This window comes from Vipera ursinii, assembly GCF_947247035.1.
Source record: "Vipera ursinii genome assembly, chromosome: 1".
Taxonomy (NCBI): domain Eukaryota; kingdom Metazoa; phylum Chordata; class Lepidosauria; order Squamata; family Viperidae; genus Vipera; species Vipera ursinii.
The window spans coordinates 65,096,597-65,231,730 of NC_139512.1; the positions used below are offsets into that span (position 1 = coordinate 65,096,597).

General features: G+C 39.0%; 3 protein-coding genes across 3 annotated transcripts; 2 read left to right on the forward strand and 1 right to left on the reverse strand.

Moving 5' to 3' along the window:
• Nucleotides 1-1,666: 1,666 nt before the first annotated feature.
• CCDC9B (coiled-coil domain containing 9B) lies at nucleotides 1,667-56,790 on the reverse strand (the record flags this gene model as incomplete). The annotated part of the gene is made up of 13 exons (XM_083349671.1): nucleotides 1,667-2,356; nucleotides 3,370-3,427; nucleotides 8,562-8,667; nucleotides 10,540-10,593; nucleotides 11,400-11,455; nucleotides 12,329-12,513; nucleotides 23,213-23,266; nucleotides 23,363-23,437; nucleotides 35,312-35,461; nucleotides 38,822-38,980; nucleotides 41,426-41,530; nucleotides 43,126-43,239; nucleotides 56,701-56,790. The coding sequence occupies 13 exons, from the start codon at nucleotides 56,788-56,790 to the stop codon at nucleotides 1,667-1,669; spliced, it is 1,896 nt and encodes a 631-aa protein (XP_083205797.1).
• Nucleotides 56,791-80,666: 23,876 nt separating this feature from the next.
• Nucleotides 80,667-118,045, forward strand: DISP2 (dispatched RND transporter family member 2; the record flags this gene model as incomplete). Its single annotated transcript, XM_083350388.1, has 8 exons — nucleotides 80,667-80,761; nucleotides 93,472-93,930; nucleotides 98,549-98,578; nucleotides 104,703-104,826; nucleotides 106,443-106,555; nucleotides 108,372-108,490; nucleotides 113,603-113,700; nucleotides 114,638-118,045. The coding sequence occupies 8 exons, from the start codon at nucleotides 80,667-80,669 to the stop codon at nucleotides 118,043-118,045; spliced, it is 4,446 nt and encodes a 1,481-aa protein (XP_083206514.1).
• Nucleotides 118,046-122,305: 4,260 nt separating this feature from the next.
• Nucleotides 122,306-131,874, forward strand: KNSTRN (kinetochore localized astrin (SPAG5) binding protein). The gene is made up of 8 exons (XM_083350321.1): nucleotides 122,306-122,424; nucleotides 124,695-124,830; nucleotides 125,262-125,333; nucleotides 126,086-126,194; nucleotides 127,558-127,672; nucleotides 128,651-128,712; nucleotides 129,666-129,740; nucleotides 131,105-131,874. Exons 2-8 carry the CDS (start codon nucleotides 124,742-124,744, stop codon nucleotides 131,243-131,245), a joined length of 663 nt encoding a protein of 220 aa, XP_083206447.1. The 5' UTR covers nucleotides 122,306-122,424; nucleotides 124,695-124,741; the 3' UTR covers nucleotides 131,246-131,874.
• Nucleotides 131,875-135,134: the final 3,260 nt, after the last annotated feature.

A 135,134-nucleotide genomic window follows, 5' to 3' on the forward strand; every position in this document is an offset into this window, starting at 1 on the left:
TATATAATCACATCATTGTTATGATCGTGTTGATGCTATCACTTTATGGTAGCTACTGATACAAAATCAACAGAGAAAACTTAATTAGATATAAGCAAATCTATCAGTTTCTTTTCTTTTTGGTTACTCCTTATTAATCTGTCAATTTCAGCTTGTCTCAGTTCCTTGTTTTTACAACTGTATGAATTTCTATTGAATTTGAGATTTTTCTAAGGCTACAGCAAAATGTTTGATTCCAAAACATGTACTCTTTTTCCCCTAACATGTTTTTTATTTTATTTTATTGAGACTTTATTCTATATATTTTTTTCTTCAAAAAGAAACTTTTTGAGTTCTTTTGGCTATTGGGCAGTTTAAACATTTGAACATTGTAATAAATAAATAAGCTGAAGTCAGCATGCTACCGGTATATGAAAACTCATGAGATTTTAAACAAAATTTGGTAAGGCCTACCTATGGCCTCTGGTGGATGGAAGAAGTGACAGTGAAGCAAATGTGCATTTAGTCTCATAGGAAATGAAGTTGGGGCCTTAGTTTTATGAGCCCAAGGGTACAATATACCAGCTAGGCAGCAAAAAAAGTTAAACTAATGGATTAGGTTCAAGTATGAAAGAGTTACATTTTTCTACTTTAAAAACAAAGCACTCTTAATAGTTCTGCAGGTGAAATCTTATGCAAGAACTCCAGTGATGGTATCAGTATGAAGAGAAATGGCCATCTTATGTGGAAACATGTAAAATCAAAAAGAAGCTAGACATTCTATCTAGCCATAAAATGCTAATTGCAAAATACCAAGTAATTTCTGAGCAGTCAAAGAAATACTAAATCATCTAAGTTTAAAAAAATTAAGGGAAAGCATTTTTCTTTTGATTCTCACATTTGATTCTTTTTTTCATGGAATATTTTCCTTCTGCAAATAAGCAGAATGGGCCAAATATAAAGTTTAAAACTTTTTTTTTTAAAAAAATCATTTATTTAAACCATCCCAGGTTTGAAAGAAAACTCAAAAATCAACTAGTGCAATCTTCACCAAAACAAAAAGCATTGTAACAAGAATTCCGGCAGGAAGACAGCCAGGCTCTGCTGAAAAAAAAATCTCTTACAGTTTTCACTTCCACTTCGATCAGGAAGATCTTCCTAATATTTCCCCTACTGGCTTGTACCTTACCCTGCAAAATAATAATTCTTCTATCAGCTATCTCCCAGGCTTCCATACACTTAAAGTAGTTATCCTATCACCTCTGGAAGATACATTCTCTAGGATAAGCATCTATGTTTCTTTCAAATGTTTCTCCTAAGCTTTGATCTCTAAGTCTTCATCTTTGCTGCTGCCTTTTTGTAGACATGGTCTTCATCAAACATGACATATCTTGGAGTATTCTGAATCTGTAAGTCATGCCACCTCACTTTAAACCAAATAAGTAGCATACTTCTTCATCCCTCAAATCTTGACGTTTTTACAACAGCATATTTATTCAGACCTTGCATTTTGAGGGTTCATAAGAACATTGTGGGGGGGGACTGCACCCCATATCTTGTAGGTGTCAGTAAGCCTTTTACTGAGCCTTAAGATAGTATACAGTGTAAATCTATATAAATGAACAAAATGCCATACAGTGAGGATTCACTGACCTTCAGCCCGCTGAGAGCTCAATTCATTCTTAGATTAATTATGTGCTTCCTTATTGTATGACTCAGGGTTGTCTTGTTTCAAGTTGCAAATTTTTGTTCCTTCTTGTGCACACTCATTCCTTATCCCTTGAATTTCTCCAAATGAAGTCTTGTTTTCCTCCACATGTGCAAGGCAGGCTGTGCTATCCTTTTCTGTCCCAAGAGCTACCTGCTTCTTGAGGCTTCCAATATGGATTTCTCCTGTTTGTCTTATTATTGACAATTGCTGGCCTCTGCTACCTGTTTCCATCACATCTGGCAGCTTGATAAAGTTTTCAGGACAATCCTCCTCAGGGTACCTTTCAGAACATGTGTTTTTATCTAAGCAATTTTCATGGATTTCTTTAATTACGTCCCTAGAAGCCTTCACTCTGGATATTTCCTGGCAGTTATTCTGATAGTTAGTCTTAGGAGACAAATCAGGGCCGGATATTGCCTTATTGAGTTTGAGATTTACCTCAGTCTCATCTCTACTGACATCCTGGATAAGGCCCGTTCTGGTTTTTTCATTTGGGCTTTGGGCTTCCCTTGAACCTGGGTCCATTTCATTTCTTTTGGTCTGTGCCATGGGTATATTAGATTCTTTTAGTTTTATATAATTCTCTAGTCCAGGTAGGCAATGGTGCTCTTTCCCTTCTTCGCTGACCAGAATTAGATTATTTTGTCCTTCTGTGTTAATTGATCGCTAAAATGACAGGAGAAAAAAATAAATAACTTGAATTAAGTCTTATTGTGTTTTAAAACAAAAAACAAAATTGGGATAAACTGCAAAAGGATGATTAGTAGGTTTTGGAAAGTTACAAATGGACTAAGGTCCAGGTGGATTTGAAATAAGATTTTGAAATTAATTAAAAATCCTTGCCATGGGAAGATGCTTTTGAATTCTTTTTAAAAACAGGATAGGATTGGACTTTGATGAATGGACGCTAGAGGGAATTAAAAAAAATACACTTTTTTACATACAAAAAAGATTAGATTACACATAAAGGTGATGAACATCTGAAAGATATTTTTGAACAGTGGATCCAGAAGTTAATTTCAATTTTAAGAGTGTCTTCTTCTAAAACAGGGGTGTCAAACTGCCGGCCAGATGCATCATGGTGAAACCACACCCACCCCATTGCCAGCAATGGCAAAAAAGTCATGATACGTTGCAACACAAAAATATTGGGATAACGAAACAGTGTGATTGTGTCAATGAGATATATGAACTCAGACATGAAACCAAAATTTATGGTTTAGCATTATGGGCTTTTCAAACAAAAAAGAAAAGAATGAATGCTGATATGAATCTTCACAAAACATGCATTTGCTAATATACCTCCATGTATGTTTGGAAATATTTTTCTAATTTAAATTGAAATCTGATGCATCATACCTTAGTGACTAAGACCAGGACCAAGTAACCTTATGATTGCTGATTTTATTGACAAAAATCTTGAAGCCCCAGCAACTATCTTTATCCTGGATTTTGCCTAGATAATCTTTAAAATAAGTTTTCTTGAATGGAGTCATACTACACTAAGATTTGGCATCTCGGGTTCATAACCTGTTGGTTTGATTATGTTACATATGAATCCAGATACTCCAGTTTATTCAACATAATATAGCTCAAAACAAACCATGCCATAGTTATGAATTCAGTTCAGGGATTATATTGTCTGTTTTTCTATCTGGGCAAATATTTCATTAGCTCACCTGATTATTAAGTTCATCTTTTAAAAAGGGCATTTCATCACCATCCTTAATGTCCCATCTGTAAAAGAGAAAAAAAAGGGGGGGGGGACCTGTTCAGTTTTCACAAAGTAAAACACAAATTCTGGTTTTTGTTAGAAGATTTTGCTTATCCTAAATTGTGGGTCTTCAAACTTGGCAACTTTAAGATGTGTGGATTTCAACTCCCAGACTGAGGAATTCTGGGAGTTGAAGTCCACACATCTTAAAGTTGCCAAGTTTGAAGACCCCTGTCCTAAATGGATTGTCCCTAAGTGAAAGAATGTCCATTATAGCATAGCTGAAACCTTGCAAGTTGACTCTCTTTACATGGTTTAGCAATCCTCCAATCACCTGCATAAAGTTCTAGCTTGCCTTCACTTTTATCTAATCCATGATTGATAAAGAAGTTGAAATAACAGGATAGAAACACTGGTGTAGATCACTCTGGTAAGAGAATAATGACAATTTTATTTTAAAAAATTATTAAAATTATATGCCACTCATCTTACATTGCCAAGTGACTCTGGACAGTTCCTGTTATGTATGCAGGCACCTGCATAGCAACAGCCACCAGGGGGCGTTGGCCTGGACGGTTTCGGCGGGAAACCCAGTTTCGGTGGGAAACCTAGGGCCAACCCCATTGGCTGTCCGCTTACCTGGCCGGGTATTTAAGGAGGCCAGGTAACCCTCACTTCCCCAGTTCACTACCCACTTCCAATAAAGAGCTGAACTCACACACCAGCTGGCGTCTCTTCCTTGCGTCGGACCCACTACACAACAGTTCCTATTTACCTATTTAATTAGGTAAAATTGACTATTCATATTTAAGAACATGAACCTGTAACTGTCCAGAACAAAAAACTGATCAGCTGAATTGCTTTTAACATTTGGACTCAAACTGACTGAATTAGAAACTCTCTTACACAAATATTATATAGTTCTATAGACATATGTCTGTGCTTATGTGTGTATGCATATATATATACATGCATACACACACAAACATAAACATGAACATACACACACACATCAAGATTAAGTCACAGTAAATCTGTGAATTATAAGATTTGAAATCTAACATTTGGAATAAATCAAGCTGGTAATAGCTACTGAATGTATATTTAAACCAGTTGTGCACGGACTAAAAAACTGAATCAATAATTGTTATGTTAAATGAAAAAAGCTTGAGCAAACATCATTTAGAGCAAATATTATTTATTATTTATTGACTGGATAACTGTATATCCCACCATTCTATACCCTCTGCATTTGTACTGTAAGATTTAGAGAAGCATTGTTTTCAAAAAATGAAACAAATCCAGCATAAACAAAGCACATCTTTTCTTGAGATTGTGCAGAAACCAGATGAACAATCCTGGGGTGTGTGTGGAAATGAGCTTTTTGAAGGATTTTCAGTCAGTATCGTGTGAATTCCCTGCATGATCCAAGGCACTTTTTTGTCTTTGCTTCAAAGTCCTGCAGAGTCGGACTGTGACAGTCAACTGAGGCTGCAGCAGAAGAGATGCTGAAACTGTTCATAAACCTCTCAGACTGCTAGTCAGTCATTATTTGCAATTAAAGTCTGGAGGGGGCACTTTCATCATTGCATGTGTTCTTTCAGTGAGCGACTTCTTAAAAAGCCAGATAACTTATGAACGCACAAAAAGAGAAATTAATCACTCTAAGCTTCCACATGCAAAGAGGGTAATAATACCTGCTGCTCAAAATAAAAAACCTTTAAACTACAGTCTAAAAGCATAAGGAAAGGATTAAATGAACACTTAAATATAAGGACCCTTTCTTCCTCCTCAAATTGTCTTCTGTGGCTGTCTTCCTCACTGCAGAACTTAGAAAGCAGAGAATAGGCAGGGAACACCGTGTGCCAATCAATACCTCCCAACATCTGATCAATAGGGAAGCGCAAACACCATCATTCAATGAACTGGGTTGCCCAAGAGACTGCAAATCCTGGAGTAATACAATTCATCTCATAGGGAAGGGGAGGGGAGGGGAGGGGAGGAGAGGAGAGGAGAGGAGAGGAGAGGAGAGGAGAGGAGAGGAGAGGAGAGGAGAGGAGAGGAGAGGAGAGGAGAGGAGAGGAAAGGAAAGGAAAGGAAAGGAAAGGAAAGGAAAGGAAAGGAAAGGAAAGGAAAGGAGAGGAGAGGAGAGGAGAGGAGAGGAGAGGAGAGGAAAGGAAAGGAAAGGAAAGGAAAGGAAAGGAAAGGAAAGGAAAGGAAAGGAAAGGAAAGGAAAGGAAAGGAAAGGAAAGGAAAGGAAAGGAATTGTTAGCACCCTTTCCATATTTGTAGAATATACTGCATGCATTTGCCTATAGAAATATCAGAGCTATTGATAAAATGTCAGAGGTGGAACCTCCACAGTTGTACTGAAAATCCTATTGCAAATGAAAGGATAGCATGACAACAATTTTGCATCTGTGCCTTTTCTAATAGTTGTAACCATGGCTGCACATTGCTAGAATGAAGGGAAGTGAAATATATATGCTATACAATGCTTACAAGCAAGGCCTATGAACAGAATGAAGGCTGTCTGTGAAGGGAATGTAGAAAAGCCAACTGTCCAGGAACTACAAACATTTCAGAGCTCATGCCAAAGGAAGGAGAGGAATAAAGCTAGACAACATCCCAACATACACGTCACAACAGCAACAAAAGATGCAGCAGCTGGCTGAACTTTTACCAGTGTTATCTCCTCTCCCTTTTCTTGGAGTATTGCAGTAGGAAGGAGGCAGTTATAAAAATTTGCAGACTCAGACCTGCTAAATCCTTTTAAAGTTCTAAAGTGGAATTTAAAGACCTCTAATTTCCAAGCTCGTCTGTATTCATTAACCTTAAGCTGGCTGTAAATCCTATAGTATAGTTTTTTTCCAGATTTCAGTCATCTGATTTACCTCATGCATTAGGATTATGCTAACTGGGTTGCAAAAATCTGAATCACAGGATGGCAGCACGGAGTTAGACTGACTGTCCTGTTTCTTTGTTGCCATCTACGGGTAGTTCAGATTTTTGCAACCCAGATATCCTAACCAAACTGAAGAAGAGGAAGGTGATACAGAACATTTTCCATTGCACACCTGTCAACGTGTAGCGAGACAAAATTGGCAACTGAATACACACTTCTTGTCCTGGCAGACAACCATCAATAACGGTTATGTATGAATAGCCAACTATGTTTCCACTTAAGTAGTACATACGATAACAAACTAGAAAGAGTAAAACCTCAATTTAACAGACCCTTCAGGAGAAGCGGGTGTCCATTAAAGCCAAATGTCTGTTAAATCCAAAGTTTCCCCCTCCTCAGTGGTATCTGTAGGAGGTGGTTAGGTGACTAAAGCAACATTGAAGCAGCTCTGCTCCTTTTCTATGTTCGAGTCCATTATTTATTTATTTTATTTATTTAATTAGATTTATATACCGCCCTTTCCCGAAGGACTCAGGGTGGTTTACAGGGTATTTAAAACAAGAACTACAAAAGTTAAAAACAATTAAAAAAATTACAACAGTCCCTGAAAAAGTAAAAAACCCCAATTAAAATTCAAATTAAAATTAAAATTCTCAGCCTGGGCCAGAGAGCTCGAAGAGCCAGGTCTTCAGGTCCTGGCGGAATGACCGGAGGTCGGGGGCAGTCCTAATCTCCACGGGCAGCTGGTTCCAGAGGGCAGGCACACCCACTGAGAAGGCCCTCCCCCTGGGTGTTATCCGCCGGCAATCTCTTACCGGCGGCACCCTGAGAAGACCCTCCCTGTGGGAGCGCACTGGACGAAGGGAGCTTGATGCTGGCAGCAGGTGTTCCCTCAGATATCCCAGACCCAAGCCATTTAGGGCTTTATAGGTCTTTACCAGCACCTTGAGAGTTGGGCAATTTATACATTCAAATAAATAAACAAACAAATAAACAAACAAACAAATAAATGTTGCATTGTGAACCCACACAAAAAGAGCAGAGTGGCACAATGTGTTCTGACAAATGCAGTGAGATCTGGAAGCAGCTATTTCTTTGCCTCTTTTTCCCTTCCCTTCTATGGGTGATTTCTCTCAGCGCCAGCCCCTAGGAACTGTGGAAAGAGCCTTTTTTCTTCAAATGCTACCAGGAATAAAAATCTGGGTCAAAGCAGGATCCTGTCTGATATGCTGCCTCCCTATTCTTCCCAGCACCTTCCAAGCCTCCCTTCTTGACCTCGGCCAGTGCTGTCACCTAGTCTGCCTCCACTGGATCTTCTCCTCTTGCCAAGAACTCAAACGTGAAGAGAATGCGGAAGCGTATCCGTTTTTTAGGGGAAGCATTGACTACTATCTTGACTGCTTTTCCCAATAGTGGACAAATGATTGCTTCCAGAAAAGCTACCTGGATGAAAATTCTGTCCATTGTAGCCAAAGTTCACCAAACTGAGATCGATTAAAGCAAGGTTTTAGTAAATATAAAGTCTACTTGATTTAAAGTAGTAGAAAGTCGCACGAAATCCTACAAAGTCCTACTGTGAAATTCACCTTAGACTGCATTCATTCAAGCAGCAGCATTCATTCAAGCTGCTTTTTTTCCTGGTTGTTCATCATTTAGCATGCTAAATCATTGAAAAGCATGTTTTTGTTTTCTCAGTTGATAAAGCTCATCCTCCACATTAACTCTATCAAAGCTGTTACAGAACAATTAGATTCTAGATATCTGACTTTCCTATTTTCTTGTGTGACCAGAAGCTGGCTTTTCTTCCAGTCCTTGAGCCACACGTGATTTAAATATCAATGTTAGCTAGCTGCAGCTCAAGATTATTAGCATTTATACTCCCTTAATAAAAACAGAAGCACTGTTAGCGTAAGTTATATAGCCTATGTTTTTCTTGAAATTCTTACAGACAACCAAAACTGTTTTTTCCAATCTTATAAATTTGGGGTGTGTGGGTGGGGGGAGGATTTTCAAATAGGATTCCAGCTGTGCAACCCACTTAAAATGCCTCCTTTGCAATTAAATTGATTTAAAAATGCTTTGTTAACTCTTAAAATGTGTTTAATGTAACAAAAGCAATCTCTCACTTATTGGTCACCTCTGAGGATATTATAGTCATCTTAAAAGAGCCAAGTTGAAGACCTCTGCTCTATTCCTTTAAAAGAGGACACATATTAACAAGTGTGAAATCTTTTTAAAAGATACTCTCTTACCTTCTGGCTCTACCTGTCAACCTATCTTTCCCTCTGGCTTTACTGCTCACCACCAGCAATGATTTGGAAACTGATTCAGTGCTGCTCTTCCTGTGTTGTCCTCCACCTGAAAAATAAGCCATATGGACAGACAAAGAGCCAAACAATTCAGAAACAGACTAAACATGCTTTATTCTATGAAACTATCCTACATAGGATCATTCAGCCCTGCAGATGGCGGGGATAGGAGAATCATGTTGAATAAGATGAAAAACGTCCTCTTTCATCAGGTATCGGGGCTTAGGCTGAACACTTATGCCAGGGGTCTTCAACCATGACTCTTTTATGACTTATGGACTTCAATTCCCAGAATTCCTCAGCCAGACACGCTGACTGGGGAATTCTGGGAGTTGAAGTCCACAAGTCATAAAAGGGCCAAGTTTGAAGACCCCTGACATGCCATAGAAACTATCCCTCAATTAAGCAGATATAAATTTGGGCACTCTCTGGGTGGGAGATCTCTTGGACATGTTCCCTGTGAGTGTGTTCAGATGATACAGCAAACCAAAGAGCCCCTGGTTCAGAAATGTGAAAAATAAATAAATGAAAAATAAAAAAAAATCTAATTTAAAGACAAACTGTTGTGCCCATGCACACTACTCCAATCCTGCCCAAGGACTTTTCATAGGATAGGCTTGAATTACAAGTCAGTCACAAATCACCCCTTCCATGATTTATTCAGTTTTTTTTTTTTACAATAGATTAGAGAAAGAAGTCAAGAACAAGCCAGGGAATCATTGTTTCTGACAACAGGTTAAATCAACCATAGCCAACTGCATTGCATTATCTGCATCAGCTCAAAGGAAGAAGCCCTTTTTAGAATGTCCAAATACTCTCCTGTAGTAGGGGAGAATGAGACTCTTCTACTATGTTACTGTGACTGATTTGTAGAGTCCTTTGTCAATGAAGTTTGTCAATTTCCCCAAGTTCTTGAGTCTCAAATGGTAGATGTAATGACTGGAAGGACATGTTGCCATGACACTTGGGAATGATTCGTTCTGGGTCAAACTGCTGGTAATTGCCAATTTTCCAACTACTGGAGGTGTGGTGAAGCCAACAGGCTTTTCCCCCCTCTCTTTTATAGGTCTAGGACTGTGAACCGGCCCCCTGTGCCCCCCCCCTTGAAATTAAGTTGGCCCTATTGCGGATGGCTTTCTGGAAGCAAGGCTTGTTTCAGAGAGTTTTTGATCATAATGATGATGCTACTTAGTTATAGATAGTAATAGAAATGTAAGGTTTTAATTTTTATCCTTGCAACAGACATTTAATTTAATAAATTGCTTTTGGTTTTTTTATCATGGGCATTTTCTATGTTTGTATTAAATTTTGTAAATGATTTGAAGTCAGTTTTGCAGTGCAGTGGTATATAGGATAGTTGATGATAGATAGATAGATAGATAGATAGATAGATAGATAGATAGATAGATAGACAGACAGACACAGACAGACAGACAAGCAAACTAACTCTAATCCTTATCTACCCTTCTGATGGTAGCATCTGGTGTGTTGTCTGTCAGCCTTTTCCCCAGCTACCTGCCCAGTTATGGCTTCACAGGGAGAAAAGAAAGTCTATATACAGGTAGAAGTGATAAATCTTTCTGGGAAAGAAAAAAAACACCACTTTCTTTTCTATAGCAGTGGCACAAATATCCTCCAACAATGATGAAGTCAAAGTGCAATAAACAAAGCCACAATGGCAGCTGCATTATCGCATTCAAAGAGAGAAGCAATCACAGATCTACTGACTTTTACACTAGTAGCAGTTGATCGTCTTTCCTGGAATCATCCAGGGACTGAATAATGGTCTTAGGATAAAATGTCCTCTGTTATGTAATTCTTTTTCAAGACCCCTCTCCTTTCCCCCCCCCCAAGATAAGTAGCCTATGAAAAGCAGTCATCTTTTGTAGTATACATGAACTTGTTTCTTGGATCTACTCACCTTTCCCATCAGAAGGTGGAGCTCGTAACTGGGACTTCCGGACACTTTTCCCCCCTTGAAAGAACAAAGAACAACATGAAAATCTGTACACTTGGACAAGTTTTGAAAGTGCTGTGATAATAGTGAATAAAGAAAGGAAAGATTTTTGTTTGATAATACAATATGCCTACATACAGGGTAAAACCTCCAATTTTTCTGAAAGAGTATCTTTTCTTTTATGAATTAGAATATGTACTTTAACCTTTAAATACCACATTTAGTATTCAGCATAGGCTCTGTAAACTATGTCTTCAAATCTTCTCTGTCAAACTAACCACTTTTAATAGCAGCTAAATTCTATACTGTGAAAACAGGCTGATTTATGCTAGCAACCAAGATACATAACTGAAGCATCTCTTTGGAGATCAGGATTTTTGTATTCTAAGAGAACATAGAAATGTAATATTCATCTGATGTTGCTTTCTTTTCTGAAACATTGGATACCTTACTTAATTCCAAAATTAAAGTTATTTGGGTCTTTCAGCTGTAATAAACACTGATTTAAGGTTAAAGTTTCTCTTATATTTATTTTCTACAGAACCACATAGAAGCAAGACTGCATTAGGAATTGAAGCATGGAACTATATGTCCCATCATTGCCTTCTATCTTTTATTTTGGACATTTTTGTGAGTTTTAACTCATATAAAATGTTAAACATATGATTCACCACATAAGATAGGACTTTGAAAAATAAGTAGAATCAGAATCATACTGGCAGTAGTCAAAGATCAGACAGCAAGCAAAGAAAACACTCAAGAACTGAAATGTTCATGATTTCAAAATACTTGAATCAATACTTGACTCAAGTAGTTTTGCTAACCTTTTTTATTCTGGGGACAGTCCAAGACTGGTTTTCCATCCCTTATATCCTCAAACCTGAAAATTAAAAACATATTTCATGAACTTTGACAGATTGATCTTTTGTAAGTCTTTCAAAGCCATCGAACACAATGGCATTACAAAACTGTGATGAACTGAATTACAACGGGTTTCATAATATAGTGTTCTGTTCAAACTGTTCTGAACTATTCCAAATCAATTTTATTTAGTCTCCATAACTAATAGTCAGGAAAAGCCCTTACTGTTATGATTTCTAGTTTGCCATCTAATCTATGTACAAAAATTTGTTGTAGAATCAGAGAGAGATGTTCATTAATAAGAGACCCAGAGAGATTTACAGATTATATAGAAAATAAATTGTGAAGACCTTGTTTCTAAATATGCTGAGATACCCTTTTCTCATTCAATATACTGTAATATGGACTGCTGGCAATATAATATGGACTGCTGAATTCAAATCATTAATTCAGGCAGAGACATTGATGTACTATCATCTTTCTCTAGTAATCATAAGCCATTTGCCAGTAAAGATATTCTTGAAATTTGGAGATTTCTTGTTCTACCAGATTATAAAATCTACCAATGTATAATATGCAACATGCAGAATGTGTAGAGACTGATATTATTATGGTTGGTTGCACAGTCAGTTAGATGTTTAGATTGGATTTGGCATTTTTATCCACCTCTTGCATTCTTCCCAAGGACCTGAGATAGATAAAAATTGTTATTTGATGATGTGAAAGGTAATAACATACTATAGAAGCTGTTCCTTTTGTAATTGACTGATGGTGAATTTGTCAATGCCAAAGGTTTCACTTAAGAGAGGAGACCTGGAGAACATCCTGGACAGGCAGAAACAGGAACTCCACGACCTAAGCCATAAAGGGATATAACATGGAGATAACCTACATGCACTTGGTTTTCTCTAGATCCCAAGCCCGTCGCCATTCACCCCTTGCATTCTTGTGGCGGGTGAGTCTCTCAAGATCAATCTGCTCCCGTTCTTTCTTCCATTGCATGTATTCTGACCGTTCTCTCCCAGTCAGGGTGCAGTTTTTCTCTGTTGGGCTCTCCTGGGGAGAATTCTCTCTTTCCTAATAGAAAAAATAATGACTAATTAATACGAAAGCATTCCCTGGGTGTGCCAAGTACAAGGTGAAGAGTGTTTTATTGGAATAATTTTTAGTACCAGTATTACTGGGAGCTCTTACTTGATTATATCACTGTATTTATATACCACCTTTCTATTGAGATGTCCAGGTGGTATGTGGAGATTTTTTCCTAGTTTTATCATCACAGCAGCCCTGTAGATGGGCTGAGGTAAGAGAAAATGACAATCATCATACAACAAACTCCATATTTGAATAAGGACTTGAACCTGGGTTTCCTCACTGTAACTCCAACCCTTTACCCACCATGCTACACAGACTAAGGTTCCCTTACTGAAATGTAATTCATTCCTTCCTTCCTTCCTTCCTTCCTTCCTTCCTTCCTTCCTTCCTTCCTTCCTTCCTTCCTTCCTTCCATAGCAATCCTGCTATATGAAGTGAAATGAATGCTTGCCAAAAAAATAGGCAATGCTATATTTGCATCCATTTCATATCAGTTTAGAATGGTCTTCCACAATCAGGCATTCTCTAGTGCGGTGTTTCTCAACCTTGGCAACAATGAGTTGTGTGAACTTTAATTCATTCCAATTTTTATTAAAGGTTTTTACAGCAATAATAAGAACTAATGCAAGAGAGAAAAGGAAAGAAAAAAATAAAAGAAATAAAAGAAAAATCTAAAAATGCAATAAGAAAAAATTAGGAGACAAAAAGAGAAAGATATAAAGAAGCAGATTCTTATAGTCTTCACAGCAGTTATAATTACAGTTATATTTTAACTCCTCTCTCTAAAGTTACATTGTGACTCTCTTCTTTCTATATCTATCTATCCCATTTAATCATCAAAACCATAACTCAAAGTCCATTGTGTTCATTTTATGCAAAAAGTCTGTAACTGATAAAAGTAAACATTGTCTTTTCTCTAATCAAAGAAGTCAGTTTGTCCATCTGAACAGCACTTAATTTGTCTTCAGTTGGTGTTTCCCCTTTTTATCTTTCAATTTAATAGGAAATGGCTAGTTCAAAATATGACACAGTTCTTAAAATGTGGAACATTGAGTGTTCAGCAAATAAATAGTGAGGGTTTTATAAAAGATCATTGCAGTACAAAACATACTTCACAGACATGCTAAGGCAATATAATTCAGGAACTACTGCACAAGCAGGTAGAAAATTGTGATATCTGAAATAATGCAATTTTCTCCTGCCTGTCTATCTATTCATCTGTCTATCCATAGGCTTTCGAGCAACCTACTGTAGTATTTATAGACTCTGAGTAGCTTACAACGATCAGAATACAAGGTTAAAATATCTAATCCTAACATGTAATAATGGGCCACCCATAGGATAGGCTGATTTCCAGTTCTGGGCACCACAGTTCAAAATTCAAAATCTCCACAATTCAGAGGAAGACTTCCAAGATAGTACCTGGAAAGGAAGTCAATAAAGAATTGTTAAAGGATTCAGGTGTTTTTGGGCTATAGAAAGGACAACTAAAGGAGATATAATAACTCCCTTTTTACGACCCGATTTATTCTCTACTACCTCAGAGAATCCATATTAGATTCAGTGAGTTAAAACTTCAAGGAAGTAGATAGGATGAACATCAGGAGAAACTTCCTGACTATATATGCTCTCAACCAATGAAACAGACTGCTACATAACCTGTTGTCCTTCACAAACCAAGGGTGGATGATCATCTGTCATGAAATGCTCTAGTAGATCCAGTGCTTGCTTGCTTACTTATTTACTTATATTACGATTACAAATAATTCAAAGAGGTGAGTATATGCCTTCCTCCTTGTTCCCTGTGAGGAAAGTTGAAGTAAAAGAGAGTGCTTAGCCCAAAGTCACCCATCTAGCTTTAATGCCAAAGGTAGGACTAGAACTCACAGTCTCCTGGTTTCTAATCACTATATCGAATTGAGTTTAAAAGCGTGCCTTTTAAACATACAAAGTGGTAGTGCTAAAATATATAGCATGACCATTTCAAATTGACATATTATGTATATTCAGACATCAATTAGGTTTTTGTAGGTATGTAGTAAAAAATATGTAAAAAGCAAGCATTTAAAGAATTCATTTAAGACACACATTGACAGATTTTCCTTTTTATAGTTTCTAGTCCCAGTTAAATTCACTGTTTAGATGAATTAAATAAATGCTTTTTAATTCCCAAATTGGATCACTGACTAGTAACAGTTATTTAACTCACTGAGAATTCACCATAGGGAGTCTCTGAGGTAAAGAAATATGTGTCATGATTTTTCAAAATTAGGAGCCTAACATACCTTTCCTATCCTGGTAGCATTCAATTACATTGTATTACAGTCCCCATCTCTCATATGATGGGAATTGTAGTTTATCATATCTGAAAATTTTCACATTGGGAAACGCTATCCTGAAATAAAAAGGTTTTATTGCCCGAGTTCTCTGTTATGAACTATACAAAAATGTATACTTAAATAAGTGGGACTTAACTTGCACTTCCAATATATATATTAGAAGACAAGAACAACATTCACAGGTGTGGCCACACATGGCTACACACAACCACGTCTTTAATCTAGCAGGGACCGAGGCAATTGCCAGCAACAACACTAAAGGCGGCCGCTTGTTAAGGAAGCTTGGTTTTCAAACCACTCCTCTATCAACCGGAATATAGACCTCCCCCCTGCATACCAGGCACTAAGAAATTGGGAAGAGGAACGACGTGTGCAATATGAAGATAAACAGTGCAAGCATTCACAAAGTACCTCATTGTATCAAATCCAAGATTGCACCAACACACAACCACCCTGCAATGTTGAACACAGGGAAGAAGAGCAACAACCATTTAAGACCACTGGCATGAGAACATGAGCAATGACCAGAGCTATGGCTACAACACATGGAACTATCAGCAATTCACTTTTAACAACAGATACCCAGAGACAACTACACCCCCCAAAAACGGATGTGCGACAACTCAAAGAAATACGGCAGACCTCAACAAACAGATCAGTGATGCGCTCCATGAGCAGAGTGCAGACACCAACAGTATAAATGCGATTTCCCCACCCCAGCATCTCCATCCTGACGACGTTGGCAGTTAGCCAACAAAAGCTTGAATTTTTAGCAATAAAAACTGTTTTAGTTTTTTAATTCCATCCCAGTGTTCGTTTGTTTGTTAATTTTAACATGCCTGAGATTCGCATTTTTAATCTTGTCAAGGAATATATACAATTCTTGTTACTGTTAATACATATACAATTAAATATAGACATCTTCATCACATTTTTCTGGTATTATACATAATATCAATAGTGTCATTTTGTTATATCTTTTCTAGCCAAAACATATCTCAGATGCATTTGCACTTAAAATCCGTTTGTTCTATCAATATCCTGTTTTTCCTGCTTTTTTATTTTAATTTTCCGTCAATGTTCAAAGTATCTCTATTGCTTATAATTTTCTCATAATAAATTATATTTGGGTAACCAAAAGCTTCCCTTATTCAAACCCTTTTAGAATTTTCATATTTCCCATCTCATAACAAAATATAATATTCTAGTTACAAATCTATCCTTCTAATTATAATAATACTTTTATTTCTAACAGTTATCTATTTTCTTAACCTTATTCAAACATCTGATCAATAGTATAATATCCCATCTAAGAAAACCTTTATTTTCTTCAGTCTTACCCTTCTTTTGCCAAATAACTTTCTAAATCAGTGCATTTGAATCATCAAGTAATTCTTCCTCTGTTTTTGTATATATTGTTTGGAATGAGGAAGAGAATTTGACTGAAGTATTTTTGGAAGAATGCTCAACCCATTTATATTCATTAAATAGCTTCCATCCTTCTCCTTCAGTTTTTCTTTTCATTTCTTGTTTGTAAATATTCAGCATTTCTGCTAACAGCTTTATCATCCGTTTGATCAGCTCTTCTTCCTTATGTGTTCTGAGAACTTGACAAGTAAGATATCTTTTCCATTTCTGGTGTTATCACTGCATCTTTTAATTTTTCATTTGTCTGTATCTGTCTGTTAATTCTTTCCTTTAGGTCCTCCATCTTTGGATCCAATTCTTCTAATTTTCCTTCTGTTTTTTGGGTTACTAGTTCCTTCTTTGTAGTCATTGTCTGATTTGTAAGTTTAGGTTTGAAAATTGTTCTTTTATCTCATTTGCGTTATTTTGAGTCTCATCATGAAATAAAACAGTTGTCTCTTGGATTGATTTCAACATAGAAAGAATTATTTTCTGAGATTCGTTAACATTTTCTTGTGGGTATATCAAGCTGGGGGTTTCGGAGAAAAGTGTTAAAGATGATTGTTTACCATTTAAGGCTAAGTATGGAACACCTATTTTGTTGTTGTATGTAGTCTTTATAGTCCAAAAGGGTCCCCAACACAGATAAGCAGCCCAAGAGATTTTTCCCTTTTCCCAGCTGCAGTCTGCAAAAGTGAAAGTTTCCAAGAACAACAAAGAGTCTTATCTAAGTCCGGGCTTTAAGCCAAATTTCCTTTAAGCATAATAAATTGTAGTGCTGTGTTTCACCAATAGATGTCATTAACACAGTCTTCCAGCATTTCAAATCCAAGCCTATTTTACAGACTTTCAAATATCTTTTCTAAAAAAAAGTCTCAAAGGTACTTTTACTTCTGAAATTTCAAAGCTATATGTCTGTAATAATTCCAAATTGATCTTGTAGTTTTCTCTATTTTCCCCCAAAGCAATTAATTTGCTGCTTTTCTTTTCCTGAGGCAGCGAGGCAAAAACTTCCCTTCCCTCTCTCATCAGGAAGGATTCTTTGCTTTGGACATTCTTTTTTCCAGGAGAGTAGTGTTAAGGTCATAAAAAGAGGATAAAATCTCACCCAGTTCCATCCATGTTGCTCAAAAATTGCTAGTTAGTCCTTATCTTTGGTTGTCAGCAGCTTCTGACTGGCCACACGAATGTAGACAGTCTTTCCCCTGCCAGTTTGGATGGCTTCTTCAGATCCAGAGAAAGGGCTGCCACCCCTCTGCAATTGACAAGGGTTCCCTCATTCTTGGTCGCCTCTCTGGGGTGACTTTTGACCCTTTTTAGGGTCCCCAGCGGGGCAAAATCTAACATGGAAGATGGAGCCCCATCTCCAGCATCTGTTACGCTACAACACCTAACCAGAAGTCAAAACTAAGGACACTTCTTACGATATCAAAATGATAAATTTAAAGTCTAAATGGCTGGGCCTACTTTGGAAATGTTTCAGATCTTGCACATGACACATCCAAGGACAGATGTAATTAAAGTGGATTTCCCAAACTTTTCAGAAAAATAATTTCAGCCAGATTGTTTCAGTGATACTGGCTGCAAGTGGAATTTGAACCAGAAACTTCACACACATTTAACTATTCTATTGCACTTAAATGTACATAGCCAACTTTTTCCACTGTAGGGAGCTCAGATAGCCCTGTGTACTAAACACCATCAAGTACACAAGTACACAAGACAGGGCAATGTTCCTTGAGGAGATAATTATGTGCCAGCCTCCAGTAGCCTTGTGATTTATTGTTGTAGCAGCTGAATGCTAGACTTGCTGAAATGTTTAAAGACTTTAGCAACAACAAAGGGTGAAAAAGGCAACTCAGAACAAAAAAAGAATGTATCCAAAGGAAAAACCATCAACACAGCAAGAGTTTGCTGTAATCCATTAGAGGTTGGGGCCAACCAGTAATTTTCTGGTCTATCAAGTCAAGAATATCCAGTAGAGAGCCAAATATACAGCTTGTCTTACAACATTATTTTCCCATGGGTAATTCAATATCCCATCTCTTTCCCCTTCGAAGGCTGCCACCCCCACTTTTCCTCCAAATAAGAATTAATCTTCTATTTTATTGCAGATCAAAATAGATGGGAGGAAAATTAAAGACCAGGAAACCTGTTTCCAAGGAGACCCACCTGTGTGGGTGGGCCAAAAGGAAAGGAACACGAAGGCTTCACTTCGCTACCAAAAGACAGAGCGGTGCCTGACAAACTGAGCTATATGTGCTTGGGGAAGGAAGAGGTTTAAGATCCCCATTTGAACTATTGGAAAAACCAGGCTGGCTTTACAAGCCCCAAGATAAGTTTATAATAAGACTCCCTCTGGCATCTTGTTTTCTGTCTGTTTCCTAATTGTTTTTTCATCATGTTACATCTGCAATACCTTCCCTGCCAGACTTGGGGAGTTTAGAGAGCTAGAAAGCAGCATGAGAAATAAGAGTTATATTTATAGCATAGGATGAAACTTTTGTTGCAGATGTATAAAGACCCACCTGGGAAGAGTCAGTTTGGATATTCCAAGTCTGAAAATAAACCATTGTTGTTGTTGTTAGTTGCAAAGTCGTGTCCGACCCATCGCGACACTATGGACAACGTTCCTCCAGGCCTTCCTGTCCTCTACCATCTTCTGGAGTCCATTTAAGCTCATGCCTACTGCTTCAGTGACTCCATCCAGCCACCTCATTCTCTGTCGTCCCCTTCTTCTATTGCCCTCAATCTTTCCCAGCATTAGGCAGCCCAAAGGCCATCTCTGACTTAATGATTGCAAACACAGATGGTACTTGATCAGCTAGATTAAAATGGTTCATTTTGTAGGCACTTTTCCAGTCCTCTGGTAGTTCCCTGGTGCTCCAGGATCTTTGAAAGATATAGTCCAGTGGTTCTGAGATCATGTGGCCATTCTCCAAGTAAAAAAAAACATGACCAAGTTGCTAGCCATCACTATGGTATATTTATGGGAAATTCATAGTTGAACTATATTTGGTGATGTTTCTTGGCACAGGTTATTCCCTTTTGGGTTCCCAACAGAAGAAGAGGAAAAGAGGAGGCAGGAATGTCTATGGCAGGGGCAGGCAACCTCGGCTCTTTTATGACTCATGGACTTCAACTCCCAGAATTCCTGAGCCAGCTCAGGAATTCTGGGAGTTGAAGTCCATGAGTCATAAAAGAGCTGAGGTTGCCTGCCCCTGGTCTATGGAGATTCTCAGTCATGCAGGTCATGGTTATCTCAAAGGTGCTTTTTCAAAAGGCAACTGGACTTTGCTTTTTTTTTTCTTTATTGAGGAAGACTCAAGAAGCTCCTTCAATTCTGACGGTTTAATCTCTGAACTGAAGAAGCTTCTTGGACAAGAAGCGAAATGTCTTCCTCAAGGAAAAAACAAAATCTAGCTGCCTTTCGAAAAAGCACCCTTCAGAGGAGGCAGGAGTATTAGGTATGTTTGTCACCTTGAGTTATATATTTTAAAAGGCAGAATAAAAAATATCTAGTAACAACAATAAAAAAAGACAATCAGTCCCGCTTCACTCTAATTGCTGGGGATAATAGAATAAAGTGCTCCCTTCCCGCAATAAGCCAAGCATTGGGAGATGTTTCCTTTAAATTGTGACAATTGCAACCATTTCTGATGGCTTCCACCTTCTTTGCATTTGTATCTGAACGGCATTGCTGTAACCTTCTCTTGCAGTAATATTTTTTTTCCCTATAGAAAAATGGAGAACTGTGCCTCCAGAGACTGGAGGCATCTCTGTGTGCAAGCACATTCACCAAGGTCCAGTATAAAGGGGATAGGAAATATAGGTTGTTGTTGGGTGAGACAATATTTGTTTATAGAACACACCAGCATTAACTTTCAAGGGGTTTAGAATAGGAGACAAATATTTTTTGTATCCACCTATCAGGCTGGATGAGAGATAAGGAGCACTCCAAGTTTATTGGAAGGAGGTCTCTGACAATGATGGGAACAGGAGAGTATCACTGTCAGGAAAGGAGATGTTTACCTTTCAGCTCAGCTTGGCCACAGCTGTGCCTGCTCGGCCATAAGGGAGTGAAATTAGCGGGCTTCGTTGTACTCCTTTGTCTTCAGCTGGGACAGGCAAAAGAGCTCATCTGCGCTGGCTTAATGAGTCACCATCTCTAGGAAAGGGAGGGTGATTCAATTTCTGCTCAGTTAATTAAGAGCATTGCTTGGCTCACAGGAGCCAGGTTCTCCCTCTGGGTTCACCGGCCATAGTCCTCGCATGCGGAATCCAGTTTAGTTTTCTTTGTTGAGTCAATCCCAGCATGTCAGATCCAAGAAAGCTTTATCATAGCTGTGAGAAGGAATGGTTGCATGCTTTGATGGCACAGGAAAGGTATTCTGCTGGTTGTACAAAGAGTCTCAGCCTGCACAAAATCTCACAAATAAGCCTTTCATTGTCCTTCAGTTGCTAAGGTGAATCAAATCTCAAATTGACCGAATGAAGTGGATCCTTCCCTTCCTGGAACATCTTGGCTGCAGCGTGGTTAAGTTAAAGAGTTGGTTTGGCAAGCATTGTCCTCTAGACAAAGTGTGGAACTGGGACACTCAGCTAAGGATATCTTATCAATGGTCATACAGTGCATTTTGCACCCTCTGGTGGACTTGTGCTGAATGGCATTGTGACAGCCTGAGCTAATAGCTAGCTGGGCAGAGGACTGATTTGGTGAAAGGGACCAGGAGCAGACCTGTAATATGCTCAGAAGCCATCTCAGTCTAGGCTGAATTCTGTCACAATCACTTAGACCAGGAGTCTTCAAACTTAGCCCTTTTATGACTTGTGGACTTCAACTCCCAGAATTCCTCAGCCAGCATGCCTGGCTGAAGAATTCTGGGAGTTGAAGTCCACAAGTCATAAAAGGGCCAAGTTTGAAGACCCCTGACTTAGACTATAGCTTTTTCTTCTCATCCATTTCTCACTAGCATATGTATTATGGGTAACTACTAGCAACACCTTTTGGTATTGTCCATGGGGTTTTCATGGCAAAAATACTGGAGTGGGTTGCCAAGATCATGGCATCCGGCCCTCTCAATTCCTGGCAAATAGATGGGGAAGAAATGGAGGTAGTGCCAGAGTTTATTTTCCTGGGCTCCAAGATCACCACAGATGAGGACTGCAGCCAAGAAATTAAAAGATGCTTGCTCCTGGGGAGGAAAGCTATGGCAAATCTAGACAGCACACTAAAAAGCAGAGACGTCACACTGCCAACAAAAGTGTGTATAGTCAAGGCCATGGTTTTCCCAGTTGCAATATATGGCTGTGAAAGCTGGACCATAAGAAAGGCTGAGTGCCAAAGAATTGAGGCCTTGGAACTATGGTGCTGGAGAAGACTCCTGCGGGTCCCTTGGACTGCAAGGCATTCAAACTGGTCAGTCCTAGAGGAGATCAACCCTGACTGCTCTTTAGAAGGCCAGATTCTGAAGTTGAAACTCAAATACTTTGGCCACCTAATGAGAAGGAAGGACTCACTGGAGAAGAGCCTAATGCTGGGAAAGGTTGAGGGCAAGAAAAAAAGGGGATGACAGAGAATGAGGTGGCTGGATGGAGTCACTGAAGCAATAGGCCTGAGGAATGTTGTCCATAGGGTCGTGATGGGTCAGACACAACTTTGCAACTAACAACAACAACTAGCAGCACCAGCTTCATTTGTGCCCATTTTGTAAGAAAATAGAATACACAATGGTGCTTCAGGTGAGCATTTTATAGCTAGAATTTTGTTTTGTTAATCCAGGCATGTATATATATAACTAAAATGAACCCATCATTTGTTGGGTGATTTCATTTGTTGGATATGTATGTATATGTACAGTATATAAATGCTCCACAACCACCCCATTCACTTGTTCCAATTCTTCGAGACTGCCTGATTAAGTCTGGAGTTTTTTGGCAAGATTTTTCAGAAGTAGTTTGCCATTGCCTCCTTCTTAGGGCTGAGAGAAAGTGACTGTCCCAAGATCACCCAGCTGTTTTGTGACTAAAGCAGGGCTAGAATTCACCATCTCCTGGTTTCTAGCCCAATGCCTTAACCACTAGATCAGGGGTCCTCAACCTTAGCAACTTTAAGACTTGTGGACTTCAACTCCCAGAATTCTGGGAGTTGAAGCCCCCAAGTCTTAAAGTTGCCAAGAGTGAGGACCCCTGCACTAGACCAAACTAAGTTTTAAAAGAGGTGTTTTTTAAACATACAAAATGGTAAAGCTAAAACCCATAGCATGATCACTTTAGATTGACAAATCTATTCAACTTATTGACATCAATTAGGTTTGACTAGCTGTGCAGTACTATCCGGTTCAATGAGTACTGTGCTGTCATGGTAAAAAAAAGTTAATGAAATAGGACTGGGGAGATTCAGATTCAAGTCTACCTTCAACAATAAAAGTTCATAATGTAGCTTTGAGACAGTCATTCTCAGCCCAATCTGCCTCACAGTGCAATTTAGTGGGGATAAAATGATACAATATCCCATGCCTCAATAAAGGTGATGATGATGATGATGATGATGATGACCTTTCTAGAATTCTGTAAATTGGCATCATTTTGCCCATCAAAAACAATATAATCAAATCTAACTGTATATAAACTAATGTATGGTCTATCTCAGTGTTTCTTGGTAACTTTTAGAAGTGTGGACCTCAGCTTCCAGAATTCCCCAGCAAGTAAGCAACATGTTGACTAGGATATTCTGGAAACTGAAGTCAGGTTGAGCAATACTGGTTTATCTACTCACTGTCTGATCTGTTATTGGCCACAATTACACATGATTTATAAAGTGAAAAGAAATGCAGTGACACAACAACAAAAGTAAAAATAAAATGGGCAAACTGAAAAACGCTTTCAGACTCAGGTGTTTCTGTAGAAAAGAAATATTATCACCTTCAATTCACCTTCCACCAGTACAACAAAACAGAAACATTCTGGTTAAATTCATGGTTACATACCTGGGGAGCAAAAGAAGCCAAAATAAGGTACTTTCAAATAGATCCTGCACATATGTGTGAGAGTAAACAAAACAGAATGGGAGGTTCAACGCTCACCTTTCTGAGGTGTGCAGTCTTGGGAAGGTTGTCTTCACCAGCCCATTTCCTCTCTGTTGTTTTCCTTTCATCTGTCTAAAGAAATAAAGAAGGGCAGTCTCATTTATTTTTTTTAGAAACAGAGAGGCTTCCATAGACCTGGAGAAAGTCCCCAGAACTTGCAAGAAAAGCTCAACAATTTCTTTTTAATTAGGAATGGGTGGAACAAAAGGGATCGTGGAAGTTATTTCATGAATTTATCCAACAGAGAAGAAAGTCACATAAGAAGAAAACAAGCAAGGTTCTTGCAAATCCCTTCTGTTCCAGGCTGCTGGCAGAAAGGAAGAGTAGGGCTGTAGCTAAAAGTTTGGCCTTTCTCTATATCAGCACATTCACTCAAAAATGCATACAGAGAAAGAGCTTCTGCATAGCATTAAGGCAATATTTTTTTTTCACTGTTTGATTTGATTCACTAGTTGAAAAACACTTTTAAAATCTTGGACATAGTAACTTTCTACATTTTTCACAAGGCTAAATGGTGTTTCCAGGTATCGACCACGGGGCCAAATGGGGTTTCCCAGGATTTGGAAGATTCCCAGATAATCCCAGATAATCAATGGTGGCCACAGTATCAAAGATAGCACCGTGGCTATCTTTATCAGTTGAAATTGTAGAGGCCATTTCAGAGTCTGCTATAATATTGATTATTCTTTGTTGACTATTATCGCTATTGATGATAATGTGCTGAGTCAGGCAGATATATAAAAATTAGATAAATGTTTTATCTCTTTGATAAAACAGTTGAACAAATCAACTGTTACTTGGAGGCTGCACAGCCAATAAGAAAATTGAAATGCCTTCATTGGCCATATCCTCCCAACACAATGATTAATTAGTTCATTTTATTGCTAGGCTAGAAAAAAGCACCAATTTTAAAGAGATCCATGGCTGAGATCTGAATGGCAGGGAAGGAAGATTCTGTTAGCTGGCTGGCTGGCTAGCAGCCAGTGACAGCAGTGAAGAAAGGATAGCAGCAAATTTATTTACAGGTGCTGAGCCAGAAAAACAGGTTGAACAGGCAGGGTGGGACAGCGACAGCCAGGAAAAGGTATTTGTGTGCTCAAGATGTCCTTACATCTGGCAGCACCTCTGCAAGCCTGCTCCATCCCCATATTTCTATGGCAAGGTTGGGAGTGTGTATTTGCCAAGGTAAAGATCGAGTTTCTGCTCAGTCAGCTGCTGGTGAAGACATGTAATTTTCTTCAAAGCATACTATGGGACTGCAGTGTAGTTGTTATTCCTATTCCTGATTGGCTGAGATGCTGAGCATATATTACATTTTGCGCCTTGCAAGAGACAAAAAAAAAATCAACATCCTTCCTACCCTAAAATTAATAAATCAATATAATAAGCTGGTTCAAAGCCCCCTACATAAAAAGTCTTCCTAATTTTACATCTTTCTTATAATTTTTACATCCTGGTTGAAAGCTGCATGTGTGTCAAATCAATCCCTCCTTGAGCTTTATATCTGAAAACTAAAATACAAAAAAACCCGTAAACTCCCTGGAGTTTTTTCAAAAAAAAAAGAAAAGAAAAAAAGACAGGATGCTGAGAAGATGAGCAAACTGAAACGAATAGGTTTTACTCCTGCTAATTGCCTGGGACCCTTTTATCCAAACATCAAAGTTCTTACATAGATAGACACATAGAGCAATTCCACAGTGGAAATTCCATCTCCATCCACCTTCTCTCTATCATAAAGTATAGGTTTACATAATGCTTGATTTTATTGTTCAATTTTCTTACATTTGCAGCAAAACTACATCACAACATCCAAATTGTTAGAAGAACAACTTAGAAGGGGGGGACAAGGAAGAAAGACAGAAGATGACACTGATTTGCATATATGTTAGCTTAGCCCTATCTAGACCGGGATGCCCTGCATACGGTCACTCATGCGCTCGTGACCTCTCGTTTAGACTACTGCAACGCTCTCTACATGGGGCTGCCCTTGAGGACCACTCGGAGGCTCCAACTGGTACAGAATGCAGCCGCGAGAGTTGTGTTGGGAGTCTCCCGATACTCCCATGTTACACCTCTGCTCCGTGAGCTGCATTGGCTCCCAGTTGTCTTCCGGGTGAGATTCAAGGTGCTGGTAATGGTCTTTAAAGCCCTACATGGCATGGGTGTGGAGTACCTTAGGGATCACCTGCTGCCGGCATCAACTTCCTTCCGCCCTGTGTGCTCCCACAGGGAGGGCCTCCTCAGGGTGCCACCGGTCAGAGAATGTCGTCTGGTGCCCCCCAGGGGGAGGTCCTTCTCTGTGGGCGCACCGGATTTGTGGAACCGTTTGCCGGTTGAGCTCCGGATGGCGCCCGACCTTTGCTCCTTTCGACGCGATCTGAAGACCTACTTGTTCGAACAAGCCGGCCTGGATTGATGGGGATGGGTTTGGATTTCAATATTGTTTTAATGTATTTTAACTTACTGTTGTTAGTTTCTCGGCACCCTGTTTAATCTCTTCTAATGTTTGTATTCTTGTATTTTTATATGTTTGCCCTGTTCACCGCCCTGAGTCCTTCGGGAGAAGTGCGGTATACAAATAAAATTATATTATTATTATTATTATTATTATTATTATTATTATTATTATTATTATTATTATTATTATTATTATTATTATTCCAATGACTAATATGCCTATTCTGTCCCTTCTTCAGATTATTATTAGTTCTACTTTAGAATTAAGAAAGTCCTCCTTGTTTCCATCCAGGATATCAGCAGATTGTCAGTTTTTAATCTACTTCTTCTGGTTTTTTCCCCACGGTAAAGCATCAGTTAGTAGATGATTGTACTAAAGTCAGGGTTTGCTAGGTTCTGGGGCTCCCTTAGAGTACCATGATTTGGGATTAATATAATGGGTTGCCAATTCACTAGAAATGTCATGTTCTTTTAATAACAAGTAGGGAATCGGCAACCAAAATTTTTGACAAAAGAGAAATCAGCCTTGTTAAGCTACCAAGTCTGGAATTATAAAGATGGCAGAACTTTTGAAATGGTGAAACTGACCTATTTGATCGGGGAGAAGGCAACCAATACTTTGATAAAAGGTTGGAAATATCTTATGGTCTTTTGCTGAAAATGGCACAAAATGAATGGGTGAGTGAGAAGATATGAATGAGAAGGCTTGGATTCTATATAAATGGTCTTACGGGAGATGTGTGGTTAGCATCCCTCAATGTTATCTGGATTTCATTTTGATTTGTTGGTTCACATGTAGGCTAAATCCATGTCTTATCTGGCTTCTTTGGAAAACACAAGAATTGGGGATGAATGTCCCCATCAGTGAGATGGTCTACACCATCTCAGGATAGGAGAAATCTTGCAGAAGGTGGTTGAATACCTCTTTTGAATGAGAACTTCTGCCTGGATCCAATTAATCAAGCAACAGGAAAAAAGTTGCCTCCTGGTGAGATGGGCCAGAGTTTGTTTGTTTGTTTGTTTGTTTGTTTGTTTGTTTGCATGAATGATTGATTGATTGATTGAATGAATGAATGAATATAAACAACAAATGGTAGAAGTATAACTACAGTATCCTGATGATGAGAAAACAAATGATTTAAACCCCTTTCAGGGAGGCCTAGATATTCAGCTAGAACTGCAGCGGTTATCCTATGGATGATCTTTCGGCAGTCTTTCATATTACAAACTATGGTATCCTTTAGAATGCCTATGAGAATTAGAAATTAGGGACACAATTTTGCAGTGGTTTTTTTCCTTCCCAAATAAATGATAGCAGTTATGGGTGGGGGAATGTCAATCTCATTAGACAGATTAGACCATGAAATCAACTTCATAGGATGACTAAAGCTAATTTTATTGACCACGGTTATTATAACAGAATCTTACAAGTCTGACTGTTCTGATCTTGATAAATAAAATGTGTTCAGCACTTATTGAAAATTGCAGTAAAAGTGATCAGTAAAAAAAAAATGGTGCTAATTAAGCAAGAGCTGTTTACCTTAAGAAAAATCATACTGCATCATGCAGATACAAAATCTCAAAAGTCTGAGAGTCAGGTTCTGAAGACAATGCTCCCCTTGCAGGTCAGGGACATATTGCTATTGCCTGTTGCTAGCTCTGTCTTACGAGTATTCATCCATCAGAAAAGTTCCACGTTGCTCCAACGATTCAGCCATACAACTCACCGTGGCCAACTCATCATGGGCCAAATTGCCATTGGCCAACTCAACAGGAGACAATTCGCCGCGGGACAAAGTTGAAGAAACAGTCAAATAGAATCATTTAAGAAAGGATGCCAAAGGAGGGGCAAAATGAAATGTGAACGACAAAAATTAAAATAATTTTTTTCCATTATTTTAAATAATTCAATTGAATTGTCGAATTGTCCTGCAGCGAGTTGCTCGGTGGTGAGTTGGCCATGGTGAGTTGTCCTGGGGGTGAGTTGGCTGTGGTGAGTTTGGCCGTGGTGAGTTGGCTGCGTCCCATTCCGGCCTCGATAGTATCGACAATAGCAGTTTCTGTGAAGTGTTTTTTTTACTGTGTAAGCCGTAGCTGCAGCAAGCCCAACTAGACACAAAGCAGGATTCCTGGCCTTCTGTGCCTCCTCATTTTTCTCTTTGCCAGCTTTGTTTTGTTTATCTAACATATTGCAATTGTCTGGCAGAGTCTGTACAGTGCTAGGTTACACGTAGCCTTACATGAAAAGGGCAGTTGCTGCCAAATGTACTGTTTATATCCCTTTTAAACACCAGGATCAAATGCTCCTGTTCTTCGCCCCAGGAGCCCTGGGCTCAGGGACAATGGTTCACTGTTGCTGGGAAAGTGCTAGCCATTAGGGAGAGCCCTGAGCTGGCTCTCTTAGCTGTCTCTCCCAGCATGATTTACACTCCTTGATTCAGTGTCTCCATTTGATTCCCAGCAGGTCCATCAGACCTCTCCCCTGAGAAAATAGTCTGGTCCATCTGTGTTGTATAGCTCTGCAGGCCTCTCCATTCACCACGAAACATTTTTTTCTCCCTTTTCAAGCAAAAGGGAGGCCCACTGCCACTGAGTTTCATCCCTGCAGGGCATAAAGGACACACAGACAACCTCTGCTGCTCTTGGGTTAATCTTCTCTGTCAGCAGCGTATCACTTAAACTTCATCCATTTCAGGCGATCTTAAATATGTCTGGAAATCTTGGCCCAGGAAGCATAAACTAATACACTCTTTAAAAAGTACCATTCTTAAGACACATATTCTCAGAGGGAGCCCTTCCAGAGCAGAATCTTATGTTGTAACCTACTATGGTTTGAGACAGTAAATTGACTGTTGCTATTACCCACTACAAGATTGGCCTTCTATGGAAGTGAAAGTAAAATTTGGAACTTGAACAAGTGGAACAGAAAAAAAATATTGATGCTTTTGAGTCTTTCTGCTGGAGAAGACTCCTGGGAATACCATGGGGGGAAAAACACCAAATACCAAGAGAGTAAAGAAATGAGTAATCAAATACTGTAAATCAGCCTAGAATTCTTGCCTGAGATGCTAACGACTACGCTCAAACTATCCTGCTCTGGATATATGATGTAAAGAGATACAGAAGCTCTCTGGAGAAATCTATAGTACCAGAAAAAGGAAAAGAAAAAAGGGGAAGAGGACCACCAGGACAAAGTGGGTGGATTCAATTGCAGCAGCAGTGGATGAACTGTTGGAAAACTGAATCCCTGTAAGAAGAGATCTGGTTGGTTGGCTGCTCCACTAATGAATCCAGAAGAGAAAACACTCTCTCTGAAAAGTAGCCCCATAATTTGGGGATACTATTCAAGTTAGGACTACTGCCATAACTCTGCTCTAAAGGACAATGCTGGAGACAGAACATTGTGAAGAAAATCTATCTATATGGTCATTGTTGACACTGTCAGTCAGTCAATCAATCATGATAAGTGTAGAACTATGTCTCCTGATAATAACCATAAAATGTCATTTAGAACAACTCTGCTTGAGGAATTTTTAAACTTTTACCTATTGCTTGCTTATGCGAGCTATATCTGGGCTGCAAAACTCCAGTAGACTAAGGGGTAGCAGCAACCAGTTAATAAAGTAAAATCTTCCTTGATGCAAGTTTCACTCCTATATTTTTCTTGGCAGCAATTTCAATATTGTTTCTCACTATTTTGTCCTGGGTTTTTATTGTTGTTGTTGTTGTCATGTCCCAACCCTATTTCCCAATGGTGTCTCATCAAAACCCGGGCCTGATACAGTATAACCCAGTTTAGGTTGAGAGCCTATTCAAGGATAGGCAGGTGTTGTTACTGGCTAAGATAAGGTATAATAAGCCTAGAAAATGGCATCAAACCTGCTAATTGCCTTCTTTTGGGCTAATTATTGCATTTTCTAGTTCCAGTTTTTCAAGCTCTTACAGGCTTGAGGATGGAGGTGGTGAAAAACATCAAATCTGCTGTTCCAAATTATTATTTCTTATCATAAGTGCTCAACAGCATTGCTATGTAGATGCACAAGCTGCATATGAATAATAATAATAATAATAATAATAATAATAATAATAATAATAATAATAATAATAATAATAATAAAGTTGGAAGGGACCTTGGAGGTCATCTAGTCCAACCCCCTGCTCAGGCAGGAAACCTTATACCATTTCAGGCAAATGGCTGTCCAGTCTCTTCTTAAAAACCTCCAGTGTTGGAGCATTCACCACCTCTGGAGGCAGGTTGTTCCACTGGTTAATTGTTCTAACTGTCAGGAAGTTTCTCCTTAGTTCTAGGTTGCTTCTCTCCTTGACTAGTTTCCATCCGTTGCTTCTTGTCCTGCTTTCAGGTGCTTTGGAGAATAGCTTGACTCCCTCTTCTTTGTGGTAGCCCCTGAGATATTGGAACACTGCTATCATGTCACCCCTCACCCTTCTCTTCATTAAACTACACATACCCAATTCCAGCAACCGTTTCCTATATGTTTTAGCCTCCAGCCCCTTAATCATCTTTGTTGCTCTTCTCTGTACCCTTTCTAGAGTCTCGACATCTTTTTTACATCGTGGTGACCAAAACTGGATACAGTATTCCAGGTGTGGCCTTACCAAAGCATTGTAGAGTGGTATTAGTACTTCACTTGATCTTGATTCTATCCCTCTGTTAATGCAGCCTAGCACTGTGTTGGCTTTTTTGGCAGCTGCAGCACACTGCTGGCTCATATTGAAGTGATTGTCTACTAAGACTCCGAGATCCCTCTCACAGTTACTACTATTGAGCAAGGTACCACCTATACTATACCTATGCATTTGGTTTTTCCTGCCTAAGTGTAGAGCCTTACTTTTTTCACCATTGAATTTCATTTTGTTAGATAGTGCCCAGTGTTCGAGTCTGTCCAGATCCTTCTGTATCTTAAGCCTATCTTCTGGAGTATTGGCTATTCTTGCCAGCTTGGTGTCATCTGCAAATTTGATGAGTTCCCCATCTATCCCCTTATCCAAATCATTAATGAAGATATTGAAGAGCACTGGGCCCAGAACAGAGCCCTGGGGCACCCCACTACACACTTCCTTCCGTGTAGATGTGGTTCCATTGAGGACCACACGCTGAGTACGGCCTGTCAGCCAGCTATGAATCCATCTGGTGGTAATGCTATCTAACCCACATTTTTCTATCTTATCAAGTAGTAGATTGTGATCTACTTTATCGAATGCCTTACTGAAGTCCAAGTAAATTATATCTACAGCATTCCTCTGGTCCACTAGTTTTGTCACTTGGTCAAAGAATGTAATAAGATTTGTCTGGCATGATCTGTTTTTAACAAACCCATGTTGACTTTTAGTGATGACTTTGTTTGCATCAAGGTGTTCGCTGATTTGTTGTTTGATTATCTTTTCCAGAATCTTCCCAGGTATTGAGGTCAGGCTGATAGGTCTGTAGTTTCCTGGATCTATTTTTTTCCCTTTTTTGAAGATGGGAACTACATCAGCTCTCTTCCAGTCCTCTGGTAGTTCCCCAGTGCTCCAGGATCTTTGAAAAATATAGTTCAGTGGTTCTGAAATCACGTCTGCCAGTTCCTTGAGAACCTTGGGGTGTAATCCATCTGGTCCTGGTGATTTGAACTCGTCTAGGCTGGACAGGTGCTCACTTACCATTTTCTTGCCTATCTTAACTTGCGTTTCTATTCTGTTTTTTATGGTACTGGTTTGGGTAGGTTGGACTGTTTTTTCCCTTTGTGTAAAGACAGATGCAAAAAATGAATTAAATAGTTCTGCTTTCTCCCTATTGCTTGTCACCTTCTTGCCGCTTTCCCCCACTAATGGACCAATCATTTCCTTAACTTTTTTCTTGTTTTTTATATGTTGAAAGAAGCATTTTTTGTTATTTTTGACTTTGGTCGCAAGCCTTAGTTCATTTTGAGCCTTAGCTTTCCTCACTTCATCTTTGCAGGCACGGGCTATTTGCTGATATTCTGACTTAGTTATGTGCCCCTCTTTCCAATTCTTATACTTGTCCTTTTTATCTTTCAATTTATCAGAGAGTTCTTTATGCAGCCATGCTGGTTTCTTTTGAGAGCTGTTATTTTTCTTCTTTGTTGGTATTGTACTAGACTGGGCCTTTATTATCTCACTTTTCAAAATTTCCCAAGCTTCTTGAGTTGTTTTCCCCTTTAGGATTCTCATCCATGGAATTCTTCCCATGGTTTCTCTACGTTTATTGAAATTAGCTCTTTTAAAATCCAAGACTCTAGTTTGGCTGTGTTCTATTGCTTGTGCCTCCAGAATGTTGAATTCCAATATTGCATGATCACTTCCCCCCAAGGTTCCTGTGGCTCCGACACCTTCTATCATTTCATCTCTGTTTGTGAGAATTAAATCCAATATGGCTAATCCCCTAGTTCCCTTCTCTACTTTTTGGGAGAGAAAGTTGTCTGCTAGGTTTGTCAGGAATCTGTTTGATCTTCCACTTGGTGCAGAGTTTGTCTCCCAGTTGATATCGGGGTAATTAAAGTCCCCCATTACTATTGTGATGTGCTTCTTACATACCTTAGTTAGCTGACTAGCAAAAAGTTCATCTATTTCCTCTGCTTGGTTGGGCGGCCTATAGTATACACCTATGGCAATGTCATTTTTCCCCCTTTTATATTGACCCAAATGCTTTCAAGTTTACAGTTTTCATCATTGTTGTGCTCTATTTCTGTAGAGATAAAGTTATTTCTTATATAGAGAGCAACTCCTCCTCCTCTTTTGTTTAGTCTGTTTCTTTTAAACAGTTTAAATCCCTCTAGCTGTGTGTTCCATTTGTAGGTTTCATCCCACCATGTTTCCGTAATGGCAACAATATCATATCTGCCCTCATTTACCTGAATTTCTAAAGAAACTCATTCTTTCTACTTGCTCCCAATCCAGTAGTGATAAGCCTTTTAAGTATGAAAACATATACATCTCATATAAGTAATGGGAAAAACAACAGCTCTGAGTCAGATTCTCCCTCATGTAGGATAACATGTTCTCAACCTATTGTAGACACTTGTAGCCAATGAAAAATAAGATCACACTTGGAATATTGCATCCAGTTTGCTCACCACAATACAAAAAAGATGTCAAAATTCTAGAAAGAGTGCAGAGAACAGCAACAAAGATGATTAGTGGACTGGAGGCTGATCTTGGAGTCCTAGTGGACAATCACTTAACTTTGAGCAGGCAGTGTGCTGCAGCTGCCAAAAAAAGCCAACACAGTCCTAGGCTTCATTAATAGAGAGATAAAATCAAGATCACGTGAAGTGTTAATACCACTTTATGGTGCCTTGATAAGATCACCCTTTGAATATTACATCCATTTTTGGTCACCACAATATAAAAAAGATTTTGAGACTCTAGAAAGAGTGCAGAGAAGAGCAACAAAGATGATTAGGAGACTGGAGGCTAAAACATATGAAGAATGGTTACATGGTATGTCTACTCTAGTGAAAAGAAGACTAGGGGTGATATGATAGTAGTTTTCCCAATATCTAAGGGGCTGCCACAAACAACTTATTTTCTAAAGCACCTGAAAGCAGGACAAGAAGAAATGGATGGAAACTAATCAAGGACAGAACCAATCGCGAACTTAAGGAGAAATTTCCTGACAGCTAGAACAATTAATCAGTGAACTGACTTGCCTCCAGAAATTGTAGGTACTCCAAACTGGAGGTTTTTAAGAAGAGATTGGACAACCATTTGTCTGAAATGTTATAGGGTTTCCACCTTGAGTAGTGGGCTGGACTAGAAGACCTCCAAGGTCTCTCCCAATTCTGTTATTCTGCTATTTTCCAAGATCACCTAAAAGCTATAAAATCAACCAATTAAAATGTTTAGCACCTCTTCATTTGTTCCTAAGGAGTTTCTTTGTATGTACTTTTGCTGAAACCCAACACCAAATTTGATGTCTTCCATTCTCAAACTCAGTAAGAGCTTGAAATTTTGGAGCTAGAAAAATCATGCAATTATTACGTTGAGAGTATACGATCAGTAGGCTTCATTGGTTTCAAATAATAAGCCATGGTCTATTTCAGCTATGATTTATTGAACAAGCCAGTCAACAGCCTTGGTGGAGCAGTGGGCTAATACCTCCTTAAGTAACACCAGCTGCCTGCAATTAGTGCAGGTTCGAGTCCCACCAGGCTCAAGGTTGACTCAGCCTTCCATCCTTCCGAGGTAGGCAAAATGAGGACCCAGATTGTTGGGGGCAATAAGCTGACTTTGTAATAATGCCACTTGGGGGGGGAGGCGAAAGCCCTTAATAAGCAGGTATATACATAGAATGAAGGCTATTGCTAAGCACATTGATTTATGCTTAGATTGTAAGCCGCCCTGAGTCTTTGGAGAAGGGCAGGATATAAATGGGATTAAAAAAAAAGTTGAGTTCATATAATAGTCTAAGCTATAAAAATAATTTAAATGTTCCAATTCACATAAAATTAAAAAATTGAAATTATATAAACCACCATTACTGTATTTATAAGCGTGGCATATAAATATTGAATTCATTTTTTGCCATTTCTATACTGGAGATTTTAATCCCATCATTCTGTTTTGGGGGGGGAAAAGCAGGAATCTAGTTGTACTTTTTCCACCTAAAGTATTTTATTAAAAGTTGAAATTAAAATTGACTTCATCGAGTGCAACTCATGAAAGTTTATGCCTTTTAATACAATTTGTTAGTCATAAAAGATGCTACCAAACTCCTGATTTTCTGCTACTATAGATTATGATTAATCTCTTTCTAGACTGTCATTGGGAAGGACCAGTTTTTCAAGGAGCTGAATCTCTTGCCATCTTGCCCATTTGCCCATCTCAGGAAAACTAGGTATGCAAAAGAAGTGGAGTGGCCAGGAACAGCTACAAAGCTTAATCCAACAGGACCTGGGAGATCAAGGCTGCCTGACGTATGAATTCTCCTTTTTATCCTGGGATCTTTTAGGCTAAGTAGCATGAGCCATAGCAACCGATGAGGGACAAAATTGTGCAACACAGCAACAAGAGGAATTAAGTTAGGTCTGCTAAAATGTCCCAGGGGGGAAAAAAAGTAAGGAGTCACCAGAGCCTCGTGTTTTTAGTAGCAACCTTGTTTTTCCTCACCCCAAAGAGGAGTGCTGTAAATTTAACCAGTCGCCATCTATATTAACAGGCAAAAATGACCACAAAATGTCCCTGTCAGCAATACGCTTCCTCCCCTTCCTCCTTGCGCAGTTGCTATGAAGCCGGACATCAATTTTTCCCTACCGTACGAGGAGAGAAGCAGCTGGCTAAGTGGATTATTATTGCAGTTTAGATGCAGAATCTGTTCCAAAGGTTTCACTTCCCAGAAGCTGTTAAGAGAACAGCCGCTGCCTCTGCATCAGTAAGTCTGCACCCTTGTCAACATATATTAAAATTAGCACAAAAATTCTAGACAAGAACTGGAACTCTGGGGGGAGGGGGCATTTGGAAAGCGCTCACCCTGCCTTTGTTTTCCATTGTAATAGCAATCTGCATTCTTCCTCTACAGAAAGCAAGACGCTCATCCCTCTCTTCTTCGCTGATATCTGGGCCCTCTGCTGGATTCCCAGGCTCCTCAGATCCCCATTTTTCTCGGACAACCCGCTTTCCCTGCAAAGGGACGAATGAGAATTACATATTCTTCCCGACAGACAAATGCCCGTTCTGTTTCACATCTCTTGTAATCCATGTGAAGTGTGGTGGCTTAGAAAGAGAGCTTGACTTTGGTGCCATCCATAAGTAGAAGTATTTCACACTTCCTTTCCACTTGGATAGGTTCTGATTAAAAGCCCAGTCCCAATAAATGAGGGGGGGGAAATCCCTGATAAACTCAAGGTGTTTATCTATAAATCTATAACAAACACCATGCGGTGGTGTTAGGGTATTGTCATTTTGGGGTTCCACCTTTTATTAAGGGTAATTTGTTTGGGGCTGTTGCCTATCAACAATCAATTGGGCAGCCGCAATTTAACATTTGTCACAATATGTCATAATATTTTCTAATAGACTAAAAATTATATATCACACAGAGGGAAAGGCAGATTCGGGAATTTTGTTGTCTATTTTGTTTTATTAAAAGTCTGAGATTTATGAACTTGTGCTGGGTGACAAAGAATAGCTTAGGAAAATGGATGCGAGGCTGAGTAATAAAGTAGAAGGCTAAAGGCAGGAATTTGATTTCAGTGTCAGAGTTTGCCACAACCAGTTTACCGCACCAATCTATTCTCTCTAATCAGCCTGATTACTAGGGCAAATTTTTCTTTTTTGCTGTTAAGTCAACATGCTAGAAACCCGTTTTGATCTCACAAATGAAGGTAAATATACGTGTCCCAAGATAAGGTTGGAGCCCATCCTGAGGGAATTTCTCTCTCACCAGAATGTGTGTGAGAGAATTTCGCATTCAGGTAAGAGAGATGTTCCCTGAGGATGGGCTTCCACATGAGTCCAAAAGCTCGGAAGACTAAACCTTTGGTCCCAGTGACCAACTCAGATTGGATCCTTTTTGATCTAATGTAGAAATCTACCTTCCTCTATTGAATAAGTGGAATATTCCCACATAAAGATTGCTACCACTAGATTATCAATAATAATTACAGTACCCCTAATACTTATATAGATTTCATTAAAAGGTATTTGAATAAATGGTGTATAGTACATTGTGAATCAATCTCCTTGCTTATAAAGTTTGTTGGGTCATGTTCTAGACTGGGCTGGGAAATCAGGTTTAAAACTTGCTGAAATAAGAAGCTTGGATGACTCTTTCTTAGTAGAAATTCTGAAAAACTAAATGAAAAGAAGGACGCCAAATCTCCTTATCTATCAAATTCATTGGATGTCTTTCGATGTAGAGAGTAAGTAATGTGACCTTGACAGAAATATGCAAGGCTGAACCATTTTTAGGTTAGAACAACAAGATAACATTGGAAGCAGCTCAGGCAGATCTCTTCCTAATTCATTGGAGCAAAACAAGGAAGAGGAGGTGGAGCACAAATGACTTGCAAGATTCTATTATTGTAGCAAATCTCAGTAAAAATAATCTTAGCTTTCCTGTCAAGCTGATTTCCAGGTCTGGAAAGCTGAAATCCAAGCTGATTTCCATGAGGCTGACACTGGGTAATTCATTACCATCATTATCCTGTGCCTATTTCCTTAGAAGCATGTCTTTCTATGAGCAGCAGAATGTACTTCCAACAAAGCTAAATTATCTACAATTTAGATTTGTAAAGTCCACCCAGAGTCTCTGCTGACCTGGGCAAACCATTTCAAGTATAATAAATAAAAGTGATTTTATACTATATATGATTAATATTTGAAAGTGAGTAATATAAAAATGCTACAGCTGTTTTTATTTGGTGCCTTTAAGTCAATGTTGATGATTGGCAAGATTTTGGAAGTGGTTTGACAATACCTGCTTCTTAGGGCTGAGAGAGACAGAGTGAATGGTACAGGTTTATGCAGCTGGCTTTGTACTAAGGCAGGACTAGAATTGGTTTATTCTGGCTCTCTACTACAACTGCTAGCTCCTTTTTATCCTTTCTTGTGGTATAATGGAATTTACAAGAAGTCTACCTTTATTTTATCCCAAGGGAAGGATACTGAGCACCGAAATAATGACAGGTTAAAAATCACCCAATAAGCTCCATAGTTGAGTGAAGGTTTGAATATGGTCTTCTTAGCATCCTCCTCCTCTTTAACCACTACTGCTTAAACCATGGGTCTTCAAACTTGGCCCTTTTATGACTTATGGACTTCAACTCCCAGAATTCCTCAGCCAGGCATGCTGGGTGAGGAATTCTGGAAGTTGAAGTCCACAAATCATAAAAGGGCTAAGTTTGAAGATCCCTGGTTTAAACAAAGTATAATGTCATGGTTCCGATGAATGAGACAAATCAAACAAATTGAAGGCATATTATTTATCTAAAAAGTCTTAGTAATGAAATGAAACATTGGCACTCATGGAGGGATGCCAGAATCCGAAATCTCCTCCACCCAAACCCATCGTAACACACACACAATCCCCGCCCTTATCTACACGTCATAAATCACATTATCCAATTAGTTTCACATATGAGGTCTCTTCTCCCATTCTGTACACCGGCTTCTTATCTTCTCAAAATAGTCGTTAAAAAAATTCCCTCCCTCCAAGATTCAAAGTGAAGCAGTTAAATCAAAAGGCTGTCTCTTACATTGTCAGTGCAAAAACAAGTCAATGTTTGCAGCATTGACATCATGTATTAATCCAAGGTCATGCAGGGATGGAGAGCTTTTTTTCTAGATCAGATGAGATTTGAAGTTATATTTCCACATGACCCACAGCACCCAGAGCCATACCTTTTCCCCTCAGTCCTGGTTACCATGCAGTGTGCTGCCAGGAATTGGGCAAATAGAAGCATGAATTGGAAGGAGGATATGAACAATGTGATCTGGGGACCAAGTAGATAAATAAGTATGTATTCCAGTATGCCTTTACTGTTGATTTAGCTAGTAGATAACCACCATATTTAGGAATCGTGTTGTTGATGATGATTTTTGCTTTGTTATTTTTATTGTATAATTCCCAGAGTCACAAGCACTGTAACAAATAAACACGAGGAGGTCGTTGATCTAGTATAATACAATATATCTATGAATGGAAATTATTTCCCAGGTGATAGCTACTAAAGAAATGCAGGCATTGTTAAAGTATTTATGGCACAATCTATTGTGTTTATATCTTTTCTTGAATTTGCAATGCTTCTGAAACACATACGAAGAAATCTGCAAGAGCTATTTTTTTTACTGAATACCTAATATAAGATCTTTAAAATTAACACAACATCCAAGAGAACTGGGGAAAAACGAGTGGGGGAAATACTACAGACAAGGTCAGAAGAGTTGTGTTTGTAGGAAAGCAAGCAAGAGTTCTTCCCCAGCTGCTTCCTTGCAATGCTATCTCTAAGGATTCAACTGTTGTTTCTTTTGTAGACCCACCTTGCCTTTGTTGTCCATGGTCACGGCGAACTGAACCCGTTTCCCCATCCTGAATGTGAACACGTGATCACTTTCTTCATCGTCTTCCTCACTACCAACCCCAAAGCTTGAGGCAGAAGAGCAACTGCTTCCCCACTTCTCGTTCACAATCCTTTTCTCCTGGAAATGGAAGAGAGGGTGGTCACAAAATTTAGGAGCATTTTATTTTATTTTTTGACCAAAATATGAACTTGTCTAAGAAAGATCTGCCCCAAAATACTCTTTGCTAGGAGGTGTTTGTTTTGGGTTTGGTTTTTTTTTTTTAGATTGAAGAACAACCTGAAATCTGGAAAAAAGCAATAGCAAAATGATACCACATGTTTACCAATGCAAAGTCAAAGGCTGATGGTGCTAAATGTGTTAGAGTAATAGGGAAATAAATTGAAGTGTGGCATATGTTGAATGGACTTGTATAGCTTATTGAGTCGTTTCATAAAACCATGAGCTGCGGTGGCACAGTAATTAGAATGCAATATTGCAGGCTAATTCTGCTGACTGCCAGGGGTTCAATCCTCAACAGCTCAAGGTTTGACTCAGCCTTCCATCCTTCTGAGGTTGGTAAAATGAGAACCCAGATTGTTAGGAGCAACATGCTGACTCTGTAAACCACTTAAAGAGGGCTGTAAAGCCCTATGAAGCAGTATATAAATCTAGGTGCTATTGCTATTTAAATGTGCTATGTAATTTGGAAGCCTTCCCCTACAGTTGACATGTCTAAAGGATAATTAGTAGAGATGCTATGGATGTCTTTACATTTACTTTGCAGATTTTCTTATACTGTAACCTTCTATTAGCCTAGGGAAGGAGCAAGGAGGCATAAATAATTATCAGGTTTTCCCACCTTCTCAAGTCAACTAGCTCTGGAGGTAGTTTAGAATCACAGTCCCAGAGTTAGAAGGAACCACTTAAGCTTGGAACCCAATCTCCTATTCAGGCAGGAACCCAACTGAGAGAGTCCAGAGAAATGGCAGTCTTACTCCTGCTTGAACATATCTGGAAAACATATCTCACCACCTCATTTAGTATTTCATTCTCCTATCAACTTGATATTATTGCTAGGGCATTTTTAAAATATTTATAACCCCCCTTTTGTAAATTAAGATTACAAAAACAAAATTACTCTGGGGCTATGGAATTCAGACATGTGCTGTTGTGTAGCTGGTTTTTTGCAGGCAATAAGCGAGACGGAAGGTTGCAAACAGGAACATGCTTTATTGAGGCAAAGAGGAACAGAACAGAAACAGTGGCTGCTGCGCAGCTACTTATACGGTTGGCCAATAGATGGCGGACAATAGGTTTAAAGGAACTCATTCCCACCCCAAATCTACCAATGATCTTCTTGGAGACAAGAAGTCTGGCTTAGTCAGAGACTGTTACACAGACACATCATTGAGCAACATTTAAGCAGCATTTAAACAGACACATGAATCAGTACAAGTAAAAAACCCAATACATTACATGTACATCTGTGTGATCCCCCTTCAGATATTTATAATGTGTCATCATATTCCTTCTCAGTCATCTGTCTTCAGATTAAGTGTATCCAGTTATCTCTCCACATAAGTGGGCCATGCACTTATACAGAGGATGAGAAAGAGGAATTATGTATTACTACTATATTAAAAAAAAATCTAAAAGTCCGACCTAAGGGTTGATGCTCTATATGCTTTTCAGTACAGTTTAGCTGTCCACAACCTGGTGCTCTGTTAGTCTACAAATTCTTCCATCTCTGTTTAAAAATAATCATCCTTGATTCCTAATAGCTTCATGTGGACATCCATATAGTTTTCTTGGCAGCAATATGAGAAAAATGTTCCATTGTCTGACTCTGTAATGTTTTTCCTACTTTCCACCCTGTTTCTCTCCCAAGACCAACATGGTTGTTCAGGTTTTCCCACCTTCTCAAATCAGTTTCTTCCATCTTTACTTATATAAAAACTGATTAAGTATGATAGGAATAGTAATCCATCACACATAGCAGTCACTAGATTGGGAAATGTGAGGAAGTAAAGTTGAGATTTCTGCCTGTGCTTTGGAAAAGCAGCTGCAGCCACCAGAATTGCTTTCTCTGTACTTCCCACATTCATCCAGATGTTCACTCCTACATTTACTTATGAGTATTCCAGCTGCCTGGCTAATTGAGCCAGATCCTGATGTTTTCAAGGACGTACTAATGTCCAGAGGCAGCCTCACCCCACCCAGTCTTTTGACTTTACAAAAGCAAATGCCAAGACAAAACGGAAAAGGGTGTGTGTGTAGCAGGAAAGATAAAAACAAACAACCTACAGGGCAAGAAGCGGGGGTGACACCTGTAGATTGACAGCTATTACAAGCAGGCAAGAAGACTTGTATTCAACTGCCAGGACCACAAGCTAGTGTGAGTCCAGCTTGGAGCCCAGCAGTAACTAGAACAGGAGTAACTACACTGAAACAGCACCACATTCCAATGGTGTAAGAAGCTTTGGAAAAAGGCAAAGATTGCATGTTACCAATATAATCTAATACAGCGAAAAATTCCTATAATACTCCATTTCTTTTTCAGCAGAAAAGGGAGAGCATGCTTACATGATGTGGTTTGGTGATAGTGATAGTAAGGCCATCTGGCCTAGCCTTCCTTGTAGTGACAGCCATTCCTTCTCGTTCGGCTCGTTTCTTGTCTTCTTCTATTTCCTGGAAAAGCGACATTTAAATGTTTTACCTGATCAGCTGCCAACAGTAAAACAAGTGAACATTAGAAACATCATGGTCAATGGAGAAACATAAAGAAGCTTGAAGAAATTATATGTGCCCCAATAAAGAGTTCTTGCTCTCATTAAATATACATACAAGCCAAGATTTTGCTACAGTATTATCTCCTTTGCTTGGATTTGCAAAGCTGTATTTGCACAACCATGCTCAGCTAAAATACGGCTAGCTACTTTGTAGTTCAGTGTATTGGTGATCTGTATTTGTGGGGCCTAGGCATGTTATTCTGTATAACATGGCATTTGCATAACTTTATGGCTGGTGGAATATCTACCCTGGCCTTGAAACAACAGACTTACAGCTATATATTCTGGATATTCTTCTAATGGGATTAGGTCAGCAGACTATTGTTAGATTTGCTTTTACGCAATTGCTCATAGTTCCAGCAAAACTCACATTAGTGTAGCCTCATTTCCCCCCTGCCCTATTGTAATTAGTGGGATACTCTGGACATCCAGGCCCACTCTCTACCCTAATTCTTAGACTCTGCCTTCCACACTGATAGATTGGCAGTAGTCGTTTCTGAACATGGCGCAACCTAGTCAATCACAGTTCATCAGCAAGTTATGCAGACCATATTTTATGTTATTTGCTCATGTTCAGTAGGTTCCCTGAATCTAGAAAAATGAGTTAATGAATAAGCCATATTTAAAATATCTATGGATAAGTATGCTATCAATACACAGCCAGTGTGAATCCTTGTCCTTGATGTTTCACCAAATAGCTGCAAAGCAGGCATTATACTAGTTTGGCTCTACCAATTAATATTCTGACCTGATTCACACCGAGAGTCATTTGTACGATATACCCTACCATATGGTGTAAATCCAGCAGAATTGGTTGGATTTATAAATTAGGGTGCCATGCAAAGATTAAATTAGCTGAAAAGCTCATAGTTAAATTACGAGTGAGAAGCAGTTGGGGTAGTGATTAAAGGCACTAGGCTAGAAACTGGTAGACTTTGAACCCTAGTCCCACACTGAGCACAAAGCCAGTTCAAGTGACCTTGGGCCAGTCACTCTCTCCCAGCCTTAGGAAAGAGGCAATGGCAAACCCCTTCTGAAAATGTTCCTAAGAAAACTGCAGGCAGTTTTGTTCAGGTAGTCACATGGAATCAAGTATGGCAGAAAATATGTCAAGTAAAATTGGATAAGGGTGTTAGGCAAACATCACCATGTTTGTTTAACCATTTTGTTGAACAAATTGCACTTGAGTCAGTTCATACAAAATGTTAAACACAAACCACATTGTGGTTTCGTATAATCTGTAAATCTGGACCCTAGACATTCTCTTGCAGATTAACTGTTCCAGAATTTGTTCCAAAATTTTTGCTGAAGAGAACTTTACAGCAATTAAGAGTTGGCATTAGTAGCAGTAGAACCTACGAATCTGTTTTGGTTCCTAAAAATGGGATTCTTATACACTTTTAATATTTTGTCAGTTCTATTGTAAAGAGCTATTTAAAAAACAAGTTAATTTTGTAACCCCATTAAGAAGGAGAAGCTAGAATTCATACATACTTGGTATCTTCTCATGAGAGCTTCATTCTTCTTCCTCAAAGCTAGAATTTTTTTATCCAGTTCAGCGTCTTTCTCTTCTTTTTTCTGCAACATTGCATCATCCATAGCAGCATCCTAAAATGCAAAGAGAATCTTTAGTGGAGTTCCACAAATGGCCAATAATGCCAAATATTATTTGTCTCATTTGCCATTATATGACCAAAGAGAGATATATGCCGTCCTTTTCAGAAATTGTACACTATCACATATGGAATGAGAGTTTAACATAAATAGCATTTGCAACACCTGCCATTTCAGAATGTATAAAAATGTCAGGTTCTTCTTTAGACACAAGATTTTGCAGTCAGAAATTATAATTCCATTATATATGAACTTATTCCACTAGCATTTGTTTATAGGGAGGTGGAAATATTGAGCAGGAGAAGGGTCATATTAAAACCAAAAAACTAAAACAGGGTAAGGAAAGACCTCTCAAACCTAAATATTGTAGTTCAGTGGCTATAATAAATGTAAATAAACAAACAAATAATCTGGAACCTGTGTTACTCATACATGTGGTCACCAGATGGTAAACATAATGTACTGTTGACAAAATTGCTAAAAAGAAAATCTCTGGGTAAAAATATGAGTGGTTAGCAGAAAAGGAATAGCTTAAAGGATGATTTGGAGCAGAAAAATTCTAAACCTGCCCAACGAATGAGAGTCAAACTATGAGATGCGCCTGTATTTCTAAAGCTGCTTATTAAATCCATCTATCTCAGAGTAATTGTCTAGTAGTTGCCCTAAAGAAATGTTACAGTGAAGAAATAAACAGGGATAAGAGAAAGTCAGGGGATTTATGGAGCCAGATAGGTTACAGCAAGGTAGACTTAGGGGCTGCAATGAGACTCTGCCTGATTTACAGAGTTGGGGGAACATGGCTGGTCAGTTCTGCAAATTTCACATCCATATTTTTAATTTAATTTTAAGCCTGGCTCTTAATAAAAAGATACCTAAATTGATGGTGACAGAGTTTCAGCTTAATATGCAAATTTTGTTTCTGCTGAATAATTTTCCCTGCAGGAAAATGAAATACAGAATTCTTTATTATCGTCCATCATGCTTGCAAGAAGAAAAAATTGGTCACTTCTGCAAGCTGATGAATTTTCATGACCATTTGTCTGCAACTGCTTTAAACATGATTGGAATACTACTTGGTCAGTTATTTTTAAAATCTGTTGTATATTCATTATGTGGATAAGCTCCAGGCAATGCATCATGAAGTGGGAAGCTGAGTATTAGGTATATACATATGCAGAATGGAACTGAAGCAATGTTCAATGTGAAGGATGCTTTTTCAATGCTGCATAATGCAAAAATAAGGGGTGGCCAAACCACATTCCATAAGAGTGAAAAATATTGTGCAAAGGTAGTTATTAAAATCATACAGAAAATTGTCTGTTACATATATAGGAAGATCTTGGCATTTATCTACAGTGGATAGGATGTTCAATTTGCATGCTAATGCAGACTTACCTAATTTGAATTTTCAAAATCTATTAATGACCCTAGATCAGGGGTAGGCAACCTCGGCTCTTTTATGACTCATGGACTTCAACTTGAAGTCCCTGAGTCATAAAAGAGCCGAGGTTGCCTATCCCTGCCCTAGATGAAGCTAAAAATCAAAATCAATAGTTTCCCTTAAGTTTTGCAAAGCAATTCATAATTAGAAATCTACATGAAATGTATACACCATATAAGGACCAAACACAACAAAGATATGTAGAGAAAATATGTATGAAATTCATTAAATTAAGGGAAATCATTTACAAAATACGTGTATATTAGAAAAATGCACATTTTAGGAGACATTTATATGAAAATCTATATGAATTGCCATGAATGTCATTTTTTTTAAAAAAAAGTCTTATTGTGAGATGTAACAAGAAATGAGAAATTGAGCAAATGAAACCTCTGAGATTTTCCTATCCCTAATGATGACTGAGAGCCAGTTTAGTGTAGTGGTAAAGGCATCAGGCTAGAAATTGGGAGGTTGGGAGTTTGAATTCCACCTTAGGCATAAAGCCAGCTAGTTGATCTTGAGCCATTTATTCCCGTTCAGTCCTAGGAAAAAAAGCAAGGCCAAGCCATTTCTAAAATCTTGCCTGAGGGCAATTGAACTGAATTGAATTGAATTGTGTTGGCCAAGCGTGATTAGACACACAAGGAAGGGATTTGTCTAATAAACACTGGCTTGAAAGCACCCACCAGCCCAATATAAGAAAAACCCCAACAATGACTAGTAATGGTTCTTTGGGGTTGAGTCCTCACTTGGGATGATGGTGATTGAATGTGGTGTCTTAGACTTTGCAAAGATAAACAGGCAAGGTCCTGAGTGGTCCCTACGCAATAGCCATTCCAATAGGAAATGCCACAAAGAATCTCCATAGAGAGACCTGATCTACCCTGCTGTGAACATGTGCGTTATTTAGACTGCAAAAAGGAAGAAAAAGCCAAGAGTCAGGCTTTTCAAAAGTCATTAGATTTTTTTTTTGTTAGGAAAAATTTAAATACAAGTCAAACTTTCTTCCTACTAACATTCAAATGACTATGGGAATGGAACTATGGGAAATACCCAAATTTGTTTCCAACAGAAGTCATTGCAAAATTCATGGAATGTCTGCAAAATTCATGGAATGTCACAGAATTGATGGGATTGCAGCTATTTTGGAAATACCCCTTATCTAGGTAGTACATTCCCCTTGACCAGTGTAGGAATCCACAATATTCCTGCTGGTCTTTGAGACTGTATAACACACAAACTAACTTCCAGAAAGAGCAGGTCATGTTCACTGGATATGTTCAGAGACAGAGTAGATATCAAGGAAAACATTGGAAGAAATGGAAGCACTGGAGGTCTACAAAAGTGATTCATAAATATTTTTATAGTATTTTTATTAAAGGCTACAATTAAAAGATAAAAAACTAATACAAACTAAATAATAAAAGAAAAAATAGAAAATGTAGGAAAAAAAGAATAGAAAGAAAAACAGAGAAGGAAGAAAAATAAGAATATAGTAACAAAAAAGAAAAATATGTAAAGAAATGACTTCCCCCTTCATCACAACAGGTACAAACAATTTTAATAATATCACCTTTCAAAATACAACAAATGATCTTTCCATAACTTTCTTTTATCTACAAACAAATCCCTGCATCCTTTGTTGTTCAGTCCTGGTTAATAAAAGTACATTAAGGGTTAGCAGAGATATCAACATATCTGTTTTAACCATGGTTTAACAGACTTAACAAAATAAAAGAGTTGGAAGTAGGTCTTCTAGTCCACTCATGTCAAACTCGCAATGTCATGTGACGCCACGCGACGTATTGCAACTTTTTCCCCATTGCCGGCAATGGGGTAGGCATGGTTTCAGTATGATGCATCCGGCCCGCGGGCCGGCAGTTTGACATGCCTGTATCTAGTCCAAGCCCTGGCTCAGGCAAGAAACCCTCTACCACAGGGGTGTCAAACTCAATTTCATTGAGGGCCGCATCAGCATTGCGGTTGCCCTCAGGGGGCCAGGTGGGTATGGCCAGGGTGGGCGTGACCTACTGGATGGGCGTGGCTAGAGTGCGTATGGCCTACTGGGTGGGCGTGGCCAGCTCTACATCATTCGCATCAAGGGTGCCTATGGGGGCCTGGGCAGGAGTGGGACAGATCTGAGGGTCTCTGGCAGAAGGAGGGTCTCTGGGCCAGGGCCAAGGCAGTGGGGGCCGTTCCCTCACTGTTTCCAAGATGGCTTCGCAGGCCACATGAAACCACATGTGTTTGACATGTCTGCTCTACCATTTCAGACAAATGGTTGTCCAATCTCTTCTTAAAAACCTCCAGTGTTGGAGCATTCACTTCTGGAGGTAAATCTTTAAATAAACCTTTTTATTACTTCCTTTTATTTTTAACTATCTTGATATTTAATCCCTTCAAATAATATCCTAGAACTTGATTTCACAAACTTCTTAAAAACATTAACAAGTTGGGGTTTTTTTGTAAATTTAATATAGAAAAGTATCCAGGTCACTTTTTCAGTTTATTATTTGTATATCCCTTTTAATTATTAAGACATCAACCAGTTTCATTAGTATATCCAGTGTGGCATCTTTTTCTTGTAGCCTGTCTCAGTCTTCACCAGTAAAACCTGTTCCTCTTCCACAACATTATTTAAATTCAGTGCATCCATAGAGGCAGACACCTTTAAAATTAATTCCTGGGTCCACTGTTCAAAAAATATACTTCAATATGTGGAATGTTAAAATATTTTGCTCCATTCTAGCAGGTCAAATTTAAGTGTTCTTCTTTTTTCATTGTAATCTTTGGTTCCTTCTGGTTCCCTCTAGTGCAGGGGTCCCCAACCTGTGGGCCATGGCCTCTTGCCTACTGGTCCACATGAATGGCCTCACCCCAAGCGTCACACAGGCGCAACCTCACACTGTGCATCACCCAAATTCTAACTCCGCCCCAAGCATTGCGCACACACTTGCACTGCCCCATTTGCATCACACACACGCATGCAGCCCCATGCCTCCCCCTTCCTTTCCCTCCGGGCCACCAACCTAGAAAGGTTGGGGACCTCTTCTCTAGTGTCCAGCTTTCAAAGTTCCATCCCAAGATTTTAAAAAAAAGAATTCAAAAAATAGCATTTTGCCACAGAAGGAGTTTTACAATTAATTCCAAAGGCTTGTTTCAAATTGATCTGGATCCTTGATCCATTTGTAACTTTCCAAAATCAATCTTCTAATCACCCTTTTGCAGTTTTTTTAAAGTTTTTTAAATTTGTATTTAAAACATCTTTCACTAAGGATTGAAGGGGACTCACCTGGTACCATAAAAAGTTGTCACTCCAGAGGTTCATAATAGCTGAAAAGCAATTAACCATCAAATTCAGAAGGTCATTAAAAAAAGGAAGCATGCAGATCCTGTGTCCATAAAGGCACCAACCATAATTTGAGCAAAGACGGCTTTCTCTCATCTTACACACCACTAAACCTACCAAAGGCTATTATCTTGCAATCTCCTTGTGAGGGACCCCTGTCTGGAGCACTTGTGTACAATCTCAAGTTCTCCACTTGTCCAGAGAGAAATTAGAAGTAGCCAGCCACTCACCAGCTCTTCATTCTGATGTGGTCTTTGGCTCCACGTTTAGTGGAGCTGTCTTCGCCATTTCTTCTTATGAAAGGATATTTGTAAATATATAAATAAAGCCATTTTGCACAGCATAAAAACACCTTAAATAAATAATTAAAGGCCAACATATAATTAAGAAAATTATGTGTCTATATTATGTTTGTACCATTTATCAAGGTTCTTAAGAAAGAAAAGGAAAATTGAGATGTACAAACGTATATACTGTATCTGCTTAAATCTTGAAAAGGTGAATAAAGTTTGTACTTAAAGCAATGTAATTATTTCTAATGTTGGAAGACAATTTTTCTTAAATGGAATCCCTCAAGAAATTATTGGCAAGCATTTTTGTCAAACTAGTACATCATGCTGACTATATTAGTTAAACTTCACATTTTATTTGTAGTGCTTGCTATATGAAACCAAATGGGAAAGAAGCAATTCTTTTCATGGATGCCATCTTAATTTAAAATGTTATCAATGAAAGACAATGATAAAATCAAGTAAGCATCTTAAGTAAAATAAAAATGAATGAGTGATAAAATTCTACCTAGCTGCGCATAATAGACAGCTTACCATGAATCCCCACAATACAAATAATAAGGATATATTTATGTTAGAGAATGTGTGGATAACCTTGTTCTCTTAGTTTAATCGCTAGATGGTACCAGATTTAACTGCACCAGGACCAAGTTAGGAATTTCCCCCTGGTGTTTGGTTTACAGCAATTGATTTGGATAATTTTTTTATTCCTATTTATATCCCGCCCTTCTCCGAAGACTCAGGGCAGCTTACAATTTAAAGCACAAATCAATGTGCTTAGCAATAGCCTTCATTCTATGTATATGCCTGCTTATTAGGGCTTTCGCCCCCCCCCCCAAGCAGCATTATTACAAAGTCAGTTTATTGCCCCCAACAATCCGGGTCCTCATTTTACCTACCTTGGAAAGATGGAAGGCTGAGTCAACGTTGAGCCTGGTGGGACTCAAACCTGCACTAATTGCAGGCAGCTGGTGTTACTTAAGGAGGCATTAGCCCACTGCTCCACCAAGGCTCTTGCCTTGACTCCTAACATCTTTGTCACCTAAACAAATATTGATAATAATAATAATAATAACTACAATCTATCTAAAATGAATTTAGTAGCCTCATACCTATAATTTTGGAGGAAAATAGTTCCACTGAATACCAAAAGGAATAGCAATTGCAGCAAGCTCAGGTGAATTCTGAGATATGCAAAGATAAAATTAAAAGCGAAGGAATTCTACCCTGTTAAAGTCATTTGACACTGAAAATGCTCATCGGCCGCTAGCAGTTGCTGTAGACTGGGTAGCATTCAGCAATAAATGTGAAACTCTGAGAGGAGAGAAATGGCTTAGTTGAATCTCTAAGAGTTTATAGCAGCTGCCTTCCTCCAGCTGATGTTTTCCAGATATGTTGAACTACAATACCCATCATTCTTATCTACCACATGTAGAAAGTAACATGTTGGAGAAAGTTGGTTATATTAACTTGGACAAATGCACAACTAATTACAGGTATATATGTTTACACACTTTACAGAAAAAGCACAGGAAAGAAAAAAGAACTTGTAAGCTAAAAAAAGTTAGACACAAGAAAGAAAGAAAAAGGAAACATGGCTCAGACTAATTTACACTTGCAACATAACTGTACATGTCTTTCTATCTTCCATCCAGGTACTGCTTTATACATTTTCTTTGGTTCTTTAAACATCTCGTCTCTTTTTCAGACTCTCACCAACTCCATTGAACTACAACTTTCTCAGACTTTTATTTCACTCTTCCTTTATAGTTTTGCAGTTACTGTTGTGATTCAGGGCCAGCCTGTGGGTTCGGGAGTTGGGTCGGACAACTCAGAGGAGGAGGAGGGGGGTGTTGAAGACCTTGCTGAGGGGGTTGAAGATCTTGCTGATGAGAGCCCTCAGCCAGGCCCCTCCCACTTGGTCACCACGGAGACCCAGCTGTGTGAGCCTGACAGCATGGATGAAGATGACCCACAGCTGGCCCTGTTCAAGGCGCAGGAGGCAGTAAATTAGGAGTAAACAGAGGAAGGCAATGGGGCTTCTCGGAAGGAGGCAGAGAGAAGCCACGCCCTGAACTCTATATAAGGGGAATGTGTGGGGAGGGCTGGTTTGCTGAAGGCAACCGCTTGGATAGTTCGTGTTTCTTAAAGCTCCTGTTTCTTGGTTGGTGTCTTGTTTGTTTTTGTAGCTATAAATTTGGCAGGCGTAATTCCAGCCTCTTGCCATTTGTAAAGGGGTTGTCCCTGCCTTTTCTGCAGGGCCGGTAGCAGGCTGGTACAGAACAGTTACAGTATACCAATCTGATCTTCAATCTTCTTCCTGTGTGATCAAATCATCTCGCCATACCGATTATTCACTTTTATAGCCTATCCAAAATCATGCAACACTCATTCATGTGTGACCTTCTCTTCTTGTTTCACCACAAGTAGTCCTTATAACAGTTCAGTGACCGTCTGAAGTTACAATGGCATGGAAAAAAACTGACTTATGACTGTTTTTCACAGTGACAACCATTGCAGCATCCCCATGATCATGTGAACAAAATTTAGAGGTTTGGCAACGGACTCATATTTATGATAGTTGCAGTGTCCCAGGGTCATGTGATCACCTTTTGCAACCTTCTGACAAGCAAAGACAATGAGGAAACCAGATTCACTTAACAACTGTCTTGCTAACAACTGCAGTGATTCACTTAACGTCTTTGACACTAAAGGTCGTAAAATGGGGCAAAACTCACTTAACTGTCTTGCTTAGCAAGAGAAATTTTGGGCTCAATTGTGGAGGACTATCTGCACCCCATTCCCATTGCACTTAACTTATGTTGTTTCTGATGTACCCAACTCTCATTCTATATATCAAGATTGGAGAAGCATACTGTAGTATATGCTATTTTATTTCTTTCAACATTCATTCCTCATAACAAACTACTGTATGTCCTATCCATTACTTTTCTAGACATTTTTAAGCAGATATTCACCAGTCACCTTTTTCATGTATTCTTGAGTCTCATAATAGCTCATTCTTCATGTGTTTGTCTGTCCTACCTACATATTTATGTCACCTTAACAGATTACTTGTTCTCTCTGGATTGCATTAATTCAGACTATTGCACAATATTTCCAAAAAACATATCTGGCTTTTCCTTTATCATTATTCACTGGTGTAACACTCAGCTATAATTAACCTACAGATTTCTATTTTCATACACACCCACAACAACCTAGAGAAAACAAATTCATTTTTTCTGACACACATATTAGCTCTTTCATTGACAAATAAACCTACACCTTCGCTTCAAGATTAAACAACACACATTTGGGAGTTTTACATGCTTTTTCTTACACTTCACATCATACACACACACACACACACACAACATATTTTTTCATTCATTGGTGGTTTATATTTATTCCTCTTGCATTCCCAACTTTTTTATATGATAATAATCACTAAATGGGCCTTTTAGATATTGACTGCATTTCTCATCTTATTGGTCAACTGAGTGTCAAGAATGAAACTTTGGCAGCTACATGCCTCTGCGTTTCAGGTAAAACTTTTTTAATAGGTAAGTTGTGGAAGATGTAGGCCAGCTTATGAGCTTTAACTGATAAACTGGTACCTCTTACCACATGCAACATTCCCTACTAATAGCAATGAGAGTACTAGCTACTTTTGGTCTATTGTAGCCAGTATACCACAAGTGCAACTAAAAACCAGATTTACCTCAAGGATTCTCACAGTTTTCTGCGCAAACCAGAAACTACAATTCAGAGACTATCTTACAAACAAAGTACTTTTTCTCACATCCAACCAGCTAGGATAGATATGTAATACACTGCCACACTTATAACTAGCTGATTACCGTAACACTGAACAGGACCTTTTCTATTTGGGAAAGAAGGATATACAGTACATACAGTACTGCAGCCTCAGATAGCATATCTATCTATCTATCTATCTAGTGCCAATGAATAGAGATTCACAGAGAGATAGCAGCAGGAGGAGCAAAAACAATGAGAACAAGGACTCAAAATGAAATGCCCCAGAATTTGAGGCCCTGTATTAAATCCAGCGACTCGTTGATTGGTGCACACTGATCCAGGCATTGCCACACAGTCAGCATTTTTTCTTTCTGACTGTTTGTTGCTGTGTTGCAGTCAGGGGATATTTTCGCTGCCAAGCTACCGAAAAGAACATTGGCTTGGTGGGCATTGGAAATGGAAGGTGACACCCCCTTTACCCTCGCGGGCAGAAAGCCCTGAGGTACAGTGATTCAGGCAGGGAGTTATAAATGGCTCTAGCAGAACAAACGTGCAGTGGCTGTGAATGAGAAGGCTTGTTTGCTGGGGGGGGGGAACCCTAGAGGCCACTGGAAGATGAGGAGGGGGAGAGAGTCTACCAGCCAGAGATATCTTTATTCATATCAAACAAATGTTGGAGGGGATGAGAAGGGAGTCAAAACCAAGCATGAAGTAGGAAAGTAAAGTTTCAGGGAATTTTTTTTGCCATATCCACTGACTCTAAGCTGCTAATCTTTTTTCTAGATTAGGGTTCTGACTAGGATTTCCCAGTGTGCTTCCCAAATCAGCTGTTTGTGGTATGAGGATGAAAGAGGAAGAAAGAAAGAAGCAGGGGGTGAGGGGGAAACCACTGGGGGATGGGAATTGGCAGGATAGGGCCTCAACCCAGCACTTCGCAGTGTCAGGCAGTGCACTGCCAGTCTTTGATCAGATGGGTGCATCATCTCCAGACTCCTAGTCTTTGAGTGGGAAGCATCTTTCATTACCCAGCATTCTGTTTTGTTATGATTTCTGCTAAAATACGTCTTCCCTCTCTTTGAAGGGGGGGGGGAATAGGGAATCTAACTTGCCTGCCTGGAAAGACAGTCCCGTAACAATCTACTGCAGGAAAGCCCACCTTTTTGCCCTCCCCAGTCATCCAGCTAACAATCTGCTGGCTGAAAACAAAAGACTCTGAAACAGCAATGCAATTTTTTTTAAAAAAGAAGCAAAGCAAAGAAGTCACTCCTTGGCTTTCAGACTGCAAGAATGGCTCCCCACATCCCTCCCGGTTACAACAAAGGCAGCACTCACAGAATGGTGCATTTTGGACATCAGAGGTGAAGCTCGGCAGATTCCACAGCAGGGCTAAAAGAGGAGAGCCATCCGTCGGCCTTTCTCAGTACTGGTTGCACCGCATACAGGATCATGTTTTGATTACAAAAGCCCTGCCTGGGCTCCCAGCCAAAAGCACCGGCTGCCTCATAAGCAGAGGCAGGCAATCAAAGCGTTTGTGTCCTCCTCTTCATTCGCCTTTCAGCGAGAACGTATGTAGCCTTTGCTTCTCCCCGTGATACCTTTACAATTCTGGTTGTCGGAGTCCACACACGGCACATTCTGACTAGCAGGAACTGGAAAGACTGGGAGGGTGAGGCATCCTTGCCCACCAAGAGCCAGACTCCACATTCTTGGCACTTATTTGCATCGTGGGCTAAATGTACAAATGATTGTTAGGCGAATGCTCACAAAGGTTTGGAAGATTCCGTCAATCTGAGATCTGTTTTTTGTTTCTTGATAAAAGTTTATGTCAGCAGAGACGGTGAGGAGTTGGAAGCCTGGAGAAAAACAGATCAATGAAACGGCAGGCCAGCTAAAAGTCTATATTTGGCAAGGCACCGGAACAGATTGTCAAGGAGCATGTTTGCAAACCTTTCATAAAGAATGCTATCATTAATAGGTGCCAGCCTGGCTTTCAGGAGCATGTTGTGCCAGATTATTTTTTTATGACAGAAGGACTCACTAACAAGATAGACCAAAGAAATGCTGCAAAGGATGTGCATGTTGTTCTTAGTGAAGGGTCTGACAGGAACTCTTGGATGATTATTGGACAAGATAGATTAAAAATCAGTCAGATGAGATTGCAACTGGTTGAGCAAGCACCTCCAAAGGGCTCTGCAAAGTGGGGCAGTAGTAGTAGTGTCCATCCTGGATGCAGGCAGTAAGAGGTACTTGGGCTGCTGCTGCTCATCAGTGGTTTGGTAGTTAGCATCAGGATGTAGCAACAGAGATGGAGAAGGTGAACTGGTGATGGTGTGGTAGGTTTTAGCTTTTAAGCGGTGAAACCATCTGGCTAGTGCAGCGGTAGCAGTTTTCAGATGTGGGTTGAGAGATATTTGGGGTGATTTAGTAAAATCCTGCCCTGAGGTGTAAGACACATTCCATTTCACACATTCAGTGAGCCTAGGATTACCTCATCTTCCCTATGTTTAAAAATCACAGATTCATATTAGACAGGTCAGTTTATCTAATATAAGATATCCTGTATTTAAAATAACGTATTATTCTGTTCCCCTGATCAACCTTAGGATAAAACTATTAGGAAGATTAAATTGAAAAGGCAGAGGCCTTTGTATGTTTGTTTGTTTTTTAACCCTGGTCTGTTTTCATAAGATTGCAGCCTCCTTGCCCAAGCAGGTTTGGATGTGCCCAATACAGCTTCACTCAACTTAGCTATGGAATATACATCTGTATGAAGGTCAGTTACAAGCCAAGAGTCATAGATAATATATACTGGTTGCCCTGGTTACTCCAACCGCCTAAGGTATAATTTTTTATTTTATTTTTATTTCAATTCCATTTATATCCCGCCCTTCTCCGAAGACTCAGGGCGGCTTACAAGCTTAGCAGTAGTATGTAATGTATGGTTATGACTTAGCATGACAGGTGAACCTGTTCTACAAATGGGCAGTGCTAGGCTTCAGGGTTTAGGGACTGCGGCCTATACCAGGGGTCCTCAACCTTGACAACTTTAAGACTTGTGGACTTCAGCTCCCAGAATTCCTCAGTCAGATTTGCTGGCTGAGGAATTTTGGGAATTGAAGTCCACAAGGCTTAAAGTTGCCGAGGTTGAGGACCCCTGGTCTATATAACAGATCTCCTGATGTTTGGCGGGCAACTGTGGCTGGCATCTTTAGAGGCAGGTTGGTCTGCTATGCAGGCTATAAAGACAGGTGTCCAGTCAATGTCTGCTTAGTGGCCTGTGGCCACAAAATCCAATACCAGTATATTATTCTTGAGATCATCATTAAACAAATAAAAGCTTCCCAAGATGTATGATTATTTTTAAAAAATTATGTTTCTCAAAGAAGCACTTATTCCTAAACTGAATGGTGGGTTCATAGTATCACTGGCGTTCTTCCCTGCTGGATAATGTTATAAACATTTTTCTTTGTATATATCTTTTCTTTTTTGATACCTTTTCCACACTTCTATCCCTATTCTCTTTTCATTCTTTATTTTTTGTCTTGATTGTTTGTTTATGTTTTTTTTTATGTTCATGCTTTGTAAACTGTAATACAATTATTTGAATGTTGCTTTAATATCATATCTACTTTTATGTCTCATTTCTTTCTTCAGTCTTGTTCTTAAAGTATTTCATGGCAGACAAGAGTACCACAGAGTCCCCCAAAGACACATGGGGGAACAGCAGAAAACTGCTTAACCCAGCCTTGCCTAATTTGTATTCCAGGTATGGGGGACTTGATTGCCAGATCCTGCAGACAAGGACTATATTCAATGCAAACTAAAGGAGCATAACACAACATGACTGGAGGAATTCGGTTTCTTTTATCCTTCTCAACCACTATCACCTCCACCAGATTTTTCCACTTAGAGAGAAGATACGAGTCTTCACATTGATTCCCTGTGGAAATATGAGCAAACAGAACGGGTTAGGTTTGCCTTCTCCCTGTATCATTTGTCCACTAAAATTTCTAACCCAGCTCAAATATATCACCAAGAACTTCTGGTGTGCTTAACAACTAACCTAGCTTTAAAGGATTTGCTCTTATTTTTCAAGAAATTTGTTTTTATTTTGCTTTCAGATGAGCAAAACAGATCCTATGTACAGTCACACTGTCTTTCATTTTATTATAGAATCACATTTTGTCATTTGTCATTGCAATTAAAAGGACCTAAGGATGGGAGCAGAAATGTTGGATTTCAACCCTGCAGAAGCAACCCGGTATTCAAAATCAAGAGCCATGGTTAGACATCCTTACTACTCTCCTCCCCCCACACACCCACATTTAATGTATTGGCAGAAACAGGTGCAGAGAGTCAGTGTATTCACTCTTTAATCCTCCAAGGGCTGGGAGGAGCAAGCTCGTATTACATTTCACCCTGGGGCAAGTATTAGGATGGAAGTACGGATTCTGACTTTCAGGCAAAAGTTTAAAATGTTACTTCATGTCCCCAAATGTGTAGTCTCACTTGAGACCTACATGAGTACATTCTTTATAAAACACTATTTTTTCCACTGCCTTAATTATTTCTTAGTTCAGTTTATTTGTGTATTTACTTGTTCATCCACTTGCCTGGTAGTTCACCACAGTCACGGTGATGATGGTGGTGGTGATGGTACCTACATAATTTTTTAGAAAAATAAAAGGAGACTTTGGAAGCATTGCTACGATCTGGGTTCCTTTGGGTACTTATTTGCTTTTGCACTTACTTGCCCTCACACGGTCCAGACTGACGTACAGCTGTGCACCACAAGTAACCTCTACTCTTCCAAGGTCTGTCTTATAGCAAAGTTGCCTAGAGCTCTTGCTGAAAACATTTTAGACATGACGACCTGTATTTTGATACATACATTTTATAAATAACTCAAGGTGGTGAGCACATCTAATATTCCTTCCTCCTCTAATTTCACCCACAACAACCCTGTAAAGTGGGTTGGACTGAGAGAGAGTGACTGGTCCAGGTTCCCAGCTGACTTTTTCATGCCTAAGAGAGGACTAGAATTCCCAGTCTCCTGGTTTCTAGCCTGGTGTCTTAACCATTAGACCAAACTATAACCACTAGACTAACTAATGATACCTCTGTCTGGGCCCCTACATTTTTCTTAAAAAATTGCTCCAATATTGCCCTAACTCTGATGCAGCTTTGGATGTCATTATATTTTGTTGCCATGAAGTCAAATCAGAGACCGCACAATTCTTCCGGTGGCATAAAAAGGGCATTATCAACTAAGAATGCAACTCCAATTATGACTATTCTCCTTTTGTGTTGATGCTTTATTCCTTGTAAGCGGTCAAATGTTTCCAGTTACTCAATTCTAATTGCAAAAGAAAAAAGGGAATGATAAGGGGAGAAAACCCCTTAAACTAATTTTCTTGTAGCTGCTGCAACCTTTCTTGACTTTGCTTCATTTGCAGTAGCTAGGCTGTAGTTAGCTTCTTCTGCCAATTCGACTGGTTGTAGTTAATTAAGATTCCAGTCCTACATACACTCTCCTGAGCAAGCTATAGTTCTAATTACCCTAGAGCAAAAATACCAACAAGTAAGTGTATTTAGAAGAAGATCCAGAAAGTCTAGTCCCAACCTTAAGAGCCTGGCTTTAATTATACACATTTCAAATGAAAGGTAAAGGTTGAAAAATACATCCGCCCATAAAAAAGATGATATCAGTTCATTATATAGACTGCAGGTAGAATGGGCACAGAAAATTTTAAAGTCTAGAAGCCACACTGTGTTTCAGAATAACATTGTTGTTTTTGGGTGGTTGATTACTGCTTGCTTCTATTAAATAAAGCAAAAGAGCTCTTGTGGCAAATCAGAAATGGAGAATCCATCCCAGGACCTCAGAAAAAAGATCAGGGCCAAACTCTAAAACCTCAGAAATAAAATCAGGTTGAATCCCTATCTTCGCATAACCCCATCAGAACTGAAGACTCTATTCCTACCCTAAAACAAAGCTGTCGCGATAGAATAAAAAAAACAAGTAGTCCTCACTTATTGATTGCAGTCTGGCTGCAGTCCTTAAGCGAATCACCATGGTTATTATGCACAATACCATGTGACCACAACCTGTGACTTCCTGCCAGCTTCCCCACTGACATTGCTCGTTGGCTGTCATTATGTGATCATGGGATGCAGTGACCGAGGTAAATGCACACCAGATGCCAAGTGGCCAAATTGCAATCACATGACTGTGGAGATGCTATCACAGCCACAAGTTCAGGGACTGGTCATAAATCTCCTTTTTCAGGACTGTTGTTACTTTGAATGAGCGTCAAACAAGCAGCCCATAAATGAAGACTACCAGCATCACTCACCAGGGCAAAAACGAACAAAAGCCAGTGAAGACTCAGCCTCTGCAGCCACCCAGCAGCAGACCCAACTAAGGAAATTGCAACAATGTACTTGATGGAAAAAAATCACAGATTTTCTTGTTCTAGCTCAGGGGTAGGCAACCTCGGAGTTGAAGTCCATGAGTCATAAAAGAGCCAAGGTTGCCTACCCCTGTTCTAGCTTAAGGCTGCGCACCTACTCTCCCACCATTCATTAGCATGGGAAACAAAGGGTACTTCCAAACACCGCTCTCTCCTCTGAAAAGATGTGAAATAAATATAATTTGACCCACCCTCTGTGGCCATAGAAACCAGAACCTGAGAATTTCCCACTCCTATAAATGCCCTTTCCCTTCTTTTGTTCTTGTTCCTCTTTATGAAGCAATGATCGTTGCTTGTAATGAAGTGTGATCTTTTTTTTTTCAGCATCATATTCCATCTTTTTAATCTACAACATCGCTTCTAAAGCGAAGCCTTTGCTAATTCCTTTGCAAGTCTAGCAGCAAACTACAAACCGCATTTTCCTCTTGAAATGGACTTTTGCATGGGAAATTGTTAGTTGGACTTCCCCACCCAGGTAACTCTCCAGATGTGTGGGAGTTTTACCACAAAAGTTTGTTGATGAAGGCTGGTGTCTGAAACATCTGGGGAAGGCATTAACCTGGAAAAGATTGGATTAAAGTATAAAGTAGCATTTTCTAATCCCATCCTGTCATTACCTGCCTCCTACAGGTAAATGAGTTTCTACTGTGTAATAAGACAGCTAAAAATCTTGTTAGGGAAGGTAAACATCATCAAATCCCTCTTCTCCTGCAGTCCCTTACACCCTCTTTAAAATTTGCTCCAGAGATTTGAAAGTCCCTTCAGAAGAGCAGAAGACTAAATCCCACACTTACAAAAGAGTTAGAATACATAGCAGGCCCAATAACACCTGGGAATAATTGTTTGGACAATGCTGCACATCTTAGGCTTTTTGTATGGCTGCTTCTTTGTAACTTAAATCATTGACTGGCATCATATCAGGACCTCTGAAGGATATGTACATACACCGCTGTTTTATTATTTTATGGCACCAAGAGAAATAAACCTAATAGGCATTCAGTTGTAAGGGATTTAATTACGAGGTCCCAGACGTCTAAGGACATACTAGTTAACCTCCCCAATTTTGTTTTTGCTTTATTTCTGCCTGGGATCATTAAGGAAGAGATAGCACAGCTCATACCCTGATTGGTGATTCACTTTCTTGCTTGACGGAAGGAACATCCCAATGAACTTTCTTTCTCTTTGGTGACTGAACGTAACACTACTCTGGGAACAATTCCAAGCTGCATCTGATCTTCTTATTGTGGAGGCTCTAAGATGCCATATAAAGTAGAGGACTGTAAGTCAGTTAGGTTGATGGGTCTTCTCGTTGGCTCATCCGTTGATTCCTTATTGCATTTATAATCCTGCCTTTTGTCTCGAAAGTTCAAAATAGTCTCCCTTCATTTTATTCTTATCAGGTACTAGACTGAAAAAAGGGTCTAGCTCAAAGTCATTCAGTGAACTCCATGGCTGAGTAGGGAACCAAATGTAGATTTTCCTGGTCTGAATTCAACACTTTTACTACTACTACTACTACTACTACTACTACTACTACTACTATATACTGGTTCTCATCTTTCAAGTATTTTCTTTGATGCACTTTGTAGATGCACAATGCCTTCCTGCGAAAGGAGTAGAATATTCTAAAAGAGGGTTGAAGAGAAATTTGGGGGGAAATCTTTTTTTGGGGGAAAAACTTTTTAAGTAAGAGAAAAACATACAGAGTGGCTTTTGAAGTCCAGACATCTTGCCTAGAACTGCAGAGATTTTAATTTTGATAGAATCAAAAGCTGCAAACAGATCAAAGAGAACCAAAAGAGTCACACAACCCTATCCTGGTTTGCCACAGGACAAAAACTAAAAAAAACAGTGCAGCTTTTGTCCAATACCAGAGCTGAATATTGACTGAAAAGGGTCCAGATAACCCATTTCATCCAGGATTCTCTCTAGCTGTAGTTCATGCATCTTTTCAACAAACTTTCTTATGAGAAAGCTATAGATTGCGCAACAATCAAGAGGTTACAAGAAGATGGAGAGAGTAGGAACCATGGACAGTCCTCATATTAGTATGCTGTTTATATACTTGTGTGGGATGTTAAGGGAATATCTACATTGGCACCTACCTGGATTGAAACTAGATGTAGTTTTGGACCTGGATCTTGAACTGATTGAGCTGTGTTATTGGAGGAGGGGCTGCATTGCTGCGCTGACTATGCCTACCACATCTGTTGCACCTGTAGACCCGATGGTAATTATGGAGATGGCCCATCAATGTTGTGTGTTTATTTCTGCTATACACATTTTATTTCCTTTGGTTTGTCAGTGGCTGTCAGAGGGACTGTGTTGATGGCCAGGTTAGTCAGGCTGGCCATTTTTTAGTCAGCAGCAATAGAGGACTGGACATTTTTTGCAGCTAGTTGGGACATTGAAAGATTCTTGACACATGTTCATGACGGAGGTTCTCTGTCTGCCATAGTGTTGTGCAACCCTGGTTGGACAACTCTCCAACTGAGAGGCCAACCAGGATATCAGGACTTTGGAGGTGTTGGAAGCAACTGGTGGGGTGGAGGAGGCTGACAGTAGAGTGACAATGTCAACCGTCTGACTAGTGAACTCAAAATCAAGGAATCAAACTTTGAAATGCCATAAAAGATAAAACCTTATTGAATACACATCTCAGAACTGAAGAAATAAAACCAGCTCTGGTTTTCCCACACAAAAATCTGCCTAGTTAACAATTGCTTTCTTTAACCTCCATCCTCTGCCCAATCATATATGTCTTTGTTTTTTATGAGAATGGTCCACTTCTCCATCAGACACCTGCATTAGTGACCTTGGCATTCTTGTAGGCTTTAACAGTCCATGGCCAGCTTCGTAGGCTCCCATTTCCTCCTCATGCTTTCTACCTCTCCCCCCTGTTTCTATGGCAAGTTGAATAGTGATAGAAGTTAGCAGGCATCTTAGCAATTCAACCTTGACAGACAGGCTGTTATGGATTCCCCTTCCCAGCAGAGGCCATTGTGTCTTTCCTTCAGCTATTCCCAGAGAGAAAAAGGATAATGTGGTAACTTCCACTTCAATATGGACTCTATCTCCTGGCTAGCTTGCCTGTGTTTGTGGACTATGAGTTTCCACTGAAGACTGATTCTCTCCTCTGGATGAGAACCAAAAAAAAAAGAGAGAGAATGGTGGGGTTGGAGATGAATGAAGAAGGGACCCTTCAGTGAAAGCATGAGGGAAGGGTTCCCTGTGATTGTGTGTGCATCTGTGTTTGGGAAGTGGCACCTGCCTTATGGGACATCCATAAAATATATATGGAATATATTTTAAATGTATTACTTTTTATAGTCTTAATGTACGTCGCCCAGAGTCATTCTTTCATGAGATGGGCCACCATATAAATTTGATGAATGAATAAATTGTATTGGTATATTAGTCAATCAATAGGTAACAGCAGCTGGCTGAACTTACCTGTGCACAGAGGCTAAGAGGTCAGTCAGGACCTTAGACCCTACCCAGGGATTCTAAACTATTTGATAGTCTGGGAAACTGGTGAAAACAAAAACCACTCCAGAAGAACATCCTGAGAACCAAACGAAGATCGTCAACATTTGCTCTTCTGGAATCTGGTTAAAGGCTTCTTCATAAGATACCTTTTTATCTCTGGTACTTTTTTCAAACAATGCAACAAGGGGACATAAATTGAGGTTGGATTTTATGACAGTCTGTGAATTTAGTTCCAGCAGTAATAAACTTCTTATAGAGAAATGGGGGGGGGGGCTTTTCCACTGCTGAGCTGGAATGTTCCCAACCAACCTTGAATCAGCCAAAAACTATACAGGTTGCCCTCAACTTACAACAGTTCATTTAGTGACATTTTGAAATTACACCAGCTTTGAAAAAAGTGACTTATGACCATTTTTCACCCTTATGACCATTGCAGCATCCCCACTGTTATGTACTGGGCTTTTGGTACCACACCACGTGCGTTGCTGGAGAGCTAACGGCTCTCCAGCAACCCAGACAGAACGTCTCCAGTCCTGCAATTGGTCAGCCTCGGGTGGCAAGCACGGGTTTAATCTGATTGGTTGCTACCATAGGGTTTGGCTATATATTGTGGCGGGGAGCGGCCCAAGTCCAGTACAGTTTCAGCTTGAATAAAGAATGAGTTCCTCTGTACTCAGCTGTGTGTCTTCATTCCTGCTCACCAGAGGCCACAACTTAACACCCACGGTCATGTGATTTACATTCAGATGTTTGGCAAATGGTTCATATTTATGACGATTGCAGTGTCCTGGGGTCATGTGATCCCTTTTGCGACCTTCTGACAAAGCAAAGTCAACGGGGGAGCCATGTTGCTAATTTAACAACAGCAGCAATTCACTTAACAAATGTGGGAAGAAAAGTCATAAAATGGGCCAAAACTCATTTAACAAATTTCTCACTTAGCAACATAAATTTGGGCTCAATTATAGTAATGGACTACCTGTACTAACATGAAATTGCTTATCCTGATTATCAACCTTATCCTGTCTTTCCTGCCTTGGTCTCAGGTCACTGTAGTCACCCTCCAAGGCACTATAATTCCTCCCAAGGTAATAGATGTCAAACATTAACAAATGTCAAACTCTTGTCCACTGTTCTTGGGCAGTGTCAGAATAAGTGGGGGAACACACTAATTTAATATCAGTACAATTTAGGACAACTTTCTTTCCCTCATGAGCTGAGGATGTGAGGAAGGCCAGGTTATAGAGACATGAAAGAAAAAAGATTGCTAAGGCATGTTGGTGCAATGATTACATGCAAATGGGAAAAAAGGAAGGAAGGAAGGAATGAAAGAAGGAAGGAAGGAAGGAAGGAAGGAAGGAAGGAAGGAAGGAAGGAAGGAAGGAAGGAAGGAAGGATTATAAGCAAAAGTTATTGCGCTAATGGCAAAAATTACCTCACTTGAACTACAAGGTCAGTAGTAATATAGCAAATCATAAAACTGCAACTGAACATATTTAGCTTTCATTTTGCGGAAATTTAACCACTGAACTAGAATAGAATAGAATAGAATAGAATAGAATAGAATAGAATAGAATAGAATAGAATAGAATAGAATAGAATAGAATAGAATAGAATAGAATAGAATAGAAGCTGAAAGGGACCTTGGAGGTCTTCTAGTCCAGCCCCCTGCTCAAGCAGGAGAACCTATACCATCTCAGACAAGTGACTGTCTAGTATAATATATATATTATAGTATATATATTATAGTGTGTGTGTGTGTGTGTGTGTGTGTATGTATGTATGCATATGTATGTATGTATATGTTATAGTGTATATATATGTATGTTAGCCAACGAAAGCTAAGTTTATTAAACAGTTGTCTTCTTTTATATTTATCCTGGTGTTCTACTATTTTTCTCAATATGTATATATATATATCACTGCTTACCCGTTTATTTACAAGATTAAATGTTATGAATGAAAAATAACACTAACAAAACAGCTAAAAGTTTCAAATTTAGGGGAAATGTGCTCTTTCAGCAAATATAATTCATGACAAGATCAAGGCAAGATGACTTCATCCTGCATTATTCTTCAATAGGACATTTTAGTTCTCCAAAGTGGGTATCTTTCCTCAGTCTATTCCATGTAGGAATGTAGCTATTTCCTATGTCCTGAAATGATATATTACACTACAGCCACAAGAGGGAACCCAACTGAAGGGAATTATAAATGGAACTTATATTTGGCTCCACCTCCTATTTCTTAGAAAATAAACAACATGCTTGCATGTGCTTATCAGGTTTTTCAAATCAGATTGTGTTTTCTGGCATAAAATTAATGAATTGCATTGTTCTGAATGTGTGTAGAATCCCAACGCCAGTGTGTTTGCATAATTCTTCCTATATTCAGATTGATTAAATTGCAGTTCAAGCTGATTTTCTGCAGTTTTTATTTCTGTTAAATATTTGAGATGAGAACCTATAAGAAAACTAGCTTAGAGAGACTGTGTCTTGTATGCAGATGATTCCATGTTCAATTTCTAGAATCTCTACTTTAAAGGATCAGGATGCAGGGGCTGGGACCGATATCTTTCCTGGTCAACCAAGACTGGAGTCCACAGTTCAGTGTTGGCTGGGGAATTCTGGGAGCTGAATGCCACACATGTTAAAGTGGCCAATAATGTATTCTGTACACTACTAGTACAGTGTGATGTCAACATAGAGGCTGGGTTCTCACAATCTGCAAAATTATAATTATGGTCTGTTTGATTTTGACTCTGTCCTTTGGGAATCCAGATACTGTGATTTATAAATTATGGTATACTGTACTAACTCATAAAATTGTGGTTTATTCAACCTACAGTAATAAAATTTAGAAAAAAACAGATCTCAATGCTTACAGAGGGGAACAATATACCATTATGTAATGTACTATGGAATTATTACCTTAATTATCAATTCAGATCTCAAAGCAAAACACCACGAATGACCCAGCATAACAACCAGATTAGTAAAGCTCCTTGAACAGGAGTTATGAGAAATTTGTTCATGCCACCACTTTCTATAGAATGAAGCCAGAGAATGCAACATAGCAAAAGTTCCTTCTATGATGAATCGAATCCAACTTGCTCATAGCTAAACTTTATAATATTAACTTCTTCACTGGGCATTGTTGCCTCCCTTAATTTTCAATTTGGTTTTTGAACCATGGCTTCTTCTGTGATGGTTCTTCACACTGAATGTAGTTCTTTTAAAAAAAAACAAATAATAGAATACAAAATAAGTTTTTTTAAAAAAGAACAAGCTGGCACAAATGAATATACTATTAAATATAGATTTTTTTAAAAAAAATCAGGTAACACACCCTCTCCATCTTTCCCATTTGTGTGCTCAGCCACTAACCACAGTTTAAATATTTATGCTTTGCATTGAATATTAATTGTTGTTGATTTCTGTTTATGTAAGTCCTAGAAACCATATTCCAAATATCTGCCTTTCTACAGTATATAAGGTGCTGTAGATATTCCTGCTTGAATTTGCTTAAACTTCTAGTGTAGATTTATATTACCAGTTTTATCACTGTAGCCCATTCTTTAATTTTTGTCTCCCAGTTTGATAATTTCAGCAGTGTTTCTCTTTTCCTATGTTGTGCCGGTTTTGTTCTTATTGCTGTCAATAATCTTAGTAAATTGTAATATTTTTTTCATTTGCATTTTCTGGAATTGCATCTAGGAAGAATAAAAATATCTGAACAATTTCAGTTCAAATTTTATTTTTAGGATTTTTTAAAAAAAATATTTTGATGCATTTCTTTCTAATACTTTTGAGAAGGGCCTTTCTGCATAGCCTCCAAATATGGTAAACTTTTTCTTCTTTGTTATGGCATTTCTAACATTTGTTGAAACTGCTTTTCCTGATAAATGTTGATGGAATTATCAACCATCTTTTTTTTGTATCAGTTTTGCCTTACATTGGAATTTGGAGCAATTTGTATTGATTTTCTTCTACTAATGCTTCCTATTCATTCATTGCGATTATTTCACTTAAATTTTCCATCCATTTCATCACCTCCCTATCATATTAAATAACAATTTATAAATACATCCTAACAGATTATCTTGGTTTTCTATAAGATTTCAAATTCTTTCTCAAAATTTCACCTTCTTTCTTGGGCTTCCTTTTTATTTTTCCAGTTATATGAAGATATATGAACCATGCACATTTTCCATCATTGAGCAGTTTCTGTTAATTGTTCATATGTCACATTGGCGTATGTAATTAAACCTTATTTCTGTGGAGTAAAAAGTTCTTGACGGTGATGCTAATGGTGAGATTGCATGCATACCTTGCTTTTAAATGATCCACTGTTTTAAAACAGACTTTGTCTTATACATCCTCTCAGATCCTTTTCTTCTTTTCCTTCTTCATACCAGAAATACCTGTGAGGTCCATTAGGTTATTACTAATTAATTGATTATGTGTGAGCAAGTCTTTTTTTATTCCTAGCAACCACGTAGATAGATTTTCTCCCTGGCGAGCTATCCCTAACTTGTGTTGTGATTCAGGGTCAGCCTGTGGGTTCGGCAGTTGGGTCGGACGACTCAGAGGAGGAGGAGGGGGGTGTTGAAGACCTTGCTGAGGGGATTGGACAGCTTGATGAGAGCCCCCAGCAAGGCCCCTCTCATCTGGTCATGACGCAGACCCAGCTGTGTGAGCCTGACAGCGTGGATGAAGATGACCCACAGCTGGCCCTGTTCAAGGACGCCCGACGCAGGAGGCAGTCAATCAGGAGTAAACAGAGGAAGGCAATGGGGCACCTCGGAAGGAGGCAGAGAGAGGCCATGCCCTGAACTGTATTTAAGGGGAATGTGTGGGATGGCTGGTTTGCTGAAGGCAACCGCTTGGATAGTTCCTGTTTCATAGCTCCTGTTTCTTGGTTTGTCTTGTTCCGTTTGTTTTTGTAGCAATAAATTTGGCAGGCGTAATTCCAGCCTCTTGCCTTCTTGTAAAAGGGGTTGTCCCTGCTTTTTCTGCAGGGCCGGTAGCAGGCTGGTACAGAACAACTTGGTCTTTCAAGTCTCCCAATGGTGCCTTCATCACCACTGTAACTGAGTTCAGCTACTTTACTACTGGTCATCCTCTTCTTCTTTTTCCTTCCACCTTTCCGGAAGAAGAAAAAGACACACACACACACACACACACAGGGAACCTGGAACCCTTCTGCACTAGAGATCAGAAGCCTTAATACTTTTCCCATCCTGCTTCTTCAAAGTCCAACTTTCATTTCCATAGAATGTGAGAGAGAATACTCTGGCTTGCACAATTCTAATCTATGTAGACATAAGACACATGATGGCATTTGATTAGCTTTTCCAAGGCCTTCACAGCTGCTGTCAAGTGCTAGTTTGTGATGTATTTCTTGATCGCTTGTTCTTTACTGTTGATAATTGAACCTAAAAGGCAGAAACTATCCAGCCTTTCAGTATCTCTATTGTCAGTTCTAAGGCTTGTTATTGTCATTAGCTTGGTCTTCTTTATATTTAATTGTAGTCCATTTTTCTTCATGTGCTCTTTGGTTTTTAGTATTCGGTTTTGCAGATCCCTTGCCTTTTCCGTTGCGAGAGTAGCGTCATTATTATTATTGATGCTCAGGTACAGGAAAAAATTATCCATTCTGTACTCAGAAACAGGCAACTTGGTTTATAAAACAGTCTCTACTGTAGATTGGGAAGTGATTACCTGTTTCTTTCATTCAAGTCTGCCAGTTTTTTTCCCCTGTTCCTTGTAAATGTAATTATTTGCCCGTCCTGCAGGTTTTTATCTGAAATTGGGATTGGTGTCATACGAATTTTTTAAAAAGAGTGTCTTGGCTAGTATAATCATTTTTGTTACTGCAATAGGTGTCATTTAACCAGGAAAGTTTTAAATATTTCTACCTTTCAAAGTCTTTTTTTTTACTTTCCCCCCATAATTTTTGTTGTAATTGTCTTGAGATATATACTTATTACATCCTGTGAAGTAGAGTCCTAGGTATGACATGAGTCTTTTCTTATCTCAGAGCCAGTCTGGTTTTTGTTCTGTTTTGTTTTGACACAGGATTCTTTGTCAGATAGCAAATACTTCTTTACTATCCTCATTTCATTGGTTTATATCCAGAAAGACAGCCAAAGTCTTTAATTACTTGCATCACCTACTGTGTCATATGGAGCTTGGTGACTGCATAATTGTTAGTACTTATTAATCTGCATAGCATTTCATCCTGTATTCTCCTTTCTGAATTTAATCCCAGTTACTTGTTTACCTTTTTGGATCTTGTTTGCTGGGACATCTAAAGCAATTACAAATAATAAAAGAAAAAATGGACATTCTTTTTTTATGGATAGTCTTGATAATGATTTAATGTCATTGCCAGATCCTGTTGAAATCATGTGATGATATGGTTTATATTCTGACTATTCTATTAATTGCAGTAAGTCTATTTTACGCCTTTGGGATCTACTATCGCTATAGATTATTGTAAGAGATTAATATTTACAATTTCTCCAGAAATTGAGGTGGCATCTCTTCCAATGTGTATCGTATTTGAATTAAATATGATTATCATATATGACATTATATATGTCATAGATTTGGATTTCTGCTGTAAGACTGATATCACTGAAAATGAATATTACATTGATGCTAATGTATATCCATATTTATTTTAAGAGGGATCACAATATTAATTCCTATTAAATATTTCATAGCAATGGATAAATTAGTGAGGGTCAATTATGACAGGGTAAATCCCCTAGAATATCTTTGGGCAAACAATGATAAGGGCTTTAACCTACCCAACTGTTAGCTATAACACAGCTTTTAACCTCACGTCAATATTTTTTTGGAATGAGACTTATTATAACACTTAATCCTCTGACCCATCTGGAAAGTCAGTGTTTTCACTGAATGTACTCTCATTGACAACATGTGTATGCACATCTGCAAGTTAAGAGACCTGATGTAGTAACTAGCCATAGAGAGAAGGTGCAGATGGATCTTCTGCTTGGCAGGACATTATGGTAGAGTCTTCCTGAAGTTTCTGGAGAACCAAATGTGGCAAGAAGGAAGTGGCAAAGGGGAGAGAACGAAGGGGAAACCAACTGCCTCTTGTCAGGTCATAAGAGAGTGGCCGACAGCCAGTGCTTTGCTAAGTGAGTCATGAGTGAGGCATGAGTAACAGGCTACAAAAACCCAGAGCTTGCCAGGAGAGAGTGAGTAATGTGACTTTTATTAGATTGCACAGTTCTGGCATCCATCAAAGTCAGAGAGCTGAGAAATGACATAACTCTGGGCTGAGAAGCAGAGAAGAAGATTGTGTGTCTGCATCTGTTGATTCCTTCCACTCACACATCTTTGGCAGTGGCTGCTGTTTACAAAGGCTGCCGCAGGCAGTAGTTGAACTGACATCTTTTGATAGTGACGGATGCTAAGCAGCCAGCCACATGTGGGTTATTCGTTTTCTCCCACGAAGGAAAGCGCACTGCTGGCAACAAAGGCAGAGGGAGGATGCCAAATCTGCAGGTCTCAGATTTTATGCCATAATTAACAGAATAGTGCTGTTTATCACTTGTGGAAAAATTAAAACCCATTACTGATATGGGGATCATTCCAGGATTTCTGGAACAGAAGGAATTTAGTTTTGTTTGTTTGTTTATGTTTATAAAAAAGATGGCAATTATATGGCAAACACCATCTTGGAGTTCTCCAAAGTTTGATAGAATTATCCTTGTCAGTTAGAAGTAGTAGTTCGAGTCAGAGAGGATAGGAGAATGAAATAATCAAGAAGACATTTTAATTTGCCTTCGACCCACAATCCCCAGAAGAAATTAGTGAGAGACTGGGAAAGCAGGTAATAGATATAGGAGGAAAAGAAGGAGCATGGGAGAAAGAAGTGAAAATGTGGAAAACAGGGACAACAAATTCTGAAGAAGAAAGGACCTTTGTGGGTTGAAAAAAGGATATAGAGAATCAAATACACAAGTATAAAAAAGGTGGTACCTCGCTCAACAGCAGTAATTGTGAGAGGGAATTAGGAAACCTAGTGAACAACCACTTAAGTATGAGCTAGCAATGTGCTGCGACTACTAAAAACCCCAATGCATCCTAGGATTCATCAACAGAGGAATACAATCAAGGCCACATGAAGTGTTAGTACCACTTTATACCGCTTTGGTAAGACCATGCTTGATTTTGGTCACCCCAATACAAAACAGATGTTCTAGAAAGAGTGCAGGGAAGAGAAACAAAGATGATTAGGACACTGGAGGGTAAAACATAAGATGAACAGTTGCAGGAACTGGATATATTTAGTCTAATGAAGAGAAGGACTAAGGGTGACATGAGAGCAGTCTTCCAATACTTGAGGCACTGTCACATAGAATGTTCTGTTCTAGCCTATGACCGGCCCTGTTTGAATGTCAGGGACAACCCCTTTTTATAGTCAACAGGCTGGAAAAACCCAACCAAATTTATTTACAAAGAAATCAAAAGTTCAAACAAGAGTTAAACCAAAAGTTCAAACAAGAGTTAAACAGGAATAACAGACCAGGACTCTAGCAGAAGATCTTCAAACGGTTGCCTTCAGCAACCAGCACCTCCCACACCTTCCCCTTTTATCAGCAGTCCCAAGGCGTGGCTTCTCATTGCCTTCTCCTCCTCTCACTGAGTTGCCTCATGGCCTTTCTCTGTTCTACTCTGCTGGATTGCCTCCTGCTCCTAGCATCCCTGAATAGAACCAGCTGTGAATCATCTATGTCCAATACCTCATGTTCACATGGCTGAGTCTGATGAGGAACATGACAGGAGGGGTCAGGCTGAGAGTCCTGCAGTGCATCAGACCCTCCCTCTGACACCAAAGGCTCTCCAAACCCCTCCTCCTCCTCCTCTTCAGAATCATCAGACTTAGCTGCCGGTATCACAGGCTGACACTGAATCACAACATAGAAGAAGGGGTCGACCTTTTCTCCAAAGCATCTGAAGGTAGGACAAGAAGCAACGAATAGAAACTAATCAAAGTGAGAAGCAACCTAGAACTAAGGAGAAATTTCCTGATGATGAAAACTATTAATCAGTGGAATGGCTTGCCTCCAGAAGCTGTGGGCGCTCCCACACTGGAAGTTTTTAAGAAGAGACTGGACAACCATTTCTCCGGAATGGGATAGAGTCTCCTGCTTGAGAAGGGCATTGGATTAGAAGACCTCCAAGGTCCTTTCCAACTCTGTTATTCTGAATTCAGAAGTGTGAAGATTATGGAACTCATGAAAGAAGAAAAGGAAGACAGAGAAAGAAGTACTCAAAATGGGAAAAAGAGAGGGACAAGGAATGGGATGAACAGGGAGAAGGAGAATATGAGGTAATATCCAAGAATCACTAAGTGATTAAATACCTATGATCAAGAAATGATTTGGAAATGTTTGAGTGAGTTCTTTGAGTTACATTTGGTGATCTGATGGCAGGACAAAGATGGAGCAATCAATATTTTATTGTTATTGTGAAGGAAGTGCCTTGTTGGAGAAGTACTGCTGCTTCTATTTACTGTTTTGTTTGCATTTCTTTTGTGTCCTTTGTTTATTGTTCTTGGGTTGAGAAAAGAAGAGTTAGTGATTGTTTCAGAGAAAAGTCTCATTTTAACAAGGGCCCTTGCCCCTTTTTTTTATTCCCATTTATATCCCGCCCTTCTCCGAAGACTCAGGGCGGCTTACAATCTAAGCACAAATCAATGTGCTTAGCAATAGCCTTCATTCTATATGCCTGCTTATTAGGGCTTTCCCCTCCCCCCAAGCGGCATTATTACAGTCAGCTTTTAAAAAAGCTTTTTAGTATCAAAAGATTTATTGTGGCAAATATTCTTTAAAAAGACACTCTTGCACATGCTAGGCTATTTTCAGAGGCATAAAGTCCAAAACATTTAGCCATTTACAAATTTATTTCAATGTTACTTCACTGGTAGAATAGGAAGGATAAGGGACAACTTCGGGACTGACATAATCATTTCTCTAATTCAGACATGCCAAACACAAGGCCCGGGGGCCAGATCTGGCCCACGTAGTGGTTTCATCTGGCCCGCGAAGCCATCCTGGAAACAGTGAGGGAACGGCCCCCACTGCCTTGGTCCTGGCCCAGAGACCCTCCTCCTGCCAGAGACCCTCAGATCTGTCCCACTCCTGCCCAGGCCCCCATAGGCACCCTTGATGCGAACGATGTAGAGCTGGCCACGCCCACCCAGTAGGCCATATGCACTCTAGCCACGCCCACCCAGTAGGCCACGCCCACCCTGGCCACACCCACCCAGCCTCCTGAGGGCAACCGCAATGCTAATGCAGCCCTCAATGAAATTGAGTTTGACACCCCTGCTCTAATTCAATATGTTGAGAGAATAAATGTTGCTCAATCCATCTCTAAAATGCCCTGGATGCAATGGAGGAATTCATGAGCAAAAATTAAATTTTTACAAAAAAATATGGTATTAAAGAAAAATGAATGGCCTGACAAAATACAGGAATGGACTAAGGACAAAAGTTTAGTGACCCCATGATACTCTGAAAAATGCTGAACATTTTCAAAAACTAGCCCATGGGATACAGAAGAAAATAGATGGGAAACTCCACAGGCCACCTATGTTCTCAAGACCTTTTCTGACTCTTTGGAGAGGGGCGGTATATAAATCCAAATAAATAAATAAATATACATATATAAATAAATAAATAAATAAATAAATAAATAAATAAATAAATAAATAAATAAATAAATAAATAAATAAATTTGGATCACCTGAATGGATCAAAGAAGTGGTACTTTGGGAGAGCTTAAGAGCCAAAAGAAAGCCTTTAAACCACATAGATGCTTACAGAACCTATTGTACTTATTAAAACCCTGATATAGACCACAAATATTGGGAGATCTTTTCCCGGTTTCAGAGGTATCAGCTTTTAAAAAGCAAAATAGCTACTTCTTAAGATTTGCTCTTTAAACCCATAAAAGGCAAGGGAGGAGGGGCGAAAAGGAAGATGACCTTGATGAAGATAGACATAGGCTCCTTGCCTAGACAAAAGGGAGTGGAACATTTTTTTAAAGTCTAGAACATCCAGATAAATTTGGAAGCAACTCAGGTAAATGCCTTCTTAATTCACTGTACTATAAGAAGAGGCAGGAGGCAAGACACATTCAGGCTTGCACAATTCTGTTTTATTTGACAATTGTTTTAGCATTCCCATGGAATTGAGTTCCTAGTCTGGTTTACCTGGTGGGCTGATAAAAGAAGAAAGAATCTTCCTTCAATGGTTCAAATACTCTACAGCCATTATTTTGCTGGTTCTGTGACCTCCGTGCCCCTGCAGGCCTCAAAGTCCTTGTCAAAACTTGGGAGCATGAACTTTGCTGACATCTGTTGCAAAATAAGAAAGGGCTCAAAGTAGCATCCAGTAACTACCTCTAGTTTGCATCTCTTAATAGCAAGAACCACCTCACAATATTTAAGATTAACAAGTCATTCATAACTGGCAAGAAAATCAAGGCCAGAATCCTGGATGCAAGTTGGGTGGTAGATTAAGATGCTTGGTATCCATCAACATACAAAATGCCAATATTCCTCCACCCCTACAAATAAAGAAAACCAATGGCCCTACTGCAAAGCAAGTCAGTGGATAAGGAAGGCAAACACCCACCTACAATTACCAACCATAGGAATGAAGTGAAAGTCAGATATGCCTGTTGGCTGTAGATCAACCACCTCTAGCTGGCCTACTGTCCCATCATGTACTTTTTGATATTGTTATTTATTTATTTCAATTTTATTGGCCACTCAGCTCCAAAGAACTCCACAGATATCTATGCTTTATTACAAAATAAGAATAGGCCAAGACACTAAGGCATCCCAGGTACATTCAATAAATAGGAAGATATCATAGAGGTTTTTTGGTACCTGTATCACCTTGTCTTATAATTGAAATGACACCAAATTTTCACATGTATTCCATCTCAAGCATAAGGTAATGGTTAAAGGGTTGTCTAGGAACAGGAAAACAGATTTATCTCAAAAAAGTCATGAAAACATATAGAATTATTTTGAGTTTATTATTATTTTTTGATCTATTACTATCTCCCAAGGCTGTAGGCATAACCTGTATAGATGGAATACTAGATACATTGCCAAACTGTCTTAACAGTTTTGGCCTATAAGGAAAAACTAAACAGAATCAATTCTATTTAATAACGTAATGGAAAATCTCCTGGAAACACTTGGTCCATAGGCTCCACTAGGAGCTTAAAAATGTATCCTGGAAGAAGAAGTAGCCATCCCTATCAGTGTCAACAAAACTGCATGGACATATTTAGGAAGTCACCAAGAATTTAAGACAAAGGAGACATTCTCTTTTTTCTTTACTGGTCATGCCACCAGAGTTGTCTGCGGGGTCGGGGTTGGTAAAACAAGTGATGATTTTGGTTGCAACTGCACAGTCGAAAACCCAGTCCTTTTTGTATGGCCATTGACATCACATACAGATACCAAGGGATGGGGCTTCAATTGCATGGGCATGACTATCCTCTTGAATGGCACTGCTGCATGCCACCTTGAGCTCCTGAAGAAACACTGCAATATAAATCTAACAAATAACTCAATAAAATGCATGTTAAACTAACCATTGAAGAATATTCCAGAGAAATGTGAGCAGAAAAAAGTGGCCACAGGGAATGGCAATTTACCTATCTACTCCCAAAGCGCAACATTGCCAAGCTCTGTGGATATGCAAATGGTTGAAAGGCTGCAGACAAATTATCGTACAACAGAAGAACAATGAGAATTAGAAAGAATGGCAAAGATCCGCCTTTGGAATTCATGGCTGCTGGAAGATGGCTGGCAGGGATAAATACTCCTTGGGCAAGACACACTCATTTTCTGCTTGGTTGCCTTGCATAACAACCACTTGGTGCAGCTGCTTGCAACCGTATTTTTTTTTAATGAAAATGCTTTACCAGAGCATCTATTTTTGGAATACTTTATGAATGATGCCTCATCTGGCAAGAACAAAAAGCATCCTGGAACAGGAGATTTTTTTTCTTTTTGTTACTATGCATGGGTATGGGTTCTGTACAAGACATGTAATCAAGTACTTTTTTATTGTTTTAAAAATATAACAATAATTATAAATATCCCTCAAAGCCCAGAGTCACTTTACAGTGGAGATGTTAAGTAAAAACAGGTAAAGGCGTCCCTGTGAATTTTACTCTGCCAGTCATTGCTGGCTGGGGGGGGGGTGCTCATCTCCATTTCAAGGCCATTGAGGCATCGCTGTCATGAAGACATTTCTACAGTCACATGGCCAGCATGATGTCTCGAAGCGCTGTTACCTTCTCACTGAATTGGTACCTATTTATCTATTCGCATTTGCTTGCTTCCAAGCTGCTAGGTTGGCAGGAGCTGGGGTGAAAATGATAACTCACCCTGTGGTGTGGCACTTGGGACTTGAACTGAGCTGCCAGCTTTGAGCCAACAAGCCCAGTGTCTTAACTGCTGAGCCGCTGGGCCGCCCACAGGGGAGATAGGTGGCATAAAAATTAATAAATAATAGATAATGATAAATAATAATAAAAGCACAGTAAATCAATAGCAGCAATAAAAAAATGACTTTCCACTCTTCATTCTACCTTCCTTGATTCATGCGCTGCTTAGTGAATTCCACCACTGAGTGGAATTTCACAGGATGGAAACCACAGAGCTGGTGAAGTTCTCTCAGCTTCCCTATCATTTTTCTCCATTTCACTACTTCTTGGAACATGTACATTAAAAACCTCCTCTTTTACGTCCCTGTAATCCCTTAATTTGGGGTAGAGTTGGGGCAACTAGATGGAGCTGAGCATTTACTGGCCGGATGCCCTTCCTGACACCATGTGGCATTTGCAGCAGATATTTTTTCTTTGTGTCCTAGGAGAGAAATATCTGCTGCTACCTAGGATTGAACTCTCAGCTTCCCGAGTGGGAGAAGAGAGTCTTCACCACTATGCCACCATGTGGCTCCTGAAATGTATACATAGAACTTAAATAAAAGATAGGAACAGTAAATTCTTATTTTTTTAACAATTTTTTTTAAAAAATCAGCATTGTAATCTTATTCCTCCACTTTACCATATTATGCACTTGTGAACAGTGTGTCTTCTATTCCACATAGCAGCATAGGTTAAAGAAATGTATCTTCATGCACTTTACCGCAGAAATTGTTTCCTTCGGAAGTGTATTGGCAATATAATAAGTGCCCATGTTGTGCAAGGTATGTTTGGGGCTTAGGCTGACAGAGAAGAAGAATCATAGACTCATAGGGGTGGAAGCGATCTGTTCTGTTCCAGCCTACGACCAGCCCTGTTGGAATGTCAGGGACAACCCCTTTTTATATTCAATAGGCTGGAATTAATCCAACCAAATTTATTTGCAAAAGCTAAATGAAAAAGTTCAAACAAAAGTTAAACAAATACAGACCAAGCCTTCAAACGGTTGCCTTCAGCAACCAGCACCTACCACACATTCCCCTTTTAAACAGCAGTCTCAAGGCGTGGCTTCTCATTGCCTTCTCCCGAGTTGCCTCATTGCTTTCCTTTGCTCAGTTCTGTTAGATTGCCTCCTGCTCCTAGCGTCCCTGAACAGAGCCAGCTGTGGATCGTCTTCTTCCAATCTTTCAGGCTTACACAGCTAGGTCTGAGGAGGAACAAGATGGGAGGGGCCTGGCTGAGAGTTCTGCGGTGCATCAGAACCTTCCTCTGACACCAAAGGCTCTCCAAACCCTCCTCCTCCTCTTCTTCAGAATTGTCCAACTAGCTGCCGAAACCACAGGCTGACGCTGAATCACAACAGGATCTTGGAGGTATTCTGGCCCAACCCCCTGCCCAAGATAGCACTCCTTATACCATCCCAGACAAATTAATGTCACTCTTTTCTTGAAAACTTCCAGCAATGCAACATCCACCACTCTGGGAGTCAAGCAGATCCATTGGTTAATTGCTCTCACTGTCAGGTAATTTCCCCTTAGTTCTAGGTAGGATTTCTCTTTAAATGGGGCTTCCATCCATTACTTCTTGTCTTGCCCTCAGATTCTTTGGAGAATAAGTCAATCCTCACATCTCTGTGACAGCCCCTCAAGTACTAGAAGACAGTTATCATGTCACCCTTAATCCTTTTTGTTAGGCTACACATACCTAGTTCCCTTAACGATTCATTGTACAGCTTAGTCTGCAGACCTCTTATCCTTGTTCTTTGCATTTTTTCTAGGATCGCAGCAACTTTTCATGATCTTGATGCTATCCCTCTGTTGTTGCAGCCTAGGACTGCATTGGCTTTTTGGCAGCTACAACACTCTGCTGACTCATACTTAACTAGTGATCCAGCACTAGATGGACCAACTCCAACTAGTGCTGTGGGAGATCAGCAAACAAAGGGGACAACTTCCCTCTCAGTGTGGTTCAGCTGAAATATCCAGTGTTTTATAAAATGGAGGTTAGTGGTGCTTACAACAATATAAATAGGGTACATAATAGAACAAGTGAATCTTTTCCTATTAATGATATATATTTTTCCTTGATTCTACAGCTGACCTGATTGTTGGCTTGTTATAGAGCTTCCACAGCTAGGCAAGCAGTATCTCAACTTCATTATTAAGATGTTGGAGTAGATGATAACTTCCAAGTTCTGGGTCATGGAAGGGAATTAAATTGGCTTTATTTAAATCACCCAATTATGTTCAGTTCAAATTCTGAATTTCTACCCTATTTTTTCCAAATATTTCTATTCTAGTATTTTAATTATGTGTTGCATTCAATAGACAATATTTAATATATAATATAATGTTTAATAAATACAGATTTAATATATTTTGTTTAAGCTGCTGTATTATTTTGGGGAGTTTATGAGTGAGTGTATGAACTATATTGCAGTTCTGATTATGCACAATATACTGCTGTACATAATATACATTATATACCTTTAGCAAATATTATATGTTGTCTAACAATGCGTTCAATCTTCTTAACAGCTTTCTCTAGCATGATATCCTTCAAGTATAGCTGGCTTCAATTCCTATATAACAGTAAGGCTGTCTGAGAAGAATGAAAGTTATTATGTACTGTATTACATCTAATTAGTGTGAAAATATAAAAAACAACTTAGTACATAGAGGTTGAAATGATACATCTTAAATATACCCCAGAAATAATTAACCAAATTTAACTTTATTCTGAACTGGGAAGGCACCAAGATGTTTAACTGGGCAGAATGGCAACTGAAATAGTTTTATTAGCTCTTGTGCAACAACTAGAATAAATTGGAAATGCTCTTTAAAGCATTACATCTTTCCCACTTTCTACATTGTAGTTAAACTGATACCATCACAAAATATTAAAAAATTTCATTTCTTAAAGTCAAAACGGCAACAATAAAAGCTACAATAAAACACTGATGGAAATATAAGACTGAAGGTTCATTATTATCCAGCCAAAGCTCTAATGTAAAATTAATAATAAAAAATAAGTTAATTTCTGCATGAGATATGCTTCGGCAGAAACCTTGCCATAATTGAAATATTATCTCCAATAAGACCTAAATGTCTATCATGAGTTCCATATCACAGAGAAGCATTGCACATGTTTCTGCCCTAATGATTTGAAAATGAGTTTTAGTGAACACACTAGAGCCAACTTCCTAATAAATATGCATAAAAAAGATTGCCCATATCACATTACCTCTTGGGGATAAGACTTCCAGTGCATTTTATTTATTTGTAACATATCTCAAGAGAGAGATTAATTGTTGTAGACTTTACACCAGACATGTCTTCACTTTAATTAAGGATGACTCAGACAATGACACATATTGAAACTGCAGAATGCCCACCCAGGTAGATTGGGGGAGGGGGTTGGATTTGTTAGATCTCTGCTGAATTGTTTAGAGGTGAATTGCCTAAACCAAAAATTCCCAGATGAATATCTAGTTTAGATTTTCATATTTGTTCTTCATAATAAAGTCATCATGATTGATTGTAGGCTTTAAATATCTGCTGAGGGAAAAATACAGTGACATGTTTATAGAACCTTGTCAAGTCAATTTGCTCATAAATTTCAGCTGCTTACTTAATTTTTGTAACTTCTTTTGAATGCTTCACAAGAGAACAAGTCATTTATCTTCAAATAAATATTCCATTATTTTTTTGTTAGGTGGTTTATTTTTCTGCTGGAACACTACAATGCAGTCTTGAATCTGTCAACTGCTATCTTCATAAACCAGCAAATTTAAAACCAGCAAGTTTATGACTTAAGCAAGTTAGTTTCTTTTGCTTGAATTCAATAGTTGGGACAATTTTGTTTCATTAGCATCTTCTAATTTGTGGAAAACCTATTCTTTTCTCTCCATCATATTAATGTTAGAGTCCTATGAATACTTATAGAGGAGGGAGAAATAGATCCTATTGAATTGATTAGGATTTGCATAGAAGACATGGGAATGGATGCTCTCTCAGGTAACTTATTAAATCACACTAAAGAAATTTACAATGTGTCATCATACAAGGGCTTCTTTTCTTTGCTGTCTTAAGACTTTATTTAGAAGGGGGTGGCTTACTTTAATTGAAAGCGAGTTACTAAATTTTCAGAGCTCCAGCAATTTGAAAATATTCCCCCATGATTGTGGTTTCTCAAGATATGAGGAACAAAGACAATGCTCTTGTCAATAAGAAAAAGGGCCCAAGAGAATGTTATGTAGCTACTGTTATGTCTACGGAGATTCTCAATCAACCAGGTCATGATTGTCCCAAAGGTGCTTCTTTTTTTCGTTTTTCAAATAAAAGAAACAAAAAAAGTCTGGTTGCCTTTTGTGAAAAAAAGAAAGCACCTTTGGGACAGCTACTATTATGATAGAGAAATGGTAAAATCAAGGTGAGTTTTGCTATCCTCATGCATTGTGAGGACATGCTTATTTATTGTTTATTCTTGTAATAGAAAATTACTATTTTCTGCTTAGATTTCAGATAGCTCTTACATTCTGTTTTGTTTCATTTATATATTTATCCAGCAATCTTACCTGCAGTTCCAAAATATTCAAAAACCAAATGTATTAAAACATTTTAGAGATTGAAACAAAAATCGTTTTCATTATAGAGTGCACAATAGTTGAAAATGGTAGGAAAGTATCCGTGCCTTTAGGCTGTACTTGTTAAACAGTTTACATGAAACGGAACACTGCTTTATAAGCAGCTCGGATTGCCTGGTACCTTTCAGATGTTTTGGACTACAACCCTGGTACCCTACTCAGTACCGGCAATGCAATCTGAGGTCCCATAGAAGATACCCTTTAACATAAATAGAGCATTGGGTACAAGGAACCTCCTATCGATCCGTCAGTCAAGCCAGACGGTCCCTCTTTCTCTTGACAGCCGTCGGACCACGTGGCCGACTCGACCCGGTCTCCTCCTCGATCAGGTCGCCCAAGATTAGCGCAGGCGCTGTGTCAGTGGCGAGAGTCGCCGCTGCAGCGTTGGAACGAGCTTTCAGCACCGCGGAGCTGCGGACAGCGCCTTCCACCCGCCCTAGCTGCAGCCCCCAAGACGCGTGCCAAGGGCCATGGAGGGCGCGGCTGGCTCCCAGGCGCTGGTCCAGGCGACTGCCAGCCAGAGGGCAGAGGCAAAGCTCCCAGAACAAGGGTCCTGCTCCTCCAGGTATGGCTCGAGTACTAGGCATGGGCTTTGCCTGCTAGGCAGTCAAGGAGGTGGTGGGTTTGCGCCCTCCATTCCCTCGCCTCCCTCCCTTCCCTGGCGGGCCGACTTTTCTTTCCAAGGTTTGTCTTGTGCTTCCTTGCCATCCACTCCTTCCCTGCAACGCTGTCGACAGCATCCCCCCATCCCCCCACCCCAAGCTAGCCGTTCATTTCCCAGACAATAGAGACATCTCCCTTGGGCGATGGAAAACGGTGGAGTGGGGGAAGGGAATCTGTTGTTGTTGTTGTTGTTGTTTTCCCCCCCAGCAATCCGAGCATCCAACTGGTACAGCTTTCCTGTTGTGACACCCGCCCCTCCCCTCCACCCCAACGCACATACTTCACCTAACCAGACCACCCTTCCTTGAAAAGTTGTCATTGTAAGATACAGGGTAGGTAAGAAAAAGCAATAAAGAACACGCTGCCTTCTGCACAGCTGGGCACTAAGGGCCATTGAGAAGGCCCTAAGATTGAGTACAGCTAATCCATGGCATGAGATCTCTTCCTTTTGCTCCATTCTGTGGGTGCAGAAGAATAGGCAGCTGCAGGAGGCTTTATCTAAAATGCATCCTATGCCCCTTTGGGAAGCCATATGCAAAGTAGCCTCCTCCTGAGCCAGCTAATGCCTAAGTGTATTTTCTTGCACTAGCAAATGAGTCCCTTTGCTAATTATCTACAGGGTGAAGCCTGCCTTCTTATCTTCAATTAACGGTGATATGATACATATATCCTTGAACAGTGCTTTTTTTGTAAAAGAAAAAGGTGCCAGAACTCACACATGTCATACAACCCGCCTTGCCTACCCTACAAGGTTCCATCCAAAAAAGGTGCCGGAACTCCGTTCTGAGCGTTCTATGAGAAAAAAAAGCCCTGTCCTTGAGATACATAACTGTTAGGATTAGGATTTATTAAATTTATATGTTGTTTGTGTCAGGGAACACTTCTCCTTATGATCCAGCAAACAAATAAAACAATGAGGTGAAGCCTTCTGCTGTGGCACCACGAAGAAACAAGACAAATGTTTTTGCACATGCTTGCTAACTATTGAAAAGGTGGTGCCCAGGTAGGGCTGGACAGGTTTTCTTTTCTCCTCTTTCATTTTCCTCTTCCTCCTTTTAACCAGACTAATTCAGTGTCTTTAAATGCTGGTGGAAGACAGAGAAGTACAGATATAAGTAACATGCAATAAACACTGCCATTCAGAAAAATTGCATGCTTAAAAACACAATTCTTTTCCTCTACAAGGAAAATGAGATATTGTTAGAAAAAGTGATCCTACCAATAGTTCCAAAAGAAGAAAACAATATGTGAATTTGAAAACATTTCTTGTTGGATCACATTCATGTAGTAGTTTGTTGTTAACTAGGGAAGATTGTTATTTTCATAACCAATAAACATTAGTCCTAATAGCTGGGACAGTGTAAATGTCAGTTTCCAATCTGATACTTTTGAAGTATTTTGGGGAAAAGTGCAAAAATTCCCAGCCAGTTTGGGTCAGGTTAATCTTGCTACAGTATTCTCAGCTGGTTAATCATGTTATAACTGGGCATAATGGAGCCCTCAAAAGATCCTCAAAGCCATTTTCCAACCTGGTTGGTTGTGAATTATTTCAACTGAAGCCACACAAATAAGAAGGCTTGGTGATTGTTTATCATAGTCTCAATAACTTGTTGGCCAAAGAAATGGGTAGTCTGCTTTATTGTCTTTTGCTCTTACCACTTCTAAACTGGATACTGTATTTTATTTTTTGCCTGTTTATAATCTAATGTTTAGAGTTTGGTGAAAGCCAATTTGGTGTAGTGATTAAGGCATTGGTTTAAAAATTACTTTGATACAACCCAAAAAGATTATAAGTTGCCCCGAGTTAGTTAAGATAGGCAGCCCATAAATTTTACAAATAAATAAAACAAAGGTCGAATGGTTCCTTCCTCCATATACAGAAATATGTTCAATAAGCATAGTTGTTGTTGGATTGATGCTTATTAGAAAGCACTTCAGGGCAAATATGATCAATCCATGGGGGCTCCATGTAATCCTACATACCTTTTTGTGAGACCACCTTAGAAAATTTCAGAGCAAACATGGAACAATTTTCTACTCTTTATTTTTTTTAAAAAAAGCAATAAAATGTGTGTTAAGTGTCCAACAAATTTTATCCTACCAATTTAACAGCCTTGCCCCCTCCAAATTCACTTAGTGATACCACTGTATCATCACCATCTGCATTCTGGCTGGAAGCACTGAAAATGCTTCGGAAGCACTTCCTAAGCATTTCTACAACGTAGTTATGTCTCTACCCTAACCTGCTGCACAGTATAATCATTATTGAACCAGCCTCAAATGATAGCACTGTCAGCTTGGTGTCCAACACGCTCCTTTAATTTTTTGTTTTGTTTGCATGCTTAATCAGAACTTGATTAAAGTTTGCCAGTTTGGTGTAGTGGTTAAAGTGCTTAGAAACCAGGAGATTGTATGTTCTGATCCCATTTTAGGCATGAAAGCCAGCTGGGTGACTTTGGGCCAGTCACTCTCTCTCTCAGCCCAACCCACCTCATAGGATTATTGTTGTGGGGAAAATAGGTGGAGGAAGGAGTATTATATATGTTCTCCACCTTGAGTTACTTATAAAACAATAAGGGTCAGAAAAAAGATTCTAAAGAATAAAAATAAATAAATGAGGTGGGACAAAATTTGTCCTACTGATAAATATTTATCCACATACCAGCACTGAAATATTAAGAGGTTTTTGTGAAATGAGTTACTTTTTTACTCACAGAAGAATTTTGAAGAAGCATGTTCACAAGAGATGCATTAGATTGGGAAGGAGAGGTGCAGCAGTCTTTAATATAGTAACAAAATCTGTTCTAGCTGAGAGTATTACTATAATATTATGAATGAGATCTTATTATGCCTTTGGCTGTTTCCAAATGTTGTAGCCTGGGATAATTTTGTACGCAGAAGACAAGCCAAATCAATTGGTCTTCGTCTTGGGAGCATTTTAAATCTTGCCAGATACTGTGATGCAAATTTAGGAATTTCTCGTTATCCTAAATTGCTTGAATATTGAAACAGCCCTTCTAGTACGAAATGGTTGACTCAGTTGATTAACTTGATAATCTGGATTTTTTGGAAAATTTGAGGCATCAAGTGGCACCCCTGCTAGGAAAGCTGTGCCCCATCCTGACGAGCAAGTGTTTAGCTTTGATGCTACCTCTGTCCAGAAAATACTGTGGAAAGTTAACATACGGAAGGCAGCAGGCCCAGATAATATCCCTCGGTGGGTTCTTAGGGAATGTGCAGATGAGCTGGCTTGTCTTCTTACAGATATTTTCAATCTCTCATTGCAGCAGACAATGGTCCCATCGTGTTTTAAGAGGGCCATTATTTTGCCAGTGCCAAAAAAGTCCACAATTAAGGGGCTCAGTGATTACCATCTGGTTGCACTGACATCCATCATTATGAAATGCTTTGAAAGGCTGATAAAGGACATTATTGTATCTAGCCTCCTGCCAGCATCTGACCCGCTTTAGTTTGCTTACCGACCAAATGGCTCTACAGAGGATGCTATTTCTTTTGTTCTCCATCTGAGACTGGAGCACATAGAGGAAAGAAAATACTCATGTGTGTATGCTGTTTATCAACTTCAGTTCGGCATTTAATACAATCCTTCCCCAGTATCTAGTAGACAAGCTGGGCCTTTTAGGCTTAAACACTCCCTTGTACAACTGGAATCTTGATTTTCTCACTGAGAGGCCCCAGTATGTGCAAGTTGAAACAAATATTTGTAACACCATTTTCTTGAGCACAGGTTCTCCTCAGGGCTGCATCCTAAGTCCGCTGCTGTTCACCCTGTTGACCCATGACTGTTGTGCCACCAACCATATTGTGAAGTATGTGGACGATACAACAGTAGTGGGCCTTATTCAAGATGACCATGAGGGTGCTTACCGCAAGGAGATTGAGTGTTTGGTGAACTGGTGTAAGAAAAACAGCCTGGTTCTAAACATTAGTAAACCAAAAAGATCGTCAATTTCAGAAAAGGCAGGAACAGCCAAACACCTCTTTGTATTAATGATTCACCTATGGAGATGGTTACCAGCATCAAATTCCTGGGTGTGCAGTTAATGAGTAGGCTGGCTTGGTCGCTCAACAGCGAGACATTGGTAAAGCAAGCACAGCAGCACCTGCATTTTCTGCATCGCATGAGAAAAGTATATCTTCCTTTCCCTGTCCTTACCACTTTCTACAGAGGTACTATTGAGAGCATCCCATCATACAGCATTACAATCTGGTTTGCTTCAGACAGGAAGGCAGTGCAGAGAGTGGTGAGGATGGCAGAAAAGATTATTGGTATTTCCCTCCCTTCCATCCAGGACATAGCACAGAAGCATTGCTTGAACAGTGTCTGGGATACTACACATCCTCTTCACAACCTGTTTTTCTTGTTAGCTTTTGGGAGGAAGCTTCATGGTATCCAAAGCAGAACATCCGGATTCACAGTTTTGTTCCATACAATATTAACCTTGTGAACTCTAAAGCTTCCTCTTTCCGCTATGTATTCAAGATGGACAGGGATTAATATTTATATGTTATTTCTATGTAAGGGTGTAGGATTATACATATGTTGTATTTAGCATGTTTAAATGTGTTATGTATGTATACACTTTTGAGAGCAAGCAACAAAATTTCATTTTTAATGTGTGCCAATCTTCCCACAGTAAGAAAAATGACAATAAAGGTTATCTATCTATCTATCTATCTATCTATCTATCTATCTATCTATCTATCTATCTATCTATCTATCTATCTATCTATCTTTCTTTCTATCTATCTATCTATCTATCTATCTATCTATCTATCTATCTATCTATCTATCTATCTATCTATCATCTATCTATCTATGTCAGTCCCCCTGTGACCTTCTGGCCAATTAGATGAGAAACAAGAGAAATCATATTAAGAGCCATGGTGGCACAGTGGTTAGGATGCATTATTGCAGGCTAATTCTGCTGACTGCCAGCAGTTCAATTCCCACCAGCTCAAGGTTGACTCAGCCTTCCACCCTTCCAAGGTCAGTAAAATGAGGACCCAGATGGTTGGCGGCAAGATACTGACTCTGTAAAAGTCTTAGAGAGGGCTTAGTGACTTAGAGAAGGCTGTAAAGCACTATGAAGTGGATGTAAGTCTAAGTGCTATTGCTGTGGCTATGAGAAATCTATATTATTTAAGAAAGAGCTGAAGGACTGCAGCCTTTCCCTTGGAAACATGCCTTAAGAAATTCTGCAGAGTTTTTATGTATCTTTTGTGATTTTAAAACATCTATACATGAAACTAGAGGTGCTTTGGAATGATGTGTTATTTATGTTCAGCTTTATTTCCCCTATTAATAAAAAGGGTTGCTTTGGTAGGAGCCCTAAGCAAGAATAGACTGAATGGAAATCTAGTCCAAACAAGACAGAGATACTCATTGTGGGAGGCTAACAGTCCTGTAAAATGCTGCTTTCACACTTCCTTTTTTCATTATCTTTGAAGGTTCATATATATAATTTGAGGATGCGTATGGATATGGCACTGCTACTGGTTCAGAAAAAAGAAACATCTTAAAGTTTCCTTTCATTGACAGGTTGATGCAACAGCTACAACTGTTCTTAGCAAATTTTGAACTAATTGCCATGGAATAAGCATGAACAATGTCTAGGTTTGACAATTACAGCATGTTTGATCTGTCTTTAAATACCGTTCAAAAATTTCAAATTAATTCATACTGACAGCCTGCAGGCTTGAATCAATGCAAATATTTAGAGTAGTATATTGAAAAATTAGCACTGCTTCTCCTTTGGTTTCAGGCAGTCTTGTTCCAGTATATTAGCTTCTGAATGAGCTACTAAAATCTTCAAAGGAAATCCTGCACTGACCTTTTTCTGAAATTGGGGAACTGATGGAAATGGGGAGAAAAGCTCAACAGATTACACATGAAAAGTCATTGGTGGGGAGAAAGGGAGGTTGGAAGCTGTATTATATATATTTCATTAAATTTTGAACTCTTTCAATATTTTATATATTGTATGAATGCCAAGCAGTCCCTAGCATTACAACTGACTATTGGCATATCCTGAACTTGAACTGGGGTAAAAGAGCAAACTGTAGATGATTTCCACAGCAATTCTGCCATTCTTGCTGTTTATGTTTTACCATTTGCATCTCTCCCACCCTTCAGTGTTATTTGCTTTTTCCTTGTTCTGTTTCTCAGAATATTTTTGGTTTCTGATACAGAGAGTTTTTCTGCTTAGGAAAACGAGAGGGGACACAAATCAAGAAAAGCAGCTGCATTGCCAAAGTCGAGCTGTTGTCCCCCATTTTTTTTCTTCTGTGTTGTCTGCTTTGTTGACTCTCATCTTTGTTTCATGGCCACAGCCAGCTGGGCAAGGCAAACAAAGCTGGGAGACCAACATTTGAAAGCTGCTGCTGTTGTCGCTGTGCTGTTATTGGGGGAACATTTCAGCTCACACTACACAGCATCAACCTTATTATTACAGAGCTATAATAAACTTCACTGTCCATTAAGATCTTTGGCTGTTGTTGTTGCTCATTGTGATAGATCATTATTGACAAATCAATGGTTAACTTAAATACGACAATCTGAGAGGGTAATGGAGGCAGTTGTTTTCCTTGGGTAAATGGAACTTGCATAGGTTAAAAAGTCATCCTAAGAATGACACCCAAATGAAAGAATATATAGATTGCTTCTGGTGAATTAGTCCTAACAGCATTACTAATTTATGAACTAAAAAGAAAATGTTAATTCTTTTAGTGTGTGGTTTAAAAATGGGTTTGAACTTTCCCTAAAGGTATAAGAACATCGTTGGCCAACTGTTTGCTCAGAGATAAGCCCTATAAAGTGTCAAAGCTTTTTAGCATTTTCCCATTTCACTAACTGGTCTGCCCCTATTTTAGTTTAAAAACATGACGTTGGGTGTAATTTGAGATCATTATAAGATTCCCCCCCAAAAAATTAATCTATGCATCATTGCATCAACCTGTTTTATGACTCTATACACAAAATGGCATCTTAGCTACTGGGTCGTAGTTCATGAGAAGAACAAAAGAGACATGCAATGTCATTCTGCAGATAAAAGATGGGATGATTTATTTATTTAATTTGATTTGTATACCGCCCTTCTCCCGAAGGACTCAGGGCGGTGAACAGGGCAATAAATACCAAAATACAAAAATACAAAAATTAAAAACAGATTAAACCATAGTGCCCAAATACAATAAATAAATTACTTAAAAACAATAATTAAAACCCAAACCCATCAGACCAGGCCGGCTTGTTCAAACAAATAGGTTTTTAGATCACATCGGAAGGAGCGAAGGTCGGGAGCCATCCAGAGCTCAACCGGTAAACAGTTCCAAAGGTCAGGTGCACCCACAGAGAAGGCCCTCCCCCTGGGGGCCACCAGTCGGCATTCTCTGACCGGTGGCACCCTGAGGAGGCCCTCTCTGTGGGAGCGCACTGGGCGGAGGGAAGTTGATGCCGGCCGCAGGTGCTCCCTAAGGTACTCCGGACCCATGCCATGTAAGGCTTTGATGGCATTTATATGTAACCTGAATAAAGATATTGATCTACAAGTGTCGAATAAAAAGTAATTTTAGTTTAAATAAGTGTATCTTAATAAATGAAACAGGAAATCAATCCTTGAAATGTAACTGTAAATAACACTATTTGTTACACACTTCTGTCAGCAATGGAAAATTGCTTAAAGCCATCATGAAATTTGTCTCTTCAACCCACCTCTGCCATTCCTTTCTGCCTCTGTATTTGAGTCAAACAAGTGCCATGAAGGCATTCTTTCATTTTAGGAAAACTGACATGACAACAAGTCTGGACTGAATGGTGGATGAGGTAAGATGGTGAGATCCAATTATGCAATTACCTCTTAATTGTGGTTTGTGAAATATGAGCTCAGTGTTGCTAATAAAAATCCTATTCTTAAGTTTGCAAATTCTGCTTAATCAATGTTTCAAAGATTTGTGTGTTGCAATCTCGTGTTCTGAATTGAAAGTAGTTCCAGGTTCAAAGAAATCAATTTGAATAACATCAGCTGCACCCCATTAATCTGCATTAATTTACAGTTACATTTCAAGGACTGATTTCCTTATTTTCTTGCAGAGCCTGGGTTTTGATTTATTTATTTATTTTTGCCTGCAGGTGAAGCTTTATGATGATATTTCATGGACTGATCAGTTGTCAAGATGCTGTGAATAAATCTCTCACTTTAATGCTCGTAGCATGACAATAATTGCTGGCAAATGTCAACTCTTTTTTTTTACAACTTTATCAAATTTCAAAAAAGTATAAAGTACAAGGAATAAGAAAAAAAGAAAAAGAAAAAGGGGAGAAGCAGGGGGGAACAAAATTATGGTGTATAAACAAGGAAAAAGAAAATATTAAAAAAAATAACTTCCACATATCTTTGGTACTGATGCAAATTTCAATTCTGCCATTTCTGCCATCAGCATGTGAGGAACCCATCAGGCACATTTCTTCTAAGATTTAAAAACATCAATAATGTAATGCACACATTCCAGTGAAATGCAATTGACTGTAATTTCCCTCTGAATAATCCACCTGTTGCCCTTTATCAGTTCATCAATATGCCTCATGTGAAATTATTGGTGGTTGTCCTGAGTTGTCCACTTCATTCTTGATCACACAAATCAGCTCTTCCACTTTGCCGCCTTTGTATATTTTGTAAAGCAATGCACAGTGCAGGTGGTCCTCGAGTTACAATCACAATTGAGCCCAAAATCTATGTTGCTAAGTGAAACATTTGTTAAGTGAGCTTGCCCCATGTTACCACTTTTCTTGCCACCGTTGCTAAGTGAATCATTGCATTTGGTAAATTAGCAACATGGTTGTTAAGTGAATCTGGATTCCCCCATTGACTTTGCTTGTCAGAAGGTCGCAAAAGCGGATCACGTGAACCCGGGAGATTGCGATTGTCTTAAATATGAACCACTTGTCAAGGATTTGAATTTTGATGACACGACCATGGGGAAGCTGTAACGGTTGTTAAGTGTGGGAAAATGGTCATAAGTCACTATTAGTGCCATTGTAACTTTGAACGGTCACTAAACGAACTGTTGTGAGTCAAGGACTACCTGTACTCACATCAACAGTCATCACCATAATCAACCTGAATCAATCATGTTGCATTGCTTAAAGTGCATCAATAAGTAGGTTTCTGTTTCACAAACAATAGCAGCACAAACTTTCTCACAGCAACTTTGGATAGGCAACCTTGGCTCTTTTATGTCTCTTGGACTTCAACTCCCAGAATTCCTGAGCCGGCTGGCTCAGGAATTCTGGGAGTTGAAGTCCAAGAGTCATAAAAGAGCCAAGGTTGCCTGCCCTGAAAGAACAGGTGCCAAAGAACACTTCTGACCCGTTAGCACATCAGTGCTGCCATCTGTTGGCACTTACCAATATTGGAGGTATTACATTTCAATCAACCCTCATAGATCATCTTTCTTCAGAAAACAGTTTGTTTTCTTTTTTTTAATTAAAAAGTTTTACAGTACATTTTTGAACATAAACCCCATCGCCCCTACCCCTAACCCATAACCTAACCCACCCAATACCCCTACCTCCCCCAGCCCCCCCCCCTGACTTCCCAAAGCAGAATACAGGGTATTATTTTCACAATCTTAATCTAAAATATACTAACTAACTATAATTACACTTTAAATCCAGTCGCGCTTTAACTCTCCTTAAACCTCATAATATATCTCCATTACAAATATTCTTCATATATTCCAAATTCTACCATTTCTATCTGATTCAAAACTTTCAAAATCCATTCTTCTATAATAAACAAATCAGCCTTCTTCCAATATCTTAAAGATCTTACATATTCCACTAAATTACTTTAACTTTTAAAATTGTAATCTTTTACAAATCAACCATACACAATAATACATTGCATCATCACAACCACATCTTCAACATTTAGACTTACAATTTAAATACATACGTACTAATTTTTAAGATCTACTGTAAATACCATCCCCAAATATCCACCATTAGATCTTGATTATTCTACAATCTTTAACAAGTTTCATTTCTAAATCTTATTTCTATCAAAGTCCTCCATTAATCTCTATTATTATTATTATTATTATTATTATTATTATTATTATTATTATTATTATTATTATTATTCCTTAAATCTAAATGCAGCCTGTGTCATTCTTTGAATCTTAAGATCTTTAAATAAAACCAAGGATTGCACAGCTTCCGAAACTATTTCTTGTAACTGTCGCTCTCCTTCTTCCTTTCCTTTTTTGACTTCTGAGGATGACGGTAAGCCTGCTTTCAATACATTAGAATAAAAATCACGTGCCTTCCCTACTGTATTAAGACGATATCTTTCTCCAGAATAATTCACCACAATCCCCGATGGTATCTCCCACCTGAACCAAAGCTGTTCTTTCTTTAATTCATCTGTCAGAAAGAAAAAATCTTTCCTTTTTCTCAAAATTCTTGGAAGAATCTCTTTCAGAATCAAAAACTCCTGATTAGCCACTTTAAGTCTTTTATTATAAGAGATTTGAATGATCTCATTTCTAATCTTTCTCTTTGTAAAATACACAACCACATCCCTTGGCAGTTTCCTTTGTTTAGCAATCCAAGAATTAACACGAAATACTTTATCTATCTTCCCCAAAAAATCCTCAAATTGAAACCCCAAAATAGGCGCCAGGGCATCCACCAACGTCTCTTCCAGATTCTCCTGCAGATTTTCTTTCAAGCCTCTGATCCTCAAGGCGACTTCCATATCTCTATATTGCATCATCATCATTTCATCTTCAAGTTTTTCCATTTTATTCTCCACTTCACCCATTTTAGCCTCCAGCATCAGATTATTTTGTTTCACTTCTTCCACACATTCATCCAGATTCTCAATACAGCCTGAAAACACTTGAAGTGCCAACAAAGTATCCTCCCTTATTTTCTTGCTCTCCTTTCCAATAAATTCTGCCACCTTCTCAAATATTTTTTCAGACTGAATTTTTAAGGCATCGTTTAGAGCATATTGTAAATCTTTTAAAGTCAATACAGATGCAGCAGCTTCGGGAGGTAACTTCAAAGACTGCATTCCAGATTGCTGAACAAACAATGCTTCCGCACTTTTAAAAATGGGTCTATGCGGTTTGGGAGCCATTTTTGCAACTAATAACTTTCAATACACACTTTCACTTTCTAGTCCATTTATTACTTTGTAGTTAAACTGTGAAATAACCAAATCTTGAAAATAACTTTTTAGCACCTCCAAATTATAACTAGCTCTTTTAAGGTTTAAAAGTTCATTTTACATATTCCTACTCAGTTCAAACAGTCACTTTATTTTGAAAAAAAAACCACTTTCGCTTCTTGTTAAAAAGAAAAAAAATCAGTCAGGCGCCATCTTCCCCTTCTTTCAAAACGATCGTTGGAGCAGGAAGAGAGTTTGAGTTTCAGAGTTAAAGCTTTGTACTTGATATTTATACTGCTCCTGCATCAGCTCTGCTGTTACAGTCACTCAAGATGTCAATCAGATCCAGCAGGAGTGGATTCAGCATCTTGTTCTGCTAAAGCAGAAGAGTCCTTCGTCCGGAGCATTTCCAGGCTTCGGGGGGGCTCTCACCCTTCATGCCCCAGAACAAATGTTCTGGGGCTCTAGGGGAGCTCTACCCCTACCTGGAAGCTCCCTCTCCCCTCTTTGCCCGAGGAGAAGGGTTTTCGAGCAGCGGAACAGCTGATCATTGGCTATTCCGCCGCTTCAACGAGATCGAAGGGCCGGCGGTCGAATCCGACCGTCCTCACCGCTGAAGCACCACCCGGAAGTCCAACAGTTTGTTTTCATTAATGATTCTTCCATTAATTATCACCATGATTGTATGGTTTCCTTCCAGGAGCTTAAAAGTAGCTATCAAAAATACTGGTTAAACTTATTGCATGTTCATTTCCTCTTCCAGTTTAAAGAAATTACAGGAGTAAAATAAGCATTTTTATGTGGCTACTTGAAAAAAAATCTATAAACTCACAGCTCATTTGACTCATTTGTTTGTCTGGGTTCGCATTAAGAACATAGGTTTGTGAAGGATAAAATTTGCTAATTATTTTGATTTTCTCTTGAAATGAGAGGTGCCTGCAGAATTGAGAAAGTCACAACGAATTTGGCTTGGGCAGAGGTGTGGGACTTGCTTCTTCGTTACCCCATCTCTTCTCTTCCAATCTGGATGCTGGAGTATTATTGCGTTCTTCTGTCCCGCCACTGAAGGGAAGAATAGAGTCAAAGACGAAGCACTACCAAGGCTGAAACCCTATTCTTCAGTCAGTCCGAGGAGCAAAGCATTTTGGTCAGGAACCATGCTGCCTGCATAATACAAGCGTAAAAGATATATTGGTGGAACATGCCTTGATGGCACTATGCTAATTATGGAAGATGCAAGTCTGTTCCTTCAGGGTTTGCATAGGTCATGACAAGTTTTATTTTCACTTCAAGGGGTGATGTCAAGTGTTAGCGTATTGTGCATTATATCATTTATTTCCTTTTACTGCATTTGGTGGGGAAAGTTGATAGAAACAGAAAGGAAGCGTGCAAAGTTAACCTTTTCTTTTTGCAGAGAAAAAGCAAACCCAGAGCTTGGTCAAGCCTGTCTTAATGTACCAGAGATCAGAAAGGCCGAGTCAAGCCCCAGCGGAACTTCCTGGGGAAGGAGATGCCCAGTCCATCACTGTCTGCTCAATAATGCTTCTCCCAGCACAGTGAGGTACCATCAGCCCAGTTCCAGTCATAAGCTTGCACCCATCTCCACTCGGTCCAATGGCCAGGTGCCATCTGGCTCTCAGGACTCCTTCCAGCCTCACCTGTATTATCACTGCAACCACCAAGAAGCCACCAGAAACAGCTATGCTTTGCCCCCTCTGCCAGGACACGGGGACCGAGCTACTCTGTGCTCCCATCGCTCCAGTGGGGATTCATTATCAACTCCCCGACACGAGACTACTGAGAGTAGATGGAAGCAATGGCCACATGACCAGCAGCACGTACGGCCAGTGCAACACCATGTCGTAACAGTCAGGTAAGAACTATACACTCTGGCAGCTTAGCATGTCTCTATAGAGTGGTGGGCCTTGTGGAAGGCATCTGTTCTCCCTTATGCAAGACAGTCTGAGTCTTGAAGGCCTGTCTGGTAGAAAGGGTCAAAGAAGGGGAAAGAAGGTCAGGCTGTCCATTCATGTGTAGTACTGGACAGTAGACTGAGCAGTAGGAACTCATATCACCAACGCGCTGTCTTCCCATTATGATGAGCTCTACATTATTTCTAATGAAATCACAATAGGCATGTGTATATGTGTACACAGACATTTCATGTACTCTTTGGTTTTGGGGGGAGGAACGGATGATGCATTTCTTTCTAAGACAGTTGTTCCACATCTATCCTAATTTTATGTGCTCTTCATCAGTAGCTTAATTTTAGAGCATTACTTTAGGTTTAGGTTTAGGTTTAGGTTTATTCGATTTCTATACCGCCCTTCTCCCGAGGGACTCAGGGCGGTTAACAGGGCATATATAAATAAATAACAGTACAAAAATTAAAAAAGAGATTAAACCAATGCCCAATTAAAATACAATAACAATAAAATAATAAAAAACCTGTTAAAAAGACCCTCCCCATCAGGCCAGACCAGCTAGTTCAAAGAAGTGGGTCTTCAGCCCACGGCGGAAGGAGCGGAGGTCCGGTGCCATCCGGAGCTCAACCGGCAGTTGGTTCCATAGTGCCGGAGCACCCACAGAGAAGGCCCTCCCCCTGGGGGCCACCAGTTGACATTCCCTGACCGGAGGCACCCTGAGGAGACCCTCTCTGTGGGCACGCACAGGGCGGAGGGGAGTTGACGCCGGCAGCAGGTGGTCCCTGAGGTATCCCGGACCCATGCCATGTAAGGACTTGAAGATCATAACCACGCAGAGCTTTTGAGATTTTGGATGCTGGTACCTGTTCAAATAGCTGATAAACAATCTGAGTAAATATAGTGAAGATATTCTCATTTCCTTTGGAAATTAGGATTGGGTATGATTCCTTAGCAAACTAAATTCAATAGCAAGTATGAACATGACACTGTAAAAGGTATGAAAAAACCCCTCATTGTACTAGATGGTTTATAGCCTGGCCTTATTCTCATTTAATAACCTTCCCTTCATTAATTTCTCATTGGACCATACCTAATGACAACAGACATTTTATTTTTATCCAACAGCAACATTAGTAGCTGAAGTTTAATGATCCTCTTCTTGCCATCAGGCCAATCTAAGGATTGTTTGTTGTGTTATTTTGAAGCATTAGTGCACCCCTGGGAACTAAGTCTAGCTTTAAACCTCCATGTACCATAGATCAATACATCTGCCTTTTCCAATGGGTTTTGCAGTTTTATTCCTTGTGTATTTTCTCTACATAGAAAGTTCTTAAAGGCTATACTTTTATAAAGTTTTAAAGCCATTCGTGGCTTTGGAGTTGGGTATCATCAGTACGCTGATGATACCCAACTTTTCTTTTCGACCCCAAACCACCCCAGTGATGCCCTCAACGTGATGTCCCGTTGCCTGGAGGCGGTTCGGGTCTGGATGGGGAGGAACAGACTTCAACTCAACCCTGACAAGACTGAGTGGCTTTGCATACCTTCATCCCGGGTCTATTCGGACATTCCACCTCTGGCTATGGGGGGTGAACTATTACCCCCGTAGATAGGGCTCGCAACTTGGGAGTCCTCCTAGATTCACGGCTCACCTTGGAAGACCATATAGGAGCTGTGACTAGGGGGGCCTTCGCCCAGGTTCGCCTGGTGCGCCAGTGGCGGCCCTATCTTAGCCGGGATGATTTGTGCACGGTCACTCATGCGCTCGTGTCCTCTCGTCTGGACTACTGCAACGCTCTCTACATGGGGCTGCCCTTGAGGACCACCCGGAAGCTCCAACTGGTACAGAATGCAGCCGCGAGAGTTGTGTTGGGAGTCTCCCGATACTCCCACGTTACACCTCTGCTCCGTGAGCTGCATTGGTTGCCAGTTGTCTTCCGGGTGAGATTCAAGGTACTGGTAACGGTGTTTAAAGCCCTCCATGGCATGGGGCCGGAGTACCTTAGGGAACATCTGCTGCCGGCATCAAGCTCCCTGCGCCCTGTGCGTTCCCACAGAGAGGGCCTCCTCAGGGTGCCACCGATCAGAGAATGTCGATTGGTGGCCCCCAGGGGGAGATCCTTCTCTGTGGGCGCTCCGGAGCTGTGGAATCAGCTACCGGTAGAGCTCCGGATGGCGCCCGACCTTCGCTCCTTTCGTCGTGATCTCAAGACGTTTTTGTTTGTACAAGCTGGCCTAGCCTGATGGGGATCGGTGGGGTTGTTTTATCTTTGGTCTCTTAATTTTATCCTGGGGTTTTTAGAATTGTACTCCTATTGTTTTAACTAGGGCAACCGTTTAATCTCTTTTTAATGTTTGTATTTGGTATTTTATTCTGCCCTGTGAACCGCCCTGAGTCCTCAGGGAGAAGGGCGGTATATAAATGTTATTAAATTAAATTAAATTAAATTAAATTAAAGGCAGAAACAAATTATGGGATATTTATTTTAATCTTTAGAATGCTATACAATATATGGCTAGTACAGGCTTTCCTCCCGATTGGGCAAGCAATCTGCTTTTATCTTAGAATAAATTGGATGGAGAGATTGAGAAAATAAGTTTTTTTGCCTCTTGACAAAATTCTAATGAAAAAAATTCCTAATTTAAAAGTTATTTTCAACATTTTCAGTTTTGGATCCTGCGTGCTGGTGTTTCTAAAATAGGTACAAATCTCAAGCTGGAAAGTTGGTATTTATCTTTTTTGTATTTTAAAATACTTCTGTGTCATCAATATTACTGAGCATTATTGCTTTAACATTAAGGAAACTGGTAAATCCAGTTTTTCACTAGTTTCTTGGCTGTTTCCTAGCATGTTCCCTTATGTTTGTATAGTCTCATATACATTCATCTTCCTGCTCCCCATAAGCTCTCCTATTTCAAGCAGTATGGGCAACTTTGAAGGGCATTGTCCATAAAGGAATGGTTTGTGTGCTAGAGAAGTGATGGATTTTAACTGCCACCCTATGCAGCCATCACACCCCCTTACTGATGCAGAATGATAGGAGCTGCTAGGCACCAAGTTGGGAAAAGCTGCTTTCAATGGAAATACTTGTGTTTATATTTCAGAGGCAGTATTTGAGCACTTGATTCATAAATTAATCAACTGATGAATCAACCAATTCAGTAAAACCTGATATCTAAAAAGGTGCCTACATTTTAATGGGTATCATGTTTCGCTTCCAGTTTATCATAAAAAGTCACGTCTATATTATGGCAATAGTACAGCTTTCAAATTCTTTGAACTTTCTATTCATGCCTGGCTCTTTCTATTCATGCCTGGTAGAGTAGAGGTCTTGGCAGTGCAGACTTCTTAATCTGGACATTCTTTGTACTTTTCTTGATCTATAAGGAACAAGAGCTTGGCATAAGGAGGCAAGGTGTTACGAAAGAAGGCATTGTATCCCTTTTCTGAGGAGCAATAAAAGAGTTGATTGTCATGATTCCGATTAATAAGACAGATCAAAGTACACTGCATGATTGTTTATTTCAAAAAAGTCTATAATAATGAACAGAGCATCGGCACTCATGGGTGGATGCCAGAAACTGAATTCTCCTCCCCTTGACACACCACATCATATAGAATTGCCCTCCCTTATTTACACATCATGAATCACATTTACCAATTAATTTAACACATGAAGTTTCACTTCCCTTCTGAAGCGGCTATCCCTTATCTTGTCAAAACATCCGGGTTTCATTCCTCCCGCGCTTTAGTGATTCAAAACTAAACAGTTAAAGCAAAAGGCTGCCTCTTATATTGTCAGTGCAAAAACATGTCAATGTTTGCAGCATTGACATTGATATTTTGCCTTCTTTCTCATCTCCACCAGAGGTATGTTTTTGTCTATGGCCTGCTTTGGGGGCAACTGCAAGTCAAGTCTCAATTTGAAAAGTCTTATAAAGTATTGCCTTAGGAGAGGTGGAATCTCAGCAGTCTTGACCTATTAAATGTATAGAACAGAAAGAAATCCTTGAAAAGATTCTTAAGACTAACTCCAAATCTACAACAGAATTTAACACCATAGAAATTGTATCTCTAAGGTCAACCATGATTTAGAAATGAGTGTTTTATCTCCAAAGAAAGTCCTAATAGAGTTTGAAAATCTAAATAAACTTTTTAACTAAGATAGTTATTTATGTAATTCAACATAAATATGATGAAAATTATGCATGAATTGTCTTTATTTACCATGACTTTGAATTTAACACAGAAAGGAAAATAAAAAGATTTTTCTCTTAGATAAGCATTCCCCACTCACTAGCTTTGTTTTTTATCTAAAATCTTCACCTTAAACCCACAAATACCAATTTGAGAAACACTGGTGATTTAAGACACACAGTTACTGATCAGATGAATAAATTTCACTCCTGATTCAAATAATCAGTCAAAGTAGGACTTGTTGCCTGTGCTACATCATGGAATTTAGACTTTGCATTTTTCTTGCTCAGAAGGCTAAATGGTCAAATCAATAAAGAACTTTGCCTGGCATGAAATTAATAAGCCAATGATTATCTTTCTCCCTACAGACATGACAAAGTGTTCAGGATGCCAAAGAGGTAGGTTAAAATCCATTATTTCCTGCCCTTCTATTATTTCACATTTTCTTCCTTCAATCCAGTTATTTAGAACAAGCCAAAATATTACTCTTGCATCATTCCAGGCAGGGGCAAAAACATGTGGTTAGATTAAGAGTTCATAGGACTCATTAAAAAGCTTCCCACCTGTTTGGATTTCACTTTCTGATGGATGTACTTTGCTTTCCTAAAAATGTAGTTATCCAAATAGTTAGATCACGGTTTGGGCTTGGTCATCTGCTTCTTTTTGGATCTGGGTTACGGAACTTATAAAGCAAGCCCTTGCATTTTTGGAGAAGCAATCTGTTATAGAATGTAACTCCCATGCATTTAGAATATTAGTTTAAGAACGATTTCTCATATTTACTCTAGAATCAGTCCTGATGTCGCCTACGGCATTCATTTCTTGATGGGTTGCTTGCATGCATAGTGCTTTGTTTGTTGTCACTACTTTTTCCTATAGTGCCATAGCTCAGTGTTTCTCATCATCAGCAACTTTGAAGATGTGTAGAGAAAGGGAACTGCGAAATTCTGAGATCTGAAGTCCACAAATCTTAAAGTTGCTGAGCTTGAGAAATACTGTCATAGCTTGGCCCTCTTTCTCCATTATTCATGCACTGTGATAATAAGTTTTCCTGGAATCATTTATGGTTTCCTCAGAACTTGGAAATGGGAGAGGGGTTACACAGTCAACTTGCACTGGCTGGGTTACATGTGGGATTTTTTCCCCAGTTTATTCTATCTAAAGCAGATAAGAAGACTGCAAAAATCAGGCCCACAAGCAGGCAAATTAGAAGTATGCCTACACAATACATCTAGTCATTCTTCTTCATTTAGTCATTATTTTCCTTATTTACAGTATTTAGCTTGGAATTGGATCTATCAATGCTTCAAATTCTTTGTTTAAAGAGTCAAGATTCATCATGCGTACTGTATGTCACTGACATATTTGCTGGCTGACTTTGGTTTTCTTTTCTTTTTTTTAACCCTTCTTTTAATACATTTCCTTTCACTGTTTTATACATTTTCTTACATTCAGGCTTGAGTTATACTAGATTTATTAAAATACAATTTCTTATGCTTCAGACTTTCCCAGCTATGTAACTAACAATCCCAGTCTGTACTCTTTGGGCTAGGAAGTTTGAAAGATGCAGCCCAATAAAACTGCCCAATGTCAGAAGTAGCAAACTTGTTATGCTATGATTCTTGAATACTAAGACTTACCAGAGAATTTCTGAGCTTAAAGATGTATCTCTATTCTATAAACAGGGATTGTATCCTCCTGAATATATCAAGTGTCTTCAGAGTGGAATAGCAAAAAAAAAAATCAAGATGGCAACCATGATGGTGTGTCAGAAGCTCCATCTGTATTTCCTATCTGTCACAACTCATATAAAGCTTCAATTAAACCACCATGGGCACATGTAAACTTTTTCTTACTGTATTCTGCAGATACCCATATATTATAATAACAACAATAATAATAAAGTTGGAAGGGACCTTGGAGGTCATCTAGTCCAACCCCCTGCTCAGGCAGGAAACCCAACACCATTTCAGGAAAATGGCTGTCCAGTCTCTTCTTAAAAACTTCCATTGTTGGAGCATTCACCGCTTCTGGAGGCAGGTTGTTCCATTGGTTAATTGTTCTAACATCAGGAAGTTTCTCCTTAGTTCTAGGTTGCTTGTCTCCTTGATTAGTTTCCATCTGTTGCTTTTTATCCTGCCTTCAGGAGCTTTGTAGAATAGCTTGACTCCCTCTTCTTTGTGGCAGCCCCTGAGATATTGGAACACTGCTATCATGTCCCCCCTCGTCCTTCTCTTCATTAAACTAGGCATACCCAATTCCAGCAACCATTCCTTATATGTTTTAGCCTCCAGTCTCCTAATCATCTTTGTTGCTCTTCTCTGTACTCTTTCTAGAGTCTCAACACCCCACTACACACTTCCTTCCATGTAGATGCGGTTCCATTGAGGACCACACGCTCAGTGCGGCCTGTCAGCCAGCTAGGAATCCATCTGGTGGTGATGCTATCTAACCCACATTTTTCTATCTTATCAAGTAGTAGGTTGTGATCTACTTTATCAAATGCCTTACTGAAGTCCAAGTAAATTATATCCACAGCATTCCTCTGGTCCACTAATTTTGTCACTTGGTCAAAGAATGCAATACGATTTGTCTGGCATGATCTATTTTTGACAAACCCATGTTGGCTTCCAGACTTTGTTTGCCTCTAGGTGTTCGCTGATTCATTGTTTGATTATCTTTTCCAGAATCTTCCCAGGTATTGAGGTCAGGCTGATAGGTCTGTAATTTCCTGGATCCATTTTCCCCCCTTTTTTTGAAGATGGAACTACATCAGCTCTTTTCCAGTCCCCCAGTGCTCCAGGATCTTTGAAAAATATAGTTCAGTGGTTCTGAGATCACATCTGCCAGTTCCTTTAGAACCCTGGGGTGTAATCCATCTGGTCCTGGTGATTTGAACTCGTCTAGGCTGGGCAAGTGCTCACTTATCATTTTCTTGCCTATCTTCACTTGTGTTTGTAATCTGTTTTTTATGGCACTGTATTTGATAGGCTGGGCTGTTTTTTTCCCTTTGTGTAAAGACAGATGCAAAAAACAAGTTAAATAGTTCTGCTTTCTCCCTGTTGCTTGTCACCTTCTTGCCACTTTCTCCCACTAATGGACCAATCATTTCCTTAACTTTTTTTTTCTTGTTTTTTACATGTTGAAAGAAGCTTTTGTTATTTTTGACTTTGGTTGCAAGCCTTAGTTCATTTTGAGCCTTAGCTTTCCTAACTTCATCTTTGTAGGCATGGGCTATTTGCTGATATTCTGCCTTAGGTATGTGCCCCTCTTTCCACTTTTTATACTTGTCCTTTTTATCTTTCAATTTATCAGAGAGTTCTTTATGCAGCCATGCTGGTTTCTTTTGAGAGTTGTTATTTTTCTTCTTTGTTGGTATTGTGCTAGACTGGGTTTTTATTATCTCACTTTTCAAAATTTCCCAAGCTTCTTGAGTTGTTTTCCCTTTGAGGATTCTCATCCATGGAATTCTTCCCAAGCTCTCTCTAAGTTTATTGAAATTAGCTCTCTTAAAGTCCAAGACTCTAGTTTGACTGTGTTCTATTGCTTGTGCTTCCAGAATGTTGAATTCCAATATTGCATAATCACTTCCTCCCAAGGTTCCTGTGGCTTCAACACCTTCTATCATTTCATCTCTGTTAGTGAGGATTAGATCCAATATGGCTAATCCCCTAGTTCTCTTCTCTACTTTTTGGGAGAGAAAGTTGTTTGCTAGGTTTGTCAGGAATCTGTTTGATCTTCCACTTGGTGCAGAGTTTGTCTCCCAGTTGATGTCAGGGTAATTCAAGTCCCCCATTACTATTGTGATGTGCTTCCTACATACCTTAGTTAGCTGACTAACAAAAAGTTCATCTATTTCCTCTGTTTGGTTGGATATATACACCTATGGCAATGTCATTTTTTCCCCTTTTATATTAACCCAAATCCATTCAAGACAGTTTTCATCATTGTTGTGCTCTATTTGTATAGAGATAGTTATTTCTTATAGAGAGAGCAACTCCACCTCCTCTTCTGTTTGGTTTGTTTCTTTAAAATAATTTAAATCCCTCTAGCTGTGAGTTCAATTTGTGGTTTCATCCCACCATGTTTCCGTAATGGCAACAATATCATATCTGCCCTCATTAACCTGAATTTCTAGTTTACCCTGTTTACTGTTCATACTCTGTGCATTGGTATATAGACATTTGAGTCCTTTATGACTGACCCTGTGTTTACTTTCTACATAACCTGTGTGGTGCCTGAGTTCCCCTATTTTCTTACCACCTGTTTGGTTAGTTCACTTTGTGTGGCACTCGCTATTAAAAGCTTCATTTTGCTTGACAGCAAGGTTGATATTCTTGTCCACACACATATCTATGTTACATGCACAGATAACCCTATAATTTTTAGATTGCCAGGGACAAGGATGTTCTGTATCAAGACACTTGATACAGAACACTGTCCCCATTGTTTACTTTAAATATTCCTCCTGAAAATCTGTGAATTTATTGCCAAGTAAGTCAGTCCCTTTCTTGGATGGATGCAAACCATCTCTTTTGTACATTTTTTCATTGGACCAGCTACAGACATTGTGACTAATATAACCAAAGCCTTCCTCTTTACACCACTCCTTTAGCCACATATTGAATTCTGCCATACACTGGCCTTTTCCATTTTGCTCCTTATATACTGGTAAAACCTCTGAACAAGTAAGCCTACAGCCTATCCTGCTGAGTTCCTGCCCCAAGCTCTAGAAATCATTCTGCACAAAGACTACATCTTTTGGGGACAGATCATTAGTGCCAAGATGTACAATAGCATCCACATGACAGTCCTTGCTGGCGTTCTTGACTATTTTAAAAATACGCTTCTTGTCCCTATTGGCAGTAGCACCTGGAAGACACCTGACCTCTTTTGAAACCTCTGTATCTTTTCCTAAATTTACATCCCTTATAATTGAATCACCAACCAGAAGGTAGATTCTCTTTTTGGATGCCTTTCTCTTCTTGCATGACAGATGTGTAATACCTGATTCGCACTTCTCCCTGTCAAAAACAAGTTCTTCATTGCGGACCACAATCCCATGCTTATTTGAGTTATCATCACAACTACCTTCACCTGTCTCCTTAATGTCCCTATTAAGGTCAGCAAGGGCACCGTATCTGTTATGCAGGGACACAGCGAAAGCTTTGTGTTTATGGTTCATATACTGATTCACTGCATGAAATGAGTCATGTTTTAAGTTTTGCATGCTTTAGCTTCAAAATGATGACATTTATTTATCATGGTAAGGCATCCATTACTAAACTATAATGCGAGGATGAAGAACTACACCAATAATCTATAGTACTTATATTTCAGGAAAAACGAAAAACAAATCTCAAACCATCTTACTTCAAAATATAAGTGTGTGGAATGTTAGAATGTTCCCTAATAGTGTAAACCAAAGCAAAAAAAAGTCCTCATAGGACTTCAATGCATTGGAAATTGTAACTAGATGCCAGTCTCCACTACTGTCCATTTGAGGTACATGAAGAGATCTGGTTGACTATTGTGTGGGCAAGTACTGGAAGAAATGGCCCCTCACCTGATCTAAGGTTTTATGTGGTGGGCAGGAGATGCCAGCAATTTTGAAATTTGGAGGGAAAAGAACCACCTATCTGTGGAATCTTTAAAACAAAATAAGAATGTTCCCCAAATTTGGTAAAAGACTATATCAAAGGCAGTGGTGGGACTCAAATATGTGAACAACCGGTTCTCTGTGTGGATGCCTGCCCTCTGGAACCAGCTGCTGGTGGAGCTGAGGACTGCCCCCGACCTCCGATCATTCCGCCGGGGCCTGAAGACCTGGCTCTTTGAGCTCTCAGGCCCAGGCTGAGGAGAAATTTTTAATTGGGGTTTTAAGTATACAGGGTCAATTTAATATTTTTTAATTTGGTTTTTTAACTTTTGTATGGTGGATTTTTTAATTCCCTGTAAACCGCCCTGAGTCCTCAGGGAATAGGGCGGTATATAAATGTAACTAAATAAATAAATAAATAAATAAATGCCGCTTCCAGAAGTCCATTCTGGGCCTGGGCAACAAAAAATTAGTTACCAGTTCTGCCGAACTGGTGCGAACTAGCTGAATCCCACCACTGATCAAAGGAAGGAAACATGAGAGATTAGGGTTATCTTTTCACAATGCTTTTGCTTGCTTGCCTTTGGAAGACTAGACGTCCATTACATTTTGCATGATAGTTTAGTACAATTTTCTTTGATCAACTGAACCCCAGTGTTCTACAATATGGCTCCTATCTTGTAGTTAAGTAAAGATAACAGATAGTTATGTGAGGGGCCAAATATGGCCAATAGCAGCATCTATTCTCTTTCCAGAGAAGTCATCAAATGACATCTCTGGATTATTTTTAAAACCCATCTATTTGTTTTGTCTGTTTACATTTCTATCCTGTGACAGATCATAAAATCAAATAAAATGGAATAGAAAAAGAAAGAAAAAGTAGTTGCTTGAATTTTTATTTTATTTTATTGCTTCTTTCTTAGTTTATCCCAAGTGATTGCTGAGTGGCCAATTGCTGTTTTAGTACTCTGTTCGGTGACTGTGTTGATCTGTACTTTGGTGGGCCTATTAGTAGGAAATGTGCCAGATTTTTCTGAGCCCTTGTTGGTAAGTTCATACTGATTACATGACTTGGAATTTATTTGTGTTTTCAAAGAGCCGTGCCCAATTTGATGCTTCCCAGACTACAACTGAACTACATTTCCACAGGGCTGAGAGAGGGTGGGAATATTAGTCTTTTGGGGATCTACAGTTTGAGGGTTATTATTTTAAAAATTTGCTATCTTCTCCGCACCCAGTAGCATGTAGAAGTAAGTCTCAGGATGATACTGCATTTCACCATACTTTCCCGGAAACTTGATTTTAATGATTTTTTTTTATTGAAAAGTTTTACAATACATTTTATCTTTAACAATCCCTCCCCCCTCCCTCCGCCCACCCCTTCCTAGCCCTCCCTAACCCTCCCCCCCTTCCCCCCTCCCCGACTTCCCAGAGCTCAATACAAGGTATAAAAGCAAAAAACAATCATAAACAACCATATGCTAACAACAATAAACTATTAAGTCTATCGCACTCTAGCTCATATGAAATGACTACAAGCAATACTAATATTACATAAAAAAAGAAAAACTTATTCAAATGCTAAGTGAAACTTTTTAGTCCCATATTTGTTCTGGATATAATCAATCCACTTTTTCCATTCCATAATATAACGTTGTTGCGAATGATCTTTCAAATAAGCCGAAATCTTTGCCATTTCGGCCAGGTCAGATTTTAATGATTTTTGAATGCTTTAAGAACCTCTAAGCTAAAATGTTAAGGGAAGGGCCACATAGTTTGGTGCTTTGTATACAAAGAAGCTAAACTCTATTGCCAGATAGAACTGAAAAAATGTTTGAAAGCTTTCAGTCAGAATAATTAATACTGTGAGCTAGTTTTACAGTGCTTAACTTCTTAGGTTCTTGTTTATTGTTAGCTATTTCATCCACTTTTTTCCTTTTCTTATAGCGTACCAGTGAGAATGCTTGGGGGGGGGGTGGAAAGCTAGAGATTAACCTTTAAATTACTGTTTTTAAATTCTGCCCTTTTAGATGGTTAGAAATAATTAAGTTATATGTACTTTATAACATTCTGGGATAAATTACGGGCTTTTCTAGAATGTGAATGGGTCCATTATATATTTGACAAACAGGGTTCTTAAAGATGCCTTGCAAGGCAGCATCAGCGACAAAAGGTAGTCAAAAAAAGTAAATGGACTCATTCACTTATTACAAAAGGTGTCCAAACAGACAAGATGGAAGTTGGGCAACATAGTTTAAGTCCCGCCCATATTTACCTACATAGAATAGGGCCTGGCTTGGATTGTGCCACCATGACTGCCATCTTCCCTGTTTTGAACCCCATCTCTGTACATGCCACTGTTCTTGCCTAAGGCTCACCTAAATGAATGAGAGTTACATGATCTGAAATGAAAGAATTTGAGGTTATTCAAAACTTTTAATAATAACAAGAATGTCTAAAGACACTCTGAAAATCTTGTTTAGAATGAAATACACCTATTCTAATTTTTCCATCCTCATGACTTTGGGATCACAAGGCTGTACATATTTTTTTTAAAAAAAATCTGGTTCGGACATGTACCAAAATACCTGTTGTAGCTGCTAACACTTTTAAAAATTATATTTTAATGTTTTTTTAAATCTGTCTTTCTTTGTTATAAATAGGGTTTTGAACCACGAAACACAGAGATTGGCAGAAAGCTCACAGTTTGGAAGAATATGAAAAGCCAAACAGGCTATAAAAAGATGCTTTCCATTTCTCCCTTCATTGACAACAGGTTGCTGATATTATTACTGTTGTTATTGTTGTTGTTGTTATTGTTATTTCAGGTAACAATAACATAATTACATGCACTGAAATATGAGAAAAAGGTTTTTCCTTCTTGCCCCAGCTCTATGAATTATTTTTTCTATCCTGCTTCAACAGCCTTAAGATTATTGCCTGAGATTTCTGTGGCCATTAAATGAATGCAGACCCGATTTTGATGGATAGGATTTTGGAGTTTGAAAGACATGAATGTCATTCCTTGAGAGACAGGTGCAAAATATATATTGTTGTTGATGATGATCATGACAGCAGGAAGCATGGATTAAGGATCACACATTTTTTTATGTAAGTGGTTGCTACTAATAGGCACCACAAGCCCTTGAATAGTTTGCCTTTGTCAAATAGAACTTGTGATTTAAAAACCCTAACTGTCTAGAATTGCTCACCAATAGTTGGTGCCATCTTTCAAACTTTCTCAAAGTTTCTAAGCCCCATATCTGCATTCGAGAATGTCTGTAATTATGAGAAACTTATTCCTGGGAGAGTGTTGAATCCCAAGAGACAAATGACCAGGGTGAGTATGGTTTCAATATGGTGAAAGTGTGGCAAGAAAGGATATTCTTAATGAAAGAGAATGCTGTGGTTATCACCCGACTTAGTATTTTAAAGCATAAAATTCTCTTTTGCTATGAATTCATTTATTATTTAGTTATATTGATTTGCTTTTTTGTGACTACCCACATCTATCATGACAACCATATATGAATGAGCATGCCTATGGTAGCCAGTTTTTGATGATCCCAACTTAAAACTATTAGTCTCATTTGCAAAATAGATGCTCAAATGTCAGAAAAGCCAATGGTTATCAAATATTTTCTATCACATTATTGCATAATAATGCAGGTATATTCAGCTATCAGAAATGGAATATAAAATCCTAATAGATAATTTCCTAATTACATTTTTATCATAGCACCATCAATACATGACACTTCCACACTCCAGATGGAGCATGTAGTTCCATATCAATTTTTATTTTAGGCTAAGGCATGGAAGACAACAAACATTGATCATGCAGGAGAAAAGGCTTAGTATTTCTTTTTTTCAATTAGATTGGAATTAATATGCCCACTAGTAATGGAGTCCAATGGGGGGGGTGAGAGGAGCTTTTCTTCCCATTTAAAGGGACTTTGGTGCATGATACATATTGTGTACCCGGTTCTTTGCAGACATTGAGTGAGACAGAAGGTTCAAAAAAGCAACAGGCTTTATTGAAGGTCAAACATAACAGAAGCAACAAGTGAGCTGCTGCGCAGCTATTTATACGGTTGGCCAATAGGCGGCGACCAATAGGTTTGAAGCAGAGGTTTCCCACCCAAAGACCTACTTAGCCGGCTGGAGACAACCAGTCTGGGCCATCTAGCAACCGTTACAAGCATACACGTGAATCAGCACTTAGCAGTGAATTCAAGCAATTAGCAAGCAGTGCAACATAAGCAAACACTTACATATATACAAAAAGCCAATACATTACAATAGAAATAATTTTTATTTTGATTGTCCTGGAAACTATTACTATCTACTCAGTGTATTCTAAGAGAGGATTGTTGCCCCCAGATATACCCTGAAATTAATTGAAATAAAAATGAGATACATAATGGCAATCTATGTATCTATATATTCCAAACCAAGGATATCATTGGAATCAGAATAGGAAAGCCTTATCTTCCATCTCTGTGTAATGAAATTATGTCAGTCAGCTGAGCAGAGTCAGAAAAATGCTCAGTTCGAGAGTTTCCTAAAGATAGCCTTATCTCTTTTGTTAGCTTTGGAGATCTGGGCATCAGCAAAGGGCAGAGATCTTTACAAGGAGAACGAGAAGCAAGAACAAGGAGGATGGTGGAGCCAGACTACGAAAAAGATGGCTTCTTCTGTAGTCCTCCAGGTAAGATTAATTTGAAATGAGACTTCAGAATACAAAACAGCAAGAATGGCGACATTTTAATAAAATAATCCTGGCAATGGAAATATGCCATTTTGGCCACTATGCTAACACATACAAACAAACTAGTCTAGATAGAAATTCAAGGTAAAGCATTCCCAACAGATGGCTGACCATTCCCTGCTTAAACACATTCTGTGAAGGACAGCTGAACACCTGCCTCAGGAACCAATTCTTCTACTGAACTCTTCCTCCTTGTTAAAATTTCCCCCCTAACATTTAACACTAACCAGTCTTTTTGAAACAAAAACCAATTACTCTGCATTCTGGGTTGATAGGAAATAAAGAAAAAAGGAGAATGGTAGAACTAGGCTCTCAAAAGGATGTTTTTGGTGGGTGTTGTTGTTGTTGTTGTTTTTAGTGATTCACCCAAATAAGCTTTGTGTAGATTGGGCTTCCAGACTATGAAAAGCCAAGAATGGAGTTCATTTATTTAATACAAGGAGCTGTCAAAAGAGTTTATACACCCATCCAATAATGTTTATCTTGTATGAAAGCATTTAAATATAGATCTAAAACCAAACAAATGTTATTGTTTTCTAATTTACAAGAAGCTGGGAGAATTTGCATGCATACAGAAGAGGTATCAATATCAGAAGATCTTGTCTTTTCCTTAAGTTTTTTTAAAAAAATGTTACAATGTTAATAAAATTCTTTTCAACTGTACCCCACATTTGAAGGTGCTTTGAGAGGCTTTCTACATAGCATTTCCAATGCTAGTTTCTCTGGCCTATTTGCCCGATGTCTCCTGTCCCACCCAGTTGCCCATTACTATCTTCCACATGTTACTTTGCCTGAATGTCACTGAATTTGCCTCCTTTTGCCTAGCAGATAATATCTCTACTTCCTCTGCTATTGCCATTAAAAGCAATAATTCCTGGAAACACAAAGAACAGATAAATGGGTTCTTAAACTTGATGAGGTACTATAATTATTATGGGTTGGGCCTAGGGCTCTCCCTGTGGATGGATTGCACATCCCCTAAGGCAGCATTTGAATAATTCAGCAATAAACCATTGATGCCTCCAGGCCCAGTAGTTATTATTTGCTATTATTTCTTGTCTTTGGGGTCTTCTTGGACAGGAGACCCCTAAACCAGCACTTCTAAAAGACATAGGTGCATTTGTGATCCTGTTTAAAATCAGGAATTTAATTTCAGTACCAATCAATTACAATAATGTAAGATAATCACTGCACACATACCTCAGATTCTGAATTGTGTCATCAATGACACGTAAAGCTTTTGCTGAAGACACAGTAGGTTGCATGCTAGACTATTCTAATTAAAAACAGCATTATTTAAAAATTTAAAAACCTAACCTAATTTACATGAGGCCATTTCATTACTTTTCCTTAACATGATCGCCGTTCCAATCACCATTATCTCGCAACAATTCATTCAGGTTCTCAGTAATTAACACAGGGCTACTGGGGGAGGGAATGAGGATGCATCAGCTTATTTAAGAGTATCTCATTTTTTTTAGCAGAAAGAAAATTCTAAGGAACCACAACAATAAAAATCCTCTCAAAATAGCTCAGTTATGAGTGAAGGCATGCAGTGAGCACAAAATTCTCTGCATGATTCTATATGAATATGGTAGGAAATGGAATAATACTGTATATCCCAGATGAGAAAATGGTTGGTTGGCTGCCATGGAAATTTCCACTATAACATTTCCAAATGTTTGTTATTTTAACTTATTACTAATACTGCTGTTCTCAAAACATTTTGTGACAGTTCAGTAGGATCTCCTTCCAGGAGCTTCCAGGAGCTTCCTTTAGATTTGGGTGTACAATGTATAATTCACTTATTATTAATGTTAACGTACCAAGGGTTTTTTTAGATGTTCTTCTCTCATATCCGTTCAATTTTATGCATGTCTGGACAGAAATAAATCCTACCAAAATCAAGGTAATTTACTTATAATTAAAAGTGTGCAGCAACACAATTTGCCCTGGTTTCATTGTTGTGATCAATAGAAGTAGATATAAAATGTATCAGCTATATAGGAAAAGGAATGCAAGGAAACATGCAATAGGACATATACTGCACAAGAAATACAACTACATTTAAGTGTGTTTCTTTGTCCATTATATACACTCCTCTAGACTTTCTGGTAGACGAATCAAAAACAAAATTTAATTAAAAACACAGTTAATAATACCAATAGAGGCAGGAACACTGGCCATATTTAGAATATGAAGCAGCTTTGAGTCATTCATTGTCTTCTAAGAACAAATTTACATTAATAATGCTACATTAAAACAGGTTATATTTTTATACAGTTCTTTTGAAAACTATTATCTCTATTAATAAGGTGCAACTGTTCTAGTCATTGTTCTACTTTGAAATTGCTGTGGAGGATTCCTTTTTTCACTATTAAGGATACTCAAGAATCTTTTTTTTCCCTGTCTTTGGCAATGAACTAGGCAGAAAGCATTATTAAACCAAAATAATAATAATAATAATAATAATAATAATAATAATAATAATAATGACAAATGCAGCAACAGACAGTAAGTGCTGCCTATGCAAAGAAGCTGAAGAAAAAGTGGGTCACCTGGTAAGCTGCTGCAAGAAGATCGCACATACTGACTACAAGCAGCAGCATGACAAAGTAGCAACAATAGTGCATTGGAAGATCTGCAAGTAATATCATTTGCCTGCAAGCAAGAACTAGTGGGTTCATAAAATAGAGAAAGTCACAGAAAATGAAAATGTTAAATTGCTCTGGGACTTTAGAATTCTAACAGACAAGCACATGCCACATAACACCCCAGACTTAACAACTGTTGATAAGACAAAAAAGTCTGGATAGTGGACGTGGCAGTGCCTGGAGACAGCAGAATAGACAAGAAAGAACTGGAGAAGATAACAAAATACAAAGACCGACAAATAGAAATAAAACGACTGTGGCAAAGGCAAACAAGGGTAGTACCAATAATAATAGGTGCCTTAGGTGCAATCCCAAAACAACTGGAGCACCACATGAACACCATTGGCATTGACAAATTCACCATTAGTCAGTTGCAAAAGGCAGCCTTACTAGGAACTGCTTCCATCCTGCGATGATATCTGTAATATTATTAAACATCCACATCTGCCTATCCCAGGTCCTTTGTAGGTAGACAAAAAATGTCAAATCCAGTCTGAACATCTGGCTGACTGTGTGATGATCAATCATCATCATCACCATCATCATCATCATCATCCTAGGTTAATGGAAAGGACTCAACAGTTGGACAAAAATGCCAAATCTGGTCTAAGCATCTGGCTGACTGTGCAAGCAACAACAATAATAATATTGGCACACTGCATATCATACCACAAAATCTTAGGCACTGCTTAGAAAATGTATCCATTGACAAAATGTTCATCTGTCAAGAGCAAAAGGCAACATTGCTTGGATCCACACATATATTACGTTAATATATTACAACATCTTAGGTTCTTGGGAAGAACTCAGTGGGTATGAAGGCCAAGATCAGTTAACAATCTGGCATCTGTGATTCCTTATTTTTGTGTGTAACAGTAATAATTCTAGTTGCACAGGACCAAAGCTTTAAGAACAAATGCATACAAAGCCAGAACTGAGCAACAAAAAGCGAATACAGACTCAGCAAAGAAGGTGAAAAAAACAGTGGATCACCTGTAGCTACTGCAAAAAAAATCACACAGACTGACTACAAACAATGGCATGACAGAGAAGCAACAATGGTGCATTGGAACATTTGAAAGAAGTACCATTTCTCTGCAAGCAAGAAGTGGTGGGAACATAAAATAGACAAAGAAGCTAAAGTGCTCTGGGATTTTAGAATACAAAAAGACAAACATTTGCTACATAAAACCCAGACTTAACAACTGTCAATAAGAAAGTCAAAAAAAAGTCTGCACAGTGAACACTGCGGTACTTGAGACAACAGAAGAGAAGAGAAAGAGCTGAAGAAAATCACAATGTACAAAGAGCTGAGAACAGAAGTAGAATGGCAAAAGAAAGCAAAGATAGTATCAGTATTAATAGGCATCTTGGGTGCACTCCCCAAACATCTGGAGCACCACTTGAACATCAGCACTGACAGAATCACCACCAGTCAATTGTGAAGGCAGCTTCACATGGAACAGCTTACATTCTGCGAGGATACTTTTAACACCATCAAATAACATCTGCTTATCCTAAGTCTTTAGGAAGGACTTGATATGTGGATAAAAATGCCAAATCCAGCCAAGTATATGGCTGATTATGCGACCAACCATAATAGTAATAAGCAGACAACTTTTCTTCCAGTAGTCCTGTAGTTTCTGGCTCTTAAATGCTCATCCAACAGTCCTGATAAAAATGCCAAATCCATTCTAAACATCTGGCTGAATTTGTAACCAACATAATAAATAGAATATGGCAAAAGAAAGCAAAAGTACTATAATATTACCAATAGTAATAGGTGCCTTTGATGCAATTCCAAAACATTTGGAACAATAGAACACTATCAGCATTGACAAAAGCACCATCAGTCAATTGCAAAAGGCAGCTTTTTTTGGAATAACATACATCCTACAACAATTTATTTAATATTATTAAGCAACAACATCTGCCTATCCCAGATCCTTGGGAAAGATTCAATAGGTAGACAAAAATGCAAAATTCAGGCTAAACATCTATCTGACTGTGCAAACAACATAATAATAAAAAATCAATATGACGCTCAATTCTTAAGGGAGGTAAAGAGTAGTTCAGAACAATGATAAAAGTTTCTTTTTCAATTGTTCACAAAAGAGCCTATAGCATTGTTGTTGTTGTTGTTGTTATTGATCATCGCACCACAGCCAGATGTTCAGACTGGGTTTGGCATTTTTGTCCACCTATTGAGTCCTTACCAAGGACCTGGGATAGGCAGATGTCGATATTTGTTCTTCATTTGGTCTTTCTTGTAGGCCAGTTTGGTGGTGGTGGTGGTATTATTATTATTATTATTATTATTATTATTATTATTATTATTATTATTATTATTATTATTATATTCACCTTTGTTATTACATGTATTTTATTTTCCTTTTAGGGAAAAATTATTCTCAGCTGGTTTTCATGTCTACAACTGCTGGTAGCTTATGGAATTTGCAAGCGATACAATCCATGTGTCAAATGGAGCAAAACAAGGTTTGTAATGCTTTGAGGAATAGACAAATTTCCCTAGAGTATCAGATTCCAGTTTCACACTTCTGAATAACGTATGTAATTCTGAAACCATTCACATGCACACAAAGGAATGCGAATCCAGCATCCTTCAATACTGAACTTACAACAAAATGTAATGAAAAAATAAGCTTTCAGCTCTAAAAATCAAAACAGAGCATAAACTACAATAAAGGCAAGAGAAGAGGAAAAGGAGACAAAGGGAAGGAAAGTTAGTCCTTTGATTCTTGGATATTTTTCAAGTGAATGATCTGAATTTGGGGTAATTTTAAAATGGAAGTATATTTATGCTTTGTGAAACTATAGCATTTAGATATCAAAGCTCATGTTATTTCATGCTTGATAACAAGTTAAGAGAAACCTGAAAATGTCCACTTCATTAAAATGCTTGATAGGTTTTTTTAATCCTATTACGAATATTATGTTTGACACTACAAACTGTATATTACTATCAATTAAATGTATATGCTGTCCATTTTTCTGATAAGGCGACTCTGGATGGCTTACATATCTAGTATAAAAAGTACTGGCATATGGAGTAAAGGCTGAAGCGGTTATCATTCTTAACTTAGGGAGAATAAACATACATTTTTGGCTGTCATGCAGATATGTTATCATCTTTATCATCATCATCCACTGCCTTTATGTTTATGATATGCAGCCAAAGATGAGGATAGAGAATTAGTTCCAGCTCACCCTCCTCTATTATCATCAAAGAATCTTCTGACCGTTTCCAGTTGCCACCCCCAAGATTATTTGATTTCATGTTGTTATCAGCACAACAAAGCCACAGAGTGAGATAAAATGAGAATATTGGGGGGGGGGGGAATAAAATAAAAGAGGAAAGGAAGAGAGACATGAAAAAATCTAATGTATTATTTTCCTTTTGACCATTTTCCAGATCCGTTCACACCCACAATTTGGGAACCTGTGTCAACGTACTGAAGCCAATGAATGCTGTCCAAGCTGGTCTCTTGGGAACTATATTGCTGCTCTACACAACCGATCTTCTTGCTTCGACATTACCCAGGCGGATGTTTCCCACACCCTGACCCTCCTACGTTCTTGTGCCCCCGACTACCATAAAGGCATCCTTGTTCCTTCATGCATTGGTTTCAAGACTGAAAGAGATAAACACGTGCAGTGTTCTAAACTCCCAGAGAAATGCACTCGGTTCCACGCAGTTTACCAGCTCCTTCATTTCTTAGTGGACAGAGACTTTCTCAGCCTGCAGACGGTGGGATACCAAGTGCCAACACTGAAATATAGCCTGTTGTTTTTGCCAACCATGAAGGGAGCTTCCATGCTGGGAATCTACCTAAATAATCTTGAGTCAGGGGACTTGTTTGATAATTACACATCCATCATTGGGATGGACTTGGGCCTTAAACAGAAATTATTCCAGCACTACCTTTTCCTGGATACCGTGTATCCAATCATGGCAATACTGGCAATATTTCTGAGCATATTTTGTTATTTACACTCGGTCTTTATCACTTTTGTCGTCATAATGATTGTCTTTGGTACCCTGATGATTTCGTATTTCTTGTACAAGGTGGCCTTCCAATTCTCCTATTTCCCTTTTGCAAACCTATCTGCAGTGATCATTCTCAGCAGTATTTGTGCCAACCATACCTTGGTCTTTTTTGACCTCTGGAATCGTAGCAAGAGCCAGAACCCATCTGCAGGGCTGTTGCAGTGGGTGAGAACAACCATGCATCATTTTGGTTACCTCATGATGGCATCTTGCCTGACAACTGGTGCTGCTTTCTACACAAGCTACATGAGTTACATTACTGCCATACGCTGTTTTGCCATCTACATGGGCACTTCTGTCCTGGTGAACTTGATATTTATGGTGACGTGGCTCCCTGCTTCAGTTGTACTGTATGAACGATTCATAGCAAGGAAGTGTGTTTATAAATCAGAACACTACTGGAATAATACCGGGCACAAAAGAGTCATTCTGTCTTTCCATCATCTCCTCCAGAGTATCCAGACTACATGGCATGAAACTTCCAAATTATTATTTGAGAAAGTTCTCCCTTGTGGGGTAATCAAATTCCGTTATATTTGGATCTGTTGGTTTGCTGCCTTGGCTATAGGTGGTGCCTATATTTCCTGCCTGAATCCTCGACTGAGGCTCCCAACTTTGGAGATGTCATCTGTGCAAGTGTTCAGGTTAAATCACCCCTTTGAGAGATATGACGCAGAATACTGTAACGAGTTCATGTTTGAAAGGTTAGAACGAGAAGACATGCACATGCCTATCACTATTATATGGGGTATACTCCCAGTGGACAATGGGGATCACTTTAATCCCAAAAGTAATGGCACTCTGGTGAGGGACTCAGCCTTTACCATTGAAAATCCTGAAGCGCAAAGATGGCTGCTGCAATTTTGCCAAAAAGTCAAAAATCATACTTTTTACTATGCTGACATGGAACAAAAATTCACAGTTTGTTTCATGGAGGAATTTCAACGGTGGATGGAGAGCAGACAGTGCTCCAAGAGAGATCACAGCTTCAACCTCTGCTGTAATCACTTCTCCTTCCCATATGGTAGGGAAGTCTTCCTTCATTGCATCAAAATGATGATCATGGAACACAACAGAGAAGAAGCTGAAGCTCGTGACTTTGGCCTCCGTTTTGATGAGAAGGGCAATCTTGTTGCCCTGGTGCTGGAGTTTGAAACAATTTACTACTACAGCTCCAACTACAGCAAGGTAAAACATTTTTACGATGAGCTTGGCTTATGGATAAGACAAGAGATAAAGGTAGCCCCCATGGGGCTTCAAAATGGTTGGTTCACCAGTAAATTGGAGCTCTATAATCTCCAGCACAGCACCGACAAAGAGACCATGGTGGTGCTGGGATTGTCAATAGCCATCTGTTTTGTGGTTCTCTTGCTCACAACTTGGAATGTCCTCCTTACTGCATTCTCTGTTATCACTATAGCAGGCACTGCTCTGGTAACCATTGGACTTTTGGTTCTTCTGGAGTGGCAGCTGAATGCCGTGGAGTCCCTCCTCATTTCAGCAGCGGTGGGCCTCTCTGTCGACTTCACAGTGAACTACTGCATTTCCTACCACTTGTGTTCGCATTCTGATCGCCTGAGCCGGGTCGCCTTCTCCCTGAAACAGATGAGCTGTGCCACCATCATGGGAACTTCTGCTCTGTTTTCTGCAGGTGTGATGATGTTACCTGCTACTGTGCTAGCATACAGGAAGTTAGGTATTTTTATGATGATGATCAAATGTATCAGCTGTGGCTTTGCCACATTCTTCTTCCAGTCTCTGTGCTGCTTCTTTGGTCCAAATAAAAATTGTGGACAAATTCTTTGGCCATGCATTCATATTTTGAAGCACTACGCCAAGAGCCCTAACTCCTCCAACAGAACTTTCGCCTGTGGAGGTAATGAGAAACAGAACCGATTAGCAAATGATCAGGGTTCCAATGGTGCAAATGAACAGTATGAACTCCAGCCTTTGGCCCGGAAGCTTAGTGACAGCTTTGACAATAGCACTTCCACAAGCAAACTGTCCAATCGCCCATCGGTCTTGTCTGAAGATATTCAACTCCAGGACAACCGGTGCCCTAGAATGGAGCTTCACTCATCCTTTGAGAGAGACAGACAGAAGCTAGAGCAAACTGAGGGATGCCATATATCTCTTTGTCAGTGCCCTGCCTTGCAAACGTCTTCTCCTTACAAGCCTGGAAGTAACTCAGGAACAGAAGCAGAAAATCATCAAGATGAGCTCTGCAGAGAGTGCAGATGCCAAAAATATGATCCAAAAGCCTGGGAACACTCCCAGTCAGCCAGCACAATAGATGACAGACTGCTAAATAAATCTCATTATCCAAGCAATGCCAATCGACAAAAATCAGATTATACCTCAGAAAACAGTAATCTGCCAGAAGCTGAACTGTATGATCTTCACAGATGCCTTTATTCCACTGGTAGCTCTTTCAGTGTTCAGAATGTCTCCAGTGAGACCTCTCTCAGCGATTTTGAACCCAGCATAAAAATTGTGGAATCAGCCAGCTCCTGTCCAGATCATCTGGATGTAGTCAATTCTTGCTGTTCCACTCAGAGAGGTCAGCTGAATGGAAAGAGAGACACCTTGAGGCTGGACCTGAGAGAGACTGTCTTTGACACTTCTGCATCAGCATCCCAGCAGAACAGTGGCTTGAGAAGAACACGATTAGGAGGATTGGGAGGCGTGGATCCAGTTGTTCTACCGAATAGCAAACCTGACATGCCTGATGTTTGGATTAAGCGGTCTGGGGTGCAAAACGCTGGATACTGAAGGGTGAAAAATCTCAAAGCAAAACAACTGCTATTTCAGGGGCATGGAAAATGAATGTTCAGCTGAAATAGCAAATTTGAAACCCTTCTTTTTTTTTCAGCATGAAAACAAAGTGCATTATTGCAGAAGTGAAGAAAAGACTTTTTAAAAAAATACTCAGCCAGCCAATTTGAAGTAGATCAGAAGCAAGTTTTAATGCAGTGTCAGCTAATCAACTGCCTACCGTTGTAGCCAGTGCCATGGTGTTGATTATATTCAGTTATCCTTGTTCAAGAGAGCGTTTTTTTAGTGGTTGAGGCATCAAACTAGAAACTGGGAGACCAGGAGTTCTAGTCCTGCCTTAGGCATAAAGCCAGCTGGGTGGTCTTGGGCCAATCAGTTTCTCTCAGGATGGAGGCAATGGCGAACCACCTCTGAAAAACCTTGCCAAGAAAACTGCAGGGACGTGTCCAGGGAGACTCTGACAAGCCGATATGATTGAACAGAAGGGGAAAAAAAAGAATCATGGTTAATCAAGACAGAGTTGTTTGTAACTGTCTCTGGTGTAAGATGTTTTGCAACGTCATTTGATTTTGGAAGCAGCAGAGTCCCAGGGATCACAGAAATAAATGACTTAGTAGCTACTAAATAGGGGGGAAACTTTATACCTTGGAGCATTTGGTGTTGAGTCATTAAGATCTTGTATATTGTTGATGTGACAAAAATGTTTTAACTGAATCACTTTCTATCAATTATGCAAATCTCATCAAGAAATTATATTCAGATAGGGAAAGAAAAAAATATTGCTTGGTAATTTTTCAAATAATTATTAGTACTCTTTAAAAGTAAATGTTAACAGCATAATTTATTTTTAACTTAAAGTGTGATTAAACTTTTTTCTCCAAGGAGAGCACCTTTTAAATTTCATCCAGCTTTTTTCATTTTATATTTTTCATTTTCTGATATGAGTATTTTGTCTTTCATCAAATATAGTACACCTTTTGATTTGTATTAATGTTCATGCTAGATGTATTTTATTCAAATCTATTGGTTTTCAACTAATTATTTTTGTTCAGAACTGTATCTATAATTTTAGCCTCCTATTCTGTGAAACTAACAGACATTTGCTTTCTTTCCACCTTGCAATGTCACTCTTTTCCATCTTTTTATGATTTATCTTGCATCTAGCTGTAATAATATCCTAGCATAAAAAATAAACTTTTTTTCTTAAAGTTTTCTTTTACAATGAATACTATGATTTACAGTACTTTTTATATACAAAAAGCTTTGGACCCTTTAGATTCTCTGCATTTTCACTTCTATTACACAAGTCCCTCACTACTTAAATAATATTTAGCAGACATGTATAGATCTAGTAAAAATTGTATCACATCTCTTCCACATCCTACATACCCTTTTATTTAGTCTGTTCTCCTTCCTAAGAATGTATCATGGTTATATTGGAGTGGGTGGATGTTAGTCTCCCTTTAACTGTATGCAACATAATGTATTGACAAAATAATTTTGTTCAGTATGAGCTAAATAAACTAATTTGAGTTACTTTTAGACTATCTTTCTGGATGCCTACTTAGAGGAGAATCTTGTGAGAATTCTATTATGACATCACTAGCATTGCAATTGAAATTTATATTCATTTAAATTTATATAATTATAGCACAGCGTGCAATCTATACGTGATCCTTTCAACTTGTTGGAGTTATGGCCCATATACAATAAAGAGGTTCAGGATTATAGCAATAAGGTGCAATCCTCATAAATATTAGAAATGAGTCCCAATGAGGTGGAACAAATGGCATCAACAGCAGAACAAAACAACCAAGTGTTGTGTTCATTTCTATGCAAAACTCCATCTGATTTATAAAGATATAAGATTCACAGCCCAAAGCCCTAGGACAGGGGTAGGCAACCTCGGCTCTTTTATGACTCATGGACTTCAACTCCCAGAATTCCTGAGCCAGCCATGCTGAGGGGAAAGGGAGAGGTTTCCAACCTGAGCTATGCTGACTCAGGAATTCTGGGAGTTGAAGTCCATGAGTCATAAAAGAGCCGAGGTTGCCTACCCCTGCCCTAGGATATATGGTGTAGGCATGCGTGCACGGATATATGATCCTCCACTTGGCCTTTTACATAATCCTTAAACCTTAGGCATTCCTTTGCCTATCCATGTCCTACATTAACCTATGTTAGAATGAATACTTTCACCATTAAAAAAATATGTTCAAAGTTAGTAGTAGAAAGTGAAACCCCACCAGGCAAGAAGGTTGACACTGGGAAACAACAGCAAAGTGCTACAAGTAGTGTAAGAAATGATGGTGTAGAAGGGGAAAGCCCCTTCAGGAGCCTGAATGCTGATAAAACTTACGACAAAAAGACCTGTCTAGGATAGAAGAAAATAAACAAGACTGAGTACATAGAGCAGGGGTCTTCAAACTTGGCCCTTTGATGACTTGTGGACTTCAACTCCCAGAATTCCTCAGCCAGGCATGCTGGTGGAGGCATTCTGGGAGTTGAAGTCCACAAGTCATCAAAGGGCCAAGTTTGAAGACCCCTGACATAGAGCATACAAAGCACGACTCCCAGGAAGGTAAGTATATCATCAAAAAAGAAATAACGACTAAAAGTGGCATTCACAGCACCAGTAAGAGCAACTGAACTGCAAATGACAACTACTAGTCAGATGAATGTACAGTGTCCTATTCTATAAATGAAAACATCAGAAAGAATGAAGGAGCACTAATAAAAAAAACTAGGAACATCACCCACTCAGCTGAAATCTGCATACCACTATATGATGGAACAATGGCTGTTTACATGCAAGCTATGCTTCTGAATGTCACAATTTCACTGATGTATGCACTAAATACAGATGCATCTGAAGAAGAAACATTCAAGAACATTCACATTCAAAAAATGTGAAAAAGAAATATTATGTATGTATGTGTGTATGTATTTCAGTGCCCAAACTGAAAACAAAGATGCAGCAGCAATGTTGGCAGATTCAATGTAATCCAGAGAATGAGCATGGCAAAGAAATTGATGGAAAAGAGACCGGCTAGAGTTATTTTTTCCCTAATAAAGAAAACATTTACTATATAAAATAAAGAGCAGAGAATGGGGAAAAACTGAATTGAAAGCAAATAAAAAATCAAAATGAAAAAAAATACAGAGATAGAACTAGCAACATACTTCCACCCCGTAACAAACCAAAATCTGAAGTACAGTCAGAAATATTGGCACATGAATTAGCACAGACACTGGAACAAGCTGCCAGAAAGAAAAGCCCCTGGAGCCAACAGCATGCCATCAAAACCTACATAATGACAAAAAATATGAGACATTTACAATTGGCTGAAAAAACTGGGATAGTGTTCATTCCAATACAAAAACAAGGCTGAAAAACACAACTGATTCAATTACCACACAATAGCCCTGATGTCACCATCACTGTCAACATTTTATTAAAAAAACATGCAAAAAAAGAGAGCTCTCTTATATACAGGTATATAAATATATAAACAGCTAAAATAAGATTCTAGTAGCCAGACATACTGTAAATTAAGATTAACAGGTTAAGGCTATCTTACTTTGCTCTTGTTACGCAAGAAAAATGTTCAGAAAAATCAAGTTACTCTAGGAACGGTTACAGGTATTAGAAAATGAGATCAGCAAAGAACATACTCAGGCAAGACCCATTTTAAAGAGACCGGCTCCCTGGCTCTTATAAACCTTCCCGATTCAAGTGTTATCGGATCGGGAGACGTATGGCTCAGTTGATTTATAGTACGGACTTTCTTCTAAACAGAGACATCATAAACCGCTCTAACGTCCCATTAAAAGCTGTTTCAGAACAATTTTTTTTTCTTCGAAGAAAAGCAAAGCAATCAAATGACCCACTCCCACTCTAAATTAAGACCACCCTGTAAAACGATGCAGGCCAGCTTCTTCTATATAACATCTACGGGAGTTTCCTCCTCCTCCTCCTCCTCCTCCTCCTCCTCCTCCTCCTCCTCCTCCTCCTCCTCCTCCTCCTCCTCCTCCTCCTCCTCCTCCTCCTCTTCTTCTTCTTCTTCTTCTTCTTCTTCTTCTTCTTCTTCTTCTTCTTCTTCTTCATTCCGTTCACGCGCTTGAACGTTTGGCGAAAGAAGTCCTCCCCATCTCGGGACAGGGCGTTTAGATATTCGGCGCATGCGCGCGGGAGACTTTCCTGGGCTTCTAGCTGTCGCGTTAGGTCGAGTGGCAACGCCCTTTGCGATTCAAATAGCGGCGGGACGCTGTCGTAGAAAGCAGCCTTTTTGGGCTGCGCTGGAAGCTTCTCTGAGAGTCGTATGTCAACAGGTTAGAAGTTCCGGGGATCAGATTTGGGTCTCGCCTGAATGACGGTGCGCGCACGTTGTGTGTACGTAGATGTGGTTGGGAGGCTTTCTGCTGAAAGCCTTTATTTGAAATTAAGTAATGTTCGCCGGCAACTGTTTCTGTCACATGGGTTCCTGACTGTGATTCATCGCTTTGAGACCAAAGGATCGCAATGTATTTTTATCGAGGGCCGTTCAAGAAAAAAGTTTAGGAAAGTTGAAAGGTTATAGTATAAAGTTGCTAGGAGTAAAGGAGAATATTTGTAACTCAGGATTGAAGTGAGGGGTCCTTGGTGCTCTCTGAGCTTGGTTGTTTTCTTGCAGGGTTTCGTTACCCAAACTAGGTAACATCAGTCTAGCACTGATGACGTTACCTAATTTGGATAATGAAACGTCTGCAAGAAAATAACGAAGCTCTGAAGTTGCTACATAAGAAAAGACAGCACAGTATATCACACTGGTCCTTGATATCTTTGCTTGGCCTATAAAAGTGTGGTGTTTTTTTTAACTTATAGAATGTGAAATCTCAATATACTTCAGAAAAATCTTATTTTCCATTCCTTTCTATGAAATGAAATCAAATGAACTTAAAATCCCATGAAATTGGTATGCATTTCTAAACATAGATTATGCAACACGTTGCATCAGTTTATCTCTAATGCAGTTTATACATTGTTAATTCGTTCATAAAGGTATGAGTAAGTAAACATGATTCAGTATGCAACATGAACATGGCTATTTTTGATTAAAGTGAGATTTGCGGAGAAAAGGGTTAATGACCTAAATAAAATTATTGCAAATTACTTTGAAGGTTGTGAGAGAAATACTTATTTTGCTCCCAAACAGAATACACTGCTGTCATAGAAAATAAAATAAAAAATAATGGTTGTTTGCAATGCTCATTACATATCTTACAATTTGATTAACAGCTACCTTTACCATACTGTTAACTGTCTTTTAGTGTACTTGCTGTCTTGAACCAAAACAAATTCCAGTTTCTAGAAAGTGGGCTTTATATATTGTTTTAATTGTAAAGCTAAGCTTCCAGAAACTCGAAATGATAGCAACCTGGAGTTTAAATAGCACACTAAATTAGAAACCTTGAATAAACTACTATGCATAGTGCAAACTGTAAAGATTAGTTTCATACCATATGCTAAGCCCAAACGAGCAAAATATATTGCAGTTCTCTGCAGTACAGTATATGAACTTTCTAATAATTAATACAGAAAAGGAATACTTTAGAATTGCTGTTCTCCCTCTGCCTTTACAAGGATATTGTGCCTAATGAACTTTTAGCAGGCTGGGCTTCATGCATACTCTGCTATTGTAGGAACTGTTGATCTGCAGCACTTTATATCTTTTAAACTTTAAATATGGAGACAGACAAATATAAGATCCCTGTTTACATTTCCCAACAGCCCAAAACAACTGGCATTCTAAAAAGTCTGTTAATGTGTTATCCTATAATTAGAGAGCAATTATCTTATTTCTTCCTGTGTTGCAGAATCTTTGCAAAGACAACTTCAAATGCTTTTCTTAACTGTGGTTGGTAATCTTAGATCAGCCTGATGTGAATTAGACTTATAGCTAGACTTATAGCTAAACTTATAGCTAGAACTATGTACTTGAACCCCACTCATCATTTGAGGTAATGCCTGGTCAGGTAAGAGTGGAATTTTATATCAAGATAGTATTCTGTTATCGTCAAATGTTTTGGGCTGCAAACCTTATATTTATTTATATTGTTTGTCAAGCTAACTAGATTTTTTTGAAAATACTATTTAAAATATCAGGATGGCATCAGGTTTTGTGCATATATTCTGGGTCAGTAATCAGTTTTGGTTTTGCATTTTAGACAAAAGGCTAGGAATTCAAATTTGGTGAAATATAAGAACAAGAAGCTGTGTCGGTTAAAAATCAGAAATCAAATCAAGCTTTTGCAAGTGGACTTGATGAAGAAATTGTCTTGCTTATACAAAGATTTAAAGAAGAGAAAAAGCAATAGATTTTCTGCTCTTTTGCCTTATCCGAAGTTCTGCACAAATTAAGAGTACGGGATTTCAGGAAGAAAGATACAATAATATCAAAATTATTTTATTCCTCTGCCATCACATTATTCTTGTTATTGCTAAATCTTGCAACTTTTTCCATTTATTTCCAAATTTCATTTCACTCTTAAGGTGTTATAAAATTACCCTCTCATTTTAGGTCTCATCCTCAGCTTTTTCTCCTTAATGTTTACCTGAGGGCAGGAATTTTCATTAATTATTTGCCCAAATTTGCCTTATTTACAGAGGTGCAGCCCTGTGATTATTCAAAGCAGCAAAGCCGTAACAAAGAGATGGACTCAAAGCCCCTGAAAGATCCTGATTTTACGTGTGATGCAAACAATCCTACTGCATGTGTTGCCTTCAAAGCCCCAAATCAAAGGTATATATACTTTTGCTATGATTGCCAAAATATCTATTCTTTTGGCAACTCCATTCCATATACCACCAGTTCCATATACCAGCGTTTCCCAACCTTAGGAACTTGAAGATGCGTGGACTTCAACTCCCAGAATTCCCCAGCCAGCATAGCTGGCTGGGGAATTCTGGGAGTTGACGTCCACGCATCTTCAAGTTCCTAAGGTTGGGAAACGCTGCCATATACCTTCCTTTTTAAAAGAGAGAATTTGCAATTTCTCTTCTTCCCTCCCACCAAAAAAGAAATTTGACCTAATATGTCAGGGAGGCTAAAATTAACATTCCTAATCAGAATGCTTTGCTCTCTTTCTTGTTCTCCATGTTTGCTGTATTGAAATGTTTAGATTTAGAATCCTTACGTTGTTGCAATATCTTATTTGTTCCTCTCATATTAAGACTCATGAAGCCAGTGAAAAAAGTTGCACTGCCAACCCCTTTGAAGAAAGGATTGCCGATAGCTACACGATCGTGAGTACTTGCAAGCAAAATGTCCTCCCTTTCCCCCCCCCCTCCTACTTTGTGGCAGAATGCCTTAGAATGCTTTATAAAACATGTTTTAAATATTCCAAATTTCTAATGTCCTCTTCAAATTTGAAAATACTGTTACAGCCTTATTTCAACTTCAAAACAAACTATTCTGATAAAAATTGGAACAATCTGTTTCGAGAATAGAACAGTTTTAGCAAGATTAGAAAAGCATGAGTGAGTAAGAATATTCTAGAGCCCAAACTCTGGACTCTTGACATGTTTTATAAGCCTCTAATTCTTTACAAGAATGTATTTCACTTAAGTTGTGTTTTATTTTGAAAAAAACAAACTGCCGTAAGTGCAGCATTAGCTATGTACAATAAATGCAGGACAAAATATGTTATGAAAATATCACACTGTAAATATTTGGTTAGGTTAGATTAGATTGTATTGTGGAGTTTGTACCACATAGATTTCCATTATTAGTGTGGATGTACATTACAATTTCCAGACATTGCTCAAAGTTGGCTGATTGGAGCAGCCTACAGTATAAGCCTTGTACATAAATGAATACTTAGATACTGATATAGGCTGATCAGGTAGTAGTGCTTCTGGATGAAGGCATTATGTGGTGAATATCTTAAATTTTAATAATTTCTCTATATTCCTCTTTTCCATCTGCAAAATAATGAGTGTTTTTGATCTGTTATTAAATGCAAGCAAAATTGCCATCTATGTTTAATCACTATTAGATTCAATAGCCCTATGAACAGATACAGACGGGAGGCCGAACTCAGAAACAAAAACAAGTTCCTGGAGAGTGCCAAGAATGAACTGAGTTTAAAAGTGGAGGAAATGCAGGTAGGAGGCAAACTTGGCTTTTGTTATTATGCGATGAACCAGGTAGAATATGGGCAGTTCCTACAATTTTCTAATTCTAATTAATTTTTTGAATGTGTAAGCCCGGTCTTTCCTCTGCTTTGTTATTTTCATCTTTGGAGTAATGAGGGCTGTGCAGGTTATACAAGAATGACAGACTGGAACTACTTTAAGGGTTTTATATCATTTCACAATATATCATTTCATAGAGGATTAAAGTCTTTTTCTTCTGTTTGGTGTGGAAAATATTTGTCTGTGGATTGTCTTCTTAGAAGAGAAAATCTATGTAACTTTATTCTCCAGTATTTCTCTCTATAGACCCATGTTCAGTTCTGTCCTACTTTTGCTTAGTCCAGAAAAAGAATTAAAAGTGGAGGGAATAGTCTATGGGCTATTTTTCTTTTCTTTAGCCTATATATTTGTTAAAAGATTGTTTTTCACAGTTCCACAAATATAGCACTCTACAGATATGGACCAATTCCATGATTTTCCAAAGTCCACATATTTGGAGGACATCCAAGTTTGGAGAAAACTGCAATTTTCTTTCCTTAGCTCTCTTGATAGCTCCCACTGCCAGAAGTGACCAAGGACAAAGCGAGGAAGCATGATAAAATATTTTGCCTCCGTACAGCTGGCTTTTGAAGGAGGTTGTAACTTATGTCATTTGCTTTCTAAGGGCAGCCCCCTAAACCTCCTAGGGGTACTATTCAATTTTTGCATGATGTCCATTTGGATATCTTCCCATAGCAGAAGAAAAGAGAATTTGGTACTTGCCATTAAGATGCGGAGGCATCTGTGCATTTTCATAGCGTGGATATGCCTTCAGTGCTTAATTACTCCACCATGTTTCCTAGCACTTCAAGCTAGTTCATGAAATAAGGCAGGAGAGGCTTCCATATAGGAGAGAAGAGATGAACCAACCCTCCCTTTTCAGTGTTGTAACACCCATTCCCTAAGTTTGCTGTCCTACCATACCAAAACAAGAATTGTCTCAAGGTACATCAAAGTTCCATTCTCCCCCTACATTTTTGAAACGATGGAACACTGGGTAGAGAATGAAATTCAGCCATGGAGCCATATTCAGCCACCAATACTAAATTACTAAATTACCGTTTTGTGAGATTACTGAAATCCTACTTCATGTAACACGTTTTCTAAATCTTAAGAAATCACCTTATCATCATTGCTGATATTTATAATAGCCACAAGAAAATAATGTCCCTCCAAATAAAAAGGGTTGTTCTATTGCACAATTCTTCATCTTTTCTGATGCCTTATTTATTTCTTAAAGAGCTAATAGAAATAAGTAGTTTTCTTAATTTGCCTTTTGGTTTGGTGTCTGCAGAAGGATGTGAAAGAGATGAAAGAGCTATGTGATAGCCTTGAAAAAGAAAATGATAAGCTGAAAAAATTTCAGGAAAACTGCCTCCTGATATTAGAAGCCAGGAATTGTGACCCAGGTAAAGCATATAGTATTCTGTGCTTATTGCAAACAAGACAGTCATATACAATATTATTTCTGTCACTATCTTTCCTCCAGCAAAAGACTAAAACTCCTATGATGGTAGGGCCTCTTCATGTAATTAAGACTACCTAGACTAGTGTTTCCCAAAATGTGATCCATGAATCACTGGTGCTCTAGGGAACTTCACCAGGTAATCTGACACAGCCTGTTTGACACTATAGCCTGCATCTGCTTCTAAACTGTCAATCATCTGCTCAGTCTTTTTAATATGAGAGGCTCACTATTTAAAGATACCTGTTAAACATTCTCAACCAGCGAATTGTGCTAACAGTAGCTAGTACTGTATAGCATTGTATACATAAAGCAATTCAAATGATTAATACATTTTTAAGTTTAGATTAAATTTTAATATTTTTAAAATGGAGAGGATGTGAAATCATATAGAAATGCAACTGTAATAATCATGCTGAAAATATCCATCATTTTAGAGGTTCAAACATAGGGAGGAAATTTAATTATTTAATTGGGTGGGCCCCACATTTTCCAGCAGAAAGTTTGTGAAACATTGATACAAAGTAGAATCTAAGTGATACAAAGCAGAGAGATGTTTTTCTACTGTTTTGTAATGTATGGACTAAGCCACTTTAAAGTTCAACCGCTGAATAAATTATTAGATAACCAGTCATTCTGATTAGGCCAGGACAAGAATCTTTCCCATTTTTGCTGCCTAACTGAAGGTTGGATGGTTGGATGCTTTTTTTCACTCAGAGCATATGTTCTGCCTCTGAAATAAGATCTCTTTGTATGAGATCTTTCAGATTCATGTGATATTATTCGGAAACAGATGTTTTGGAATTTCTTACCAAAGGAGGTGGCAGAATAATCCCAAAGTTACTCACCTTCTATGCTTTCAGTTGAATGAGAAGAAATACAGCTGATATATTTGAAATGCAATAAAATATTTGAAAATTAGTTACAGGTGAACAAATTTGGGAGGAGGAAGAAATGAACAAGAAGATACAAACTGAGATAACGGTAAAAATGTGATTCTGTTTACTATTCCCAAGGAAAACTATAATCTCAGGCAGTCTTAAGGTTTTGTTACTAACCTAATAGTTCCAAAGCATGCAAATGCAAGTAGATAAATAAGTACTACTTTGGTAGGAAGGTATCAGTGTTCTATGCGCCTCGGCATATAGTGAAGGCTTTGGACAACGCTGACTTCCTCGGCTAGGAAACGGAGATGAGCATCACCCCTTAGAGTTGGACATGACTGGACAGGGAAAACCTTTAACTTTTTAAAGCAAGGACAGATTACAGGGTACAACAGCTAACCTAATAGTTGAACCTTACTTCTACATTGGCAACTGTAGTCTTATCAACTGTTTCTGAGGATGGTAGCCTGAGGGAGTGCAGAGTTAAGGCTGTGTAATATAAGGGACACGGTGGCTCAGTGGGTTAGGACGCTGAGCTTGTCGATCAGAAGGTCGGCAGTTTGGCGGGTCGAATCCCAAGTGCCGCGTAGCAGAGTGAGCGCCTGTTACTCGTCCCAGCTTCTGCCAACCTAGCAGTTCGAAAGCACGTGAAAATGCAAGTAGAAAAATAGGGACCACTAAGGTGGGAAGGTAACAGCGTTCCGTGCGCCTTTGGCGTCTAGTCATGCCAGCCACATGACCACGGAGACATCCTCGGACAAGCGCTGGCTCTTCGGCTTTGAAACAGAGATGAGCACCGGCCCCTAGAGTTGGAAACGACTAGCACGCATGTGCGGGGGAACCTTTACCTTTACCTTATATAAGGTTGTTGAATGGCTTACTGAGTGTGTCCCTTTCCAGTGTTTTTTTTCTGAGGTGGCTTCTCTATTCTACAGCAAGCTGCTGAATTTAGTTTATAAACCAAGTCATGGGTATAAAACAACTTAAAGTTTTACTTTTAATTATGAATTAGAAGTTTATAATACTGCTATTTCTACCGTCTTTGCCTTTCAGGTTTTATCAGACAAACTTAATGCTGACCTTGAATTGTTCATCCAACTGACTAAAGGGGAAAAAGAAAATCTTCAGGTAAAACTAGGATCGATTTTCCTCTCTTCCCCTTCAGATGCATGTATATTAATACCATACAACATCTGTGTTTAATATTTGTAATGCTTTTATTCTAACCCTATGCTAACAACTTCTGTATATCTGTAGGAAAAAAACCCTCTGAATCTTCTTTTGGTGTGGTAATTTTTTATTTGTATGTATGTATTAATTCCAAAAAAACACTTAGTTTTGTGCAAGCAATTTGTGACAGATGTTTTTCACCTAACTGATGCATGTAAGAAGGGACAAACCTATTCTGTTGAAACTAAAGACAGAAGAAAAACCTACACGTTGAAACTAAACTAGATTCAAGTTGAATCCTGTACTAGAAAGAACTTAGTGGTAGTAACAGCTGTTAAGCAAAAGAACAGTGTGCCTAGAAGAATATGGCCCATCCATTTTCTTTCCTGGAATATTTGCAAGGAGTGGATAACCCTTGCTGGTGTTAGATCAATGGATTTATACACAAACTAGGGAATTGAACTAAATGACATAAAGTCTGCTCCAGGTCCTATATTGTGATTCAGTTTCTCTACAGGTGGTCCTCTACTTGCAATCATTTGTTTAATAACTTTCTGAAGTTACAGCAGCACTGAAAAAACTGATTTACAAGCAGTCTTTGTACTTATAACCATTAGAGCATTCCCACAGCCATGTGATCAAAAATTGGGCAATTGGCAATCAGCAAGTATTTACAGTGGTTGCAGCATGCTGGGTGTCACATGATTACCCTCTGCAACCATCCAAGCCAGATTCCGACACAGCCAATAGAGGCAGCCAGATTTATTGCTTAACTTTGTCATTACCTTAACTATGTGATTTGCTTAACGGCAGTGGCAAAAAAGCCTTGGTGGAGCAGTGGGCTAATGCCTCCTTAAGTAACACCAGCTGCCTGCAATTAGTGCAGGTTCGCATCCCACCAGGCTCAAGGTTGACTCAGCCTTCCATCCTTCCGAGGTAGGTAAAATGAGGACCCAGATTGTTGGGGGCAATTAAGCTGACTTTGTAATAATGCCGCTTGGGGTGTGTGTGAAAGCCCTAATAAGCAGGCATATACATAGAATGAAGGCTATTGCTAAGCACATTGATTTGTGCTTTAGATTGTAAGTCGCCCTGAGTCTTCGGAGAAGGGCGGGATATAAATGGAATTTTTTTAAAAAAGGTCATAAAATAGCATGCAACTCATTTAACAATTCCCTTGCTTAGCCACAAAAATTCTGATCCCAACTGTGATCATAAGTTGAGTATTACCTGTATTTCAATTTTCATAACTGTAAAATTTATTAAATGCAATTGTAATAAAGTAGACATTGCTACTTAAACATGTTTTTTTTTCTTTACAGAATGCTCAGACCAGATGGAAGAAGATAGAGGAGGAGAGGACCCACTTCTTAGAGGAACAAGAGTCTTTTCATAGAGAAATGGAAGAGCTGGTTGCTGCCTTAAACCAGGAAGTTGACTTAAACTCATCAAACTTAAATTGAGATTTATTAGGTTTACCATGGATCATTTAAACAATAACTCATATTCTCCAGAATAGCTAGAAATGTAAGAAGATACAAAACTTAATACTAAACTGTACATACCAGAGGAATTTAAAAAATATTGTTTTTCTTGTTTTTCCCATGGCTTTGGAAGCAGCTAATCTAGGTATGTGAGATATACTTTGTTATCTTAATCTCTCAATCTTTCAGTTTTCTGTTCCTGAATAGAGTTCTACTCCCCAAATATTAAGTTACAGACAGAAATGTTCATTCTCCTATTTATCATGGTTGAAGAGCTTTAAGTATGTCATGTCCAGGCAAATGCTCTTCAGACTGAACTTTAGCTTCCATCAGTCCTAGCTAATATGGATGATGACAAAAAAAATTGTGGGAGTTGTTTCCAAAATAACTGGAGCAAGCTATAACAACTATATTATAAAATCTTTAAGCTGTTCCGTTGGCAGGCCATTTTAACGTAATCAATGGGCTCCAAACAAGGGGTAATAATTAAAATCTATTAAATTCTGAGTGGTCATATAATTTGGCTCAATAGGTGATGTATTTATGTTTTCAGTTGACATTTTGTGTAAGTTTTTGATGTTAATGGCAATAAAAATTTACTGTTTAAATTTTACTTCTAATTACTTTTGACCTGTAATCGCTAAGAAGGTATAGAAAACTGATTATTGTATTTTAATTTCCTTTCTGATGTATTTTTACTCTAAAATCTTTCTAGTCAGCTAGGGTAGGTAAAAATACCTCAGCATATTTTAGAAATATGTAAGATTTCTGAACACTTCACAATCTTCAGTTTCCGTTTCAGATATAAAGGTATTTTATTATTAAGCTGCATTAGGTTTTATTATTACTGTACCTACAAGCCCCCATGATTGTTGCCATCTTCTATAATCATCATCACATCTGTTAAGCACATTAGCTACAAGCGTACTCCACAGTTCTCTGTGCAGTTACAGTCTCCGCATCCTTCCATTTAAGGTTGATTTTTTTCTGATCTTCCTGAAATGTTTGGCACCAGGTTTTCTTTGGTTTTCCTCATTTTCTCTGACCATCTTGTGGTATCCAATTTATTGCAGTCTTTGCTGGATGGTGCTCACTCATGAGGAATCCATGTCCAGTAAAGCCCATTGTTCGTTTTGTCACTATCTCAGAAAGTCTTCAGGAATTACTTTATAGAATTTCCTCATTTGTGACATCTTAATCTTAATGAACCTTTATTGTCAAAGTACAACCATGTATACATTGAGATTGGCTGAGCCTCCCTTCGTGCCACCACCACAACTAACAGTGACAACAAACCCACCATCTTGTTACACCATGTGAGCTAATTGCACAACACACCGGCCTCGCAAGTCAATCATACATAAAATTATAAAATTATTTCCCATTCAAGATAACAGCCAATGGATAAAAGCTGTTCTTCAGTCTGTTGGTACGGCTGGCTATACTCCTGTATCTCCTACCCAATGGTAGGAGAGTAAAGAGATACCGTCCAGGGTGTGAGTCGTCCCTGAGAATTTTCCTCACTCTTCCAAGGCAGCAAGCCCTGGTCAGCGGGCAGCCCACAATGTCTTGTGCTGTGCTCACCACCCTCTGTAATACTTTCCTATTCATGGCTGTCAGGCCAGCATACCAAACCACAATACAGTGCGAGAGGACGCTCTCTACAGTAGAGCAGTAAAAGAGGGTCATAAGCCATTGTTCTACCCTGTTCTTCCGCAAGACCCTGAGGAAGTGGAGTCTCTTTCGGGCCTTTCTGGCCACCTGGGTTGTATTAACTTTCCAGGTAAGATCTTCACAGAGGTAGACTCCCAGAAATTTAAAGGAGGAAACTCTCCACACAGCCCCCCCCCCCATATAAAGTGGGGCAGGTTCCTCTCTTTCTCCAGAAGTCTAGCACCATCTCTTGTCTTGCCAATGTTCAGGTGCAAGTTGTTCTCTGAACACCATATGAATAATTTTTGTACCTCCCCCCTGTATGCTGTTTCATCTCCACCTGTAATAAGACCCACTACGGTGGTATCTGCGAACTTAATTATCGCAGTAGATGGGTCGGATGATACACAATCGTGTACAATGAGTACAGGTAGGGGCTAAGCACACAGCCCTTTGGCGAGCTGGTGCAAAGCTTCAGGGGGATGGATAAAACAGACCCGACCCTCACTGTTTGTAGCCGGTCCCTGAGAAAGTCCCAATATGAGATATGAAGAATCCTTTTGAGGCAATGTTGCTGAAAGATCTTGTAATTCTTGTATATTCCCAGGTCTGACTGGCACAGATGGCAGTTGTTATAGCATTAAGTAATCTGATATTAGTTGCTGTGTTTATGGTAGATGTGGTCCATACTGAGCACATTTGTTGGAAGACAGCAGCTGCTTTGCCTATTCAGAATTTCACACCTGCTTTGATTCCCCCATCTGTATCCATGACATCACCAAGACAGTTGAATTGTTTGGCAAATTTTAATTCGTGTCCTAATGTTATTAGGGTGTTGTATTGAATATTGCCAATTTGCTTGGACTTCACTGATTTCTAAGCCCACTTTACCTGCCGCTGCTTCAAGTGCCAGCTGTGTCTTTCAGCTGTGTCTTAGTGTTTGCTAGTAAAGCAATGTCATCCATGAAATCTAAGTCAATTTGCCTTATTTCATGGAATGCTGAAGTCCAATTTATTCATTTGCCTTTTTCATGGTACAGTCCATGGTAATCAGAAATAAAAACAGGGATCGGACACAGCCCTCCCTTACACCTGTATTAATTGTAAAGAAGTCAATACTGCCATTTTCAGTTTTTACACAGCACCTAGTGTTGTAAAAGTTTTTAAAGATATTAACATAGCAAAAGCACTTAGACTTATATACCGCTTCACAGTACTTTACAGCCCTCTCTAAGCAGTTTACAGAGTCAGCATGTTGCCCCCAACAATCTGGGTCCTCATTTTACCGATCTCGGAATGATGGAAGGCTAAGTCAACCTTGAGCTGGTGAGAATTGAACTGCTGGCAGTCAGCAGAAGTAGCCTGCACTGCATTCTAACCAATGGACCACCATTGGTTCAACACACTATCTCAGGAATACCATAGATCACGGGTGTCAAACTCACCATATCATGTGACATGTTGTGACGTATCATGACTTTTTGCATTGCTGGTAATGGTGTGGGTGTGGCTTCAGCCTTGGTGGAGCAGTGGGTTAATGCCTCCTTAAGTAACACCAGCTGCCTGCAATTAGCGCAGGTTCGCATCCCACCAGGCTCAAGATTGACTCAGCCTTCCATCCTTCCGAGGTAGGTAAAATGAGGACCCAGATTGTTGGGGGCAATAAGCTGACATTGTAATAATGCTGCTTGGGGGGGGGGGCGAAAGCCCAAATAAGCAGGTGCTGGTACTTACCTTTAAAGCCCTACATGGCTTAGGTCCGGGATACTTGCAGGACCATCTGCTGCCGGGAACAAATTCCCATCGTCCAGTACGCTCACACAGAGAAGGCCTCCTCAGGGTACCGTCAGCTAGGCAATGTCGGCTGGCGACCCCCAGAGGGAGGGCCTTCTCTTTGGGAGCACCAACCCTATGGAATCAGCTCCCCCCTGAGCTTCAGATAGCCCAAAACCTCCAATCCTTTCGCCGCGGCCTCAAAACACACCTGTTCCACCAAGCTGACCTAGACTGACAGGCATTTTAATTAATTTATATTTAGTATTTTTAATTCATTTTTAAATTCTCTAATTTTTATTGCACTGATGTTCTCAATTTCATTTTATCTTGATTTATGTAATTATTATATGTTTTATTGTTAGCCGCCCTGAGTCCTTCGGGAAATAGGGCGGGATATAAATCCCATCAATAAATAAATAAATAAATATACATAGAATGA

Excerpts from the sequence above, each read along its gene's own strand:
- KNSTRN (XM_083350321.1), top strand. The coding sequence starts at position 124,742 with ATGGACTCAAAGCCCCTGAAAGATCCTGATTTTACGTGTGATGCAAAC. Across the intron at positions 124,831-125,261 it reads TTCAAAGCCCCAAATCAAAG|ACTCATGAAGCCAGTGAAAA; the intron begins GTATATATACTT and ends TCTCATATTAAG. Across the intron at positions 126,195-127,557 it reads TAAAAGTGGAGGAAATGCAG|AAGGATGTGAAAGAGATGAA; the intron begins GTAGGAGGCAAA and ends TGGTGTCTGCAG.